Source organism: Mercurialis annua, linkage group LG1-X (genome assembly GCF_937616625.2).
Source record: "Mercurialis annua linkage group LG1-X, ddMerAnnu1.2, whole genome shotgun sequence".
NCBI lineage: Eukaryota > Viridiplantae > Streptophyta > Magnoliopsida > Malpighiales > Euphorbiaceae > Mercurialis > Mercurialis annua.
The window spans coordinates 48,713,414-48,857,592 of NC_065570.1; the positions used below are offsets into that span (position 1 = coordinate 48,713,414).

The 144,179-nt window shown below is 33.2% G+C and overlaps 10 protein-coding genes, 1 long non-coding RNA gene and 2 other non-coding genes across 14 annotated transcripts; 5 read left to right on the top strand and 8 right to left on the bottom strand.

Annotated features, from left to right (window-relative positions):
- Positions 1-23,557: 23,557 nt before the first annotated feature.
- LOC126668609 (uncharacterized) lies at positions 23,558-24,855 on the bottom strand. The gene has a single exon (XM_050361799.2). The coding sequence runs from the start codon at positions 24,551-24,553 to the stop codon at positions 23,672-23,674; it is 882 nt and encodes a 293-aa protein (XP_050217756.1). The 5' UTR covers positions 24,554-24,855; the 3' UTR covers positions 23,558-23,671.
- Positions 24,856-35,553: 10,698 nt separating this feature from the next.
- On the bottom strand, positions 35,554-37,016 carry LOC126672790 (WUSCHEL-related homeobox 2). Its single transcript, XM_050366744.2, has 2 exons — positions 36,627-37,016; positions 35,554-36,068 (listed from the first exon to the last, which is right to left on the bottom strand). The coding sequence occupies exons 1-2, from the start codon at positions 36,958-36,960 to the stop codon at positions 35,680-35,682; spliced, it is 723 nt and encodes a 240-aa protein (XP_050222701.1). The 5' UTR covers positions 36,961-37,016; the 3' UTR covers positions 35,554-35,679.
- Positions 37,017-48,983: 11,967 nt separating this feature from the next.
- Positions 48,984-51,381, top strand: LOC126655646 (uncharacterized). The gene has a single exon (XM_050349892.2). It carries the CDS (start codon positions 49,578-49,580, stop codon positions 51,075-51,077), a length of 1,500 nt encoding a protein of 499 aa, XP_050205849.1. The 5' UTR covers positions 48,984-49,577; the 3' UTR covers positions 51,078-51,381.
- Positions 51,382-51,593: 212 nt separating this feature from the next.
- On the bottom strand, positions 51,594-54,100 carry LOC126655635 (heat shock cognate 70 kDa protein 2-like). Its single transcript, XM_050349880.2, has 2 exons — positions 53,582-54,100; positions 51,594-53,464 (listed from the first exon to the last, which is right to left on the bottom strand). Exons 1-2 carry the CDS (start codon positions 53,793-53,795, stop codon positions 51,729-51,731), a joined length of 1,950 nt encoding a protein of 649 aa, XP_050205837.1. The 5' UTR covers positions 53,796-54,100; the 3' UTR covers positions 51,594-51,728.
- Positions 54,101-64,653: 10,553 nt separating this feature from the next.
- Positions 64,654-67,706, bottom strand: LOC126672305 (uncharacterized). The gene is made up of 4 exons (XM_050366255.1): positions 66,488-67,706; positions 65,691-66,301; positions 64,961-65,246; positions 64,654-64,688 (listed from the first exon to the last, which is right to left on the bottom strand). Exons 1-4 carry the CDS (start codon positions 67,704-67,706, stop codon positions 64,654-64,656), a joined length of 2,151 nt encoding a protein of 716 aa, XP_050222212.1.
- A 1,852-nt stretch (positions 67,707-69,558) lies between these two features.
- On the top strand, positions 69,559-69,665 carry LOC126666446 (small nucleolar RNA R71). Its single transcript, XR_007637945.1, has one exon. It is a non-coding gene; the product is annotated as a small nucleolar RNA R71 (small nucleolar RNA).
- A 14,309-nt stretch (positions 69,666-83,974) lies between these two features.
- On the top strand, positions 83,975-89,735 carry LOC126655654 (inner membrane protein PPF-1, chloroplastic). Its single transcript, XM_050349904.2, has 11 exons — positions 83,975-84,421; positions 84,597-84,707; positions 84,813-84,887; positions 85,015-85,075; positions 85,432-85,505; positions 85,604-85,708; positions 86,595-86,702; positions 86,787-86,890; positions 88,124-88,273; positions 88,350-88,476; positions 89,434-89,735. Exons 1-11 carry the CDS (start codon positions 84,086-84,088, stop codon positions 89,539-89,541), a joined length of 1,359 nt encoding a protein of 452 aa, XP_050205861.1. The 5' UTR covers positions 83,975-84,085; the 3' UTR covers positions 89,542-89,735.
- Positions 89,736-90,035: 300 nt separating this feature from the next.
- LOC126655685 (CLAVATA3/ESR (CLE)-related protein 46) lies at positions 90,036-91,137 on the bottom strand. 2 transcript variants are annotated; one of them, XM_050349946.2, is made up of 3 exons: positions 90,882-91,137; positions 90,662-90,729; positions 90,036-90,568 (listed from the first exon to the last, which is right to left on the bottom strand). In XM_050349946.2, exons 1-3 carry the CDS (start codon positions 91,066-91,068, stop codon positions 90,491-90,493), a joined length of 333 nt encoding a protein of 110 aa, XP_050205903.1. In that variant the 5' UTR covers positions 91,069-91,137; the 3' UTR covers positions 90,036-90,490. The 2 variants fall into 2 exon arrangements, with proteins under 2 accessions (XP_050205903.1, XP_050205894.1); XM_050349937.2 differs by having other exon boundaries at positions 90,036-90,729.
- A 3,096-nt stretch (positions 91,138-94,233) lies between these two features.
- On the top strand, positions 94,234-95,227 carry LOC126655664 (osmotin-like protein). The gene has a single exon (XM_050349915.2). It carries the CDS (start codon positions 94,243-94,245, stop codon positions 95,032-95,034), a length of 792 nt encoding a protein of 263 aa, XP_050205872.1. The 5' UTR covers positions 94,234-94,242; the 3' UTR covers positions 95,035-95,227.
- Positions 95,228-98,183: 2,956 nt separating this feature from the next.
- Positions 98,184-98,397, bottom strand: LOC126666420 (small nucleolar RNA U3). The gene has a single exon (XR_007637921.1). It is a non-coding gene; the product is annotated as a small nucleolar RNA U3 (small nucleolar RNA).
- A 16,135-nt stretch (positions 98,398-114,532) lies between these two features.
- Positions 114,533-116,364, bottom strand: LOC126655699 (uncharacterized). The gene is made up of 3 exons (XR_007633071.2): positions 116,277-116,364; positions 115,307-115,377; positions 114,533-114,763 (listed from the first exon to the last, which is right to left on the bottom strand). It is a non-coding gene; the product is annotated as an uncharacterized LOC126655699 (long non-coding RNA).
- A 10,621-nt stretch (positions 116,365-126,985) lies between these two features.
- LOC126655676 (ubiquitin-conjugating enzyme E2 7) lies at positions 126,986-132,414 on the top strand. The gene is made up of 6 exons (XM_050349927.2): positions 126,986-127,144; positions 127,220-127,322; positions 127,823-127,920; positions 128,024-128,124; positions 131,155-131,232; positions 131,994-132,414. The coding sequence occupies exons 1-6, from the start codon at positions 127,102-127,104 to the stop codon at positions 132,069-132,071; spliced, it is 501 nt and encodes a 166-aa protein (XP_050205884.1). The 5' UTR covers positions 126,986-127,101; the 3' UTR covers positions 132,072-132,414.
- Positions 132,415-138,384: 5,970 nt separating this feature from the next.
- Positions 138,385-139,731, bottom strand: LOC126665319 (uncharacterized). Its single transcript, XM_050358083.2, has 3 exons — positions 139,534-139,731; positions 139,302-139,464; positions 138,385-138,705 (listed from the first exon to the last, which is right to left on the bottom strand). Exons 1-3 carry the CDS (start codon positions 139,659-139,661, stop codon positions 138,565-138,567), a joined length of 432 nt encoding a protein of 143 aa, XP_050214040.1. The 5' UTR covers positions 139,662-139,731; the 3' UTR covers positions 138,385-138,564.
- Between the last annotated feature and the right edge of the window lie 4,448 nt (positions 139,732-144,179).

The following is a 144,179-nucleotide window of genomic DNA, read 5'->3' on the forward strand; positions in this document are numbered from 1 at the left end:
CCGGCATTGGAATAGGCAAAAGACGACTAAGTTGTGGATTCCTGGGGATCCTAAGGATTTTGGTAGCATCCCAAGTGGTTCATTTCCGCAATGCGACAAATTGGTAATGTTTATAATTTAACTTTGTCTTTATAAACTTTTTTTTATATACTATTTTACTCATCACCTCTTCTTTTTCTATGTTGAAGCTCGATCTCCATGATCTAAACTTTGAAAGCAATTGTGAAGAATATGGAGACATAGAAGACACAACACTCAGCTCTGAATCTTTCAAGTTAGTGGCTAGAGCATTAGAAGATGGTCATCACACAAACTTCATACAACCCTCACATGCGATTCTAGTTGATAACACTACTCCTTTAGAGGAGAATGCTTTGGAACAACAAAAGGAGGTCGCACCAAAGGATAAGCGTAACGCTTTTGAGAAGACTCAACTATGTGGTGCTGACATGTTTCTTTGCTTTGAACGTCAAGTAGCCACTTTATCTTGGGAAGCGCTACAAAAAAGACTCATTACTACGCCTTTATCAGAGATTCCTTCAATGGCCGAAGCTATATCTACTTTTCTTGATATGATGAAGAAGTATGAGAGTCTTGACACATCGATTCTAAAAGAACGCCTCAATAGTCTTCTTCAAAATATTAGAGAAGTAAACAAGAAAAAATCTGAACTTCATTCTAGCATGTCAGTGAATGTTCGAGATAAAGAACTTGAGAGGCTTCAAGGAAAACTGGATGCTTTTATCGCAGTTGAGAATGAAGCTGTCAATGATCGTTCCACTTTGCAAACCAGGATTGATGAAGCTAAAGAGGAACTGAAAAAGCTCGAGTCGTCCTTAGAGGTGGTCGAGAAGAAGATTCAAGATAATCAAGAAAATGCTTCGAAGACCCGTGATGAGATTTCCCATGTTGAGGTTGCTTCAGTTCATGATCCAAATGATGAAGCTAAGCTACAAGAGCTTGAAAGCTTATTGGAAGCAAACTTTGATGATTTTAACCATTTTCAATGGTCACCTTAGATCTTATTCTTTTGTTTTTGTCATTTGATGCATTTCCTTTATTTTGTCTTATGTTTATGTAATAAGACTCCTTTGATCATTTAATAAGACTTATATTTTCTTCTTCAGATCCTCTCTTTTATATTTATCTTATCAATGCACATGTCTTTTAATATATTGGAGTGTTTTGAACAATTTTTTTTTATTTGAATGAACTTTTTTTTTTGGTTGTGACTGAACTTGATATGATTCAAGCTGCCTACGTACTTTCTTGCGAAAGATCAAGCCAAACGTAGTTCAAGACTTTAGAATTTTTTTTGATTGATTTTTTTTTTGTTATGACTGAACTTGGTGTGATTCAAGCTGCCTACGTACTTTCTCGCGAAAGATCAAGTCAAACGTAGTTCAAGTACAATTTTTTTTAGGGGAGAGCCGTGCACAGTTTTAGCTCATGCGGGCCAGGAGCGTCGCCGAGCTTCAAGCATAGTACTTCTTCAAGAACTTTCCGTTGATTGGTCCAATACGTAGTCCATCTTGATCAACAATCTTGTATGCACCATTAGAGTAAACTTCTTGAACAACATAAGGGCCATCCCAATTTGAAAGGAATTTGTTTCCCATTCGGCGTGAGATGATTATAGGTCTTCTTATTGCAAGAACTAAATCTCCAAGTTGAAAAGAGCGCGGGCGCACCTTCTTGTTAAAGGCCTTTGACATTCGAGCTTGATAACACTCCAATCTTTGTTGTGCTTCCAACCTCTTCTCATCAAGAGCTTCCAATTCTTCAAGGCGCAAGCGTGCATTTTCATCGCTAGAGAGGCCTTCTTGGATGGCGATCCTCAGAGATGGAACTTGACATTCTAATGGTAGTACAGCTTCAGTGCCATACACAAGTGAATATGGAGTCGCCCCGGTTGCCGTTCTATGTGTGGTACGATAAGCACATAAAGCTTCTCCTAGCCTTTCATGTCAATCTCTATAGTGCGGCTCACATTCTTCTTAAGCAAACTGCATAAGGTTTTGTTGGAAGCTTCTGCAAGACCGTTGGCTGGTGCATTATACATGGATGAGTTGTATTGTTTGAATTTGAATTCCACACATAACTTGTCCATAGCCTTATTGGAGAACTCTTTTCCATTATCTGTGATGATGTAACGCGGAGTGCCATGTCGAAAGATGATGTAGTTCTTTATGAAGTTCACTACCACTTCTTTCTTGACTTCCTTGAGCGCTACGGCTTCAGCCCATTTGGAGAAGTAGTCAGTTGCAGCTAGTATGTAGAGATGCCCTCCTGAACTTTTAGGCAAAGGACCAACAACATCTAATCCCCAAGCATCAAAAGGCCAAGAAGCAACAGTTGGATGAAGCGGCTCAGGAGGTTGACGAATGATATTCCCATAGAATTGACATCCTTGGCACTTCTTAGCATACTCCATGCAGTCTTTTACCATTGTAGGCCAATAATATCCCATCCTTTTGATATGAAAGTGCAACTTAGGCCCTGATTGATGGGCCCCACACACCCCCGAGTGCGCTTCTTCCAACGCCTTTGTGGCTTCTTCATCATCCAGACACCGTAACCAGATATCATCAAAAGAGCGACGATAAAGAGTATCTTTAAAGTAAACAAAGCGAGATGATCTTCGTTTTACTTCTGCCTTGTGCTTTGATTCGTCAGGTAGTCTTCCATGCTCTAAGTAGTCGATCAAAGGTTGGCGCCAATCTTCTCTTTCAATTTCATAAACAGAGGCAAAACTTACCTGCTCACAGTCACCCCCATCATTATCAAATATGAACTCCGGAACAACCCACCTTTTACAAACAGGTACTTGAACTTCCGTGTCTGAATGTTAGTGATATGCACTAGGTCAATCATGTTTGACCATGTTTTGACTTTATCATTTTATTATTTATTGATTGGCAGTTTTTATCATTTTATATTAATGATTAAAATACTTGAATGGTTAATTCTTTCTAAGGTCATCGAGTATGTGACTTGATAGTAGAACCCTTAGGTTTAATAAAAGAATTATATACCATCTATCCCTAGTCTTAATAGAACATTGAGACTAGTATGATGTTGACTGATGATTATGTTTTACTAATCATGTATATGAGATATTAAGTCAAATCATAGGTGCTATTTGAGAAATAAGGCACTGGATGACCCACTGTGAGAATACTACATAGATCACTGTCATAAGTAATTCTCATTACAGTTCTATTAGTATAATCCTTTGACCTTGAAATCATCATGGATTTCTACATAGCTATTTCATATTTTGATACAGTCTTACATTATCTTTAACAGGATAATGGAATAGATTGTCATTGGATATGAAAGTAACTATGTGAGAAATGTGAGTGACTGAGAAGGAATTTGTCCCTCATTTATTTGAGTAAGATATCTATGGGCCCCTTGAAGAAGATAGACTGAAGTAAATGCATGGCCATGCTAATTGATAAGAAGTTATCATTTTCAGTCTACTTAGAGTCAAGAAACTAATGATTGAATGTTATAAGGATGACATAACTATGCCTTATATTCAATCTGGATATCGAGAGACAAAGGGATTAAAATATTATTGTAAATGGTTAAATCGGATTATCGATATTCATATAACTTGGGTAGTCATAATGTCTTGCTAGAGGCCACTTATGACTTGTGGGCTGAAATAGGGATTTCGAGCCTACTGCCAACGTTATATGAACCTACAGGGTCGCACACTAAGAACAGGCCCAAAACAGTTATGGGTTGTACAAGCCCAATGCGATTAAGTGATTAATTATATATATATATATATATATATATATATATATATATAATTCGTAATATATATATATTAATAAATATATATATTAATTCGAAATTTAAGGATAAGTGTTTTCCTTAATTTATTATTTTTTGGAAGATAATAAATATAGTAATTAATATATATGGATAATTATCAAAAAGGAGTTTTTGATAAACATAAACTTGTAGAATTGCAATGAGATTGAAATTCGAATTTGTCTCAAACCCTAGTGTTATTTATCACTATAAATACTCATTAAGCAGTTGGTTTGAGGATGACGAAATTCATTATTCACTAAATCACTAAAATTCGAAATTGCTTGTGAAGCAATAGTGCTAGCACACAAGCACTAGTTTTGGCTAAGGTCTGTTCGTGTGGATACTCGTAGAGGACGCGTTCTTTTGGAGGCGTTTCTAATCCGAGGCCAGGTATCACCAAAGTGAACCACCTCCTTCCTTCCTACATTGCTGTTGAATTCGACATATAAGTAAGTAATTGTTCTGTTTAATTCGAATTACATGGATCTTGGTTTGGGTTTTTAGATAAATTTTTGAAATTCCGCTGCGTTATGAACCAATAAAACCCAACACTGAAAGGGTTAAAGTTGCTGCAAGATTGGCCAATGCATCTGCTTGCTTATTTTCTTTTCTAGGTACATGTTCAATGTTGATGCTATCAAACCTCTCGATTTGTCTATTAGCATGTTGAAAGTAGGGCATCAACTCCGGTTTCTTTACCTCATAAATTGAAAGAAGTTGGTTGACCACCAATTCCGAATCTCCAAACACATTGATATGATCGATGTTCGTCTCAATCGCCACATCAAGACCCAGTATCAATGCTTGATATTCAGCTACATTATTTGAGCAATTCTGTGAGAAGTTGAAAGCATATGGGAGAACTTCCCCTTCAGGAGAGATGAACACGACACCGGCCCCTGCACCATCTTGACGAGCAGCTCCATCAAAGTACATCTTCCAAGGCGAGTTTTGAATGAGAAATACATCCTCATCTGGCAAGTCATCAGAGAACTCCCAATTATCTGGAATGGGATGATCTGCTAGAAAATCTGCAAGTGCTTGACCCTTAATTGCTTTTTGAGAGACGTGGCTTATATCAAATTCTTGTAGCAGAAGAGCCCATTTTGCCAATCTTCCCGAAAGAACTGGTTTTGACATGATGTACTTGATTGGATCAGCTTTAGAGATCAATCGAATTTGATGAGCTTGTAGATAGTGTCTGAGTTTCTTAATTGCAAACATCAATGCCAAACACATCTTCTCAATTGGGGTGTAATTTAACTCAGCCCCATTTAAAGTTCTGCTAAGATAGTAAAGTGCACTTTCTTTGCCTTCATCATTTTCTTGTGCAAGTAGAACTCCTAATGAACGCTCTTGAGCTGCAGTGTAGAGGATTAAAGGACGACTTGGAACCGGCGCTTGCAAAACTGGAGGATTCAGCAAATACTTCTTAATGCACTCAAAAGCATTACTACACGCTTGGTCCCATTGGAAAGGAATGTCCTTTTTCATCAACCTATGAAATGGTTGACAACGACCAGCTAGATTGGATATGAACCGGCGAATATAAGCCAATTTTCCTTGTAAGCTTTTGAGTTCATGCACGTTTCTTGGCTCTGGCATCTTCAAAATGGCCTCTATTTTAGATTGATCGATCTCAATTCCTCGATGTCGCACAATGAAGCCTAAAAACTTTCCAGCTGATACTCCAAAGGCACACTTCAAAGGATTCATCCTTAATTGATATTTCCTCAATCTCTCAAAAACTTTTCTTAGATCTTCGAGATGATCATCCTTTCTCTTTGTTTTCACGATAAGATCATCGACATAGCATTCTACATGCTTATGGAGCATGTCGTCAAATATCTTTTGCATAGCTCGTTGATAAGTGGCACCCGCATTTTTCAAACCAAAAGGCATGACTTTATAGCAAAATATACCTTTTGGGGTACGAAATGCAGTCTTTGCTTGATCCTTTTGTGACATAGGAATTTGGTTGTATCCAGATGAGCCATCCAAGAATGATTGAATTTCATGGCCAGTTGTAGCATCAATCATGATCTCGGGAATAGGCAATGGAAAATCATCCTTTTGGCATGCATTATTTAGATCTCTGAAATCTACACAAACTCGGATTTGCCCATTCTTCTTTCTTACTGGCACAATATTGGAGACCCAAGTAGGATACTTGACCTCCTCAATGAATTTAGCATCAATGAGTTTATTAACCTCATTTTCAATTTGTGGAATCAACTCTGGACCAAAACGTCGTTGAGCTTGTTTGACCACTTTAGCTCTTTGCCTTACAGCCAAATGATGAACAGTAACTTCTGGATCAAGCCCTGGCATTTCTGTATATTTCCATGCAAAAATGTCTCGAAATTCTAAGAGTAGTTTGACATAATCATTCTCCTCTTTAGTTGATAAATTAGCACTTAAAAAGGTGGGGCGAGGATCTTCAATTGTTCCAAGATTGACTTCTTTTAGCTCGTCAACAACTGCCTTGTTTCCTTCTTCGAATGTAGGAGGAGCATCTTCGACAACTTCTTCAATCTCCTCATCATCATTTACAATACTAACATGGTTGACGGTTGCATTCTCCACTTCATCACTCTCTATGCGTGAATGAGGGTTTTGGCAAGTGATTACTACCGTATGTTTTTTTCCTTTTAGCACATCACCTGTTGATACCACCCATTTAGTACATCTTTTCATGCGGGATGGAAACTTGCTGCATACGTCCTTCGAATCAACGGCATAGTTTTTATTTTCTTTAGACTTCCACTTATTTGAAACTCCAAGCCTTTTGTGCACTGAAGTTCTCTGAATTTGCAGATTGACATCCTTTTGGTCTCCAATCCTGTCAAAAACAGATACACAATTGGGAAGACTTCCGAGGCGATTAAAAACTGAAGTTCTCGATGTAGACACTTCATTATTTTGTTTCTCTTCAAGTTCTTCAATGGTGATATGTTGTGCATTTTCCTTGCGAATTTTCAGGCGCAATGGCTGACAAGTATTGTATCCAAGACCGGCCTTAGAACCTATAGGTTGGCTTTTCTCTTTCCACACCCTTTGAGGTTTCTTCATACTTCCTTCATTTTCATAGTCATCACATGTTTCTTCCTTTGCTAGGAGAAAGGTATTCTTTTGTCCATACCCTGCTTTAGACAACAATTTATAAGCGTTTGGATCAAATCCATTCGCTCTTTTAGTCGGCAGAACACCATGCTTTATTATAGAAGGTTGTGATGGCTTTGGAGCTTCTTCTGAGGGAAACTTGCAAACACTAGAAGATGCTAAACCTGTAACTGGGAGAGTTAAATCTTTCAGGCCTTTGATCATCTTTTCTACTTCATGTGCATTCGGCGCTTGTACCCCCTTCTTGAATGCTTCATGAGGCGCACAAACAGGTGGAGAAGATGTGCATGCAGGGATATCAGCTTCCTTTCCATAATCTTCTTTGACATATGCTTCTTTACAAGATTCATCGTCATTTGTAGACGAGTCATTATAAAATTTTGCATCGGCGAAGTAAGACTCTGCCATTGTAAAAGGTTTAGAATCAGCATCTATCCTTTTCACTTGTCCATCTCGACAATACTTAAAACATTGATGAAGTGTGGACGAAACTACACCATTCTCATGTATCCACGGCCTTCCCAACAACATTTTGTAAGTAGTCCTTGCATCAATCACATGGAATAATGCATTTGACTCCATATCATCCATTGTCATTGCAAGCCTAATCTTCCCAAGAGTCTTTTGACCTCCTTGATTGAAGCCTTGAATTACCAAACGACTCTTGAAAAGATCATCCATAGGTATGCCTAACTCTTTCGTGGTCTTTAGAGGCAAGATATTGACAGCAGATCCATCGTCTATCAAGATTCTATTGATCATTTGTTTTAGAATAAAACCTTAAACAAATAGTGGACGGTTATGAGGCTTAGAACCAAGAAATAAGTCCTCGTCAGTGAAGCATATCTTAGCCGTACAAGGACTAAAGTCGGGTCCTTTGCACTCAGATTTTAACTCTTCTTCAATACCATCATGATCTTCTTCGTCAACATGGTAGCATGGAAAAACTTCATTGATTTGTAGAAATTGCTTTGGCATAAATTCTTTGAGAGTTATGGGCCCTCTTGGCTTTTGTGTGACGTCGTCTTCATTCTTTGTCAAAATCAACTTTTCCTTTACTACTTTTGAAGAGGTTGATCTTTTAACAGTTCTGATCTTTATCATCTTAGACCTTATTGGAGCCGCTTTAGGCAGTTGTGCCTTCTTCTTTCTACCTTTCCGATGAGTGACAAGAGTCCATCCTTCATCAGAATTGTCTTCAATCTCCCCGTCTTGAATGTTGATGCCCCCAGAAAGGTGCGAGTCGCCACTTGATACTTGTAGAGAATGAGATGCATATTCATTAGGGGAAGATTGTATCCATGCTTCTACTGGTTCAAAATCTCCAAACTATAAAGCCACAACGTAGGAACTCTCATTCATAATTGTGGTTACGTTAGAAGTTGCAGTATCTTCATCAAAGACTACATCACCCCTTTCATGCAGTCGCATAATTTTATCTTTTAAGACAAAACACTTTTGGTGTGGATGACTAATAAGTCGATGATACTTGCAATAGTTTGGGTCATTCACTTTGTCAGCCTCTTCGGGACGCTTCATTTCCGGCAATTGGATGAGATTAGCCTCAAGCAAGTCATCCAACATTTTAGAAACGTCAGAGTCATTGAAAGGGTAAACTTTTTCTTGTCGCTCCTTTAAAGTACTCTTCTTTACTTCTTGACGGTTGAAGGTAGGAGGCTTTCCTTCTTGTTTCTTTTCATGCTTGGTGAATTTGAAGGGTGTTGTAGTTACAACCATGGAATGTTTCCCTTCAACCTTTGTTGATGTTTTGCCCACTTTACGAGCCTCGTGTCTTTCTTTTCCCTTTTGGGGATCTTCTATCATTGAACCTTGAGTTCCCGCAGCGGCGATAGTTAGCTCCATGTCATGTGCACGAGTTGCCAACTCCTCGAAGCTTCTAGGCTTGATACCTTGGAGAATGTAGAGCAGTTGAAAGTGCATGCCTTGAATGCACATATCTAGAGCGGATGCTTCTGAAAGACGATATTTGCAGTTAAGACTCAAGTTTCTCCATCTATGAATGTAGTCAATAACAGCCTCATCTTTCCATTGACGTGTACTCGTTAGCTCTATCATGCTAACAATTCGACGAGTACTATAGAAGCGATTTAGAAACTCACGTTCCAACTGTTCCCAACTATCAATTGTGCCAGACTCTAAATCTGTGTACCAATCAAAAGCATTTCCTTTCAAGGAGCGAACAAATTGCTTGACCATCAAGTCTCCATGAGTACCAGCGTTGTTGCATGTCTCAACAAAATGAGCTACATGTTGTCTTGGATTGCCTTTGCCATCAAACTGTTGAAACTTTGGAGGTTGATAGCTTGTGGGCATCTTCTTGAGGTCAATCCTATGAGAATAGGGTTTGGCATATGAATATGATGGTTGTGTGCCACTCTCAACTTGATCTTTGACAGCCTCCTTAATGAGATTCTTCAATTGATCTCCATGAATAGAACCATTTGTAGTTGAAATCTGAGACTCTTTTGAAGCATCACTAGAAGAAGTACCATTCATGGTAGTAGGAGCAAAGATATTCGCAATATCATCCCCTTCTTGTGATTGTGGAGTTTTAGAAACGACAACCGCCTTATCAGTTAAATTGTCCACCTTCTTCATCAAAAAGGAGATTTGCTCATCCTTTTCTTTAATGGAATCAGCAAGAGACTCCAACACCTTACTCATCTTAGCGACTTGTTCTTCCAAGGAAGTAGTGCTAGTCATCATAACGCTCATAACATTAGAAGAACCTTTTGGCGATGTTAGCGTATATGGAGTGGTTGGCGAATCCTTGCTTGATGGCGACTTAGGATCTCCTTTTTCCTTTGGTGGAGATTGAGTTGGAGATGGAGCTTCTTCATCCGATGGTTGGAAAACAAACATCTTTTGAAGAAGGGGAAGAGTGCGGGCATAAATATCCTCAACCAATCTCTCCTTGATTATCGCTCCAGGGCTAGCATCAGTAGTATTTCGGACGGTAAAACGCACTGGTGCCTTGGATTGGCGACCGTAGTTGTTGTTTCTTGAAGTCATGGATCTTGGTTGTTGTTTCTTTGAATTTGCGAAGGAAAGAGATGAAAAGTAGAGATGTCCCACTGGGCGTGCCAGAAATTCGTTAACACGAATTTCTTGTCCTGAAATTAAGAAATAAGAAAGTATGCACAAATGTCAATTTTATTGAATTTAATCAAAAAGCGAGTACAATCTCTATGGGGTAATTTCTACACGTGTAGAAATTAAATCCTTTGATGCTTTCCTTCAATATTTGTGGATCAAGGGCTTATAAAGCTTGTTCTTGAATCCGTTGTAGAATCTCCTTCGATTTGGTGAAGAAAATTGTTGAACCGTTGACGAGTGATGAACACGCCGTTTGAAGATTTAATTTGAAGACTTGATTTGATATGTAATCACTTGGTTGAATCCTCGACGGGTGATGAACACAACGTATGGAGATTCGAATATGGAGGCTTGATTTGATGTAGTCGCTTGAAGAAATTATGCAGAGCTTCTATGTTGCTTTTTTTGCAGAATTCCGGCGGCTAGAGAATTATGTCTGTCTTCTCTGTGTTGTGAAGACTCTCCTATTTATAGGAGTGTAGAGAATATGTATTTATGCACATATCTCTATATTTGGAAAAGAATAATTAATTTATTCTAATTAGTTAAATGAGAATATTCACTTGACTAATAGAAAAATTAGTATATTCTTTAATATTAGGTAAGTATGATTTATTGACTTACCCCAAATGATTCATTTAATATTATTTAGACTTTATTTAATAATTAATTTTAAATTATTAAATATATTTAAAAGTCCAATAATATTAAGCCCAATTTATTTTATGGGCCAAAATTTATGGGTCAACATTATCATAATAACATCAACAACATTGTCATAATATTATCATAATCTTATCATAATATTATCATATTATTATCATAATATTATGATAAAATTAATAATAAAATTATTTTACGTACTCTATCATCACTTTATCAAAATATTATTATAATTTTATCAGTAATATTATCATATTATAAATAAATTATTTTTAATTAAAATATATATTTTTTATTAATTTTAAATTATATACTACTATTTATTTAATATATTATTATGTACTACTATTTATTTAATATTTTACTTATCATGATATTATCATAGGTTTATCATAATATTAGCATATCATTATTATAATTTTTTCATAATATAGGTATCATCACATTATCATCTCGTTCATAATTTTTCTGTAATTTTTTTCATGCATGTGTCATATTATCATAATATTAGCATTTTATTATCGTAAAACCTTATCATACTATTATCTTTATATTATCATCTCGTTATCATATTTTTGTGTAATTTTTTTTCATGCAGGTATTATATTATCATACTATTATCTTCATATTATCATCTCGTTATTATAATTTTTCTGTAATTTTTTTCTATATATGTATCATATTATCATACTATTATCATAACTTTAATATTTTGTTATCATTTGCTTATCACTGGTATCATAAATCTTTTTGTAACTATATTTTCACGTACGCTATCATCCAATTATCATAACATTACCATACTTCATTATCATCTAGTTATCATACTGCAGTGTTATGATAACGACATAATAATGTAGTGATATTAATATGATAATCAGATACTATTTTATCATACATTATCATAGACATTATCATAACATTATCATATAGGTACCACAAATATTATCATCTCGGTATAATATGATAATGTTATGATAACGACATGGTAATGTTATGATAACGATATGATAATCAAACAATATTTTCTATATAAAATCTTTTTTTTGCAATGTTGTGATAATTACATGATAAGCAGTGATACTTATATCATAATCGTATAATATAACATTATTTTTACATATTTTATCATTAATTTTATCATAATATTACCATAACCTTATTATAATATCTGCATAATCTTATCATAATTGTGCATTTATTTTACATAAATTAAATAACATTTTTATACTATTTTTATAGTATTATCATGAACCTATCATAATGTTATCATAGCATAATCATAATATTTATATAATTTTATCGTACATTGCAATTCTACCGTCTAATCAAAAAATTCATTATCTCTATAATCAAAGGCCTGCAAAATCAATTCAAAAAATTCAATGCTATTGGAATCTCATGTTTCTTTTGATCCTCCATTATACTTTGTTCATTCCTTCTGTCACAAACAATATAAGATAGCTCGCACATGACTTTATCATCATGTAATAATCTAAATCATTAATAGACTAAAAAAAGAATGAATCGGTAAGTGATGTACCTTAAACCACTTCATAAGCATTAAATGAATCTGCAGAGCATGAAATACACAGACCACACAAACCCCAAATGAACTATAAAATCCAATAAAATCAAAAGATACAATAAATCTTCTTCAATCAATAGACCCAATAAATGCAAAGCAAATGATTACATAAAAACATATTAACAATCAATGATTGGCAAAGGTTCATCATAAAGGTAAAAAGAAACAAATTAATCGTATTAATACGTGAAAAATCAATTACAATTAGCATATTCAAAGGGTGAGAATAATTTTATGACATTCATGAAAAAAAATTGAAAGAAAATTTTAAAAATAATAGAGCCAACGAATCTGAATAACAGAAAAAGAAAAAAAATCTCTAGATCCAATTTTAAACAAGAGCGGTGACCATAAGGACGACAGCGGAGGCGGCGTTAGAGGCGGCACTATCGAGGAAAGAAGGAAACGATGGGGATCCCGCCGGTTGCTACTGCTTTACCTTCTACCGGTCGTGATCGCTGTTCTTTCTATGGATGTTTGCGGTGGTGATATGGAGATTGTTACCGGCAACGGCGAACGAAGAAGTTATAGTAGAAGACCTAAGTGAAGACGAGAGAATGAAGGAGAAAGAAAAGTAAAGAAATAAAAATTAAAAAGTTACAGAGTATTATTAAAAACTATATGGAGTAAATAAATAAATAATAAATATATTAGAGCAAAAACATAAACATGGAAAAAAAAAGAGTATTTTGTTTAACTTTTCAGCGGTGAGGTACGTTTTACAAATATTTTTAAAATATGAGTATTTTTTCTAAATTTCTCTTTATTTTTTTACTCTGCTCTTTATTTTTTATACTCCACTTATACCTAAGACACTTTATTCAAAGTTTCTTCTTCTTCTTTTTCTTCTCTTCTCAGCTCATTTAAAGAGAAAAAAAACAACAAAGCAACAATTCAATTTAAAATCTTCAGCTCATAACAATTCAACAAATTAATTTCTCTAATTCTATCATTACTTTTTAAAAATTTATTGTGACTTTCAAATTTAATTTCGATCCGCTCGAATTTTTAATTCCTAATTAAATAGCTTCAAATTTCACTTCGAATTCAAATCTAACGATCATAACTTTCTTAAAAAACAAAGAAAACTGTAAATTATTAATTTATTTGTTCTCATTAAAAATCTATTAAAAAAAATTTCAAACGGTTTCAAGTACAGTTTCAATTACGGTTTCAAACCGTTTACAAAGGTTTCAAACAGTCTAAAACAGTTTCTAAAAAACGCTTTTAAACAGTCTAAAAAATAACAATTTCAAACAGTTTCAAAAAACAGTTTCGAACAGTATAAAACAATTTCAAACCGTTTACAAAGGTCTCAAACTGTCTAAAACAGATTCTAAAAAATACTTTTCAATGGTTCATAAAATAACAGTTTCAAATAGTATCAAACAGTTTCAAACCGTTTACGTAAAAAATAACAGTTTCAAAACGTTTACAAAGGTTTCAAACAGTATAAAACAGTTGCAAACCGTTTCCAAAGATCTCAAACAGTCTAAAACAGTTTCTAAAAAACATTTTCAAACAGTTTAAAAAATAACAGTTTGAAACAGTATAAAACAGTTTCAAACCGTTTACAAAGGTTTCGAACAGTATAAAACAGTTTCGAGAAAACAGTTTCAAACGATTTCTAAAATTAATTTAAAACATTTGAAAGCCAGGTCAAAATATCATTAATGAAGAACATTACGATTTTTTCAAAAAAAGTTGTAAAAAATTCCAAAAAACGATGCTAAAATAATTTAAAACAACATAGAAAGAAAAAAGTAGTAGAAGAAGAAGAACTTTCTCATCTATCACCATCATATTATCTCTTAAACTCTTTTTTTATTCAAATTTCTTTGTCTTGGAGTTCATTTGTATAATGTGGAAAATAGAAAAAGCAGATTTAAGAAAAACGAAGAAAAAAAAAAGTTGCAGAGGAAAGAAGAAGAAGAAGAAGAAGAAGAAGAAGAAGAAGAAGAAGAAGAAGAAGAAGAAGAAAAAGAAGAAGAAGAAAAGAGAGGAAAAGAAGTGAGAGAGAAAAAAATGAGAAGGAAGAAAGAGAAAAAGGAGAGAGAAAAGAAAAAAAACGAAAAAAGAAAGAAGAAAGAGGAAAGAGTAAAAGGAGAGAAAAAAAAAGAAAAATGAGATATGCATGTGTTTAAAAGAAGGAGAGTAAAAATACAAATAAGTTATTTTGCTAATTGAGGTACAACTAAAAATAATAGAAAAATAGAGTAAAAAAAGTAAATTTTTGAAATTGAGGTATTTAGAACAAATAAGTTAAAAAAAGGAGTGTTTTGTGCAAATTCCTCATTAGAATAGAACTCACACTCCACACTACAAAACTACAAAATAAGTAGATTTAATTACACAAAAAACGGGAATTACCCTAAATAATCTCAAAATTACAATGCTAAGTTTGGTTTTAGACATATACATTTTGTTTTTTTTGTTTTTGATTTTATACTTTTGCTTTTTGACAAATACCATTACTCCTCTAAATTCTTTTTATCTTGATTTCAGAGCAGCCAACATAATCTCTTCATCCTCTCAAACCCTAACTTTATCATCTCAAATCCTAATCTTGAAAAGACAGAAAAAAAGTTGCTGTCAGTTTGGAAACCCAACTACTGCGTCGGTGATGAAACGGAGGGACAAACGGTTGCCGCATATCTTGAAAAAAAAAAACAAGTTGTCGTGGCCGAACTTGTTTCTGTGACTAGAAGATGAGGAATTGTCGTTCCTTTTGAAGAAAAAGGAGAAGTCGTTGCTTCGCCGGAGTTTAATCGGAAGAAGAAGGAGAAATTAAAGATGGCATAATTCATATGAGTTTTGATAATGAATTAATTGAGCGTATACCACATTAATTCTCCTGGGCATGAGTTAGGAGCTGCTGCAATTAGATTTAGGCAGGCAAACATTATATAATTCTTCTGTTTGTATAATTTTTAGGGTTTTTTAAGATTTTTGTTTTGATTTTTTAGCAAATTACTTTGATTTTAAAATTTAGAAATGAGCAGACGCGATTTTTTGGTGTTGCACAGCCTGCACTCTTAGTGTTTGAAGAAATGCTTATGAGTTAATGTATGTAATGTTTTGGGTGTTGAATAACCAATGGTTAACATTGGGTAAACCATTGGTTAACTTGCAATAAATTTTATTTTGAATATATCATTAATGAAATCGTTAATAAACTGTTACTGAATTTTATGTTTGTGGTTCAAATTTTTTGTGTTGCACAGCATGTTGCACTCTAAAATCGAATCAATATTTTGTGTATTGTTTTAATTCTTATTTTTATTTTCTGAACGATGATGTTTATGTCATTGTGGTTTGATTTTTTTGTGTTGCACAGCATGTTACACTCTAGGTGTTTGAAGAAATGCTTGTGAGAATTGTAATATTTTTGGGTGTTGGGGTAACCAATGGTTAACATTGGGTAAACCGTTAGATAACCTGTAATTTTTATTTTGAATAAATCATTAATGAAATCGTTAGTAAACAGTTACTGAATTTTATGTTTGTGGTTCGATTTTAGTGTGTTGCACTCTAGGTGTTTGAAGAAATGTTTGTGAGAATTGTAATATTTTTGAATGTTGGGTAACCAATGGTTAACATTGGGTAAACCGTTAGGTGACCTGTATTTTTATTTTGAATATATCATTAGTAAAATCATTAGCAAACAGTTGCTGAATTTTATGTTTATTGCTAGTTAACCAATGGTGTACTAATGGTACACCAATGACCTTATTTTTAGTACCATGTTGGTTAACAAATGGTTAATCAATAATTTTAGATTCTAAAAAAGACGATTTAGGTTTTATTTGACGGTTGCTGTTGCGGTGATGAAGGGGAGGGGTTTATAATAGAATTTTCAACTAGTTTAATAAAAATGCAGGTTTGAATTTGAAATAGTTTTTTTTTTGTTAACCAACGGTGTTGGTATACCGCTGGATAACAAAAAACGTATTCCTGAGATTAAAAAAAGTATTTATGAGAATAACAAAAATCATTTTTGCAAAAAAAAAAAGTACAGATTGTATTTCTCAAAAAAAAAACTTTGAGGTAGTATTATTGAGAATATTTTATCTTTTTTTGGTATTTATCTAAAAAACCCAAATAAGTACAAGATATTGGGGCTAACTCTTTTTTTACACATAATTTTTCAAATTTACAAAAATACTTAATTACAAATATATAGATTTTAACTTTAATTAATTACTTTTCAAAAATATACAAATTTGAACTTGCTAGATTTGACGTTGTTCCCATATTTTAAACTCCTATCGTTAGGCTTTAAATTTTGGCTTGATAGCGTAAAAAAATCACAAATTTTAGCGTATTTTGCAAATTTAACATAAACTTTCAGTTTTGGCAAATTAATATACAAACTCTTGATTTTTTTAGAAATTTTAGCATTGATTAATTTTCCGTAAAAAAATACCGATGTGGATGCCGGAACAGTGGTTATTCTGATGTACACATCAGCATTTTTCTCTACTTTTATGAAGAAAAATTAATTGGTGTAAAAATTTTAAAAAACTAAAAATTTGTATATTAATTTACCAAAATTAAAAATTTATGTTAAATTTGCAAAACACGCTAAAATTTGTGATTTTTTTACACAATTAAACTTTAAATTTTTTATAATTCTCTATGAAGGAAATGAGATTTTGATTCTGCAGAATTCAACATGTATTGGGTTTTAATTGAGCTACATCCATTTTATAATAGGTCAAATCTCCAAAAAAGACCAAATTTTGAAGAAAGTTTCACAAAAGTCCAAATCTTTCAATTTTATCCAATTTGTCTTGAAATGCATGATTTCGTTTCAATTTTACCCAAGTTTCAGTTTTGAATTGATTTTGCATATGTGGCACATATGTGGCACTGACAAGGCATACCACACGTATGCCACCTTGGCGAATGCAAGGTAAAAAGTTCAAATAAATTCTTAGATTTTTTCAAAATAAATTTTTAAATTTTTTCAAAATTTATTTTCGGTGGCTCGCAACGATTTTGCTGAAATTAGGTATGAAGGAGATTCGTTTGGAAGGAGGAGGAGGAGTTAGGTCGTGAAGCAATTATGATAGAAGGAGGAAGGGTGGGCGTGAAGGATGCAGGAGGCGGCGGAGTTATTCCAGTTCTCCTTTTCTTATTTTGTTTATTATTCAAGATTTGCTTTTCTAAATGAGGTGACGACGTTGTTTTGTAATGGAGGCGGCGGTTATTCTACTTTTTCGACGGAGGCGGCAGTTGTTATACAATGATACTCTTAATTTTTTTTTCATGTCTTTTTCTTGTTTTTGTTTTCACTTTATGTACCTGTAATATTTTGAATGTTGGTTACTCAATAGTTAGCCTTTGGTAAACCTTTGACTGTTTTGCAATGATGCTCTTGATTTTTTAAATGTAATTCTTTTTCACTTTTTGTATTGGTTTGTTGGTTAACCAGTGGTTTATTAATGGTACACCAATAATTTTATTTTTAGTACACTATTAGTAAAACTTGGGTTAACCGTTGGTAAGTTTGTAATAAATTTTATTTTGAATATATCGTTAACCAATCGCTAGTAAATCGTTGATAAATTTGAATTGTCTATTTTAAACAAACAGTAATTTAAAAAAATTGTTTTTAAGATACCGTTAGTGAACTGTGAGTAAATCGGTGATAAACTTATAGTTAATTAATTTTTAACACTTTTTTTAGTAAATTTAAATTGTGCGCTTGAAACATAAATTATTTTTTAGTATATCGTTAGTAACTTATTGGTATATACCGTTGGTTAACCAAAATCATATTTTTGAGATTTAAAAAAGCGAACCGTGATTTTTATTTAAAAGTGAATCATAATTTTCAAATAAACGTTTACAAAATATTATCATTGATTTTGTTTAAATTTAATTTTCGAAAAATTTAAATTAAATTTATATGAAAAGATCTTTAATTACTTTATTTTAGAAAGATATTAATTGATTTCATTTACAAAGATTTTAATTGAAAATATCTAATTTATTTAAAAAGATCTTATTTATAAGAGAGTCTTTATTTTCATTTAACTACATTCTTTTTATAATAGTTACTGTATTTTTATAATTAACAAAGTATATTTTTGCAAAAAACAAAGTTGGAAACTTTATTTTCCAACTTTCGTTTTTTCCCTAATAAAATTTAAGATATTTTAACACATGAACGGTACTTGTTAAAAAAAACCCATTTATAAATAGGTTCAGCAATACTATAATATAATTAGGGTTAATTCAGAAATCTCCCAGATTTAGAATTTTTTCAATTGCGCCATAATGTTGGAAAAATACCAATTTTATCCCGGTTTGTCTTTGTCTATTTCAACTGTACTCTAAATCATCAAATTGACCTTTTTCAATTGGATAAAATTCAAAAAACTCTGATATATTTAGCATATATTTTAATTTTTTTTTAATCTTATAAATATAGTAAAAACTCTTCTTCTCCACAATTTTAAATTGATAATAATAAAAATAATCTCTTAAATTAATAAACATCATCAAAACGCCTTTAAATTCGCCACTGTCTTCCTCGGATCCGCCACCATCTGCCGTCATCTTTCATGGAGGACGAGCAAGGTCTCCTCGTCCTCTCATGGAGAATGAGCATATATGCTCATCCTCCTTCCATGGAAGAAATATCTGCTCGTCTCCTTTCATGGAAGGATGTCGAGCAAGATGGACGACGACAGGTTCGACGACGGCGGGTCCATAGAAGACAGGTGGCGGCAGGTTCGAAGGTTCACGATGTTGGATTCGGAGTTGGAAGCATTGACATGCCGGCATTTGTTTTAATAATTTAAAAAAAGATAAAAAATTAAATAGATATAATTTACTTATGGTTTATTTAAATTTTTGTAAGTCAAATGATTTTTTTGAATTTGTTTAAGTAGAAAAGATTATACTTTATTTTTAAATTTAGTTGTTTTAAATATCTTCATCCTTATAGTAATAAAATCGATATAAAAATTCAATTTAGGGCTGACACACAAAAAGGCAAATTAGGATAAATTGGAGTTTCCCCCTATCTTAGGGTGCAATTGAAAGAAAAATCTAAAAGTGGGAGGTTTTTGAGTAATTGAGCCTATAATTTATACATATTTATCATAATTTATACCTAACAATAAAATGTATTGAAATTTATTAAATAATTTAATATACTGAATATATGTATTAATCATCTAATAGCTGATATTTATATATACACAATTTGACTAAAAAAAATTAATAACTTATGAGAAACTTTACCTACCTACAGGTTAACCAAAATTTTATAGACAAAAGCATAAAGTCAGTAAGACATAATTTCCGTTTGTCCAAAACTGAGTTGGAAGATTATTTGTGGAAAATCTTGGGAAGAAAATTGTAGCCAACAAAAAAGAATAAAATTGGTCCCCCACCTTTGCAATTCAAAATTCCCAAACAACTCTTATCATTAAAAATGTTGGATTCAATTAGGTATATAGATCACACATATATATATACTGTAGATATCTCATTTCCAAATTTGTGGATTGCCCAGGAGAATAACTGAAAAACCAAAGTATTTACATGCACAAAGTATTTACATGCCATGTGCTAGCTAGTAGTTATCATGTCTTTATCAGGTTTCAATTTATTGCATATGAATTAACTATCAAATTAATATAGACTTATTGATCAGTCATTGTTTGCCTTTTAATTCAACTAGCATCCAAATTAAACAAATAATGAACTTTCCTTTTAATTAAACTAGCATCCAAATTAAATAAATAATGAACTACTAGTAGAATGATATGACCATAATTTTAAATATGATATTTTGAACAAGCAAAGAGTCTTTTTCGTTCGTGAATTTGTACGTTAGAATTAATTAACTCCACTTAGTCATTTTAATCAATTAAGGATAATATTTTCTATTTTTAGATCAATTAAAAATAATATTATACGTAAGTTTATGGACCGAAATGACCAATTTTTCTTTAATTGACCTAAAAATAGAGAGTATTTCCTTAATTGATTAAAATAATTAAATATAAGTTAATTGACCATGTTGCATAAATTTAGAGATCGCGATAATCCTTTTTTTTCTATTTTGAACTATTTAAGTATCAATAATTGTATAAGACAATCAGATACACAAAAAAACTACTCCTTTTTTTTTTTTGATCTGATCATGAGGTGTCCTGAACGGGTTCCAACTATGAAACGGCACCTTTAAGTCTTCCACATTCAGACTAATCCCCACTTGAGCCGGGTAGGTCCCTTGCGGGAGGCAAAGCTCTGGCCCCAAGTTTTAAACGGCTGCATACATGAGTACGGTTCGAACCCGCGACCTCACTTAAGTTAGAAGAGCGCCTTATCAACTCATCTACGCCTTGGGGTTTAAAACTACTCCTTTTTTAGAGTATATCATCTACAACTACCATGAATTTTCATTAACAATTATCAGAATAAACTAAATCAATCATGACTCGAGAATGTTATTTTTTTTCTAATACTTTAATTCATTAAAATACTCTCATAAATATTTTTAAACTGGAAGGAAATAAGAGATTTGAGAGATTCAGATTGGAAAGATCCGTCTTGAAAAAATCGGAGCAAAAATAGTATGTTAAAATGAAACGAGAATAAGTAAAAATTCATAAATCTACAAAAAAAAAGACTAGTAAAAAGCACAATAAACTATTGTTTTCATCATATTCATATTTCAGTTAAACAGTTTTATGTACACCGTAGCTGCTTGTAGATAGTATATGCATTGGTTGGGACATGATGACAATTTATAATTATATGCTATGTATAATATTTTTGTTTTCAAACTTCAAATACATTTTGATCCAACTATTAACAAAAATTATCTAAACTCAAAATTTACTTTTTGAATATTTAATTAAATGTTTATAAGCTAATCGAATCCGAACTAATACAATGATATCAATTTATCCGGAATTGAATGAATCGACTTACAAAAAGGATATTAGTATGTTTTGGCAGTCACTAAGATGATCATCTTCTTCCTAACGCAAACACACTAAAAGTCCAATAAAAAAATTAAACAATGGCCAGTTTGAAAATTTTATAAGTTAAAGTATCACTATCTCTTCTAAAGTAAATGTTTTTTTCCAATTTTATTTTGAAAAAAAAAATGTTAAAAACTTGAAATCTCTATTAGGAGAAGAATATTTTTTTTTTTTTTTTTTTTTTTGTGCATACCAACTTTCGGCTGAATTGCGTGATAACAATGACGTTTGCTTGTTGTTTAGGTAAAAGGCTAAAAGTCCATAAAATTAATTATATGAAAACCCTTTTCACTCTCTTCTTCCTTCACTAACTTTTCCACTTTTTGTTCAATAAATTTTAACTTTCTCCAATATAAAAAAGAAAAAGAAAAAAATTCAAATGTCCTCATTCCAAAAGCATTTCTTTTCCTTATACTATCTTTTATTTTCTTATGGTCTTTTTTTTTTCTTAAAATGAAAAAAAATAAAATGAAAAAAATAAATTTAATTATTAAATTCTATCTTGAATGTGACAGAATGTATACGTAAAATAGTAAAAATATAGTTACACAGCTTTTAAAAATAATTTTTGTTTTTTTTATTTTTTAAAATGAATTAAATCTTTGAAAGAAAGAAAATAAAATACAGCTAAACGAAAAACAACTTTTAAATTTTCTGCAGAAATTAAAAAATTAACCAAAAAATAAAAATTATAATATTTAAGCTAAAATATATATTTAAAAGACCCTTTGTGTCATTATCATTTGAAAATTAAAATAATAACAATAAATACATTTGGGTTTTAACCTCACACTGTAAAAAGAAAAGATCTACATAAAGTTTATGCTTCAGTTTTCAAAGAATAACACATATTTTATCATAAAAAATTTGCTCGGTGATTACAAAATTGGTGGCAGCATTAGCTGGAGAACAGTTTGCAATTTGCACATGCATTCTAACATTCTGTGATTTCACATTGAATATTTATGTTCGCCTGTTATTTTATTTTACAACACTTGAAACTTGAAAGCCGCCAAATAAACAAAAACAGCGATCACTTTTACATGCTATACATTATTATCTCTTATCTATAAATTTCAACTTTAAAATTATCCCTAAAATTTTGAAAGATTAACTCTCTATAATTTCGAGGATTAGTATTGAAACATCAAGAATGGATAAAAATATAATAATACCCCACAACTACGATCGGTTTTTAGTTTGATTTTGGAGAAGGGTTTTTAAAACAAACTACGATCGGTTCAGTTTTATTAAAATATTTTTAAAAACTTACTTTTTAAATAAAAATTAAAATATGATTAAAAATGGAAAATTAAACTTAGATATGATAATAATGTGTTTTTTTATGGATATTATTATTTTTTATAATCAGGGGATAGTGAGCGCTTGTGAAAGAATCTCATGACCTGGCATATTGCTGCCAGTGTTTACACCGTTATAATACTTAAATTAAGAAATTGAATATCTGTTGTTAAAAATTATATTATTACGTACGAGATTTTAATAAACATATTCAACTTTTTTAAAATAATTATAAAAAAATGACACAGAAAAATAATTTTAAAAATATCCAAAAGAGATACTTGTAAAAATACTATTTTAAAATTCAACAAAAAAACCAGTATCAGATTCGATCGACCGTCAATTGATTTTAATAATTTAGTAACACACTTAAAAATCATCTAAAATTCATTTAACATCCACTTATATAGTAAAAAAAAGTCAACAATCAACTGATCTAACAATCAACATATCACTGTTGATCATCACTGATCACTATCTCCAATTCAAATACGGACCAAACTCCACCGGTCTCCGTCAGACTCCACCATCCCATTTTTCATAAGATTATAAATAAAAAATGTTTAAATTAAAATAAGAAGTGTAATTTTAAAAAATTTAAGATAGTTTTACAAATAACTCTTTTTGAAAAAAAAATCAACACTATTAATTTTTTAAAATAAAAAAAAATAAAACGAACTAATTTCATTTTTGAATTTTCTAATAAATAAATCAAACAATCATTTTCAGTTCAAAATTATTCGATTTTTCTTTCGGTTCGTGGCAAACTCCTACCCACAGCACCCCTCACCCTACTCCACTCGACATAACCAAACATTTTAACACCAATAATACCAGAATTTGTCTACTTGCATTGGAGTTTTCAAGGCTCCATTTGCTTTTGCAGATTGCCCATCTCAGAGGCCAGATAAACATCAAAACAAATTCACAACTCCAATGCACATTCATTAATTTCAAAAATTAAATTATATTTCCAATATAACAAAAAAATTGAAAAAAAAAACTCAAATTCATGTTAATTTAAAAAGAAATTAAATTAAAGAACATTGAGATTCTTGTCTACTTGTCTAAATGTCGTACTAGGTGAAGAAGCCAACGGCAATACCTGAGCAGAGCTTGAGATTCTTTCCTTATTTTTCCCCACAATGAATCCTAAAAATGACCCTTCCGTCACCGTTATCTCCTCCGTTACCGTCTTCTTCTCAGATTCTTCCATTAATTTTCTGAACAATTTCTCCTCCGCGTCTCTCAAGAACTTGAATTTCGGCGGCGGCGACGATCTCAGCCTGTTAATCTCCGCCTCAACTGATAACGATGAAGACTCGAACAGAGGATTAAACCCCTGGTTATGATAACAATCTAAAAGACTCGGATTCAAACGCGGAGAAGCTAACGGAGTAAGAAACGGCGTCGTGTCGACTGTTAATAAAATATCACTCAAACTCTTAGTTCTCGACCCTTTTCTTGATCTTCCGTCGTCGGATTCCAAATCTTCTTTAGTTTCTTCGTTAATGGTGAACAGAAATCTCGGCGGGCCGGCGAGATTGTGCAGTCTCATGAGCTCCGCTTCTACACTTTCTTGATTTTCGGTACTAAACGCTTTAATCAGCAAATCCTTGGCTGCTCCTAATTCTAAATCTTGTTCGTGTTCTTGCCGATTGATTGATTGATCTCGCAATCTTTCTTGAGATGAGTTGTCGCCGATTGAATTGGGTTTTCTCCAGCAAATTAAATGGAAAAAACTGTAATTATCTTCATCTTCTATGAGTTCTCTAGTCGTTGTAATTGTAACTCTTTTTTTCCACCATAGCAAATAGTAAATCTCTGCTACGAATGCTAGAAGAAGACAGCCGAAGACTAAGCTTAACCCAATTCCTAATCCGCTAAAAGACGCCATTTTTGCTGAGAAAATTAGCATTCAAGAAAAACTAAATTTGCTTAGTTATACATTAGGAAAAAAATGAAACGAAATCTACCCAAGTAAGGAAAAAAAGAAACGAAATCTACCCAACTAAGGAAAATTGAAGTGGAAAATATTGGGGATGAGATGAGAAAGAGTAGGTTTTGTTTGAGGGAGAAACCTGAGGAGTAAGGAAAGAGGAGAGTTTGAGTGGGGGAGTGAATGTTGGATTCAAAATGGGGATATGGTATGGGGAAAATTTGTACAAATTGTTTGTGTTTGTCAAGAATGTGGTTGGAAAAGGCAGCTCACATGGGCTTGTTGTAAAACCGTGTGTTCTTTTCAATAATAAGATATAAATAAATTAAAAGAGAAAAAAAATCAAATATTTTAAAAAATTATATAGAAAATTTACGAATGATGAATCACTTTACCTCCTGAATTTGACACAAAGTATCAAAAACGTCTAAATTAAAAAAACCGGATCACTTTTACCCTGAACTTGACAAAACCGGCTCAAAAACCCTCATTATGCTGACGTGCCATTTAATTGGAGAGTGAGATTTCAAATTTTAAAATTAACTCTACTTAATTATACTTAACTCTAATTAACTCTAGTTAATCTAATTTAATTAAACATGATAATTAAATATTTAACCCTAATTAATCTAATCTAATTAAATTAAACATCCTAATTAAACACTTAATCATAATTAACCTAATCTAATTAACCTAAAACTCTAAACCCATTACCTATTGATTTTTCCGGCCAACCTCCAGCCCCCGTCTCCAACGGAGACCAACTGATCTCTGTTACAGAGGCAATCATCGTCTCTGTAAGGAGACGAACTTGGGTTCGTCTCCAAACAGAGACAACGATGGTCTCTGTAAGGAGACGAACACAGAGACCACCGTCGTTTCAGTATCAGAACAGAGACGAACACAGATGGATTCGTCTCTTGTCTCTGTAACAGAGACCAGACGACGAGCTTCGGAGACGAAGCTCGTCGTCTCTAATGGGCAGCTGCCGGAGAAGAAGTCCGGCAGCTGCTCATCTCTTAAAAAAATTAATTTTTTTTATAAAAAGTACAATTTTTTTTTAATTAAAATACATTTAATATATAAAGTTTTAAAGTAAAAAAGATTAAATAGTTTTTTTTAAAATTATTATGTGTTAATTTAAAAAATCAAAAAATATTAAACACCTTTTTAAACTATTTACCATTAAAACCCACTTTCCAAAAAAACCACCACAAAAAGTGACCCTAGAGTGAGAGTGGAGAGTGGGGGATTTTGTACCAAATTTGACAAACTCAGAATAAAAATGACTCTATTTTACTAATTTAAACGTTTTTAATAATTTGTGCCAAGTTCAGGGGGTAAAGTGATCCTTCATTCGAAAATTTACACTCCATGGTAAAAGAGTAAGGCTAAAATGGATGTATCTAATCTAATCATTCCTTTAACATTGTTTATTTGGTTGGTTTAACACTAATAATAAATATAACTAGGTTTTAATAAAACTAAAATCATCCAATTCCTTTTCATTTTGTTTTATCTTGGTTTATATTGTAAATATTTATAAATAAAAAAGATAATAAAAAAATTATATTGAATTGAGTTTTGCAAAACTAGAAAAACTATTTTTAATACTATCATAATATAAAAAATTTGCCACTAATTTTTTCCGTCTCTAAATGTATTTAACGATAGATTTTGGACATTTAGCGATGGAAAAATTGTCGCTAAATAGCCGAAATCTAGTAGTGTTAGGGGGACAATCTCGTTCTGCTTAGCGAAATGAATGAAAATTGGGTAGCGGTGTGAATATAATATAGGAAGGTGAAGAGTATAATTAATAAAGAAATTATTAGTCCAATATTGGTTACAGAGAAACCGGTCGAACCTCTTCAATAAATTACCTCTACGTTAAGTGAAAGGAATTACAATACCCCAAATCAATTAAATTGAGAGAATCAAACCAGTTTTTAAAGAACCGACAACAACCATTGCGATCCAATACTCCACCTCTCTTCTCACAATCTTTTAAACCAATGTTAAAGTCCCTTTTAAAGAAGTCAAGGAAGAGACGTAGAATTAGCAATTGCAGATAAATCAATCTAGACCAATTGTTTAAGGACTACATTCGAGCTCGCATAAACAATCGAAAGCAAAAACCTATTGCAACCATTATTTATTCTCATATGGATTAAGTGCTTATTATTCTCCAAGATATAGATATCATAACCTCCCCTCAAAAGGTTCCAAATGCCACAAGAAAATCCATTAACTTTTAACTATGTGTAAGAAATCCAAATCTCTATTGCGAATAAAAGCATCTGCTTTTGCTCCATTAATCTTCGACTCAAGGACACCTACAATATTAAATTTGTATTTCTTTATTCTCATCCAAAATTTGGAATACGAGATCTTCGAATATTATTTTCTCTACCCATCTTTGTTTGTTGACTTCCTTTCCATTCATTGTTAAGAGTAGTAAATGTATCTTTTTTACTTACCAACATCCACAGACCAAAATTAGCTTGCCCTACCGCCTCTTCCCTAATTTCCTCAACCTGACATGACATCTCCTCTGCTGCCGGATTCTCCACCACAACATTCCTTTTAAAAATAAGGTATGACAATGCTCCTTAACTTGACCGGATTTTCCGCAATTAAAGCAAATTCGAGCTGGAAGGTATTCATATACAACTAACTAAATTTTACCATCTAATTCAAACTGAAACACATGGGGATTATTAAGAGTCAACTCCACAGTGATTCTAGCAAATTTACCACGCTCGGCCGACTCATTACAATATTCGCTTTTGATCACTTTGCCTACCATTGAACCAATATATCTTTGAATCTTCTTATTACAGTAATTAATGAGTAGTGCCTGGTAATCGAATCCAAGCATGAATAGATTGGATGCAATCCCTAGTATAATCAAAATTAGGATTTCACGACTAAACTGATAAATAATGACCTAGAATCACCCAAGTCCCGCTTGTCAATACTGCTTTAATATTAGAATTGTTCTATAACTCGATTAGGAAATAATAATTCTCTAGATCGATGACATCAAATCCCTGAGCAAAATTTCATATGGAATCGAGACTGTTACATAAGCTCATATAGCCAATAGGTCTACCGAGGAGTTTCACAATAATTGTCGACCGCCACTTTTTTTAAAAGTTTCTCATTAATTCTAGGACCAAAGATTATAGATGGCATAGACCCACCATTTAACATGATCACATCTCCATCGTTCACCTCAAAATCATAGAAATTCCCTACTAGAGAATTTTCTCTATGTTGTTCAGATTGCATAACTTCATTACGAAATGACATACCATATCTCGGATTATCATTTGACTCTGATGTTCTGAATTTAGCCTTCATAGATCTATCATCCGCTGAAGGGTCACGTGATCCTTTTTCCTTCTAACTCAGAGAGAGATCCCGTTTGAGAGTTATCGTCCCAAAGAAATCACTTATAGCACAATAATAAAAAATCTATATAACCTAATTTTAGATTAAGTCTTCGAACAACAAAACATTATCTAAGAAAGTAAAAGTATAAGAAATAGCAATATTCCATCTATGTAGTAATAGTAAATAGTAAATACTATCAGAGAATTAATACTCAATAATTTCATAATTAAGCTCATGTTAATTTCCAACATGCATCGATGTTAAACTAAGGATTAACTCTTATGTTCAAGTAGAACTACTGTTTTAAAAACAAAACTGGTGGTTAAACCGGTGAGGCCATTTGTTTCTGATTTAACCGGTTTAATAAATTAAAAAAACAAAAGAAATCTGGTTCATCGGTCTTTTTTACCGGTTCAACCTCCGGTTCACTAGTTCAACTCTCGATTTTTACTTGTTCGATCCAGTCCAACCATGTCCGACCGTAATTTTTGATTTTTTACAGTTTAAAATCGGACTCGGTTTTCATTTTTACCGATTTGACCATTCTGATCCGGTCCAGTTTTTAAAACACTGATTAAAACATAAGAGGTATGTACATTTAGTCTACATCTTTCATGAAAAATAGAAAAAGACTACAAATCAATTCGATTCAATTGATATACTTCCATTCAGCATTTTTCATGAAGGATGTAAATTAAAGGAACATCGACTTTTTTGTTCATTAAAATGAAAGAAGGATCCTAATTATAAATATAATTGAAAAATGAAATTCCTCTTCACATACATATTTTGATTAATTGAACTAACCAATCTATCCATTGCTTAGTTATAAGGCTTAATCACCAAAAAAACCCTCATCTTTTAGCTCCTTTTTAGTTGCACCCTAACGTTGTAATTTTGTCAGTTGCATCCTAATTTGCACCTTTGGGTTTCAATTCCACCCTTAAAATCAAATTGGACTTTTTTCACTCGGAAAAAATTCATAAAAACCCTTATAAAATACTCGTTTGAACTCTTTTCTACACAAAAAGTTAAAAATGAATGACTTATTTTAATTTTTTTCAAATGAAAAAGAGATCAATTTAGTACTTGAGGGTGAAATTGAAAACCAAAGGTGCGAATTAGAGTGCAACTGACAAAATCGTAACGTTAGGGTGCATTTGAAAAGGGGCTAAAAGGTGGGTTTTTTTTTTGGTGATTAAGCCTAGTTATAACACTATTATATAGAAACCTTGCAAAAAAAAAACACTATTTAATAGTAGAAATTATTGTTCTATACAAAACAATAAATATAAAAACAAAATACTTTAAATTAAACCATACTCATTTAGTCTTTCTAACTCATATATCAAAAACTGATGAGGATCCAATTTAGATAGCTAATACACCTCTAAATATATTGAAATATTGTGGGCAGTGTTTTAAAAACCGAACCACTGAGGCCACCGGTTTTCGGTTCAACCGATTTAACCGGTTCAATGACTGGTTCAACCGGTTTAATAAATTTAAAAAAATTGAAAAAAATTATGGTTCACCGGTTCAATCCGGTTCAACACCCGGTTTTTTACCGGTTCATACCGGTCCAATCCGGTCCAACCAAAAGATCCGGTTTTTTGTCTATTCAGACCGGATCACTGGTCGGTTTGCGGTTCAACCGGTCCGGTCCGGTTTTTAAAACACTGATTGTGGGTTTAAATTCCGCCTTCGTAACTAACAACTAACAATTAAAACTTCAAAAGTTGTTTACATTTTTAACAAAAAAAACTCACATATCAAAATAGTTTTTAAATTAATTTACTGTTGGACTGGAATTCGATAATGAATTTAAGAAAAAGGGACGATGACAAAATTACCTAAAATTTTAAAAATATTTACAAAAGTACCTATAATTTTTTTTATTTACAAAAATACGACTGATTTAAAATTAATTACAAAAGTACCAAAAAATGAAAATTAATTACTAAAGTACGATTTGTATAATGTCGGTATAATTATGGTATAATTTTGGAATATTAAAACTATAAATCAGATAATTTAAAAATAATATCTGGTTTATTATTGGTATAATTTCAGTATATTTTCGGTATATTGATTATAAATTTTTATATATATTTTCTAGTTGATAACATGTATATTTTTTTTTATGTATTTTTCACTATAGTTGGTAATGAACTAGAGAATTTGTATATTGTTGGTATAATTTTAGTATATTGTTAGGTTAATATTTAGTATGTGATGTGTTGTAATGTTAATGTAATAATAAAATTTCAGTATATTTTTATGTGTACACTCTTAGTATACTGTTGGTATAATTTTGATATATTATTAATTTAATTTTTAGTAAATGATTTGATGTAATTTTGGTAAATTTTTATTTAATATTAATAAAATCTCAGTATGTATAATGTTGGTATAATTTTGGTATAATATTAATATAATGTTGATATAATGTTAATTTTTATTATACTGATATTATACCCACAGGATACACAGTATGTTTGATATTATTTTTTATTTTTTTATACTTTTATAAATATTATTAATATTTTTATAAATAAAAAAAATTAACATATAATTTTGTAATTTTTTTTTGTTAAATGGTCTGATTTTCTTTAAAAAAAATAAAAAACTTTGCTAATTAAGGCCCACCAAATGGTGAATGATTAATGAGGGCCGCAAATTAAGCAAAATTGTTGGGATAGCCCATACTGCTGATAAATTGGGTGACACAGGGTCTACTTAATTGATAAATCAGTCAATTATTAGTGATAGGTCATTTCATTTATAAACTTATGATTTGCTTGACCATCAAAATATGTACTTTGTAAATAAAATTTAACTAAAAACTTACATCTAGTATTTTATGACAAACCGATTAATACATAATAGAATGTTCCATAAATTGTGGGGATATTATCCAAAATTCATTCTTTAGGTACCATGGCTGTCTAACTATGATATAGTTAGGATCACAAAACTTTGACAAAATTGCATTTTCTATTTTGGAAACCAAAAATTCTCATAGACTCTCGGAAATTTATTAAAAAAATATTTTAGACTATTGCAAAAACTAAGAAAATTAAACAATTGTAAAAAAAAAAAATATCTCAAGAATTACATTTTTAATCAATTATTCACAATTTTTATTATTCAAATTATTTACAATAAATCTGAGTGTTCCTAATAGAGTCCATAATTAATACAATTTACGTTCCTAATAAAAATAAACATATTTTAAAACAAACACTTTTAATATTTAATATTAATATTTTAATTACAATTAATTTGTTTAGAATGTTAATTAAAATAAACTACTTATAATAGATTATTATTTAATATTTTCTATTTATATTATTACTATTTTTTATGAATAATATATATGTTAAACACAAGAAGTGGCAAAAAGCCTTTCACGATCCGAAATCTCGAGTCGAGCCCGGCGCTAGAGAATGGGGGTGGTTGCTCCGAAACCCACAGCAAGGCTGAAAACCACTATTAATTTTTCGCTTTAAAAATAGAAATGTATGAAACATTTATTACAATAACTGATAGGACAAAACATCAGAGTTTAAATGCTATTTAAAACATTTGAATACAATAAGACTATACTAGTCTACTGTGGATAACTATAACTTAAAACCTTCTTTACAGTCTTTTACCAAAATAGACTTCCGAGAAATAAACATTCGGAAGCCTCCTTCAAAATCGGACCATCTTTTCCTGAAAATGTTGGGAGGAGTGGGTCAGTATAAAACTGAGTGAGTTCATGCTGTTACAAATAAATATTACATAAAGTGAAAAACATTTTATATTAAAATAACTTTATATATTTTTGAAAACCTTTGAAAACGTTTTAAAACCGTTGAAGCTTAAATTTGCACATAACATATTTAAGCAAGACATTCCATATCGATAGAAATCCATCATTCACTTTGACTTTTAAATCGAGAACACATGAACACCCAAAGTAACAATTCAAATATATAAAAACAACCCTAGGTCTAATCTTTCCGGCTACTTAAACAAATCAAAAACAGCAAATAAATCATGGTATAGCAAAATTATCGAATTGCACTAACACCCAACCATCGATATGCATCACCCAAGGTACAATTAACATCAACAAGCTAAAACCAAATCCTAATATATCCAGATTTTAAAACATAGTAAATAAGAATGTATAAGTCAAAGCACCCAATGTATAGATCCAAAGCAACAAACAAGCAATTCCTACACAAAATATAAAGAAAATGAAAAATCATACCTCTTGAAAGCCGATGGAATCACAAATCCAGAAATTACTAGTCTAGAACAAGCCTACAATCATCAAAATAGAACATCTATTGAACTCATGTATACAACAATCATAAATCAACAATTAAACCATGATTAGAATGTTAAAAACACTTACCGAATTTCAAAAATGCAAGGGAGGGGTATGGAAATGAGTAAAAGTAATGCCTCATCCGTTTTAGGGTTATTAGAAATGTTAAAAACTGATTTAGGTCAAAATAGGGGCCTTTAAATAGAAAATAAATGAGTCAGCAACGCCCGTGTCACGCCTATGACACATGTCACGCCCGCGAAATGCTGGATTCACGCCCGTGACATATTCAAAAACAATCTTAACCGTCCAGATTTTAGAAAATCCTCTGCATATCAAAACGGAGGCCCGATCTGACGGTGCAATTGTGAGATATGAACATTTCACTAAAGCATGTCAGATTTGAAAAGTGCACAAACACATCTACCATAAGTACCCGGAAACGAATCAAATCAAATTGACTACCCACATGACACATGTGACACATACAAGATACAAAACAAGGCTCAATCGAGATGTCACAATGAAAATATCAATCCGAACCAATCCCAAATCATGTCGAAAACAAGATCTAACATCAATCTCAAAGGTTATGCACACCAAACCAAAGTTTCAAAGAACCAAACCAACAAAGATCAACCCAAAACACCTCAGAAAGTTCATCGAAACAAGCCGGAAAAACACGGGGTATTACACACAAGGAGCATTACGACCGATAGTTCTCTTGGATGCTTTAATGCTACGTTTAATGACTCGGCTGGGTTAGAATTTATTGTTTTATATCTCTTGCTTTCCGAGTGGTACCTTACCATTTGTTTTAACCGATACTGAGAAGATACGACTTAATTCATGCATCTAGGTTGTCTTGTTCATTCATGTGATAATCAAATTCCTTCTCCGTGTATGCTTTTGCCGCTGTAATGAATGTCTCTTTAAGCTTCTTGGCATTTCTCATGAAATATGTCTTGATGTTATTTAGAAGGTTAAATATACACAAACAATGTAGAGCTTCTGGATAAATCTTCTTTGCTGCATTATCAATGCTCATATGTCTATCTGATACAATGCACATACCTTCTCTTGTGCCAAATGTATTTCTTATTTGACTGAAAAAAATATTTCCATGACTTATCGTTCTCTGAATCTATAATGCAAAAAGCTAAAGAAAAAAGTTTTTTAGCTGCATTTTGTGCTATTGCAACAAGAAGAGTTCCATCATATGCCGCTTTTAATTAAAACGTTCCATCAACAATCATAACGGGGCTGCAGTACTGCCACCCTTTAATTGAAGCATTCAAGTCAGTAAAAACATACAAGAAGGAATGGTCGTCTCTCACCTAATATCTATTGCTGATCCTGGATTTGTCATTCCAAGCATTTGTAAGAAAGTCGGTAGAAATTTATATGATTCTGATGGATTGGCTCGTATAATTTCAAATGCCTTTTCTCTTAATCTATAAGCCATCATATAGCTGATCTTGACCCCATTGATCATCTCTAAATCACTTTTGATATCTGTTGGTGTGTATGTCGATTTGACATTTGAGGTATTTCTATTTGATGGAGTCTGCATATATGATGATGAAGCTTATCTCTGACTGTTAAATCTTATATCTACATGACACGTGTGTTTCATGTTCAAGTTTTGAATGATGACCGATTTTGAATTTCTGCTACTAGAAGCTTTAAGATAACAATTACATGTATCATTATTACATTTGAATAGAAGTTGCTTTTAACACGATTTTACAGTCTTGTGCTGATAGGGATGCCTGATTGTGTGAAATCCCATGCATGTTTGCAGAATGCTTTGTTTTTAAAAGATTGACTAACTTTTAATTCTATCTCTTCCACTGGTTCAGCTACTATTTGCAATTGTGCACTTTTCTCTTCTGTTACCGTTTTTATTATCCTTCATACTGTTTGTTTCAACATTGTCCTTTGTAAGAAGAGTAGCATATTTTTTTATTTGTGAGAAGGTATCACAACTCTATGGGAGACGTATCATAAATGTATATGCATCCATCTCTGTAGTTTGATGATTGTTTGTGTAATATGAATATAAAATACTTGTAAATATACTTCTTGAACTTTGATGATTTGCTTGTATCGGTAGTGTATCACTATTAATATCTATGTAAAGAGGTTGCATGGTAAAGATTGTCTGTATTTTCTTGATTTCCATGTAAAATTTGAAGTACGAATCATTAATAATCTTTAATGGTGGATATTGAGTTTTAACTTGATACTTGATCTCAATTCTCTTTCTTATAGATTCAATTTCAGCTCTTTTGATATTATATCCAGTAGATTCAAATACTCCTCTGTCCCGTAAAGATAAAAAAAAATTGCATTTTCATAAGAATTAAAAATTAGTTAGTTATAGTTAATTTGTATTAAAAATTTCTAAAAGGCCCTTTTATTTTTTTAATGTTTACAAAAAGCAAAGCCACCACATAAATATTGTCCAATGAAATTTCATATGTTTAAAGTCATACATTCAAATTAATTAATATTCAATAAATTTTATTCAACTAATACTACTTTTTCTATTTTTGTGGGACAAAAAAAGTGGCTAATTTTTCTATTTTTACGGGACGGAGGAGTATGATGTATCTTCTAGTTTCATGATTCCAATAATAACTTCAAAATCTACAAGTAAAGATTCCATCTACATACAAATGAGATACCGATCTTTTGGTATGATGTATCTATTAATTTATAAATAATTATAATAATTGTTAGAATTTACTGTTTTGAGGTTTGTGATTTCTTTGTTCATAAATAATGTTAGTTCATATTTAGAGAAGATGGTGAATCTGAAATGTATATGATTTGTATATATTGAGATTTGGTAAATTTTTCGATTTGTATGTGGCGCGCATCAATTGATTGGCCAAATAATTCGCTCCGTGTTATGAGATGTGGCTTCCTTTCTCTCTCTCTGTGCAACGTGGCAAGTATAGGAGGAGTTCGTACTTGTTGTAATTTGTCATGCTTAGTAACATTCAAGCTAATTTAGTATTATTGTTATATTGTTCCGTTTTATATATATTTGTCATTTTTTTTATATTATAACTAATTATACTATTAAAATAAATTATTTTTATTCTTATGATAAATAATTAATGAATAATAAAATATAATTTGACGAGGCACTAAAGCATTAAAATGTTAATCCAATGCACTACTGGTTTGTCTAAATCCAAGCTTCAATATTACTCCATATTGAAAAACAAAACTCAACCAATGCCTGTTGAAGTATCTCTCACATAAAGATTTGACTAAAGTTAACTACCTGACATTCAATTACAACCAATAACATCTCCCCAAAAACTTAAAACGAGAAAAACAAATTACCACCATGTTAGTGCACATCTTGTCACTCTGAAAAAGGAATTTGATCATCACCTTGCCCAGAGAAAAAATCAAAGTAGGGCTTTGCCACATTTTCAAAAATACCAGTGGTAGTCTCATCAGAAGAACAACTTGAAGGAGTAGCAGAACTAATTGCATTATCAGAAGAACTGGTAGTATTTTCTCTTCCTTGTAAAAAACCAGTAGGGTTCAAAGGAAAAAGAGGCAAAGTTTCTTGAGTAATTATATTCTTCTGATCATTAGCCTTAGCCTTAGCCTGAATCATCACATTGTTATACTCTTGACCACAGCTACTTCTTTGTCTTCTCTTGCAGCTACTAGGGAGTATCACCTTTGGATACTGTGGATAAAACCCTAAATTGCTTTGTGGAATATAGTATGACCCACAAACAACTGAAATAGAAAATAAAATAATCAATGTCAAATACTAATATACTATCAAAGAACTTAAAAAGAGATTGAACAGAATTTTGAAAATATCAGATAACATGTTAAAGATCAATTTGTAATCATAACTATAGAGCACAAAGGTACACAAAAAGTGACAAATAGAATCTGTAATTTAAAATCTATACTCTAACTTAAAAAAGAACAGTTAAATACACGCATATCGAGCTCATTTGCATGAAGAGACAGCGTGTAATGAAACAATAGGATGGAAAACAAAATTGACTATTGATTAATATAAACACAAAACAATAAACCCAAAAATAAATATGAAAAAAAAATTGTACTTTAACTAGAAAACAGAAAAGCTAAAATAAGAAACTTCAAAATGTAAATAACCAAACAATATTTGTTAACTTGAATAGTTAAGAAATATAGAATTTTAAATATGTATTTTCAAAAATAGAAGCAAAAAGGCACGATTTAGGAGTGAATTTCCATACAATATAGTTTGACAGTAAAACAAATACTATCTTATTATATGAAAGTAAATTAGAAAAGAACCATTTGGAGGAGCAAAAACTGCAGGTTGATGATGAGCTTTATGAAGATAACGATTGATATAAGCAATATTTTCTTGTTTTTGTTTCTGCCTTTGCCTTGCTTTATGATTTTGAAACCAATAAAACACATTTTTGCCTTCAATATGACCATAATCTTTGAGTTTTGATGTTATTTGTTGAATCTGATCAGCACTTGGTGTTCTTATTCCTTGACTATACATATTCTCAAGCATATCTATCTGCTCTTTTGTAGGGTTCCATCTTGAGTTCACTTGATTATTTGCTCCCGCACTGCCATTACCAGAACCACCCGTTCCTGTGTTTTCACTCTCCATTTTCTTTTCTAAACAAGATTATGTAAATTAGGGTTTAAGAAAATAGAGAGAAAAAGAAGAAGAATGGGTATAGTTTAGGACCTTTAATTTGGAATTTTGCATGGGGCTTTTATAGAGAGAGAAGGGCTTAAAGGGTTTGACATGCGTATTGTTTTTGGTGCTGAAAATCTCTGAAAACATGGCGGGTAGCGGCTGTGATATTATGGATTGGATTCGTTTGCTTCTACTGGCTACTGCTATCTTTATTTCGTTTGAAAACGAGGAAAAGAATACTAAAAGTATTTATTAATAACCAATGGGAGTTGGTCCAAGTGTTAAGCGGCTTGATATCGCTTAAGCAAGGTCTCGGGTTTGAGTCCTTGTGAATGCAGAAAATTCTCACTGGCAGACTTACCCACCATGTCAGGTGCGCGACGCGGGTCGGATCCGGATTAGTCAAGGCGAAGCCTTGGAAACTGGATGAGCTTACCCAAAAAAAAAAGTATTTATTAAGACAATATTTGCCCACTTTACCCTTATTAAGGACTGTTTTGATAATTTAAATAAAATAAACTCATTAAATTTGTTTCTCTGTATAAAAAAATTTCATTCAATTAATTTTTTTTTTTGAGAGAGCTTAAATTTGTTTTTAATGTCTAAAATATTTGGAGGCAAATTTTAAAATTTTCCTAATTTAAATCGTCATTTTACATGGAATCTAAAATGTATCAGCCTAATATTTTCCATATACAGATAAAGAGTATAACTACTATACAGACATGGAATGTAAATAAATTAATCTTCCAATTATCTAAAATTTTGGACGCAAAATAAATAGCCATATACGTATAAAATTCCATTAACCTAGTTTTTTCCATATACTATAAAATAAATAAGTCCATTTAATTTGTTTAATGAACATGTTGAATGAAATTTTAGAATACCATTAGCTTCATATTTTCGATTAAGTGAAAGAAAATAGAAAGACAAAGATGCAGATGATAAAGATAAGGTAGTGGAGATAGTTGGATCTTGGGAATGACAGAAATTTAAGAGAAAAAAAGTCACATTAGCATGCAAACCAAACATGGCCGGTTCGGTTCTTAGGGTTTTAGAGTAAAAACCCTATGCTTTGGGAATTGATTTGCTGAACCTGAAACGTCTAGGTTTAAGTGTGAATTTGTTGTTCTTGTCCTTGTGTTTTTGTGAGCTACATCTCAAGTTATTTTAAAATTTTAATGCCTATTTTTTGGGTTAGCCAAATGACCAATGGAAACCTTTTAGTACATTGGTTTCATCCATGAAGAATATTTTCCACTATTTACTTCAGATTTTCTCTTTTGTTTTTTCAACTTCTTTAACTTTATAGAATTCCATGTTAAAAAGTTTGATTGATTTAAAGTCTTCATTTTGATATATTTTTTCCTTACTTGTATTTCGCGTTAGAGTCGCTTATATTTGTTTGAATGAACGTGCGTCAATCGGTTCGTTTCGATGATAAAAACATTAAAATCTTTCGATATTTTAAGAAATAAATCAAACTGAATTGTAGAGTAAAATTTTGTTTGATATTCCATTGAGCCAAAATACAAAAATAATTCTCCTTATTTAAAATTTTAGAGATAAAAGATAATATAAAAAATAAAAAGTTAAGTGATATTCAATTCAAAATCAAATCAAAACTTAATTGTATATCAACAATTTAAAGACATAAGAAAATAATATTATTATAAAAAAATTATTAAGCATATATAGTTAAATTTGTAAAATTAAAAATTAAACTAGGAAATTTTGAAAAATTACTCCACTCCAAACTGATTGTTTTTGATTTGGTACGCTATGATTATTTGATTGGTTTGGTATACACTCCTATTTATAAGTTTAATAATGAAATGTAAATATTGTCAAAAAAATTAACAAAATGTAAATAGTCCAAAAATATGTTCACTTACAAATCTTTCTAAATTTATTAACTTTTACTTTTAATCTAGTTTCAATATTTTTTTTTCAATGGCTAAAACTTCATTAATAACAATAAATAGTATATAAATGAACGGTTTTTCAACAAACTGAGTAAACTATTCGATTGTAAATGATGAGAGTTGTATAAAACAGTCATCAAATAGGACTATACCAACCACCAAGGGTTATTCAAATATCAATCTAAATAAATTACATATCCAAAAGATTACAAAAAAAATCTTAGATCTATAATTATCTAAAAATCATAGTAAGTTGCAAGCATTTAAATATATAAAAATACTCTTTCAACACGCAGGAATATGTCGAAAATGCCGAAAAGGAGACCGGAGATATCAGGACAGTCGCTAGAAACACGAAGGAAAGTATGATAACGTTGGACATGCCGGAAAACACTGGACACACCGAAAAACTAAATGAAAAAGGAATTGGGACCCATAAAGAGTAAGGGGAACCCATTTTAGGGTAGAAAATACAAAAAGAAAACTAAAAAAAATCAACAAAACTTGTGATTTTTATAAAAGACACTGTTTATTTGTGATAAAATGAGAAATTTAGAGAAATTTAGAGTTTAGGAAGGTGATTTTGGCCAAATAAAGGCCAAATCCACCTCCCTAAGAAGGATGACGGCTGGTTGAGAATAGTAGAATTAGGGTTTCAAAGGTTTCACTACATGTCATAAAGTATTTTTCAAGAATTTAAAAAGGGGTGTAACACGAGGACTTTTCAGGAGGTCACCCATTGTAATACTGCTCTCGTCCAAACACGTTTAACTTCGAAATTCTGATGGAATCTGGTGCATTAACAATTGATAGGGTTAGAGCAAAAATGTTTATCTTGATAAAATCATCCTTCATTATTAATAAGAAGAAATCATATGCAAATTATAAAAGGATAATTTTATCAAAATAAACCTTTATGCTCTAACGCTATCAATTAATAATTATTCAGTTGACATTTTATTTAAAGAATGTGTTTTTATCATATTAACAAGTATTTGTCTAGTAAGTAGATAAAAAATTAATTTAAATTTTTTAGATGGAAAAAGAATTTTTATATCCACAATTTTAATCATTTTATCAAATATATTCCTTAAAACTAACTTGAACATTCCGATCCGATAATTTTATGAATGGAAACAATTATATCAAAGTCCAAATTTTTATCCTTTTTCAAAATTTATATGTATAATTCATGATTTAATTTTTGATTATATAAATAATTACTTACATAGTTAATTTTTTACAGTTTAAAAAGGATTATGCGAATTTAAAATGTGTTATATGTCTGCAAATACGTTAAATTTAAAATAAAATAAAGAGTTAATTACAAATTAAATCACGAACTTTACCCTAATTATTTTCTAATTATAACACGAACTTTGAAACTTGGTAATGTTAGTAACTAGTAACTTTTATTTTCTAGCAAATTGATACATCGAACAATCATGCAACGACACGTTGCAGTATATTACAATGTTCACATCAATGTTTTTTTAAATTGGTGTGCCAATTTGCCAAAAAAATAAAAGATGGTTATTGACATTACCAAAATTTAAAGTTCGTATTGTAATTATAAATTAGGGTAAAATTCATGATTAATTTACAATTAACCTTTAAATAAATTTAGCATAATTATAAAATTAAGGAATCAGAAAGTCCTAAATATAAAAAATTCTTTTGCCCTTTTAAATTAAAGTCTTATACTATGCTCTAGTTGAATTGCATTGACTTACATGGAAGTACGGTCACTAAATGATTGCATGCCAATTTATTTAACACCACAAACCATGCAACTACTTCGATATCAATTCCTTGAATGCATGCATAGTGAAATTAATAGCCTTTTGTTGGATAATTTCAAATTTTATTGGGATGAGTATTACAAGTTTCTTTATTAATTAAGCAAATTACTAATGTTACTCTCTTCGTTGTTTTAGTTTTCCATTTATCTAATTTTATTCGTTTATAAATAGTTGTCCATTTAAAAATTTAGGCTAATAATCGCTCATGGCCCCTGATTTTAAGGGGTACGGGCACTAAACCTCCTGATGTTTAAAAACGGGTGCTAAACCTCCTGATCTTTGTGGCGGCGCTCACAAAACTCCCTAAGCTCATGACGAAAATACCCCTGGCGCCGTTTTTCAGTCAATTGTCATTCTTAAAAAAAATCTGACTTTATCATATCATTTGACACGTCAGAAATATACCTTAAAAATTTCAAACAGCCAAAATATCCCTAATTTAATTTAGAAAAAGACAAAAAATATATAAATCAACTCAATCTAATCTAATCCAATGAATTAACCCAGCAACTAACCCGACCACTACCCCTACCCGACCACCCGACCACCGCCGAAAAATTTTGCGGTTATCTTCTCTGATTCGCGATCTGTTCCTCAGAGGAACAGATCTGTGTTCCTCCGAGGAACAGAATTTGGTGATGACCGGAAATTTTCCGGTCATCTTCAAATCGGAGAAGATGACCGGAAAATTTTCCGGTGGTGGTTGGGGGGGCTTTTGAGCCGGTTTACGCAAGTTCAGGGTATAAACGATCCTGTTTCCCAGCTTTGGACTTTTTTGATACTTTGACGCAAGTTCGAGGGTGAAAGTGATCCTTTGTTCATTTATTAACTAATAGGGCTATTGTGAGCGGAGCGGGATTCGGGGGCCGCTCGCCCAAACTTTATGGCTGACTTCTTGATTTGAAAATGGTTTGAAAAATGGAGTCGCCGCCTATTTCAACTAGGAAATACCTTTTAATTGACTAGATAGCCTTACTCGCCTCCGGTAAGACTATCGTGCATTGGACCAAAGATTAGAGTTCGTGGACCTCCCCGAGACTCTTGTGCTTGACTTATTTGTTACTAGCTTTATTTACTTGGACATATTCGTTTTATTTCCCATCTCAACATTATATTCAATTCACATGATATGAAAGTTGTAAATAAACAAGTATGAAAGCAGTAAACACGTTTGACGCACATATGAATCGATCTGGACTGGCATTTGAGGCAAGAGCAGGTACTCCTAAGCATATATCAAACCTTAGAGGATTCTAGCAAATAGGCATAAATCTGGATGGTCTGTATTGATTACATGCACAAAGCCTAAAAATCGGATGTATAAATTTGATTTGATTGATTTTATTAGGCGAGTCTTGAAAAATCTATACAGCCGTTTAATACATTTTCGTATTAGTCATCCGATGTCTAAGGGATGGGCTGGAATTGCATTAATGAGAAAATTTTAAGGTGATTAGTCCCTTAACCTGTTATTATTGGATTTGGAATGTTTTTGAAAAGCAGTAAACATTATCAACAAACACAAGGGCAGCTGGATATACATATAAGGTTAGGAATACTTTTAATCCTCGTTGACTTTTAGTGTCTGGTACTCGGCTCGATTTGACCGTCAGTCTGATCGGATTTGGCTCTCGGTCAAAACACGGAAGTTGACCGGCTCGTCGATACAAAACCACTGGTTCAAACCGGAGATGATTCAAAATCTTGTTGAACCCGGAAATTGGTCTGGAAATTGCTGGTCAAATCGGATCTTGTTCGATTGGATAGGTTGACTGGGCAGATTACAATAGCGAGCTTCGAGGCCCAAAAAATATCGGGTTAAGCCCATTTACTATTACATATAGGTCCTACAATTAAAATAATATTTCTGGAATCAAACTGAGCCTAATTCATAGTTCGGATGAGCCCGAAAACACGTCTGGAAATCTGGAAGATCTGAAAAGCGAGTTTGGGAGGCTGAAAACGAAGAACACGGCGCCAGCTTAAGTTATCGTCGCCGGCAGGACAGGGTGGCGGTGCCGCCGGTTACAGCGGCGGCGGCGGGGCTTTTTGACAGCAGTTTTCCGGATTTCGTTTTTCTTCTTTTTCACTCGTTTCAAGTCTGTTTCTCATGCAAAAGTAGTCAAAAGAGCATAAAATCGAAGAAGGAATCCAAGTATGGCATAATCGAAGTGTTGATAGCTCATTTAAACAAATTAGTTTCTATAAGAATTTTTTTAGAGTAGACATACGTCATCATGTCCCCTTTGAACCTTGAGTGTTTATCTCATGCGACTGTTGCGCTATGTCATTTACAACAAACCAATGAGCATTTGCTATATGAATTTTTTAATTATCATTTATTATTATTTTCTATTAAATATTCCACATGACTAACACATTATTGGTTTGTTACACGAATGATATCGCGCAACGGTTGTGTTGTATAATTATCCCTGAACCTTAAACCCCACTATTCGCATCAGGTCCGCCATCCAGAGAAGGTTCAGGTTACCATTCTTCTCCAGCTTTTGTCCTCTACTTGGAGAACTTTCCAGAAAAGTGGTATTTCTTCATATTTGTAAAAGGTTTTTGGCAAATATTGTATCCGAGGTAGGGTTACTATGGCACGTTAGAAGAATCTATCGAACAAAACATTTATCCATGTCGAGCCAAAATAGGATGTAGGGGATTCACTTTACAGATTGAACAGTATCTTCATTGGTTTAAATGAAGATTAGAGTTTATTTTTAAATGAAGATTAGAGTTTATATTTCAAATTCCATAACCCTATACCTAGAACCATGCAACGTCTGGTTTCTTTTGCTGTTAACCACACTACAAGACAAGTGAGTTTTAGCAACGGTCTATTACAACGACCATTAAAATCGTTACAATACATATACCTTTTATAACGATTATTTTAATATCGTTTCTAAATATAATTATTTTATAACGCCTAATAAAATCGTTATTAAAAGTTATACTTTTAGCAACGACTTAATTTATATCGTTTTTAAAGATAATTATTTTACAACGACTAATCATGTCATTGTAAATTATTTGCTTTACCAACGATTTAATATGTGTCGTTTTTAAATATTATCATTTTACAACGACAAATAATTTCGTTGCTAAAAGAAAGAAGAAATAGTTAAAATCCCACATTGAAAATAAATGAAATGAGAATGATGCATTCTCACTATAAAAGAAACTCACCCTTCACTATAAAAATAATTTTTACTTTTGTTGTAATATATCAATCAAAAAATAAAAAATATTAAATTTTAATAATAATTGTATTTTAAATTATAAAAATTATAAAATTATATAAGATATTAAAATAATAATTAATATTATAATGTTTTGACAACGACTTTTTATAGTTACTAATAACTTTTAACAACCAATCTTATAGATTTTGTAAAACATATAACAACGACCATTATTTGAAAAAGTCGTTATAAAAAACATTACATTACGCCAACACGCACAACCACGTTTGTCGTTGTTAAAAACTTTTAACAACCATATTTTAGGTTTTCACAACGACAACTCACGTTTCTAAAAATCAAGTTTCTTGTAGTGCCAGTACAAAAATCATTCCAAGCATCATAATTTCATTCTGTCTTTGGGAGATTCTCATTCCTACGCCCAGGTGGTTCACAAACGACTGATTGTCCTTACTCCTTTGTTGGATCCTTCATCTCCATGTTTAGCTCTTGTTACTGTGGAAGTTAATCAAACCTGCTTAACATTGTTTTTTATTTGCTGAATCATGGCATCCTGCATAATTCCGTCTCTTTACTTGGAGGGAAGTTTGTTTTCTTGAACTTTTTTAATCAAGAGGATAATGTTCAATTCGCATGGTTCTCCTCTAACCTGGGAATCAACCCCATGCATATGCATTTCACCTCCTTTTCAATTTGGTGGCTCCACATGAATGATACTCTGTCTGCAGCCGGTTTGGCTGATAACCTGCTATATGTCGCTAATATTTGTTGGCAAATTTGGTGTGCTAGGAACTCTCTCATCTTCCAAGGGACAGCCATCATTCCCAACAACACTTCTTTAAATGCTTTGAACGACTTCTGTCTTCAGAAGGACATCAACCGCTCTCCTCCAAAAGCTCCAAGATCTCAATTTCCCCCCAATAAGTGGATTCTGCCTCCATCTGGAAGACTGAAAATTAACAGTGATGCCTCTTTTGACAGCAGACTTCAATCTGATCAGACTGATGTTGTTTGCAGAGATCATCAAGGCTCCATGGTTTTTGGCAAAGCAGCATCTTATTTTTGTAGGTCTCCCCTTGCGGCAGAAGCTCTCGCTCTCATGGAAGCAGTCAGGTGTGCAATCCTCCATAAGTGGTCTCATGTGGATTGTGAGTCTGACTCTTTGGTTTTGATTCGCTGTTGCAAACATAACGATGAAGAAGTCCCATGGGATATTAAGCCTATCGTAGAGGAGATCCTAGTTCTTGCTTCTCAAGTCATTTCGTGTAATTTCTCTCATATATTTAGAGAATATAATTATGTAGCTGACTGGATTAGCAAATCCAACTCTATTTTGTAGCTGGTATTTGAACCCACCACCTGAGAAATTCTTAGGTGAACCAAGTCAACCACGTAGGATTATGAACCATTCATTTAATACGTGACACGTGGCGTAATTATTTACAACAACCAATTAATAAAAGACACATTAATTCTAAATAAAATATATTAAATAATCATTAATTAATGTGTCTTTAAAGACAACATTTTGTTAAAATTCAAGAACAATTTTTTTCTACAAATGCTAATTTTTTTCTCACCAATGATAAAAGAATAATCATAACTGTAGACAAATATTTGAATGACTCATAAGTCTCTCAAATGAGTTAGCATTATCAAACATTCTAATCAAAGTAGAAAAATAGTTTTTAAATTCTTAAATTTAAATTAGAATAATGTTGTCCCTAAATAATATTTGGGGTTATTTTTGTCAAACAGTTGAAAATATGAATCATTCAGGTGCCGCCACCTCGTGAAGAACAACCCACCACCTCCGCCACTGATCTCCACCAATTCTGTGTTACAACATTTCATATTTTGCATGAAACAATGCAGATTGATAATGCTGCTGCTGCTGCCTAGCTATATGTAGATAGAGAGGTATAGGCTTTGCGTTTGACAATTCTACTTAACCTTATCTCTGTTGGCTCTATGTGTTGGCCTATTTTTGGAGAAGCATTGCATTTGCAATTTGAAAACAGAAGAGGAACAATCGACATTTATACAATCTCAGATTTATTGAACTTTCTTTCTTCTTTTGGCAACATTTTATTTGGTTATAATGATAAGGGTAAGCAAATGTTCGATCAATTCACCTTTCTAATTTGGTAAAATTTGATAAAAAGTTTAGTTAAATCAGTTGGTTTGATTAAATAAAAAAAGATTTAATTACTTGAAAACCAACAACATTGAAATATTTTTGCATTTATACTCTAATTTAGGAAAAAGTTCATTTGTACTCTATTTTGGATTTTATGTATCACTTCTAGTTCAAAGAGTTAAATTAACTTGTTTTCATTTAAAAAATCAAAATAGTCTTCCATTTTTAACCTATATCCTATTAAACGTTAAAGTTATTAACAGTAAGAAATAATAATGATTTTTTAAATTTTTTTATTAATTAAATCATTTAAGGAAAAAATAAAAAAATAATGGCCGGCTACCAGAGCAGCTCCAGAGAAGGAGGGAGCCGCTCCTTCTCATCGTAGAAGAGGCAGCGACAACTCATCGATGGCCGCCGGGGAGAAATTATTTTAATTTATTTAATATTTATATAAAATTTAAAAAATTAATTAATGATTAAGATTCATTTGAATAGTTTGAAAGTTAAAGGACCTCTTTGTATTTTTTTAAAATAGAAAAATATATGTTGCAACCCTTTTATTTAATTTTTTTTAAAGATTTCATCCTTAAATTAATTACATCGTCAATTATATCCTTGTTCGAGGCAGAGGTGAAACATAAAAACCCAAAATAGAGTACAATTGAACTTTTTAATAGATCATGATATAAATATAAAAAAGTGTTACCGTGTGTGATTTTTAAGTAACTACGCCTAAAATAATTAGCTCCAGTATAACTAAAAAATTTAAAATTTGGTTGACATAATGTTATTATATTTTTGATTATTGGAAAAATGATCTTTTATAACTTTTACCTTATCAAGTGTGTGTCTATATATATATATTGAATATTTTGTTTTCATATATATTCAAATTTTAAATTATATCTAATTCTTTTAAGATTTATTATATAAAGTTTTGATTCTGGTAATGATATATGATCTTTAATTTTAGTTTAGAAAGAATTAATTTAGTTTAAAATGAGGTTCGTATGTCTGAAACTAGATTTAAATTAAGAGTTGGATATACTTTCTCAATTGTAAAATTAGTTGACCAGAATATTCGAACTATTTTTCTTTTTTGGAATATATTTGATAAAATGGTCAAAATTATAAATTTAAGAGAACATTTTGCATTAATGATTATTCGTTATATTTGTTGGCTTAACTGAATTAATCAACTAATTTCCTCGGTCTAATTTTATATATGTAATATTTTGATAATTAATTGAATTATATTGATTTTAATTAAAATCAATAATTTGATTGATTCGATCCAAATATGAAGAAAAACAAAACTAACTGAATTTCAGTCTATGATGGTCTGGTTTTTGCTAGAGCAAATCTTGTTGAATGTATGCATATTCAAAAGTTGTTACAGATATATTTATGGCGAGTTATAAATCTAAATAAGTCGGCCCTTTGGTTTGGCAATGGACCTTGTATTTCCACAAAGAATGGACTACAAAAGATTTTACAAGTCCTTCTAGTCCAGTATCATGATCGTCAATTGGTAGGAGATAGTTTTAAGTTTATCAAGGAAGGAATTTGGCATAATTGTATAGTTGAAAAGGTATTATGTTCTCTAGTGGGGGCATATAAGTAATGCTCAAAGTCTTTATCTAGGCTATCCTCATTTAACATCTAAATTCCCAAAATAGTGTTGATATGAAGCTAGGTTCTTTAACGTTGTCTTCAAAACTCAGTGTTTATATGAAGGTGCTTTAATAGTCGGTTACATGTGAAGACAATCTTAGTTGATAGTAAGATTGTCATGCACTTTCTGTGGTTTTATAAAGAGGCTAAGAAAGTTTGGGAAAACTGTGACATGGCAAGATTTTTTAACCCAATTTTGAGCATAACAGGAACAATCAAGTATTTGGAGGAAATTACATTCCTGCAAACTAACTTCTGGATTGGGGAGTGAGCATCTGAATTTCAGCAAGCATTTTTATTGAAAAGAAGAAATGAAACCATGAGAACTCTCAAATAATTTCTGAAGGAGATAAGAGATATGTATCTCCTAGTAGAAATGTCTTTGGTGTTAAAGTGGATGCTAGTTTCAATAGAAGAACAAATAAATTTAAAGTTGGCTTTGTTATACAAGACTGATCAAGTTGTAAAGCAGGCTGCAAGACTGCATGATAAATTATTTGTCTTATTATGATGTGTGCATCATAGCTTAAGATTGCATAATAAATTTTCTTAAGAATTCATGTTGCTTAGAAATTACTTATTCATATATGATACAAATAAGGTTCCGAATATTTAAGCTGATCAATCGGCTTTGGTTTAATATAATTAATTATTTTAAAAAAAAAACATTTTGTTATAAATAGAAGGTTTAATTACACTAAAAATTATCAACTTTTGTGTTGTTTTGGTATTTAACATTATTCACTTTTTGGCATATTTAACATTATTCATTTTTTGGCATATAACACCATGGGGACGTTTTGGATGTAAAACGTTTAAGGAAATGCAATCGATGCTAATAATTTTTTTATCAAACTAACTGATTAAGTGATTATCATATATGCATCACTGCGATATTAGAGTGATTTGATATAATTTTGAGAGATTTACATATTTATCTAAAAAAATATAGAATTTTATCTTAACACGAAAAACTTAACAAAAATACCTCATGATTTGGTCATTTTAACGGCGACTGTTATTGTTAGTTTTTTTTAACACGGAGAGTAAAAATATTAAAATGGCCAAATCATAATATATTTTTATATAATTTTCCGTATTGAGATAGAATTTTATATATATATATTTTTAGATAAATATGTAAATCCCTTGAATACAAGTTGCTAAGTGGAAGACAAGCCCATTAAGATGTACATAATCCAGTGGCAAAGAAAAGGCCCACCACTTGGAAAGAATCACACTCTTCTAGCATTTCTTGCTTATCTTCTCTCTTGTATTCCGGATGCAAGAGACAAAAATACCCAGAACTTCTATCAATTTCAACGTCAACTCCCGTTACCGTTACTTCACGGCAAACTAAGACAATCACTGTTGGCAACAAAACTCGCGATCTTTTTAACGGCGACCGTTATCGTTAGCCTTTCTTTAATTTCTAGTCTCCTCCTTAGAAGAGATCTCTTTTATCATTTTATGTCAGTTTGATTATTCATTGATTTTTGAGATTATTCCTTTAAAGGTAAATTTCCAATTCTCTCTTTTTAATCAGTTTTTTAAAGATTTCTCATTTTGTTGATGCATATCAAATGTAATTACTGTAAAGTTTTAATCTTTATTTAATTCTATGGTTACCCAATTGGTTGATTATTTGTTAATGTTCTAGTTATAGTAATAAATTTGTGTTTTTTTTTCCTTCTGTTTGTCAAGTAAAAGGCTTGATCATATGGTGTAATTTTAGGGTTTTGTTGATCAGAAATTGTTTTTTAGAGCTGAACTGATACATATAAGTAATACCCAGTTGATTGATAAAGCTTGATAAACAGTCAATATGGGAGAGGATTTGCTTACAAGCCTATCTATTGAGAATCATCACCCATCAACATTATTATCTATGGATTCTAGTTTAGCTTCTCATGAAGAATCAGATAGGGAAATGAGTAGGTCTATGATTCTATCTAGGCCGCCGGATATCAATCTTCCGTTGTCAGCCGAGCGTAGTCCTCCTCCACCGTCTTGGAATTCCGACTCATTCGATATATTAGATGTTGGATTCGGGACTCAGATTAATGAGTCTGATATTTATCTAAATCTTCCTAAGGCCGGGCGTAAATGTGCTAAGAGATTGGATAGTGTATGGGGTGCTTGGTTCTTCTTTACGTATTATTTTAAGCCTGTATTGAATGAAAAGTCGAAGAGTAAGGTTGTTTGGGATAGTAACGGGGTTTCCGGGTTTGATAAGTCTGACCTTGAGCTCGAAGTGTTCTTGGTTCAGCATGATATGGAGAATATGTATATGTGGGTTTTTAAGGAAAGGCCTGAGAATGCTTTGGGTAAAATGCAGCTGCGTAGTTATATGAACGGACATTCTCGTCACGGGGAGCGTCCGTTTCCTTTTAGTGTTGAGAAGGGATTTGTTCGATCTCATAGGATGCAAAGGAAGCATTATAGAGGCCTTTCAAATCCCCAGTGTCTGCATGGGATTGAGGTTGTTACCTCTCCGAATTTTGAGGTTGTCGATGAAGAAGAACAAAAGAGATGGATGGAGTTTACCGGTAGGGATTTAAACTTTTCTATCGCTCCTGAAGCAAGTGAGTTTTGTTCATGGAGGAACCTTCCTAACACAGATTTTGAGCTCGAGAGACATCTTCCTCCGTTGAAGACTAATTCACAGCCTCATTCAAAGAAACTGCTTAATGGTTCGGGCTTAAATTTGTCAACTCGACCATCTAATGGCAACGGAATGGATCTCTCGCCTGTTTGCAACAAGAGGAAGAAGGATTTATTCCTAAATGGAACTGATGAAGATTGCTGTTTGCTTATGAATCAGCATAACGACAGAGTTCAAGATACAGAAACGCATCCGATTGAATTGCCTTGGTTAAATGATTTTAGTGGAGTGATGAGGAATGTATACGGACCAGTTACATGTGCGAAAACAATCTACGAAGATGAACAAGGATACCTAATAATTGTCAGCTTGCCTTTTGCTGATCTTAAAAGGGTTAAAGTTACTTGGTGGAATAATTTAACTCATGGCGTCGTGAAGATTTCGTCTTTGAGCACAGCATGTATGCCATTTATTAAAAGAAACGATAGAACATTCAAGCTCACCGATGTATCTCCAGAGCATTGTCCTCCAGGTGAGTTCATAAGGGAAATTCCTTTACCAACTCGGATTCCAGATGATGCTCAGCTTGAAGCTTATGGAGATGAAACAGGAACAGTTTTAGAGATCATGGTGCCTAAACATCGTGTCGGACCTGAAGAACACGAAGTCCGTGTTTGCCTTCGCCCACAATTTGGAACGAGTGAGCTATTGTTATCTTAAATAAGTGTAGAGATGGCTGAAGTTAGGTCTAAGAAACAAAAATTTCTAATTTGTGTAGTTCTATACTTTCTTTCTCCTGATCAGATCTTAATTTAAGCAAATATGTCTCGTTTTGACATATAATTTACTGTTATTGAATATCTTTGGCCGTGATCATCTCAGCTGATTGTTGAATTGAAGTTGAACGGTGACCAGATATAACTGTATATATAAACTATTATAACCGTGTAAAGTATTGTTTTATAGTTTTGGGGTCTGTTTGGGCAGATTTCTGATGGAATACAATAGTGTTGACTTGGAGTGATGGTTTGTACTGTTATTAGGATCAAGAACTTTAATTGGAACTTTTTAATAGCTCAAATGCTTTGTATACAATTTTAAGGTTTGAACTTTAATCATGAATCAACTTTTAAGTGCAAATTTGATCATTTAAATTCAACTTCACATGGAAATAAACACATATGGTACAGGCTAACTAATAAATTTGCAAGAAAAAAGAAGCAAGAATGCCACAAATTGCAGAAGAACAAAATGATCACATTAACCATTTCAAATACTTACACAACCCATTATCATATTATACTACTACAAACAGAACAGGTAAAGAAAACAGAACAAAACAAACATCTCAACAAAAACAACCTAACCCACTTAATCAACCTCCTCAATCTTGGGACCAGCACCAGTTCCACCACCGGAAGAAGGACCATCCTCATCCATAGCTCCACCCATATCACCGCCACCACCTTGATACATCTTAGCAATGATAGGGTTACAGATACCTTCCAGCTCTTTCATCTTGTCTTCAAACTCATCCGCCTCAGCTAGCTGGTTTCCATCGAGCCATTGGATCGCCGAGTCGATAGCCTCTTCAATCTTCTTCTTATCAGCACCGGAAAGCTTCGCGCTAATCTTCTCATCTTTAATGGTGTTCCTCATGTTATAAGCATAGTTCTCAAGCGCATTCTTAGCCTCCACTTTCTTCTTATGCTCCTCATCCTCGGCCTTATACTTCTCTGCATCTTGAACAAGCTTTTCAATCTCCTCCTTGGACAGTCTCCCTTTATCATTAGTAATGGTGATCTTATTCTTCTGTCCGGTAGTCTTATCCTCAGCAGAAACATTCAGAATTCCGTTAGCATCAATGTCGAAGACCACATTGATCTGCGGAACGCCTCTCGGTGCTGGAGGAATGCCCGAAAGCTCGAATTTCCCGAGAAGATTGTTGTCGCGGGTTCTGGTTCGCTCCCCTTCATAAACTTGAATCAACACTCCCGGCTGGTTGTCCGAATAGGTAGAGAACACCTGTTCTTTCTTTGTAGGAATCGTCGTGTTCCTCGGAATCAACACGGTCATAACTCCACCAGCAGTTTCCAGTCCGAGCGATAATGGAGTGACATCGAGTAAGAGAAGATCCTGAACCTTCTCGTTACCCTCCCCACTCAAGATCGCAGCTTGAACTGCAGCACCATACGCGACAGCCTCATCAGGATTAATACTTTTGCAGAGCTCCTTCCCGTTGAAGAAATCCTGCAACAATTGCTGAACTTTCGGAATCCGGGTGGAGCCACCAACAAGAACCACATCATGAACCGTACTCTTGTCCATTTTCGCATCTCTCAAACATTTCTCCACAGGCTCCATACATTTCCTAAACAAATCCATGTTCATCTCCTCAAATCTCGCCCTCGTAATCGTCGTGTAGAAATCGATACCCTCATAGAGAGAATCAATCTCAATTGTAGTCTGAGCAGTGGACGAGAGAGTTCTCTTAGCCCGTTCACAAGCAGTTCTCAATCTCCTCAGCGATCTTGGATTCCCGCTAATATCCTTCTTATGCTTTCTCTTAAACTCCTGAACGAAGTGATTCACCAACCGATTATCAAAATCTTCACCGCCCAAATGAGTATCACCAGCAGTAGATTTCACTTCAAAGATACCCTCCTCAATGGTAAGAAGAGAGACATCAAAAGTACCACCGCCAAGATCGAAAATCAGCACGTTTTTCTCACCGGTACTGCTCGCTTTCTTGTCGAGACCATAGGCAATAGCAGCAGCAGTAGGTTCATTGATGATACGCATCACATTGAGCCCAGAAATCGCACCGGCGTCCTTCGTCGCTTGCCGCTGAGAGTCATTGAAGTAAGCAGGAACCGTAACGACAGCGTTCTTGATAGTAGTACCAAGATACGCCTCGGCGATTTCCTTCATTTTTACAAGCACCATTGAGGAGATTTCCTCGGCTGCAAATTGCTTCTCTTCACCCTTATAGGTGACGACAATCATAGGCTTGTCGCCAGGGCCAGCAATGACCTTAAAAGGCCATAGTTTCATGTCGCTTTGCACCGATGGATCGCTGAATCGCCGTCCGATCAACCTCTTCGCATCTGTTGCAGAAAATTAACATCAATATCAACATCCGTACAGTAACAAACAAATTAAATTCTTATATCAATTTATATAACTTCTTCTAAAAAAACATACTTAAACATCAAATTTCTTACCGAAAACAGTGTTGGTCGGGTTCATAGCGACCTGATTCTTGGCAGCATCACCGATCAGACGTTCGGTGTCGGTGAAGGCAACATAAGACGGTGTCGTTCTGTTACCTTGATCATTGGCAATTATTTCAACACGATCATGTTGCCAAACTCCAACACAAGAGTAAGTTGTCCCCAGATCAATTCCAATTGCAGGACCTTCTCCTTTACCAGCCATTCTAAATTATTCAAAATCCACACACACAAAAAAAAAGAACAGAAATTTTAACAGAAGTTTGAGCAGAATTGCTTAGTTGATTGCTTGGTTGATTTGATTGTATGTATTGTGAAGAACTGAGAGGTGGGTGCTTGCTTTTAAAGAGCCGAGTGTTTTCTCTGGAAAGTTCTGTGTTGTGTGTTATCAGCCGTTGGATTGGGTTTTTGGACGGTTGAGATGAGTAGTATTGACGGTTCTTTCCCGCCTTTTTGGTTACTGGGTGATTCTTGTATTGTCGAGGAGGTTCGGGAGAGTTCTGAGGTGTGTTCGATAGAACTAAAATGTGAAACGTGGTGGGCTTTGGCCTCTGCTAGAAGGATCTTTTGACAGTTATACAATCGTCAAACGGCGTTGTTTTTTTAGAAAATTAGAAAAAATACTCTCTTTTTAAAAATAATAGGATTTCCTACCTCAAGAAGGAAAAGATAGAGAAAATACCTCACCCTTTTACTATAATTATTTTTTTACTCTAAGACATATTTATATTATAATTATACCTACTTTTTATTATTATTTTACTCTAATTATATTTTTTTTACTCTAATAATATACCACCTGTTACTCTTTTTTTTCCTTTCTCTTTCCTTTCTCTTTTTTCTTCTTTCTCTTCTCTGCTTTCTTTTTTTTCGTCATTTTTCTTCTTCTTCTTCTTCTTCTTCTTCTTCTTCTTCTTTTCTTCTCCATTTTTATTCTTTTTTTCATCATCGTTCCTTCATCGATCCGTTGTCGCTCCGCCATCGTTTCGTCGTCGCTCCGCCGTTCTTTCATATTTGATTTTAGCGATTTTTTTCTTAATTCGTGGTGATAAATACAATTCATTTTAACTTTCAGATCTAAATAAATTAATCTTGATTTTTTTCAATTTTAGATCTAAAAAGCTGCATGAAAAACGATTTTATGATGAAAAAAACGATTTTCTGCAAACAAAACAGCATCTGATTATCATATGAGTATCACTGCATTATCATCACATTATCATAACACTGCAGAAAAAATTATTTTTTTTATAAAAAAACAGCCTTTGATTATCATATGAGTATCACTCTATTATCATGTAGTTATCATAACATTGCGGGGAAAAAAATTCTGCATAAAATAATGTTTGATTATAAAATCGTTATCATAATATTATCATATTTCGTTATCATAACATTATCATATGATACCGAGATGATATTTATGGTATCAAGATGATAATGTTATGATAATATCTATGATTATGTTATGATAAAACAATATTTGATTATCATGTCAGTATCAGTATATTATCATGTTGTTATCATAACACTGCAGTAAGATAACTAGATGATAATGAAATATGATAATGTTATGATAATATCTATGATTATGTTATGATAAAACAGTATCTGATTATCATCTCAGTATCAGTATATTATCATGTTGTTATCATAACACTGCAGTAAGATACCTAGATGATAATGAAATATGATAAGATTATGATAATTGGATGATAACGTGCGCAAAAATATAATTACAAAAGGATTTATGATAACCAGATGATAACGGAGTAAAATCATAAATATTTTTAAACCCAGAGTAAAAACATAAATCTGAAAAAAACGTGAGGTATTTTCTGCAACTTTTCTGTGTTGAGGTAAAATGTGCAAATATTTTTATTTTTGGAGTAAATACCTAAATTTCCCTTGTTTTTTTAATTTTGAATTTTTTTTGAAATTACTGTTTTAACTAATCATTAGGCAGCAAGGCAGCATTTTCAAGTAATTAAAAATTAAATAGGCAATCAAAAAATAAAATTTTTTCAGATAAACCCAGTAAGTCAGCCTATCATTTTCATCCGTATACTAGCCTATTACATTATGACACGTCATTCAAATAGTGGTACTATCGTAACACTTTTAAATAGTAATATTATAATAGTGCCATTATTTGAATGACATGCTATAAAGTGATAGATTTAGTTCACAGATAATATAATAGACTGAATATATCTAATAATTTCTCTCAAAAAATACTCTCTCAGTTCTAGATTAATTGGCCGCTTTTATTTTATTTTTCAGATACCTATCAATTCGTAATAAATTATAATTTTCAATTTTATGCTATCTTTGTTTAAATTCCATTATTTTTTTTAATTGGAGAAGAATTTGTGGGAAGATTTATACCTACGACCTAATAGTTTGTTATATGGTATTTGAATTATTTAAGTTATAACTCATTGGTTTAAACTCCAAACAAATGATCAATTCACCCCTAAATTTAGCATAAAATATTTGAAAAGTCATTTTTGCTGGTTTTGGTACAAATCACGCAACTATATCATTCAGCAGGAAAAGATCCCTCCCCAATCTCACATCAGCAAGTAAGTTACATTCTCTGTAAAAGAAATGGAAAAAAGTTTTAAAAAGATCCTTCACATTTTATCTATATCTCAAATTTGATTTTTAATTATTTTAATTTTCAATTATATCTTTATAATTTTAAAAATACAATAATTAATTTATTTTTTAATTAAAAAAGGGACTTTTTTTTTCTTTTTCTTCCTCCTTTACCTTTTTTTCTCTTCTTCTTCCTCCGACCACCTTCCGTCACTACCCACCACCATCCAACTCCAACCCCGCCGCCTCCATCCATCTCCACCATCTCAGGCGAGGAGCAGAGAATTTGCTCCAAAGAGCAGATCTGCGTTTTACGCGAGGAGTAGCAGCTCCTCGTTGCTCCTCGCAGTTTCTCGTTTGAGAAGCGGATTCCGGCGGGGCAGGGGTGGGTGGTGGTTTTCGGCGGGAGTAAGGGTGGGTGGCGGTTTTTGGTGGTTTAAATTTAGGTATTTAATTAGTATAATTAGATTAATTAGGGTTGTAGTTGTGTTTAATTAAGGTTTAAATTGTGATTAATTGGAATTAATTAGTGTAATTAGCAATTTCACTTTTTAGGGTGTTTTTATATCAAAGTGGATGATTTGATGCCAAATGACCAAGTTGCGGATTGATTTTTCTCAAAATCGACGAGAATGAATTTTTTGATATTTTATTTATAGTTCAAGGAATTGATCCTTTGTTCTTTAAACTCCATTATTTATTGTAATCATTTAAAAATAAAATTAGTAGTATTTAATAAAAATTAAAAATAAATGAGGAATATTTTTATTTTAATAAGATATACAAAATCCTCGTATTGGAGAACTTTCTAAAATCCTCTTAGATTATGTTTTCATCTCTCTTTTCGTTTCAGTTCCGGTATCCCAGAATCCCAAATTTTATAATGTGAAAAAGATTGAAAAAATATAAATTTAATGTGGCAGACTAAATAATAAGGTGATAAAATTATAATATTCAATTTTATATTGACTAGAGTCGTTTTACGTGTTTCATACATGCTTATAATATAACTTGTTGGGTTGATTCCGCAAGTATATGAGTCGTATGTAATAAAAGGACAGTTGGGTCTGGCATGCCGGTCGACAAGAAAAGTAATGATTTCATACATCGATTCAAAACATTTTTGGTTTATCTATCGATTAAAAGATTTGATTTTATAATTAAATTAACAACTAAGCAATTCAAATAAGCAATTAATGAATCATAAGTTGCAACGAATAATAAACAAGCGATAATCCATATGCCAACAATTAATGAGTTTTTTTGATAAATACCCATGATAAGATAAATTTTTTAAAAAAATACTGTTTCAAAGATTTTTATTTTAAAAAATAAGATTTGAACTTTTTTATTTTCAAAATTACGGTCTAGATTACCAACGGTTTACTAACAGGTTACTAACAATAATACCAAAAATAAATTTATTATAAATTTTTCAATGATTTTCTCACGGTGTACTAAACACAAACTTAATGTAAAATTTAAAAAAAAAACAGTTTGTTTACAATTTAAATTTACTAACGATTTTTAACGATATATTAAAAATTAATTTATTATAAGTTTACCAGCGGCTTACTCACAATTTACTAAGACTAAAACTAAATTTATTATCACTTCCAGATCCTTCTAGACCCGATCCAAACTTGTTTTCGTGTTTATAGACTCGTTTGAACTCGAAATTGGGCCCCGTTTGAGCCCACATGTATTGTTTTAGTTGTAGATTCATATTGTTTTTTGTAAAGGGCATGTCCCTATTTAATTTGGATCCCGAAACCCAAACTTGTAACTCGCTAAGCAAACCGGGCCCTGAAGCCCACGATCACGAAACCACCAACTTCGAAAAGGGATTTCGGGTTTGTTTGAACTCGGAATCGACCGCTGTTCAAACCATTGGAGTCGTATTGATGAGACAAAAAACTTCCATATTCTGCCTGGAACCCAGTTATGACCACACTGACAGTCAAGCCACATTCAGTGCTAGACACTTCGGTCAACGAGGTTAAAAAGTATTTCTAATCTTGCACGCTGCCACCTAGGGGTGAGCACGGATCCTGAATATCTCCAAAACCGAACCGAAAACTGGACCGAAAATATCCAGGACCGAAAAATATCCGTTGACCATTGACTTTCTCCGAACCGAACCGTACCGAAAATTTTATTGGTACGGTTCTGGATCTTTTATAAATAACCGTACCGAGAACCGAACCGAAGTACCGAACTTATACCCGAAGAACCGAAATTATATATATATATATATATATATATATATATATATATATATATATATATTATTCTAATTTTCATTTGATTATTATATTTGTATTAACTTTGAATTAATAAAAATTAAAATTGTTTTATAAAATTAAATAATATATATTAAAAATATTAGTCTATATATATATAATTTTTTTTATTAATTTACATAAAAACAAAATAGTTATATATTTCAATGAAATTTATATGAATTTATCAAATATTTAATAATTATTAAAACTATTTTTTATAAGTTAATATGAACAACACATATTCATTATTTTCTATCATCTATCAAATTACATAGTTTTAACAAAAATTATATAATTTTAGACTTGAAAATATTTAAAAGTATCCTTATCAAATAATCAAAAAATTAATATTAAATCGAACGATAATATACATGTTGTGCCTTTTTATTTTATTGATGATTATTTACTTGTGATAGTTGAAAATATAAAAAAAATGAATGAATGAGTAGCTAATTAATTTTAAAAGTCAAAATAATATATTATAATATAGTAGAGATCGCATTTTAAATAAAAAAATATCCGTGGTTTTAGTGATATCCGTACCGAACCGTACCAAACCATTAGGACCGAATCCCCGTACCGAACCGTACCGAAAAATAAAATCTTCGAACCGAACCGAACCGATTATTGGTACGGATCCGGATATCCAATTTTTGATATCCCCGACTTTTGGTTTGGTTCCGGAGATTTGTCAATCCCCGGACTCCCCCGAACCGTGCTCACCCCTGCCACCTGCCCATGGGTATGCTGAAACTGTTTAAATCACTTTCAAAAGCATTCTGTTGGCAAATAATCGCAAGTGTACGATATCGCGCAAGTAATATAACTTGGAAGACCAAGTATCGATCCCACAAGGAACAATGAACTAAACAACTAATTTCTAATATTCTTTTAATTGGCTAGTAGGAAAATAAATGGATTTGTGTGAACTAATTATAATCTAAAGTGAATTAACTCAAGTAATTAGACTAAAAATCTGAAATCAAACAAATAAATCGAAGTTTAAACAATAATAGTAAAAAGCTCAAGAATTGATAATTCCAAATAAACTAGTAGAAGAATGGATCAAAATTTATCTAGTGATTTTATTGTGAATCGAGCTATTCTAATGCACCGAATCCCGCTCTCTCAAGCCTCAAAGATTCAAATAAAATCACAACCTAATTAGCTAATCAATTATTAACTTGCTCTCACAATATTAAAACTGAATTAAATAACTAAATTGTAATTATGAAGCAAACTCAACGACTACCTAAATTCCAACCCGCTCTCACGGTGTTTTCCTCTAAGTTTTTAATTACCTATGTCTATCTAATTAACAATCTCTCAATTAGTTAATTAAACACAAAATCATGAACTAAGTGATCAAATTAATTCAAGCATTAATCTTAGTAATTAAAACACAATTTTACTCACTTAATAAATCCTAATCCAATTCGAAAACTAGTCTAAGTGTTCATATCAATCCCCGAACAAAGGATTTAGTTACACATGCTTAAGCTTAAATTAAACAAAGAAGAAGATGAAGAATTAAACATAATTAGAACAATAAATACCGGAGTTGTCAATTTCGGAAGAATCGTCTAGATTAAACTTGAAATCTTCACAATCGTTCTTTGCAGAAACTAATAATAAACTACTTATAAACTGCTGAGAAATAGAAGCTTAAACGCTATTTTAAGAGAATGAAAATAAAACTAAAGTAGTCTAAATTATTCTACGTATTAAATTGAGTCTAGTACAAGGTCTTTATATAGTAGGAGAAGTTCCGGAGTCTTCTAATTCGTATTGCAAATTGATTTGTAATAGGAGTTGGAATTGAAGAAGAATTTCAGTCCAAATCAAATCCTGAAGCACGCGTGTTTTACTCTTGTTCCGTTCGGGAAGCCTTTGGTTCCGTTCGTGACATGCCTAATTTTCCTCTTTTCCGAACGGAACAACCCCTTCACGTTCGAAAAACTCGTTGGCCGAAAGCTTTTGATATCAGATTCCTTCTTGAGTCCCGAACGGGACAAGGCTTTTCCGTTCGGGACTCATGCTCATTCTGCATGTCTTCCGTTCGGAACTCATCTTTTTCGAACGGAACAATCCTCAATCTCGTTCGTAACTTCAATTCCTTCGTCCGCAAGCTACGCTTTTCACTCGTACACGCAATCCACCATAATTTTGCCCCAAATAGTCGGTTTTCACCTAATTTCCACTGAAATACTAACAAACACTATTAAACGTAAAAACGCCAAATAATGTATAAAAACAATACTACACATAATAAAAACCGACTAAAATCGACCCTAAATATAGGAGTAAAATACTCCTATCAAACCTCCTCACACTTAACCTTTGCTTGTCCTCAAGCAAGAAACAAATCTTACTCTACAAAATATGTTAGAAATCATTAGCATATAACTTAACAATAAATCAATCAAAGAAATCCCCAACCCTATGAATAATATGAAAAACAACCTTCTAAAACCGACAACTAAATAATGATGCAATCAAATAACAATAATAATTTTATGACATAATTCAATATAACAACGGTTACTAACTCATTAGTACAAGGTCAAATTGAATCACACTTCAAGCTTCACTATCACTTGCGGGACATGGAACATAATCAATTTCTCACTTAGGCAAATCATAGCACAATTCAATAAAAACTAAGCTAATGGCATCAATATTTCAACAAGTAGGGTATATAACAAAGAAAGCTCACAATTGAAAACATGAATACTCACCATAAGCTTGCTCATAGTCCCGGACTCCGCTACTTGATTCGGTAATCAACAAAAATCATATGGTCTTTTATTGGGTTGTAATGTGGCTAAGGTAAAGGGTAGGTAAAAAGGATAAAACAAAGGCTAATTATCAACTTAATAAACTATTTATTACTACTATTAACTTCTAGGTTGATCTAACTCCGCTTTTATATGAACTTATAACTTTCTTTTCTTTTTGAATTACGCTCTACTCATTGCTTTTTTTTGCAATCTCAGAATTTTTTTTTCTTCTTTTTGAAGCTTTTGCTTGCAAATTTCTATCTCTTTTTATTTTCTTTCAATCTTTTATAAGGCGCAATCTTAATCTTTAAAGCACAATGTAGTTCACTTTTCTCTTTTCACTAATCTTGAGTTATTAATCACCTATATTCATCATAGTCATAACAAATAATATATCAAGTCGATAAGGTAAACAAAAGAGGTAAAGCATAGAACGGTAAATGGTAAAATATGGTAAAAACAATAAAAAGGCTTAAGGCTCAAATTGGTGTAATCTAGGGAATAAAGGGTAGTCTATTTAAGTGGTCTAAAAGAAAGGTTATACCTAATTGCCATAATCATCTAATTGTTGAAAACTCAATCGTGTAACTTTAAACGGACACCGAGCAAGTTCTAGGAGTAAAACATGAAATCAATACTCACAACAAGGAAATTAAGCTCAAAACTCTCAAAAGTGTGTAGTGTTATGCCATAAACTCAATTCCTACTTAAATTATGCTACTCATGCCAAAAGTTTAAAAACGACTATAAAAATAAACAATCGACATGTCATGAATCCGCATCAAGTTATTCAATTATGTTTCAACGATTTGAACAAGTCTAAATTTTGAATTCACCCTTATTTCATCGGATTTATGTCAACGAATTATTAAGTCATTAAGCAAGCATCGCTTATCAATTGTCGAATTAAGAAAACGCGTTCATACATTCATTGATTCGGGGAAATCTAAGATTGACAAATTAATTAAGATACACACCAAATCAACTAACACTTTCATATTTAAAAGACAACGATTTAAAACGATACAAGACCTTGAAATAAACTAATTTAACACCGAATACAATCTACTAAAAAGAAAATAACAACTTAATAAAAATAAACTAAAACTGAAAATAAAGATAAATCACCGAAAAATAACCCAAACGAAAAATAAATTTTTCTTCCCCCCTCCTCACACTATTTCTAGCTATGTCCCCAAAGCTAAGAAATAAGAAATAAAAATAGAAAAAATTGGAAAGAGTTTGGGTTTAGAAAAACAAATCTCGCTCTAGTCAAAGGCCGGTGGATCCGGTGATGGTTCCGGTGATGGATAACGTTCTCCGCCGGCGGCATTAAAGTAACCCCGAAGAAAATCCTCTTGCCGATTAAGGCGTGCTCGCATTCGATCTTGCCTCCATTGTAGTTGTGCAAGACCAACATGTTGTTCACGTCGGATATCTTCAAGTAATTTTTGGTTAGTTTCCCAACCAACCCGGTTTTGCTCCCATCCGATCCGGTTTTGCTCAACCAACTCAGAAAACCGTTGGTCAAACCCGGAAACATGAGCCGCTTCTCCGGCTTGAGAAGTTCCCGCGGGTGCCTCCTCCGCTCTTCTTTCTTCTCCACCTTCTACTTCCCGTGCTACCTCTTCTCGCCGTGTTCGTGCCACCAATCGTACCCTTCTATTATAGGGAATAACTCTTCCCTTCTTTACAAACCCGGCAACATCCAAATGGTTCGTATTAAGAGACCGTGCTAGAATGGTCTCAAAAGTCGCCAAAGTAGACGCCGTAGGCATACAATTGTATTTTTCCGCCAAAGCACGAATAATGAAACCATAGCCAATCTTGGATAATTCGGATGGAACTTCCCTCAATCGCTTCAATAGACGATACGCCGTGTTGACTTGGTATGCTTCTATCTCCGGATGCAAAATAGCATTCAAAGCTAGAAGATCACTCTTGGCCACCTTCGTATATTCACCACGCCCGCCAAACGAGTGCCCAAACCACTTCACAAAAACCACAATAGCGATGTCTTTGATTTCATTAATCTTGGACCCCCTTGTCCGATAATCATCACGATCCGTCAATTCCCTCCATATCTCCACTTGATCAAAGTTTTGATCCCAATCTATCAACCCCGTTCCCCTCATCCCAAACATTTCCACCAAATCTTCAACACTAAGTGTGTGGCTAGTGTTGTTGATGCGGAAAGAAATAGATGAAGGAGAACCGCTAACCGGTTTGAGAGTAGAGAAGAATTCACGAGTAAGTTCATCGTAAGAGTGATGACTAACCTTTGCCAATGCCGATAACCCCAAAATATCCAAATAACGCTCCACCTCATCCTTGATGCCAAGGTTCTCCATATCATCAAAATCGATTTGGAATGGAATTACCATTTCCCTTTCTTTGATACTCAAATATAAATCACCTTCCTCCTCCGTATGGATTTGGAAAGGTGCGTTATAGCGAGTAGTCAATATCGCCGAGGTGTTCACCCGAGATGAGGATGGAGCGGTTGATTTAGTACGTACCCTTCCCACGGCCGGTAAGGGTGGATTCGCCGCTTCTTGATTTCTCGTGCTTGAACGACGGATTGGTTGATTTTCGGCATTCTTGCTTCGCACCATGATTGCGGAATGAGAGTATTTCTAATAAATTTGGAGAATAAGAAGAGAAGAATATTAGAAGAAGAGTATGTGTGAAATAAAAAGTAGAAAAATGCAAGGTATTTATAGGAAAAATAAATCAAATCTCAAGATTTCCCTCCACTAATTTCAAACTCTCCATTTAATAACTTGGAATTGATTTAACGGTTTAGATCGAAGCCATGTAATCAATCCAAGTGAAATTGAAACACTAATGAATGGTTCGGATTTGCCAAATCATCAATCCAAGTGAAAAATTCAAATTTTTACAAAGCACAAATCTCAAAGAAACACAAGTTTCAAAAGAAACACAAATCTCAAAAGAAACACAAGTCCCAAGAAATCCACTCCACTTTAATTCAAAATTCAAAATTCAAATTTTTCAAAATTTTTGATGTTTCCCGAACGGGAATAATTTAATCCCGAACGGGATTAGGCTTAATTCTTGTCCCGTTCGAAACTTAGGCAAACTTTTCCTTGTTCCCGAACGGAACTATGGTGTCCCGAACGGGACAAAGGCAAATTTTGCCTAGTTCCGAACGGAACTACCCTTCCCGTTCGGAAAAGTGAGAAGCCGAGAGCTCTTTCTCGAACGGGAAGGGTGTGTCCCGTACGGGACAAAGGCAAATTTTGCCTAGTCCCGAACGGAATGACCCTTTTCCGTTCGAAAAAATTGAGGGCTGAGGGCTTTGTCCCGAACGGAAATAGCCTTTCCCGAACGGGACAAAGGCAAAATTTGCCTTTTTGCGAACGGGAAAGGTATTTCACGAACGGAAACCTCCTGAAATCATGTATATACCTGCAAAAACACACAAAAACACACCCCGGAATTAAACGGAAATAAATAAACAAATTTAAAAATTAAATACGCATAAAAGGAAAATAAAATAAATAAAACAAAACACGTAACCTCTCGAGATTGCCTCTCGAGTGCGCTTTATTTTTGGTCAAAAGCTAGACCGTGGCCCGGAATTTATGTAGGAGTGGTGAACGTGATTTGGTCCACTACTTGATCCGTCAAAGGTCCAAGATACGGCTTGCACCGTTGTCCATTTACTTTGAAGATTTCACCACTAGAATTCTCCAATTCCAAAGCTCCATGACTTGCCACCGTTCGAATCTTGAAAGGACCGCTCCAACGGGATTTTAATTTCCCGGGAAATAATTTGAGGCGCGAGTTGTAGAGCAAGACAAAAGAGCCCTCCACAAACGTTTTAGGCACGATATGAGCGTCATGCCATCGTTTCGTCTTCTCTTTGTAAAGCTTGGCGTTTTCATAGGCATTTAACCGAAATTCGTCCAACTCATTGAGTTGAAGCATACGTTTCTCCCCCGCCGCTTTAAGGTCAAAATTGAGCTTTTTAATGGCCCAATACGCTCTATGCTCAAGTTCCACCGGAAGATGGCATGCTTTCCCAAAAACAATACGATATGGAGACATTCCGAGGGGCGTTTTAAAAGCCGTACGATATGCCCATAATGCATCATCTAGTTTCAGTGACCAATCTTTCCTTGTGTTATTAACCGTTTTCTCTAGAATTCTCTTTAGCTCACGGTTAGAAACTTCAACTTGCCCGCTTGTTTGAGGATGGTACGGAGTAGCGACCCGATGATAGACTTTATATTTCCGCATCAAGGCATCGAATTGCCTATTGCAAAAGTGAGATCCACCGTCGCTTATTATTGCTCTAGGAGTCCCGTATCGATTCATCAAACGTTTGAGAAAATCCAACACTACTTTGGCATCGTTAGTGGGTAATGCTTCCGCCTCTACCCATTTTGAAACGTAATCTACGCACACCAATATGTATTGCTTTCCAAACGACATAGGAAAAGGACCCATGAAGTCTATTCCCCACACATCAAAAAGTTCCACCTCTTGAATGTTGGTAAGCGGCATTTCATCTCTCTTCGATATGTTCCCCACTCTTTGGCATCGATCGCAATGACTAACAAAGTCTTTCGCATCACGAAATAGCGTAGGCCAAAAGAATCCGCACTCTAGCACACGAGCCGCGGTCCTTGATGTACCATAATGGCCCGCATAGTCCGAAGAATGGCATTGACTAAGTATAGGCATCATCTCTTGTAGTGGTACACATCTCCTCAAAATCCCATCTCCACACACCTTGAAGAGGTACGGTTCCTCCCATAGAAACCGTTTAGCATCGCTCAAGAACTTCTTCCTTTGGTGGTAAGTCAAATCCGGTGGCATTATTTCGGAAGATAGATAGTTTGCGATATCCGCATACCATGGCGTTTCCACTTCCGAAAGTACCATCAACATCTCATCCGGAAACGTTTCATTAATCTCTACGCCACTTATAATTGGTTCCGGAATCTCTAACCTTGACAAGTGATCGGCGACGACGTTCTCCGTTCCTTTCTTGTCGCGAATTTCGATGTCAAACTCTTGCATAAGGAGCACCCATCGGATTAGTCTCGGTTTAGCATCTTGCTTTGCAAAAAGGTATCGAAGGGCCGCATGGTCCGTATAGATGATAACCTTAGAGCAAAGTAAGTACGACCGAAATTTATCCAATGCGAACACCACCGCAAGCATCTCTTTTTCGGTGGTGGTGTAATTGAGTTGAGCACCCGCCAATGTTCGGCTCGCATAGTATATCACGTGAAGCTTTTTCTCCCTCCGTTGCCCCAATACGCACCCGAGTGCTATATCACTTGCATCACACATGAGTTCGAAAGGAAGAGTCCAATCGGGTGATGAAATAATTGGGGCCGAGATGAGGGCTTCTTTCAACCTAGCAAAAGCATCAAGGCAATCATTAGTAAATTCATAAGGAATATCTTTAACAAGTAAATTAGTTAAAGGACGAGCAATGGAAGAGAAATTTTTGATGAATCGTCGATAAAACCCGGCGTGCCCTAAGAAGGCACGAACTCCCTTTACGGTAGTTGGTGGTGGTAATTTCTCGATGATTTCCGTTTTTGCTCTATCTACTTCAATGCCGTCCTTGGAGATTTTATGTCCCAAGACAATTCCTTCCTCTACCATGAAATGACACTTCTCCCAATTCAAGACTAGATTGGTCTCCTCACACCGGGCCAACACTCGTTCAAGATTATTTAAGCATATCTCAAAAGAGTCCCCGAATACCGAAAAATCATCCATGAAGACTTCCATAATATCTTCAATCATATCGGCGAAGATGGAAGTCATACATCGTTGAAATGTTGCCGGTGCATTACAAAGACCAAACGGCATCCTCCGATAAGCAAACGTTCCATAAGGACATGTGAAAGTTGTTTTCTCTTGGTCATCCGGGAAGATAAGAATTTGATTGTACCCGGAATATCCATCGAGAAAACAATAATAAGCGTGGCCCGCTACCCGCTCCAACATTTGATCGATAAATGGTAACGGAAAATGGTCCTTCCTCGTCTCCGTATTCAACTTGCGGTAGTCAATACAAACACGCCATCCCGTTACCGTCCTAGTGGAAATTTGCTCACCCTTCTCGTTCTCAATCACCGTCATCCCCCCTTTCTTTGGAACACATTGGATGGGACTAACCCACGCACTATCGGATATGGGGTATATAATTCCGGCGTCGAGAAGTTTTACTATCTCCTTGTGCACGACCTCCTTCATATTTGGATTCAAACGCCGTTGTCTTTGAGCCGATGCTCTTGACTCGTTTTCTAGGTGGATCTTGTGCATGACCACCGAGGGACTAATTCCTCGGATGTCCGAAATTTGCCAACCGATCGCCAATATATGTTGCTTCACCACTTTGACAACTCTCGCTTCTTGTGTTTCCGACAAGTTGTTCGAGATGATGATGGGAAGAGTCATGTTGTCGCCTAAAAACGCATACCGTAAGTGAGATGGTAACGTTTTAAGCTCAACCTTTGGTGGAGAGATAGAAGAAGGTGGTGTCACGCTCTCTCTTCTAATCAAATTTTCGGCTTTCGGCTCATCTTCTTTGGAATATTCTTCCTCGGAAGTTGCTTGTGTCTCCTCGGAATGGAATATGACTTTTGAAACCGGGAAAAGTTCTTCCACAATTCCATCAACCATATCCAATTTCATGCATTCCACCTCCTCAAAAGTGTTGCGCATAATCCTTTTCATATCAAACTCCACTTTGTCATCATCGATACGCAAAGTGAGTCGTCCGGCGTGCACATCTATCAATGCCCTCCCCGTGTTCATGAAAGGACGCCCAAGAATCATAGGGCATGTTTTATCCGCCGCATAGTCAAGTACGACAAAATCCACCGGAAAGATGAATTTGTCTACTTTGACTAGAACATCTTCTACCACTCCGTATGGCTTTTTTAGGGAGTGGTCCGCCAATTGAAGCATCATTGATGTTTGCTTCAAAGTTTGATCACCAAAAATATCCCTGAAAAGAAACAAAGGCATTAGATTGATACTTGCCCCTAAATCACATAGACAATTAATTGAATTTAAATCGCCTATTTTGCATGGAATTGTAAAACTCCCTGGGTCCTTAAGCTTGGTGGGCAAGTCACTAAGGATAAGTGAGCTACAATTTTCCGTTAGGGAAATTGTGCCTTTGTCGTCCCAACTCCTTTTCTTCGTTATGATTTCTTTGAGGAACTTCGCGTATTGAGGCATCTCACGCAAAGCATCCGCAAAGCTTATATTGATTTGGAGTTTCTTGAAAATTTCCAGAAATTTATGGAATTTTTGGTTATCCGGCGTCTTCTTCAATCGTCCCAGGAAGGGGACCTTTGGCACAAATGGAGGAGGAGGTGGCGGTTTTACATATGGAAGTTCGGTTACTTCCTCCTCATTTGTTCCCGTTGTTAGATCGATCGCTTTCTCTTTACTTGCATGTGGATCATCAAGTTCTTTCCCGCTTCGGAGTTCAATGGCCTTTACTTGCTCCCTTGGATTTGACTCCGTTGTAGACGGTAAACCCCCTTGAGCTCTATTTTGAAGCGAGATGGCAAGTTGAGAAATTTGAGTCTCGAGATGGTGATTGACGGAAGCTTGGTTCTTAAAACCGGTTCTAACTTCCTCAATAAGCTTGTCAATCTTGCTCCCCTCATCCGTATTCCGATTTTGAAAACCGGGTGGGGGTTGTGGTCGGTAGTTGTTGAAGTTGCCTTGGTTTTGTGGACCACGGTTTCCTCCTTGAAAATTTGCTCCTCCCATATTTGGGTTGGCATTGGCTTGACCCGCATTTTCCCTCCACGAAAAATTAGGATGATTCCTCCACCCCGGATTATAGGTGTTGGAATATGGGTCATTGCCTTGCCTTTGCCCATTGACATAGTTGACTTGCTCATTTGAGTTTTGATGTAGGACGGGGCAATCCATTCCCGAATGATCGTGCCCATCACAAGTCTCGCAACCCATTTGAACTACCGCAAGTTGAGCATTCCTTTGATTTGCTTGTTGTTTGTACATCTCGAGTTGTGCTAGAAGTGTCGCATTCTTCGCTTTCATTGCTTCAAATTCTTGGGTTTGCTCGAGGGTCATGATACCCTTTTGAGGTGGTTGCCTCAACCGCTCGGTTGACCAAGAACAACTATTTGTAGCGAGTTCCTCTAGCAAGTTATTGGCCTCATCATAAGTTTTCTTCATAAGTGATCCTCCCGATGCCGCATCAATTGTTGCCCGTGTAGCCTCATTGGTACCATTGTAGAAAATAGAGACAAGATGCTCCCTTCCTAGATGATGATGCGGACAATTTCTTTGAAGCTCTTTGAAACGTTCCCAAGCTTGGTATAGAGATTCACCATGTAATTGGAGAAAATCTATAATTTCCTTGGTCATCCTCGCGGTCTTACCCATAGAGAAATACTTATTGAGAAAAGCTTGTGCCAATTGCTTCCATGTTGTGATTGAGGTGCTTGGAAGTGATTGAATCCAATTCCTCGCCTTGTCCCTCAAAGAGAAAGGAAAAAGACGAAGCTTGATTTGATCCTCCGTTACATTATGGATTTTGAATGTGTTGCATACCTCCGTGAATTTTGAAAGATGGGCGTTTGGATCCTCGCGTTCCAACCCATAAAATTGACAACGACTCTCAAGTAGTTGAATCGTTCCCGGCTTGATTTCAAAATTGTTAGCGAGTATAGGAGGTGCAAAGCATCCATAGTTGGCGTTGTCGACGTTGGGTAAGAAGAATTCACCCAAGGTACGTCTTGCGGGAAGAGGGGCGACCCTCTCGTTTGGCCTATTAAGAGCTAGGCCATCATGTAGTGGTGGTGGAACAATCCCCTCGTGATTCAACGGAGGGTTACGGTCGTCCTCCATTGTTTTGGATTTCCGCGCTGTTTTTCGGATACTTCTTTCGAAGGATGTTAAATCTGACTGAAACGGTTCTAGCGGTTTTCTGGCTCGTCGTGTATTAGGCATACACTAACCAAAACTCCTGCGCAAACAAAAACAAGAAAACCAACGTAAAATCCAAGAATCACAAAGTATAAAAATAACTAAAATTAAATAAAACTAACTCAATCTAAGAATAAGATACTTTTAATTAATTTAATTGCGATTGCTCCCCGGCAACGGCGCCAAAAACTTGTTGGCAAATAATCGCAAGTGTACGATATCGCGCAAGTAATATAACTTGGAAGACCAAGTATCGATCCCACAAGGAACAATGAACTAAACAACTAATTTCTAATATTCTTTTAATTGGCTAGTAGGAAAATAAATGGATTTGTGTGAACTAATTATAATCTAAAGTGAATTAACTCAAGTAATTAGACTAAAAATCTGAAATCAAACAAATAAATCGAAGTTTAAACAATAATAGTAAAAAGCTCAAGAATTGATAATTCCAAATAAACTAGTAGAAGAATGGATCAAAATTTATCTAGTGATTTTATTGTGAATCGAGCTATTCTAATGCACCGAATCCCGCTCTCTCAAGCCTCAAAGATTCAAATAAAATCACAACCTAATTAGCTAATCAATTATTAACTTGCTCTCACAATATTAAAACTGAATTAAATAACTAAATTGTAATTATGAAGCAAACTCAACGACTACCTAAATTCCAACCCGCTCTCACGGTGTTTTCCTCTAAGTTTTTAATTACCTATGTCTATCTAATTAACAATCTCTCAATTAGTTAATTAAACACAAAATCATGAACTAAGTGATCAAATTAATTCAAGCATTAATCTTAGTAATTAAAACACAATTTTACTCACTTAATAAATCCTAATCCAATTCGAAAACTAGTCTAAGTGTTCATATCAATCCCCGAACAAAGGATTTAGTTACACATGCTTAAGCTTAAATTAAACAAAGAAGAAGATGAAGAATTAAACATAATTAGAACAATAAATACCGGAGTTGTCAATTTCGGAAGAATCGTCTAGATTAAACTTGAAATCTTCACAATCGTTCTTTGCAGAAACTAATAATAAACTACTTATAAACTGCTGAGAAATAGAAGCTTAAACGCTATTTTAAGAGAATGAAAATAAAACTAAAGTAGTCTAAATTATTCTACGTATTAAATTGAGTCTAGTACAAGGTCTTTATATAGTAGGAGAAGTTCCGGAGTCTTCTAATTCGTATTGCAAATTGATTTGTAATAGGAGTTGGAATTGAAGAAGAATTTCAGTCCAAATCAAATCCTGAAGCACGCGTGTTTTACTCTTGTTCCGTTCGGGAAGCCTTTGGTTCCGTTCGTGACATGCCTAATTTTCCTCTTTTCCGAACGGAACAACCCCTTCACGTTCGAAAAACTCGTTGGCCGAAAGCTTTTGATATCAGATTCCTTCTTGAGTCCCGAACGGGACAAGGCTTTTCCGTTCGGGACTCATGCTCATTCTGCATGTCTTCCGTTCGGAACTCATCTTTTTCGAACGGAACAATCCTCAATCTCGTTCGTAACTTCAATTCCTTCGTCCGCAAGCTACGCTTTTCACTCGTACACGCAATCCACCATAATTTTGCCCCAAATAGTCGGTTTTCACCTAATTTCCACTGAAATACTAACAAACACTATTAAACGTAAAAACGCCAAATAATGTATAAAAACAATACTACACATAATAAAAACCGACTAAAATCGACCCTAAATATAGGAGTAAAATACTCCTATCACATTCCAAATCCAAACATTAAAGGCTAAAGGACTAATTACGATAAATTAGTAATCAAATCCAGCAGATCTGTCATGACCCAATTTCATGAATCGTGACCGGCGCTAGGGTATGGGTATGGTCGTACCAAAACCCGTAGCAAGCCTTGCGGAAAACAATCAAACGTATAACCTGCAGAACACTGCTCGGGGGCAACCGAGACTCCAACCTAAATCTAGCAATTTATATCACAGTTCTAATATAAATAACTTAATATATGAAATGCTCAACTGCATGCCTTAAATATAATAATAAAATAATACAGAGTAAACATGCCAATAATAAACAATCGGACAACCGACAATCCCAATGTGCAATAACCAAAGTAATATATAAACTAGTTCTATTGCGGTCTAAGAGTTCGAAAACAGTAACTAGTTTAAATAACATAAAACCTCCGAGGAATCAAAAGAATCGGAGTGGACCAGCTTTCAAATCATAAACCTGAAAAATTTGGAAAAACAACGGGGTCAGATATATTGAGATGAGTTCGCAATACTATTTACATTTATTAAGTTTAAAACCCTTAAATCAAAACATTTTATACTAATATAGTATGATTATGGAAAACAGTATTGAAATGATCCCAGCGTAAGTATGACATAGCATACTGATAAACCCAGAGTGGACGGGAACATATCCTCGTCATATACCATCGTAAGCAAGACATTAGTCTGCCGATCCCAGAGTACTTACCGGTGCACACAGTCTCGATACAAGCCTATCGAGTAGCTCGTTTCAATACAGATCCATAATCGCTTAAAACAGTTCAAAAGCATTTATAATACTAAAATAAATTGTGGTACTTAATAAAGCGGTAAATAGCACTACAAACTCACTGCTTGCTATCCACGTGAATCTTGGCAAACAGCTAACCCTGCGTAGACTCCGAAGCACGAGCAGTCGACGAGTCTAAAACAATATATAAGCTAAAATCTGAACAATCCCTAACTCTAAGATCACTAGACACCACATAGGACTAGCATCTCAAACACAACCAAAGAACAATATCTGAAACACAAGTAATCCCAAAGTCAAGGTACATAGACATCCAACCAATTCAATAACCAGTTAAGCTTAGGCGAGTTCTCGATGAAAACAAACCACAGTAATTATTAATTTAGATATCATCTTTTGAAATCCAAAGAAAATCCCAGAGTAGTGTGTTAGCCATATATCAACTATATGCTTAACACAACATGTCGGGCGACACAAGTCTAACCCGACCCAACCAGAGTAAAATCCAAAGTTAAATTCTTTAAAACCAAACCAGTGTATTTGAAAACAAGGAACTTACTATAAGCTTAACCAAAATCAAACCAATACCACAAATAGCAATAATAACCAATAGATTGTCAACACTTGACAATTCCACCTGGAATTCATACTTCTCTATTAAAACACATTAAGTGTAAATAAACATGATTTCAAAACACATTGAAATAATAAACTCAGATATGAACTATACACTTAGATAGCCTTTAAAACCATTGTAAAATAATTCTACCTTGAATGCCATAACAACAATTTGTTATCCAAATAACTCAAGGTAAACTAACATCCTTTATATACTCAAACGATTTCCAACCATATGTAAATATTCTTAAAACAACGATTTATTCCAGTTAAAACCACCTTTAACATATAATCTAGCCTTAGTCAATTATCTCCAATCACCCAAAGTAGGAAATTCCCATTAACAATCTTTTAACCTTTAAAATAACATTTTCAGCTTTTAGTTTATAGTTCCAAACAGAATTCAATTCCACAACTTAACCCAACTGATACATTATTTCATTTAAACGATTCCTCCAATCACCCAATGTATTGTTAAACATCTAACAACCTATGATTCATTTACTTTGAGATTTTCAGATTTTTAATAAAGCTTAAAACAGAATTATAAATCAAGAACGACAAGAACTCCATATAACCCTTCAGTCAAACAAGTATTACAATCATCCAATGTATAGCCAACATCTATAAGTCACAACCAATACACAATGATTATTTCCAGAATTTGAAATCAAAGCAAAATAGAAAATATAAAGCCAAAACACCAAAGTATAGATTCATACAACAATCTAGCAATCTCTACACGACATAAGAAGGGATTAGAACCACACACCTTTTAATTAGACTAAGAACAATAAAATCCAGAAATCAATCAACCCAAATCAGCCTACAATCACGCACATATAGGCTATAGGATTTAAAATTACTAGAATTGATGAACTAAAGATAAAACCACAAAGGAATGATTAAAAACACTTACCAAGGATTAAAATTGAGAGGAAAGTTGATAGGAATGAGTTAGAATATGACTCCATCCGTTTTAGGGTTTTAAAATTCGAAGAAAAAGAGTTTAGGTCGAATAAGAGGTCTTTAAATAGAAAAACAGCAAACTGAACAGTGCAAGTTCGCGCCAGCTAAGTATAGTTCGCACCCGCGAACTTCAACAACATTAGTTAGCGACCGCTAACTATAGTTCGCGCCCGCGAACTCAACAAAAACACAATCCGACCGACCAGATTTTAGTAAATCCTCTCAGAAACAACATATCCGAACGGCGGCCCGATCCGACGGTGCAATGGGGAGATATGGACATTTTACTAAAGCATGTCATTCAGGAAAACACGTAAACACTTATTCGATAAGGATCAGAACTTAATCAAAACAACACACCGAAGGTTATGCAAACCAAACCATGGTTTCAAGGAACCAAACCACCAAGGACCAAACCAAAACACATCAAAAAAATCATCAGAACAAGCCGAAAAAACACGGGGTATTACAAGATCACTTAGACATCTTAGGACTGCCATGTAAAACGTAATTAGTGGTTGTATAGGCTTTCAAGATGACTTAAAGTAAAATCAATCTCACTTATATATCCGGTGTTAGGCCTTATGCATGTAAATCAATTCAGAACAGCCATTAGTTGAATATTTGATAAAAACCTCTAGGTTTAGATGTATGCTTATGAGTAAGTGTTATTTGCCTCAAATGACAATCCAGATCGAGTCATATGCGAGTCTACTTGTTTACTGCTTTTTCCAGACTTGTTTACTCTCCAACATTATATCCTGTGGATTGCTATTGTTTGTTGAGATGAGAATAACCAAATATGTCTAGTAAATAACCAGTAATTAACCAATGGGAGTTGGTCCAAGTGGTAAGCGGCTTGGTATCGCTTAAGCAAGGTCTCGGTTTCGAGTCCTTGTGAATACCAGAAAATTTCCACTGGCAGACTCACCCACCATGCCAGGTGCGCGACGCGAGTCGGATCCGGATTAGTCAGGGCGAAGTCTTGGAAACCGGATGGGCTTACCAAAAAAAATAACCAGTAATTAAAAAGTCAAGTACACGAGTCTCGGGGCGGTCCACGAACCCGGTCTTTTGGTCCGACGTACGATAATTTTTCCCGTAAGTGAGTAAGGTTATCCATTCGGTATGAAAGGCATTTCCTAGTTGAACTAGATGGCGACTCCATTCTTTCAAACCTTTTCAGATCCGAAGTCAGCCATAAGCATGGGCGAGTGGCCCCCGAACCCCGCTCCGCTCACAGTAACCAACTTTCGTATCAAACTTACTCGTACGAGAAAGATTCCAACAAAGTTTGCTTGGAGGTATGTCACAACTCAAAATTGAGGGTCGCGACCAGCGTTAGGAAACGGGAGTGGTTGCTCCAAAACCTGTAGCAAGCCTAAAAATAATTAAAAACTTTAAGCAAAACCGATCACACAATCAATCATAAAACGTTTTTAGAAAACTTCTTTAAACAATAACTTGAAAACATTGAAACCCCTTTATGAAAATCGTTACACAAAAACTTAGAAACGAGGGTCTTACAAAGCGATACTACATATCCAACACTGCCCTGTTTCAAATCAAATAAACTATCATATAGACTAGTCAAAATCACATTGAACAGCCAAACAAACAACAGTTATAAAGCGGAATCAAAACATTATTTAAATAAATCATTTATCAGAGTATACAAACACTTAACCGCTTATTACAAACTAGGTCTGCTACTGACGATTACTACAGCTCTAGCGAGGAACAAAGTTTTCCATGAATGCTTTGCACTGAGACTTCCAGAACATAAAATTGAAGCTCGACCACGTAACACTAAAGCAAACCTGAAATAGAAACACCATGGGAAGGTCAATCGACATTGAGTGAGTATGTATTTACACAAGGTATTGTAAACGTAATTTGCATAAACAGAACACAAACCAATATACAATCTGAAAATACACATCAAAGTTAACCAACAATCCAATCCGTTCAAAACCCTATCTTAATATAATACCATACCCAAAGTCTAAATCTTTATCAAATCAATCAAATCAATCAAGTGGTAAGGTCTCGAAATAGTTCAACCGACTTAACTATTACCATGTGATATAGTCCCGAGATAGTTCCACCGAGTTAACTCATTTCACTTCTTATACCCAAGGTGTGAGTCTCGAGATAGTTCAATCGAGTTAACTCACTAGATAGGGGTCCCGAGATGGTTCCACCGAGTTAACCTCGTATCTACCAAACATAATCCTTCTTTCCATTCCCAAACATAATCAAACATATAATGAGCTCATATAAAATATTTCTAAATACAAACATCTAGACTCTTAACAACACTGATGATCACACAATCCTATTGACGCTCAATAGGTAGCTCGTTTCTTCGGATCGCTAAACCAAACATCACACTTTACAAACATCTATTATATACCAAACATCATAGCAAAACCATATCATATGCAATGCATTTAAATTAATCATATTAGCAACACACCAATCAACTTATAAATACAATACACAAATTAATTAGGAAACTCACAGAAACCGCATAATCGCGGTATAGTCTCTGTCACTAGATTGCTCCTCGAGGTCGCACCGACTCCAACGCCGACTCCCCTCAATATAGGCGGGTCTAACACAATATGACTAAGTTCATAATCGTTATGAAAACAAGCACGTCTAACTCTAGAATTCTAACACGCGACATTCAAAACACAACAACACGCAAAACAACACTCAATAACGAGAAATTTTTAGGTAGACTCAATCCACCACGTCATCCGTGGATTAAACCAATCATATCATAACACCTTATTAAAATGACAGTATTCTTGTAATATCATTATTTAGTCCACCACGTCATCCGTGGACTAAGCCAATCATATCATAACACCTCATTAAAATGAGGGTATTCTTGTAATATCATTATTTAAAAGTATATGTAAATAACAAACGAAATTACAAGAATACCCTCATTTTAATTAGGTGTTATGATATGATTGGTTTAATCCACGAATGACGTGGTAGACTGAGTCTACATAAGAATTTCTCCTCAATAACATCACAATTTATAAAAACACATAACTCGTGTAAGATCATAAAATGTCAAAAAATGCTTTTCGAAGCAAAATTATCCAAAATGAAATCTGATTTCTTAATAAAATATTTTTATCAACATATTTTAAATAAAACAACCCAAAAGCAATTATTTTCAAGAATATTCAAATTAAATTTTGGACCCCAAACTTTGTAAAAACACACTTTAGTTAATCCTATAAGTATTAATCCCAACATGCAAAGCTATCAAGATCATGTTCTTAAACTACTATATTTATTCAATTTCCTTTAATTAATCCTATAAGTATTAATCAACTCAAATTAATATTTCATGTATTGAATTGCAGCAACTTAAATCATATATTATCATAATCAAATAACATGCAACTCATTAGACACCATCAAGAACATCTAAATCATATTTTTGCAATATAAAAATCACATAATCTTGCGAAAAAATTACAATAATATTACATTCATGCTAGTTTTTTTTCCTCCAATAGCCACTTTTTGTTTTTCTTACATTTTCTAACATCTATTCTTTACTGATGGTGACTCAGTTTTAAAATTTATTTCTTTTTCTGACCATCCATTTTTCACCTCTTATGGCTACTTCAGTTCTCAACAAGAATTGCTCTATTTGGTACAGACAACCGAGATGGTAAAGACGACGGCGGAGATGGTAGAGGCGACGATAAAGATGATAATCATAGTTGTTATTATCAATCGATGGCGGATGCAACAACATCGATAGTGAGGTGAGTGCGCTTTCAAAAATTGTCAAGCATGATTTGGAGAAATATAGTAAGATGAGAACGGCATGAGTTATACCTGCTTATGGCGGTGAGATTGATTTTTCTCTATTTCTTCCATTAAAAATTAGCTGTGTGTGAAAGGGTTTACTTTTTTAACATGGTAGTTATGCTTAAAAATGATAATTATAATACCAAATATTGTTTATATTTAGAGACTGGGAAAAAGGTTCCATTTTTAAAATAGAGTGTATGAACCAACCCATATGAAATCATCAACTGACTCAACTTTTTAGATGGTGGTATTTTGAGAGGAAGTTTTAATATAGCTTGTGATTTGGATGGTGATTTATTGGTTGGAGATGATGGAATTTCTTATTATAAGGTGATTTGGATTGAAAAAATTAGAGTTAGAAAATCGATTTTAGTCAAAAACTCAAAAAACTTCTAAGAAGCATCCATGGCTTATGTTGTATCTTAATGCAACTAAAAGATCTAGTGGGTCATTTTGAGAGAAGAGGCATGCTTCAAATTGTAAGTATAACAAACTCATTTCAATTCTGTAAATTTTAAAGTACATCAAAATTAAATTATCAATACTAATTGGGATGGATGTGCATTGTTTAATGCTTGTGGTGGTAAATCTAGAAATTGTTTGCCTACTCCTAGTTAACTGGCTTAACTTACTAATACTTTTCTCATTTTATGAATTATGTTCAATAAAAAATGACATATGCAACTTTGATTTTTAATTGCTTGTGTTGAAAGGTTTATATATTCATTTTTTTTAATATAAATGTGAGTTTTATGCAAAGTATTCTAATGAGGTTGAGTCTTTTGGCTGTTTATTTAGTTTTATATTTGTAAGAAAGTTTGAAAGAAAATAGCCCACTAGTGTCAATATTGCTCCCAACACCTAATAAAAGAATTAAATATATCTGATTTGTCTACAAGATGTATGTAAAATGTATTATTTTTATATATTTTTTATATATAATATGTAATATTTATTAATCTGATTTTATTTAGTGATTTTTTTCTTCTATTTTTTTTGTAGTTTGATGATTATGTCAATATTTTTACAAGAAGATTGCACTACCTTTATTTCGAAGAATGTAGTTGAGCTAATTTTAAGATGTATCTCCGATGTTTTTAAGATATATCTGAAATATTTTTAAAATGTATATAATTTATTTATGAGATGTATCTAAATTATTTATGAGATTTGATTTTTTTATGAAAAGTGGAAATTACATGTGATGATCCAAGTGGAGCTGTAAAATGTTATAATTTTTTAGAAATTATGAGACGCGTGTACACTGTTTTTGAGATGTATCTTATCTGTTTAATAGATGAATCTGAATTGTATTATTTTTATATTTGTATGTATTATATGATATTCATTAATCTTTTTTTATTTAATAATTTTTCTTTTCTGTTTTGTAGTTTGATGGTTTCATCGCAAGAAGTTTAGACTACCATCTTTATTTCGAAGAATGTAGCTGAGCTAGTTCTGAGACGTATCTCCGTTATTTCAGAGATGTATCTAAAATATTTTAAAATGTACATGATTTGTTTTTGAGATGTATTTGAGTTATTTCTGACATTTAATTTGTTATTAAATATTTACATTTTTGATATAAATTTATATGTGTAAGATTAACTTCAACTGATGATAAATTAATGAAGGCATTATATAGTTATTTCTTCAGTTTATTATGTATATACATATTGGACACATCAACGATACATCATATATACACCACTGATACATTGTACATAATACGCCGATACATCATAGATACATAGTTGATGCATTGTATATATATATATTGTTATCTTTTTTTAATGTTTTAACGAAATAAATTTTGTAGCTACACCATAGATTATAATTTTTAAAATCATATGCTCTTATTAACAACATATTGCTTAATTTATCTTAAAATTTTAGTTATCACTAATTAAAATTTAAGTTGGTTCTATTTTTATGTATATGTTTTTATGTATACATATTAGATACATTAACGATACATTATGTATACGCCATTGATACATCAATGATACACCATTTGTTATAACTTCTAGAATCAATATCCAACTTATAATAATTATTTTCAACGAATAAATTTTGAAGAGACAGACACATTTTAAATACATCGCCGATACGTTATTTTCAATGAACAAACGTAATTCAAATATCCCTATTAAAAAATTCATTATGATAAAACCACATCCTCAACTAACCCAAGTTTCTGGATTCTTGGAGACCTGAAACAGATTCATCCAATAATAAAAATTTAGTACAATTGCCTAATTAGTAAAATTGGTTAATTAATTAACCAATTAAAATCACAAAAACTGAAATTGAGTTGCAAATATGTTTTGATACATTAATGATATATAAAAGACACATAAATGATACACGTTTAAATAATTCTGACACGCTGACACGCGCTGATGCGTGACTGACACGCATGTCAGACGCGTTACTGTCACGTTTTTACAGCTGTTAACACGTTGTTTTGACTTTTTTCCACTTTAAGTGTGCCATGTGTCTATTATTTAGTGGTTGACTAGAAAATGTAAACTTTCTCCTTATTTTTTCATGAATGTAAATAATTTGGCTTTTGTCTATTTGAGTAATATTTGTTTATTTTGAAATATTTTTGTTTTTTTCTCAATCTTTGCAACAACCAAATAATAATCAAATCCCATCAAAACTGAAAATCCTGAATAGAATTTGAACTTTATACCTCCAAGAATCACTCTTCCAAATTTCAAAATTTTTGAGCTAGAATTCTATTTTATATGAATTGTGCAAGCTCTAGGCCAATTTTTGAAAATTATCACCTTAATCTCACATAAAAAGGATGATGAAAAAGAAAGTTAGGGTTTTGTTTTTAATTTCAGATTTCAAATGAGAAAAATAAAACTTAGTGGAGCTATTTATATTAATGAGTTAATGGGCTAAAGGGACATGCAAGTCCTTGCCAAAATACCATTCAACTCAACCACTAAACTTCTTATCAGTCTAATCCAAATTGATTTCGTAATTAAATGAAACTTTGATAATAATTTCTTAATCTTAATTAACGTACTTTGGCATGATAGAAATTAGCCCGAAACCTCAATTTTTTTTATTTTAATATTTTCTATTTCCAAATTTTCTTTAATCCTCCGCTCTAACTCGATAAAATTTCCGCTTTAACTTATCAAATCCTGATAATTAAAATATACGTTTCTTGCTCTAAATCCAACATATTTTAATTTATTCTCGACCTCAACTTTAATTACCGCAAATTAGGACACATGACACAACTTAATAATCGTAAAAATACAGGTTATTATAAGGTAGCCGGTAACTGAGCAGGATTTTTATAATTTTGCCAATCTCAAAGGTTGGAGGCAATAGTCCAATTTCTGCTTGTCCAAAGTTCGAGCAGGAATCTATAAACGAGTTGACCATCCAATCCAACTGGGAGGAATTTTATCCGGAACCAACAGCTTAGAGATATTAAGATTAATTAACCGGTTATCATAATGAGCATTGATTGATCTCCCATCACATATCCTTTAAATCAAGCATGAATCTAGAATTTTCTTTTCCTTTAATATGCTTTGCCATGCATAGCTTGCATTTTAGCTCAAACTTGCATTTTCAATAATAGTCCTCGGGTAACAGTTAGCTGTAAAAACCCTTGAAATCGAGGATTGAGGATTTTGCATCAATCTCCATCACTGTTTGGCTAATGGAGACATATTGAAAGCTAACAAATTTCGAAAGCCAAGTCCTCCCTCACTCTTTGCTCTACAAATTTTACTCCAACTGATCCATGCAATTTTGTTCTGATCATCCTCTCCACTCCACTAGTACCGGGCTATCATTCTCTCAAGCTCAGAGCAGAAGGTGGACGAAAGAGCACAACAACTCATGATGTAGGTCGGAATCGACTATGCAATTGCTTTGATGAGGACTTCCTTTCTGCCTTTTTTTTAAAAAAAAAAAGCAAAAGGCCTTTTTCTTGAAACGATCAATGCACGTGGCAAACCCAAATATTTATCAAAAACATCCACAAGCCGAAATTACAAAAGAGCTTGAATCTCATCCCTCTTGCCGCAGAACTCCAGAGCTGAATATGAGTTCTGATTTATCATAATTAACTACCTGTCCAAAAGCTTGTTCATAAAGGTTAATGATGTTTTAAGGACTCGGGAATCGGCTTGATTAGCCTTACTGAATAAAATTGAACGTACTATATTAGGGATGTTTTAATAATAAAACAAACTCTCAAAATGTTTTTCATCTTTGTTTTCCATTATTGATTTTATTATCAAAATTTCCAATTAAATATTAAAATCTTATATATTTGTAGTTTTATTAACATTTTACACAATCTATCTAAGTGGTATTATTGCTACTGGTAATCTATATTCTATCTTATAAAGTAGAACCCAAAAACATTGTACATTGAACATTGTTTTTGGGTTCCAACATATATTTTTTTACATATATATATTACAGTATTGCCATTAGGAGCCTCACTATTCAACTTGCATAATAATTAGTTAGAATGGAACAAAAAGCGAAACAGGCATTTGAAAGTGAACTAAATTTGTAACTATTTCGTTGGAATGAAATGGAAAAGGATAAAATATTTGGAACTGTGCAAAACTTCTTGAAGAAGCTTTCCTTAAGTTTTGTGACATTTGGACTTCAAGATATGGGTGTAGATGCAGCTGTCAGAGCCTCAATGTGCTAGCCTCCGTACTCAGATACTATCATCTTTATCCCCTTCTATCTTTATCTATACACAATAACACTATAAATTAAAATATTAAAAAGACATATAAGCACTTTTCACATGTGTCTTCTTTATTACTAGGTTAGTATTTGTATTCATCAAAGTCTCTTTTCTGTTTTAATTTTTTAATCAGTCTTTCGTATCTCAAATAATAATAATTTAATCAGTTTTTTTATTTTTTTCCGGAGATTGCTGTCCATTTGCAAAAGACAAGCATTTAAAGGTATTAATTTGAAGTTTTGTACTTGTATGTATGTGCAATTCTAAATATCTAATGAACAATGCTATTTAGTTAATAATTGCAAAAGACATTTACCGAATTAAGTTATCATTCTTTTCATTTATGTCTATTTATTAATAAAATATTTTTTTTTTCTCAAAGTAAGATATTTCACTATATCGTTAATAATTTTATTTTGAAAACAGAGACATCATTATTTAATTTCTTTTTGATAGATAATTTAATTTTATAACTCTTAATAAATAAGATATAATAAGAATCACATTTTAAAAGATTATTAAAAATGCAATATAACTTTTTTGTATTTAAAGTCAATAACTACCGAAAAATAATTTTCAATTGTAAATAAAATTAGAAATGTATTTAGCAATATACAATTTACGAATTTTTATAAATAAAATTATTAATTTTTAAACTAAAAGGATATTATCTTTTAATTTTTTTTTATTTGGACCCCCTTGAAAATAAATTATGTATCCGTCACTGATTATGACACATTCTAATCACTTTCATATTTAACATGTTTTTGGTTTAGACTACTAATCATAATCTTTACCTCAAACTAATAAAATAATCCACCAATCTAAGTCTTTTGTAGTGAATAACTTTTAGTATATCAATTGATTCTATGTTAAATTTGTGAAAAGATTTAAATAAAAAGTCCGCATAATGATTCTTAATCACGAACACACTTTACTGGCTAACAAAGATACCACGAGGCAAAAATAGAAATAAATTAAATGAAAAACGCGCGCTAACCAAACTTTTGGTGGTTAACAACCATTAAAAAAGAAATTAAATTAAAACGGAAAAAAAATAAGATAATTCAAAAAAATATTTGTTTTTTCTACGCTTGCTCCATCTCCACCACCACCACTCACCTCTCATGAAATCCAACTAATCTTCCAAACCGTCCCGTCTCTTCCTTCCCATGGCCAAAACCCTAATTTCATCTCCGTCGTTCATCGGCGTACCTCTCCGTTCACCGTCGCTTTCTCGCCATGGGATCCTCTCACTTCCTAATAACCAGAGATTCATTTCCACTAAAGTTCAGTTCAGTTTGCATGAAATAATTCCTCCTCCGTCTTCTTCTTCCGTTGATTTCAATTCTCTCATTACTAAAGCTGAAAGCCTTCTCTATACTCTCGCCGATGCTGCTGTCGCCGTTGATTCCGCTTCTACTGCTACTAGTACGACTGATACAGTTGTGCAGAAAAATAGCGGTTGGTTTGGGTTTATCTCTGAAGGCATGGAATTCGTGCTCAAGGTAACTATAATAAATTACTCTATGTAGTCAATTTTCATGTTTTTCTGCTTAAATACTCAGAGTCGTAAGCTTCAATGTGCGTAAGTTCTTCGAGTATTGGAGTTTTTACTGATTTAATTTTAATTCATAAAATTATATGTTTTTATTTTTGTTTGTTCTTTTTGTTTTTTTATAGGTGTTGAAGGATGGAATATCAGCTGTTCATGTGCCTTACTCCTATGGTTTTGCTATTATATTACTCACTATTCTTGTCAAAATTGCTACCTTGCCCTTGACAAAGCAACAAGTGAGTTTTTGCTCTATTTTGTTTATTCAGTGGTAATTGTTTGGATCAGAGTTTAATTGGATGTTTTTATTGTACATTTTTTTATACTAATTTTTGTGTGTGTAGGTGGAATCGACATTGGCTATGCAAAACCTTCAACCAAAGTTAAAAGCAATTCAACAAAGATATGCAGGCAATCAGGTGTGGCACATTTGATATTATGTGGATTATATGTAATTTTTTAGGACTATTGCGTTTATTATTCAATTTGTGATGAGTTTAGTTCTTCAATAAAGTAATTTGGGCTTTTTTTAAATTCTTTCTCTAGGAGAGAATACAACTCGAGACATCACGTTTGTATAAACAGGCTGGGGTTAATCCATTAGCAGGTAACTAGTTTTTCTCTTTCTTTCAACTTACTGTAATTCAGTCTCTAAAAAACTGGTTAATATAGTATGAAAATGAATGAACACGGTTCTTATAGATTTATAAATTATGACTTTGCATTCATTGATTTCCAGTGTTTTTGCTGTTTATTTTAGCGGTATTTTCCTTTCTTATATCTTTCATTCCTATTGCAAGATCTTTCTATTGTTGCATTTACGTCCGCTACAATTATGAGTTACCCATGCCATATGCATGTCTAGTTTATTTTGTTTGCATCCGTGTTTATTATACAGTGGTTACTGCAATCTATTTGTGGAATGCGCTATAAGGTGACAATCCTAAAAATGTTTCATTCTAGGTTGTTTGCCAACTCTGGCTACAATACCAGTATGGATTGGACTATATCAAGCTCTTTCAAATGTAGCGAATGAGGTACTTAAGAGGCTGATCTGATTTTTTTATTTGACAACGGATATGTACGATTTTGCATTCTAATTTATTGTTAATAATTGCAAACCTTTTTCTTATAGGGACTGTTGACAGAAGGATTCTTTTGGATTCCTTCTTTGGGTGGGCCTACTACAATTGCAGCTCGACAAAGTGGGGCCGGAATTTCTTGGCTCTTTCCATTTGTGGTAATAATTTGTTTTTTTTTTCAAATAATGAGCTAAATGTTCTTTTTTCAAATGTTGTCTATACTAAACATTTAATTCCTCATAAGTTTTCATAACTTAATTAAGCTGTACATCTTTGAAATTTCAAGGATGCAACCTTGATTGTCTTAAAATAGCATAAAGTAAGCTGGTGGTCTATTAATCTGCTTAAATAGTTTCAGCAAGATATTCTGAAGATTAGTTATACTTCATTCCTGCAGTTTTTTAAATTAGCTTAGTATAGAGAAATGATTGTAGGAATTGGTTATATCCCCTTCCTAGTTTCACTTTAGTTCTTCTGTTATTGTTGTTTTGAGGAGGTAACTTATTGCTACGTCCTCGGGAAATTTCAAGCATAAAGAGGCATTTATTGGATCATATTCCAAGTGTCTTAGAAGAGCAGAATAATTAGTTATTTTGCCATGTTGTCATGTTCCATTTCAAGGTATTGGGAATTTCGGATTCTTAGGTGGTCTTTATGATACTAAAAGGATGTTTTTACCGGGCAAACACTTATTAATTTTTTTTTGTCTTTTCATCAATAGAATACTTTGGCCAATGTTTAAAATTGACGGCTGAAAGAAAAGTGAGGCAATGTTTCGAGGAAACTGGATAATGAACTTGACCTTTTGGATTGATTTGCCTGCTTGTCGAGCTTGTTCATATCTTTGAGAGTCCAATTTTTATTCATGGCAGTAAGTAGGTTATGCATTTTATGGTGACCTATATATGCTTTCTGCTAACTAGGAAATTAAATAAATCTACTTAGTACTGAGCAATATCTTACTGTTACTATGATGTTGCAAGCTCATAGTTTCCTTTATAAACTTGTGAGCTTATTTTGGTAATTTATATATGTATCATGCAGGATGGCCATCCACCATTGGGCTGGCCTGACACTATAGCTTACCTGGTTTTACCTGTACTCCTTGTTGCTTCTCAGTATGTTTCAATGGAGATAATGAAACCTCCCCAGGTAGATCAGATACATTTTGTCCCTTTTGCTTATTTGTTCCAGTGACTTCCTGATGTTCTTTGTATTTTGTTTTGTTTATGACAGACGGATGATCCAGCTCAGAAAAACACGCTTCTTATTTTCAAGTTTCTTCCGCTCATGATTGGTTATTTCTCCTTGTCTGTTCCATCAGGATTATCCATTTACTGGTTGGTTTCTAATCAGTAGTATCATTTCGCATCACTTGAAATTCATCCATGTGTTGCATCAGTAAAACTAATTGCAGCCTTTAAGTGGGTTTATATTACTTGCAGTACTACTAATTTGTGCTGTGATTTTCTTTCCTTTTTCTATTTTCTTATAGTAACTCAAATTTCATAAATGCACGGAATCATGTGCTTTCGTCTATGAAGCACCAACACTTATTGGAGGTGCTATATGCAAGAGCGGACACGGGGACACACCGGGGACATGTATGGGACACGACAAGATACGTGTCCCGACAGTTCTTACTGTTGAAACATGGGGACACGCCCGAGACACTCCTGGGAACACGCTGGGAGTGATTAAGTGTTTAAAACTTAAATTGAAGATAGTTTTAATGAATCACTCTTCTTTTAAAAATCTTATTTTACTTATATTTAGTAAATCATGAATTTTTCTTTTTAATAATTGGGGAGGGTAAGCGTTTGTGAGAGAAATTGAAACCACGGCGTACCAGATTGCTGCCCAGCAATCATTTAAGCTATAGCTCGTTGGTGTATATTTTGAATATGATTTATATAATATGTAAATTTATTATATATATTTATATGTAATTTTGAGGATTTAAATTTATTTAAATATATAACTAATTTGCCGTGTCCTCGCCGTGTCCGTGTCTCGGTTTTTTAAATGTTGTTCCCCGTGTCTGTCTGTACCCGTGTCTGTGCTTCATAGGCGTTCATTCAATTTTATAATTCAGCGCAACTATTAGTGTTAGAGAACATCTAACTATAGTCACCAGAAATAGTGTATTTGATACATTTGGCTGGTTATTCTAGTGCCTGTGCCTGTATTCCATATCGACACTTCCTGACTGCATATTTTAAAAACCATGCAAAATAATGATCCCCACAACACACTTGGTGGTGACAGTGTGTGCATTAGTAAATCTTTATTTTTTACTACTTTAGTACCCCAACATCTTAACTTGGTCCTGCATTTGTTTTGGGCATTCTTTTTTTCAGATTTTTGCCCTAAATAAGGCAATACCTCTGCATTTTCTTGAGAAAGTGAAACTAGCAAAGCAAACTTTATAAAATTAAAGCAGAATCATTAGGATATGTGTTAATTATTTTGGTCCTTGTGAAGCTATTTCCGATGGACCTATATAAGCACAAGGTGTGCAGTCAGTTCTTCGTTTAATCACTAATCTGTAAACTTAATCATGTGGCTTTCAGGTTTGTCAACAACGTTCTCAGCACTGCTCAACAGGTCTGGTTACGAAAATTAGGTGGTGCAAAGCCTCTAGTTAATGAGAATGCAAGTGGAATCATCACTGCAGGACGTGCAAAACGATCAGGTGCACAGCCAGCCCGTGGCGGTGATAGGTAAGCATTCTACTCATAGCTGATTCTTCTTTCTGCTACCTCAAAAGTGTTTAATAAACAAAGATGTGGTTGGCAGGTTCAGGCAGTTAAAGGAAGAAGAAAAGAGGAAAAAAATGAGCAAGGCACTTCCAGGTGACGAGGCCCAGAATTTTGATTCTGAACCTGGTTCTGATGAGGAATCTGATGAAGAGACCAAGGACAAGGTAAATCCTAATTTCTAGTTCCTAGAATTGCTGAATGTGGTGATACAAAGATAAGTAATTTACAATTTTGTGATTGGCGGGTGTTAACAGAATGTAAAATAGGACGTAATACTCTACCTTCCCATGTTTTTTTAGTAATGGGTCATTACCAGGAAACTTCCATCGTGATTGCTGTATTATAGAAAATGGAACTTTGCGTGAGAGAGCTGTAATTTACAGGTTCTGTGCTACATGCCAGTCTATTAATCAAGGAGAGGTCCTCTTGAGATTTGGGAAGTTTAGACCTTTCTTGTGCATGCTTACTGTGCTAGAAATGACAATTGTAGTCTTCCTGTTAATGGTCACATGAACTTATATTTTGTGAATTGGTTATGAGTCCAGGAAATAAATAATTAAATACAATAGTTATTCCCAATGCTGGACCCGGTCCTAGCGTAATCATCACCATGAATTAACTTTGAACTGGCAGTTGGTGGGTTCCGCTGCTCCACAGTTGGAGAGTGATGACCTTCACTATGAAAGTAAACTAATTGGGAGTAGACTAAGTTTAGTTGTGCACTGTGTGCTTGCAAGTCTTTGATGAGCATCCACTGATTGTGAGACCGAAAGAAGAGACATACAATTATCTAGCTGGATGGAAATAGGTGAAGATAAATCGTTATGACCAACGGGATTATAAAAGGATTAAAGCATTATAAGTCTTATTTCCAGAATGAAAAACTATTTATAGAGCTCAAACTGCCTATCAAGATTGAACAGTTAACATAGGCATAAACAAGTTTCGAATTTCTACCTCAGCAAAAAATACAATTATACATAACTAATCTAGTATGCTTTTCTATTTAAGAGGCTAACAATATCAACGTTTGTTGATATCTTACTTCACTTAGATCTGCAAATGCAAGTTTTATTGCAATTCAGATTTTTTAGTTCAGAACTAATGTAGACCTTTGACAGGATGACGAAGTTCTAGAAGAAGCATATGCTTCAAGTTCAAGCAAACAGGTTCCAGATATTTCTCGCCCAAAGAGAAGCAAGCGATCGAAGAGAAAGCGTGCTGTATAAAAGACTTATACCAATCTGATGATTGTAGTTTTTGGTAAGTCCTGTATATCTCAACAAAATGTATTTTAGCTGATATATAGTGCCATTTTTACGTTGGCTGATTCAATTAAAGTTCAATTATAGTAATTTTGCCTGATTATAAAGTATTGACTCAGCAAGGTAATGAAAGTTGCCTTGCCGTCGGTTCATTTTCATGGCAGCTGTGTTTTCATTGAAATTGTTTAACTAGGAGTCTTATTGATATGATGGAAATAAAGTAGGTTACTGATCATTCCCATTATAATGCTGACACTATACTTTCTTGGGCTTGAACACTTAATTAGTTAAGTACTTTGTTTATTCATTGTCTGCTAAACTTCATTTTTGTGCCGCATATGTTTATTTTCAACTAATTTTCTTTTTTTAAATGCAAAACTAAGTATGCTTGGTTTGTTCATTGAAATAAAATGAAAGATTTTATGTGCTTCATTTGTTTGGAATGTTCAATAGGGGAGATTAATTGAAAGTGTTCAAATTTCATTTCAGCCTTTCAAATTTTATGGTAACCATCTTAGCTGGCTGAAATTAGTCATATGAGTGACAGATGCGCCTTTCTACTAAGGGAAAGTGAGCCTAGTAACTAAACTGACCAAAGTCATTAAAAATAAATTGAGAACGTCTTGATTTCCTGTTTTATTTTGAGTTTGTGCTGAAAAAAAAAATTGGTCTAAAAGAGGGGAAAAATTAACATAGAAAAATAGAGATTAAAAGCATATAAAGCTTCTTCATTGGATAATGGTTGCAGTCTCACGGATGTAGGTTTCTTCAGATAAGTTTAAGTTTTCTACAAGAACAAAAACCTCGGGGATCAGAGTATTTCCAATCTAAATGAATATATCTGACCTATTACTTTTAAGAAAGTACTATGAACTTCTGTCTACTCGCTGTTGCTGAATAAGTGCTGATTGATTCATGGCTTTGTTGGCGGGTTGCGGTTTCCAACTGGGTTGGGCCCAGATGGAGCTTTTTGAATCTTCCTCCCTCCGACCTATGTTTATGTCATTGAATAGATGCAAATGTTGGTATCAAACATTGTATTAAGATGAAATGCATTTACATTTTGAAAGATTGAACTTCTAACCCGGGATGGCCAGATGTTTGCTTTGCGTGATCTTGAGCTCGGTTGTGCGGCCTCAAGTTTGAAATGAGCTGTGGTAGTAAAAGATAGATAAGATCGACATCAGAAGTTCTTTGAGTTTGTTCTTTTCGCATTCTTAGTATGGCTAGTAGTATTATCAAGTTACTTACCTAGAGAACAATAACAATCTAATGATAGTAAAGAGACTAGGGATATGATTTACCTGATTCTGTAGCTTGAACTTTGATATGGAAGGAGAAATACTGTAGAGAAGCTACGAGTAACAGCCATACAAGGAGAAGGCGGGTGAGAGTCTTTCTACTCATCTTCTGCATGAGACGGTTTATAATTAAGCGAATTAGAAACTTAACATGTGAAGCATTTTTATGCAATACTTGTTTGATAATCATTGTGAAACTTGAATATAGTGTAAGAATTGTTTGTTAAAGTTGGTTTGGAATCCTATGCTAATTACATTGCTGAGATGTTAAAGATTATGAATCTGGCTCTATTCATTATAAGTTGACTTCTTATATGTTATCATTGTGTCCATGATAATTTTTTTGACATACTTGCTAATTTTGTCTTTTAGAGTGATTGTGCCATGTCCTTTGTTTTTTGTTTTGCAATTGTATTTTGTTTATATGATCCATTAGGAGATCCACTGAGCCGTTAGCTACCTATCGAGTAGCTCATTCCGATGCATATATGATAAAGGTTATAAACTGCCATATATATAGAGTCGCTTCTTGAACTCAAGAGTTTTATTGATTCTCACAAAATGAGCGTGTCAATCAGATCACAAGTATATATTACGTGTTATGTTTATACATTTGAATTTTTCTTGTTCAACATGACTTGTGTAGAAGTTAACTAGCTTGGATGAATAGCTTGGACAGAAGTTGCTAAGCACAAACATGTTCTCTTGTAGTATTGTTTCTTCAAACAATTTTGTCTCGTATGGATGGCTTGCACTGATGATTATGCATTGCAAATTTCTATCATGAAATTCTCCTTTTTCTTCATGTGTCTTGCCCGATTAAAATTAGGGTTAATTACATATAAAATCATCACCTTTACACGAAATTGCAAAAATAACACGACCTTTAAAACGTGGCAATTCAGGGCACCACCTTTCATTTCTTTTCAAAAATAACACGGACACATTTTTAGTGGCATTTTTGCTGACGTGGCATGACACGTGGCACTCCTATTGGGTGTCCAAGTCAGCAAAATTTTATCTAAAAATGTGTCCATGTTGTTTTTGAAAAAAAATGAAAGGTGATGCCCTGAATTGACACGTTTTAAAGGTCGTGTTATTTTTGAAAATTCGTGTAAAAGTGGTGATTTTATATGTAATTAACCCTTAAAATTAACGGTCTTTTATCTTCTCATCCTATGGGTGAAAAGTTCATATAGAAGTTCACCTTTTTAAGTTCTTATAGCCTATAGAATGTTTCTTTGGTATTTTCTGCAGATTTAGGGTCTGTTTGGCTCTTGAATGAGAGGAGAATATGAGTGATAATAAAATTAAAATTAAAAATGATTCTGATTAGGAGAATATGAAGAACAGTGCTTTCTATTAAACAGGTCGCAAGAACCGAATGAAACCGAATAATTGAACCAAATATATAAAATCTGTTCAGTTTGGTTTGATATGATAACTAAATTTCAGATGTTTGTTTCAATTCATTTTTAACCGAAAACAATTTCGAGTATGTTTTAGCATAAACCAAACCAAATTGAAAAACCAATTAAAATGACCGGTTTGGTTTGATTTTGGAAAAAATGGGAATTTTGGTTCGGATCAATTCGGTTTAAACTGAATGCACACTGTTACTATGACAGATGGATCTCATTCTTATTTTCATGTAATTTTTTTCAACCAAACTAAATAATTTTAACCAAACTAAATAATGAAAAAAAATGGGTAATAGATATTGGAGGTACCTAATTATCACTATATTTCATTTTAGTTATCGACCTTTGATTTTTTATTTTTTTTTCGGTAACTGAACTTTAAAATTATTTCAGCTGAGATCTTTAGGTCCGAAAAGATGATGTGGCAATTGATTTTTGTAGCCAAATTGAAAAGAAAAGTTAAAGTTTGATAGTCAAATTTAAAGAAAAAATCAAAATTTGGCAACAAAGTTGAAGATTTGGTAATCAAATTGAAAATAAAATAAAATTTAGTAACTAAAATGAAAATAATAAAAATTCAGCAATTAAAATAAAATACAGTGAAAATTTAGATACATATAGTGTTTATAATTCAAAAATGATTCTAATTTTATTTTTATTTCCTTTAAAATTTAGTGAATCAAATGATTTGATACTCGGTACTTAGGTAACCCTTTTTTTTCTTTACCCAATTCTATTTTCATTTAGTTTTATGTATTTGAACAGGAAGAGCATTCCTTGTTCAATAAGAGTTCTATTTAGGAGTGTTTTCCTAAATAGAATTATCTTCCCAAATAGGAATATGTATCCAAATAGGTAAGTGATTCCACAAGATCTGATTTTCTAGAATGTTTATTTCGTTTCCGTGTAATCAAGTCCTTTAGCAACGCGCTTTGTACTTGATTCGGAATCTTACCGAATCCTACCTAATTCGGTTTTTCTGAGGATTCGGGCGAATCCTCTTGAGCAGTCTTCAGTTTCGGCAAGACCTCTAGGACTCGCGTGTTGTTATCTTTGGACATTCATTTTGGGTGAGTCTTTGGATTCATTCGGATGAGTAAATCCTGTATGACTCGGTTCATAATTTTTATTCAGGAACTTAGTTTCCATTATCAGCCCTCCGCAAGTGAGTTAAAGTCTTGATATTTATGTCTTGTTTGATTTAGCTTTTATTGGGCAAGTCATTTTGTCTTCTAGGCGAGTCGTTTCGCTTGCCTCTTGAATTCTTTTTGATTTCCTTCTTTTTATTTTTTTGACATGTGTTCGCCAATGTCTTTGGATTTGAGTCAAGTGTCGTTTTGTTTACAATTAAAATTTATTTTAAACAAAAAATATATTTAATTATATACTATATAAAAAAATATTAAATATTTATTTAATTTTTGACGAATTATTTTCCGACGATGGATGGATGGCGGTGACCGAAAAATGTAAGTGGCGGTTTTTGGTTGTATAGTTATTTAATGATATCTTTGAATGATTTATATTTAATGTAAAAAAATTAATTTTTAAAAGTTTAGGAAAGATAGTTTTACTGTTGAAAATTAAACATTGATGACTATTTAGAATATGAATTAAAATATAAAAATAGGTTTGAATTTATTTTCAGTGAAAAAAGGCCAATTTAATATTTTAAGGGGCAATTGAAAGTTAAAAGTGATAATTTGGGTGTTATTTGGTGATTTTAAAAGGTGAAGGTGCAATAAAATAGGAAATCTTTATAAATTTTCAGAATAAATAATAAATTAAAAAAAATACATTTTCAAATTCAGATTTATTTTTTACAAATAGTTTTTCTTAAAAGAATATTTTGACAAATACTCTTTGATTTATTGAGGGAAAAGAACAAAGCATGCTTAAATGGGCACTAAGTACTGAACCCCGAGGCTATAAGAACCATCCTCATGCCCATCCTCCACTTCTCATTCAGCAAACAAACAAAAATGTCTACTCCTACTCCTCTACTTCTCTTCTTCACTGCTCTTTTTACCATTATCTCCTTCGCCGGAGCACAGTCGCCGCTCTTTCTAACCCTAGTCAACAACTGCCCCTACACTATTTACCCAGCCATCCAGCCCAACGCCGGCTCCCCCGTCCTCGAAAAAGGCGGCTTCCCTCTCAACACCCTAACCCACCGCTCCTTCCCCGTCCCCAACCACCACTGGTCCGGTCGGATCTGGGCAAGAACCGGCTGCTCCCACCACAACGGTTACTTCCACTGCGCCACCGGAGACTGCGATCGCCGAATCGAATGCAATGGACTCGGCGGCGCCACCCCTGCAACTCTAGCTCAGCTCACCTTCCACCATGGCCATAATGACTTCTCATCTTACGGAGTCTCTCTAGTCGACGGGTTTAACATTCCGATGACGGTTACTCCCCATGAAGGTAAAGGTAACTGTCCTGTAGTTGGGTGCAGAGCGAATATTCTTGCCACGTGTCCGGAGAAGCTGCAGATGAGGTACCCCGGCGGTCATGGTCCGGTGGTGGCGTGTAAAAGTGGGTGTGAAGCGTTTGGTACCGATGAGCTGTGCTGTCGGAATCATTATAATAGCCCGCAGACATGCAGAGGTTCGAGTTATTCGGAGTTTTTTAAACATGCTTGTCCCGCCACCTTTACTTATGCTCATGATAATCCTTCTCTGATGCACGAGTGTTCTTCGCCGCGTGAGGTTAAAGTTATTTTCTGTCATTAAATGACATGAAAATAATTAATTGAATAAATTTAGCTGTTCTTGCTTTGTTTCTGGTTCTGCTATATATCTGTATGAATATTTAGCGAGACTCTGAGAGAGAGATTAGAGGAAGGTGATGGATTGGAATGTATTTTAACGTGTAATGGATTTGTGTCTAATTATGATTTTGAATGTTTGTGTTTTCGTTGAGAAATTCCTGATTTTATTATGTTTATTTTTTTTCTCTCTTTTTTAACTTGAAAAATGATCAAGTACAAATAACAAAAAAGAGAAACAACTAATTTTAGACAGGAGAAATATATTATTTTATTATATATAAAATATTTTTAATAATTAGGTATTATTTTTTATAATATACTAGTGGAGTAGTAAATAAATTTTACCAATGAACTATAGTTCAAATGTTATAAGCGCTAAGCAGCAAACCGCTAGGTCGTGGATTCGTTTCCTCCCACTAGCGCTCCCCCTCCCCAAATTATCAAAAAACAAAAAAGTAAATAAATTTTAACATGTCTTACATATTTTTTTTTTTATGAATAATATGTTTACTAAAACAAAAAAACAAAGCAAAAACCTTACTTAAAATTTTCATACAAAAAGTGGCACGCTCTAAAAGGCACACTAAAAGCTATGACTATAAAAAAAGGCCAAAAAAAGTCAAGGTCTTAAAAATAAAATACAAGCAAGATTTATAAAAATATCCAAACCCAAATACGCAAAAACCCTATTACAAGATTTGTAGAGAAAGATCGAATGATAAAAGGAACAAAAAATAACCACATCAACGTTCCTTTTTGCATTTTGAAAAATCTGCTCGTTCCTGCACTTCCAGATATCAATTATAAAACTCAAAAACCTCCATAAATTTAAGTAAGAACCCTTAAAAATAATGAGATTTCATTGCAACACAAAATCCAACAAAAATATTAGAAGGACACCACGAAACACCAACACTCCCTGCGACACACTTACATATATTTTATAATATGAACTATTTACATTGTGCGATAATTTGATAGAGAAATATGATACAAATGCCGAAACAAAGTGAATATTATTATGTTCATATGGTATTTTTTATCGGAAAATTATTTTGTGTATCTAACTGTAAAATATTGAAAAAGAAAAAGTGACCATTAGTATGTGGAAGAGTGGAGAGGCTACTACAAGACAAATGAAAAAGAAATATATAAGTGTAGAGAGAAATGATGCAATTTGAAAACGACAACATTTTGGTCTGATTTAAGTGGTGTCTTTTTCTCGAAAATATCTTCTTTTTACTGTGCACGTCACGTGAAAGGTTCTTCCTTTAGGGTACCCTCTGCATGCATGTCCTTTTGCTTTTATCTTCATTCATTTATTAAACAGACTCTCAGATTTGTTTAAAGCAAACGGATAATGTACAAAGAATGCCCTTAATTTTTCACCTAATGACTTAATTCAAACTTTTATGTTCTTTCCGTCACAAAATATGGTTTCAAACTCACCAAAGCATCGCATTTTAATAAATAAATGAGCGACTTTTTTCCAAATCAACAATTGATAAGGAGGAAAATATTTTATTTTTAGCAACATCTTTTGTCTTCTAATTGGGATTTAGTTTTTTAATTAAAAAATTATGCTATTAAAAGAAAGCAAATTAGTGTTTCTTGTGGATTGTTGCTATAAAATAATACCACCTTTTATAAATATATTATTAAAATGAACACTTTATTAGTAAAAGAGATATAAATAAAGGAGCCACGCGCCTCTGAACTTGTGATATGAGGTCATCTAAGCTAATTTATATTTTTTTGAGTAACTAACTTCAAAAAATTTCAATTTTGGGTCAAATAATCCTATAATTATATTTTTAAAACGCATAAAATACAAATCGGAGATGAGGGATGTAAAAAAGTAATTAAATACTTCCCTAATTGTTGCGACATAATTATCCTAAATCTATTTTTTAAAATAAAAATATAAATTATGAGGTTATTTGACTCAAAAATAAAGAATTTTGTGGTTAGTTGCTCACAAAAATATAAGTTGAATTAAATGACCCCGTGTCACAAGTTCAGAGGACGTGTTGACCCTTTGTTCAAAGAGATATATATAAATTTTAAATTAATTTAGTAGATAAAGTGTTACTAGTTCATATTTTTTTTTCGTGATAAAAAAAAAAAAGCTTATTCATCATAAAGATAATTGTTATATTTTTTTAATTCCAACCAAATTTTTTAATGTTATCAATTATAAACTAATTTTAACGAGTATCTTTTAGTTATATCCAGCTATCCAAATTGATAAGATTAAATATTTTATATTTTTCCAACAGTAACCAAACTTAATTTTTATTATTTTCAATCAAAAAATACCTACTAAAATTAGACTACACTTGACGAAATTAGAATGTTTAATTAGATTAAAAAAATAGGAAAATAACTTTTTTATTGTTTAAAAAGAGGATTTTAAACATTTATAAAAAATGAATTACACGACCCTAGTATAATATTGTCAGAAACACATAAGTTTGAGATATAGTTCATTTGCTAGTTCTTTTCTTATAAATTTATTTTCAAATAGAATAATTATCTAAAACTAAAATATATTCATTAAAAGGAAATTACAATTGAAAAGATTAAAGTATTTTTAGACGTTAAAAACTTGAAAATGTTTTTTTTTTAAATTATTCTCTTTATCTAAAAAAAACATAATCTCTTTAACTTAACCTTCTTCCATAAATATAACATAAAATGTAAACTCAATTGAATAGCTTTGATACATTTAATATTAAATTTTTTCTTTTGATAAATGAATGTAGCATCTTTTTTAGACATTTTTGAAAAGAAAAAAAAACGAAAAAAAAAAGTAGAAAACAAGAACTAAAAAGAAGGCTTAATTACTTAAAAACCTTCATTTAGAGAAAAATTCATTTCTAATTAATCTCTAATTAGTTTAGGTTAAAAATGAAGAACTATTTTAAACTTTTTTCTTAATGAAAAGAGGTTAATTTAGTGCCTCGGGGTAGAGGTGAAACATAAACACATACGTCAGGGTATAAATGAACTTTTTTCTAGGTCAGGGTATAAACGAAAAAAAAGTTCAAGGTGGGTGGTTTTTAAGTAATTAAGCCTAAAAAGAATACAGTTTGGATGAAAAAAGTAGGAAATCTGTCAGACAACCGAAGGATCATCCCTCCCAGCCAAAGCTTGAAGGAAACGATCCTCTACAGCCTTATGATCGCAAAGAATCACATAGCCATTAATCACGCTCTGATCCAACGGTCAAGATTCTTCCACCAGATTTAGGTTCCTGTCTCCTTAGTGATAAAGGATGCAGAAGTACGAGCCTATAGAACAGATCCTGTTCAAGTAAGGTCGTGATTTAGCGCACTCGTGTATTCATTTATATACTTATCTGATTAATCTTCATTAACCGATGTGGGATTACTCTAATACGGCCCAATTTGAAGACCCTTCTTTTGTTCAAAACTTATTTACATTTTTATATTTTATACTCACAAAGAACATATCACCGCAAATATAAGTTCTGAATTATGATATCCAGAAAATGACTTATATAAAAGAAATAAGCTAAATTAATCGAAGTTTAACAATTTATCCAAAGTTTAACCACCATTCACTGCCAAATCTTTAATTTATAAGTTCACCTTCTCTTTTACTTTTTTTTTTGTTTCCTTGTCCATGTCAAATTCAAGTGTATTTTTGGATCACCTTAATCTTTTTATTTTAGAGAAGATCAATTAATCTCTTAATTAATATGTTCTTTAATTTAACAGATTTAAGAGTTCTTTTGTTTTATAAATGTAATGATTAAATAAAGTATGAGTAATATATATATTAATGCATAGATGTTATATAATTTTTAGTGGTTAGTATAAGGAGATCTTTTTAATAATTGATGTGGACAAAAGAATTAACTAAAATTACTATTCATTCCGTTACAATAGAGTTATCCACTTTTCTACTTTTTCTGTTTCAAAACTTTTATCCATTTCTAATAAATTAAAAGAAATTAAAATTAATTTTTTTGTATTATTTTTATTTAAAATCCACTTACAAGCTAGTATTTATTACTATCTATAACTAAATGAGATTTTTGTAATTACATCAAATAGGGGTATATAGTAAAAGTAGATTTGTTTTATAAAAATTCATAGTATTAATTATATTTTTTTAAATTGTATGATAATATGAAAATAGACAACTCTATTAAGACAGAAGAAATAATAATTTATAGTTTTATTAATAAATTTAATATATTGATAATACAATTTAAGAATGCCTTTTTAATTTTTATAATTTAATATTTATATTTTTATAATGTAACAATATATACCAATCCATAAATTTTAGGATAATTATGTCACGACCCAAATTATTGAGCCGAGACCGGCGCTAGGGAATGGGAGTGGTAGCTCCGAAACCCGTAGTAAGCCTAAAACCACTAACAATTTTTCGCATTTAAAAGTATAATATTATGTATAAAACATTTTCGGAAAAACTCTTTCGGATAAAGCATTTATAAATATTAAAATATTATACTAGCGTTTACAATATAAAATAATGTTTGAAGTCAAAATATCTATCTAATACCGACACCTACTGACTACTGCAGCTTTAGGAACCCAAACTTGTGCAAGTCCAATGACTTCTGGCACAGTGGAGATGGTTTGTCTGATCCGACTCTGTCTACCTGCAAACATCAGAGTGAGGGGTCAGTATTTGGGAAAATACTGAGTGAGTTTGCAAGTTACTTATAGTATTATCAAAATATAGCGTCACACGCTTATTACATATATAAATTTATGATATAAGCAACATTATTAATTTCAAAGATGTGAGTCCAACTCACTAGATACGGGGACTTCCAGACTACACCGTAGTCGAGTGCTCACTCGTATCGAAATCATAAAGTGTGAGTCCAACTCACTGGTGGCCCAGCCACTGGTGGGCCCAGCCCACTAGATACGGGGACTTCCAGACTACACCGTAGCCGAGTTCACTCTCGTATCGAATTCATAACATATTATGCATAAATATATATTAACTCTTAATCATAAAGTCAGGTACTCTAGACTGACTCACCAATGATCATGTAGCCTATTGACACCCAATAGGTAGTTGGTCTCTTCGGACCGCACACTAGACACTTATCTCCAAAACAACGAATACAACAACATTCATATAATCAAATCTATCAAACAAAACAGCTTATACGAGCAAATCATATAGATACGAGATATTTAATATCAATACTCATAATATAAGAAAATAACTTTTATAATAATACGCAAAAGTAAATTGCCACTCACAGTGACCGCTATCCAAAACTGCATTATTATAATCCCGCAAGCGTAAGCTCCATGCATTGTCCACTCACGTAACCACTCCGGCCCAATGGCTTGGTAGCTCGTCGATACGTCAGTTACTTAGTCGAGTTACCTGTACGTTTAATCCATAAACGTAGGCTTAATATCAAAACCCTAAGTTATAAACTTAGGTTAATATAATCGTAGTTCAAATACGACTTTTAACCTTGATCGTATTCTAATACTTAGTCGAGATACTTGTTATATCTCTTAGTCGTATTCTAATACGTATGATACCTTCAAATTTTAGGGTTTAGTTTCATTCCGATGAAGTTTCAAGTAGTTTTCAGGACAATGCGCAGGTGCTGCCTGCGCACTGACACTGTTTAGTAAAACGACGATCTCTCCCAATTGAACCGTTGGATCGAGATAAAATTGGACAGAGGCGTTCCTAAGAGGCAAATCTATAAACTGACCGTAGGGTTTCTGAATCTGGCAACATTTGGGTAGTGTGCGAACGCACACCCCAAAATTCAAGGAGTGTGCGATCGCACACTCAATGTGTGCGAACGCACACCCTTGACAGCCCCCGGAAAAGTCATTTTCCGGGCGCTGCGCCACTTTCCGACACTCCCGACATGCTTACGCTTCATTTTAACATATAATCCAATCTAAATCTCACCAAAAACGAGTATAGAAACGCGATTACAATTTGTTTAATTCGTTTAAACGAAATAACCCTAATTTACTAATTCTCACAATAAAAACGTCAAGCTTACCTCGATTTAAAGCTTAACGATGATAGAGAATCGAATTCTGGACGAATCGATATAAAGAACTCGCGATTTGGACGAGAAACGGCGAAACGGCGACGGAACGTAACGATCGCCATTTCCTTCTTCTGTAACCTTCTGCTCCTTCTTCTTCTTTTCTTAATTCATTTGGTTTCCTTAATATATCATGGCTAATTAGCCACTTTGATCCTTCATTTCTTTAACTCCAACCAATTCTCTTTTAAGCTTTCTAATTTAACCTAACGGTTAAATTATTCTTTTAACTCAATTACTTACGTATTATTTATATCCAAATAAATAATACTAATCTATAATTATTATTTCCCGTCAATAATCTTTTAATTGCTATTATCGAGATTTATTTGGCTAATTTACATTTTGGCCCTTGAACTTTTCAAAAGTTACAATTTAGCCCAAAACGTATCCGCGTCCAAATTTTAAAAGGTCTCCGATTGACCCGAAACTTTTACCACATATACTATAAAACATTTCGCGGACCTTGGCGAAATAATTTCCATTTTAAGTCATAGTGGCTAAATTACCACTTTAGTCCCTGTACCTCATTTCGAGCTTTTCTTGACATTTTTCTTTTCTAATTTCAATTCCAACTTTAGAACTGAAATATAATGTTAAGTCTTTGCTATAATCTCTTTCAAAGCCGATCTACTAAAACTTATTTATCTTATTTTTATCGGAAGACTTTCCGTTATCGTCACTCTGGCGACTCAAAACTGGACACGTGGTCCAATTAAATACTTAAATATTTTGGGGTATTACATTCTTCCCCCCTTATAAAAATTCGTCCTCGAATTTTCTTATTCTTTTCTTACTTTAATCCCATCTACATCTAGAATTCTTATTCATAATAGGAATACCGTGTTCGTCTTACTGACACTTGTCGGTGCATGAAATCATCATTTCAATTTCTGTACTTCTTACACTTTAACGTCAGTTATCACTGACAACCTTATCTTTGATCTTTTCTTCTTTATTCTATAACACAATCCTTGTGTTCGTCCTTTATCTAACCTTCATTGCTATAAACTTTTATAATTGTAAATGAACTTTCAGCTTCTTACTGATGTCCAATAATAGTGCGTCTTAATGACGTCTTATTATCAAAGATGATAATCTTTGTCACTAGGCCTCCTCGTTTAGATGATCCGTTAGTCTTCTCTATTTGGTCGTTGTCACGACTTGATCTTGTTTTCCGATATCGTCTAATCTTATCATCATTCCTTGTTGAGTGATATGGACACTCAAACAACTCGTGTTTCATTACTTACATAGTCTTTCTTGTATGGCTATTGCCGTCGTCTGATTATTATCTATAGTAGCGCTAGGAGCTTATTCCACTTTCTGTTATCTCCTTTTATCTCGTTACTTCATTTCTCGTATGCAGATTCTTTCGCTATCGTCACTAATCATGGTTATCCATGAGGTGAATCCTCAGGACGTATCCTTATGAGGTCTTCACTTTTCTTGTAAAACTTACTTAACCTTCTTCTTGCATCTAGATATGTCGCATACCTTTTTATTTGTCTGCATATCCATTGATTTATTTCCTTTATGCATGACGTACTATTCTTTAAAACTCCCTGTCTCTTCTTACCTTACATCGATCTGTTTCATCAATCTGGTTTTCAGCCAGATAGGATGGTCATATTGATCGTTGAATCGTTATTGTAATAAGACAGCGCGTGACCAATACTCAGGTAAGCTTTCTTTGCTTATAAACCTCAAATGAAGGCCTTAATCCTTTTTCAATCATATACTTACATCAGAATGTACTCTGATGACGTCGTTACTTACTTCAAACTTGACCCTTTTATTCATTATCCTTTCTTATTTCACCTACGCCTTTCTTTTCTCCGTCGTTTTCTTGATATTGTTCGTCTTTTGACTTTCAAAGATGCTTTTAGCATCTATTGTCATAAACTAACTCTTTCTTATCTGTATCTTCTTTCAAATTTTCAATCTTAGTTTGGATCTTAACTTCCAAATCCTTTCTCTTTATTATCACATAGCGTTAAGCTTACTCCTCATTACTATCCATGTTCTTTCCACTTCACTTGTTATTCCTACTTTTATTCATATCGTAGATGTACTTCTTGGAAATTTTCCTTTGACTTCTTGTCCTTAGTCAACCAATAGGATTCATAGTCTAAATGCTATGATCCTTTGGTGTTCTCTTACGTTCTTTATTTATGCTATTATCGGGTTTCTTCATTATCTTTCCTTGCATTCTATACTTTCCCCTTCAGCGTATCTTGCACCTCACGTACTACTTGCGTTTAATATTCACAACATCAATCATTAATAGAGAGTTGTGCCCTTCTTCATCTGAATTCCTCGATGTAATGTGCTCTCAGTCATATACGTATCGTCTTATCATATTTGTACTGTCATCATGGCCATCTGTAAAGCCGATCCTATGTTGATATCGTCCTTATCATGTCTCGCATATCTAACATTTCTTATTTCAGTACTCTGAACGTCGATCAATATTGTACTATTGTACCTTTACTGACATCTTAACTGTAAGTGGATTCGATCCTATGTCTTTGCCCTCTTTATCTTTCTTTATCTCTATATGTCTGCGACTATATAGAGTTCTATTCCTCTGATCTCCTTGTCAATTCTCCATATGACTTCTCTCTTTTTCTTTTCCTCGATCACTCTTATCGAGTCCCTTGCGTCATACGCAGGTTGTTCGTACTTTCCTTAACTCTAATTACCTTGACTGGTTTCTTCCTATCCATAATCTACTTTTACATCCTTATACTTTATCATACACGTTGCATACCTTTGGCATACTTTACTTTCATCTCCTTTATCGATCACATTATACACTTTACTCTTTATTTGATTTAACTTGAAGTTCAAGGTTTATCATTTCACAAGTATTCATTGCTTTTGTACCTTTCACAGTCTACTATTTTATTTCGTAATTGATACCTTGAAGTGGAAGTTTCATCTCTTAATCCACTGATTGCAGTTCTTGTTATTTAACTCTTGATCTTTTCTTATTATATACTTCACTTATTCATTTTCGTCATATCCTCTGATCTAAGTATCTTGATCTTTCACGATCATCTTTAATCAGAACTAATAGTAAAAAGGATTTCCCAAATCGGGTCATAAACTTAATTCATACTATCTGATCTATTACTGCTCTAATTGCTTGTCAAACTAATCATGGATTTAAACCTTTCATCACATCTTAATCAACAATACTATTTGTCCTTCATTCGCTCGATGTATATGAACATCTTACTTTACTTCTCTTAGAGGATCTAGCATATCGCGTGATCCGTCAAACTCCTTTAGTCTTATATTATGTATACCATTATCAATCTCTATAGGTGTTCCTTTCTTCACGTTGATACTATCTTTATATCCATCGTCTCATCATTGGCACACCATTCCTTATATTGGTTACTTTTACGGCTAACTGATTTATAATGGCGTTGGGTACTGCGGCACTCCCGATGCCTGTACATTCCCACTTTATCGTGTTAGGTTCCCGTTGACCTTCATCACATTTCTAGCCTTTGCAGGCCAATTGGACTAGGTTGCATTCACCTTTGTCACCTCGATCTTCTTCTCGCGTCTCGTATACTTTCTGTGCAACAGCACGCGTTCGCGCAGTTCTTTATTCATAGTATAGCGATTATATAAAGGAATACTGACAAATTCCTTAAATATAACACTTACTAATCATCACAACTATTCGATGTCCACGTACGTTGGACTTTAGGAGTATCTCCTTCCCTTTTTACCTTTTATGATTACGTCGTTTATTGCTAGTCTTCTGAGTGTTCTAACTCATTGTAGACTTAGCAATTTACTAAAACATATACTCGCATTGCATATGTTACACACATATATCATCATAGCTATAAGCATTTACGTTGTCAGGATTCAAGAAAATTAGTGTTCCCTAGATTTCCTTGATTACGTATCATCACTTAAGTCTTGTGAGCATCCCGCTCACATGGACTTAATCAAACATCAAGAGTATTAAAACATAGCATACATATCATACATTGTTAATCAGATATGTTTTATTATCCGAACACATATCTATTATCCTAGTCATATACTAGTATGTTTAATCAAGGCTAAGTTCATTAGTTAGAGGCACAAATCCTATGTTCTCACAACTATACGTAATCATTCATCTCATAGCCTAGATCACAGCTTGCTCGCGAGCACTCTACTTCCTTTACAGAGTTCTGGTCTAGGTATACTCACATTAAAAACAAAACTCTTTGAAAACTCTTTCAAATAAAATGACTCATTTAAAAATTTCATTTAAATCTTAGCAAAATTGTGCACTAGGGTGATGACGTCTCTCATCCCCAAAGAGTTGCCACATCTCACCTCTTCGTCTGAACATAATGCATATGATGCATGTTCTATTAATGCATGAATTGATGTATGTAGTGATGCATTCCTATCAATGTCGTGGCAATTATCAATGGCTATTACGGGTCTAGGCACAATTATGCTTTTAGAATCGTTAAACAAATAACTTTTAAAAGTTATAAACTTCGAGTTTTGTAAGTTCTCTAGACCTTTAAACTCTGCTTCTGGAAAGTTCCTCAACTTCTTTAATTTTGTAGTCTTTCTTCTCACTCTTTCTGAAATTTCGATCGATCGAATCCAATAACATCTCTCCTGCTATCTGATGCTAAATACCCATATCAAATCACATTCACATCAATTATATTCTATTCATAGGAGGCAATACCTCTCCTAGAAACTTCCTTTCAAAAAGCATACTATTCTTAATCTCTTTTGTCTGACATCGATAGCAAAGCCAACCGATGTACCCTATTTGCCTGACATCGATAGCGAAGCCAACCGATGTATCCTATATACCTGACATCGATAGCAAAGCCAACCGATGTATCCTATCTGTCTGACATCGATAGCGAAGCCAACCGATGTATCTCATACGTCTGACATCGATAGCAAAGCCAACCGATGTATCGGATATGTCTGACATCGATAGCAAAGCCAACCGATGTATCCGATTCAATTCATACAAATCAATCTCATATCATGCAAGCACATCTTATCGAAAACAAAATTATACGTATATTTATCTCGTATATACGTGTCACGAAAGTCAACCAAACATTTCACAAGTTAATCTATTATACTTATCACAAAACACTTAACGTAAACAACTGGGATCAGACAAAGCTCAACTTTATAGCTGCAGTAGTTCCTAGATTACTTAACCGACAAACAAATCATAGCAGAGGTAACTGGACCAACTGCTCTGATACCACAATTGTCACGACCCAAATTATTGAGCCGAGACCGGCGCTAGGGAATGGGAGTGGTAGCTCCGAAACCCGTAGTAAGCCTAAAACCACTAATAATTTTTCGCATTTAAAAGTATAATATTATGTATAAAACATTTTCGGAAACACTCTTTCGGATAAAGCATTTATAAATATTAAAATATTATACTAGCGTTTACAATATAAAATAATGTTTGAAGTCAAAATATCTATCTAATACCGACACCTACTGACTACTGCAGCTTTAGGAACCCAAACTTGTGCAAGTCCAATGACTTCTGGCACAGTGGAGATGGTTTGTCTGATCCGACTCTGTCTACCTGCAAACATCAGAGTGAGGGGTCAGTATTTGGGAAAATACTGAGTGAGTTTGCAAGTTACTTATAGTATTATCAAAATATAGCGTCACACGCTTATTACATATATAAATTTATGATATAAGCAACATTATTAATTTCAAAGATGTGAGTCCAACTCACTAGATACGGGGACTTCCAGACTACACCGTAGTCGAGTGCTCACTCGTATCGAAATCATAAAGTGTGAGTCCAACTCACTGGTGGCCCAGCCACTGGTGGGCCCAGCCCACTAGATACGGGGACTTCCAGACTACACCGTAGCCGAGTTCACTCTCGTATCGAATTCATAACATATTATGCATAAATATATATTAACTCTTAATCATAAAGTCAGGTACTCTAGACTGACTCACCAATGATCATGTAGCCTATTGACACCCAATAGGTAGTTGGTCTCTTCGGACCGCACACTAGACACTTATCTCCAAAACAACGAATACAACAACATTCATATAATCAAATCTATCAAACAAAACAGCTTATACGAGCAAATCATATAGATACGAGATATTTAATATCAATACTCATAATATAAGAAAATAACTTTTATAATAATACGCAAAAGTAAATTGCCACTCACAGTGACCGCTATCCAAAACTGCATTATTATAATCCCGCAAGCGTAAGCTCCATGCATTGTCCACTCACGTAACCACTCCGGCCCAATGGCTTGGTAGCTCGTCGATACGTCAGTTACTTAGTCGAGTTACCTGTACGTTTAATCCATAAACGTAGGCTTAATATCAAAACCCTAAGTTATAAACTTAGGTTAATATAATCGTAGTTCAAATACGACTTTTAACCTTGATCGTATTCTAATACTTAGTCGAGATACTTGTTATATCTCTTAGTCGTATTCTAATACGTATGATACCTTCAAATTTTAGGGTTTAGTTTCATTCCGATGAAGTTTCAAGTAGTTTTCAGGACAATGCGCAGGTGCTGCCTGCGCACTGACACTGTTTAGTAAAACGACGATCTCTCCCAATTGAACCGTTGGATCGAGATAAAATTGGACAGAGGCGTTCCTAAGAGGCAAATCTATAAACTGACCGTAGGGTTTCTGAATCTGGCAACATTTGGGTAGTGTGCGAACGCACACAATGAGTGTGCGAACGCACACCCCAAAATTCAAGGAGTGTGCGATCGCACACTCAATGTGTGCGAACGCACACCCTTGACAGCCCCCGGAAAAGTCATTTTCCGGGCGCTGCGCCACTTTCCGACACTCCCGACATGCTTACGCTTCATTTTAACATATAATCCAATCTAAATCTCACCAAAAACGAGTATAGAAACGCGATTACAATTTGTTTAATTCGTTTAAACGAAATAACCCTAATTTACTAATTCTCACAATAAAAACGTCAAGCTTACCTCGATTTAAAGCTTAACGATGATAGAGAATCGAATTCTGGACGAATCGATATAAAGAACTCGCGATTTGGACGAGAAACGGCGAAACGGCGACGGAACGTAACGATCGCCATTTCCTTCTTCTGTAACCTTCTGCTCCTTCTTCTTCTTTTCTTAATTCATTTGGTTTCCTTAATATATCATGGCTAATTAGCCACTTTGATCCTTCATTTCTTTAACTCCAACCAATTCTCTTTTAAGCTTTCTAATTTAACCTAACGGTTAAATTATTCTTTTAACTCAATTACTTACGTATTATTTATATCCAAATAAATAATACTAATCTATAATTATTATTTCCCGTCAATAATCTTTTAATTGCTATTATCGAGATTTATTTGGCTAATTTACATTTTGGCCCTTGAACTTTTCAAAAGTTACAATTTAGCCCAAAACGTATCCGCGTCCAAATTTTAAAAGGTCTCCGATTGACCCGAAACTTTTACCACATATACTATAAAACATTTCGCGGACCTTGGCGAAATAATTTCCATTTTAAGTCATAGTGGCTAAATTACCACTTTAGTCCCTGTACCTCATTTCGAGCTTTTCTTGACATTTTTCTTTTCTAATTTCAATTCCAACTTTAGAACTGAAATATAATGTTAAGTCTTTGCTATAATCTCTTTCAAAGCCGATCTACTAAAACTTATTTATCTTATTTTTATCGGAAGACTTTCCGTTATCGTCACTCTGGCGACTCAAAACTGGACACGTGGTCCAATTAAATACTTAAATATTTTGGGGTATTACAAATTACTAATCCCCCCTCATATTAGATTATAATTATTAATTTTTCCACGAATTTTAGAAAGTCAATTGTTTACCTCTTAATGTTTGATTAAATTAATCACTACCCTTTTTCGTAAATTAATTTTGTTATTTGACTTAGTCAAAGGGTCTATGTCAAAAATAAAATTTATTTTGACCCTTAAACTTATATTTCTTTCAAAAATATCTATAAAATTACAAAACAAATCAAACAATTTTTTCAAATAACTTCAAATTACTAATCAAAACATAATATTTCTACAAATATTTTAAGGCCTAATTATTTAAAAAAACTACCACCTTATAACATTTTTTCGTTTATACCCCGACCTAGGAAAAAATTCATTTGTACCCTTTTTAAATTTTTCGTTTTCAACTGTACCCCAAAATTTAATTTTTTGACAATTTAATTAATTAAAGGATGCAAATATTAAAAACGATTAAATAGAAGGGTTATATTTTTTTTTCTATTGGTAAAAAACAAACAAATCCTTAAACTTTAAAACTATTCAAATTAATCATTTTAAAATTTTTTATTTAAAAAACTTCCGACCCACCATTGTACTCATTCGATTTACGAATCCGCCACCAAAACCCGATAAATATTTTTCACAAAAAATAAATATTTTTTTTAATTTTTTTCGGAGGAGCTCCTCCTTCACGAGAGGAGGAGCAGCTGGCTCTCCTTCGGACTGAGAGTCGGAGATTTTTTTATTTAAAATTATTTATTTTTACGGTTTTATATTTAATAAATTAAATAATAATTAGAAGTTTAATTTTATAAAGAAGAAGGTATTTTTGTACAATTAAAGTCTAATTAGAATATAAGTTAAAAAATAAAGGACTATTTTAAACTTTGTTCTACATGAAAAAAGTTCAATTTAATGTTTTAGGATAGAGTTGAAAACGAAAAATGAAAAACAGGGTGCAAATGAATTTTTTCCTAGGTCGGAATATAAACGAAATAATGTTAGAAGGTGGAGCTTTTTTAAGTAATTAAGCCATATTTTAATTTATATTAAATTTGTTGAAAAGTTTGTTGAATTTAAAATAAAAGGAAAAGTGTCTTCTCATACGAAATGAGAAAACAGAGAGTTTTGTGATTTTCCCACATTGCGTAGGAGAACTCAATTTATTGGGTTTATAAACTTGGTTTCTCTCATATGGGTTTGGGCCAAAGAGGTATCCAATTTTGTGAACGGGCTAGGAGTTACATCCTTCCGTATTTACCCCACGCGCGTCGTTCGTCTGATCGGTCGGCCTGGTCTGGGTAGGTGGGTCGATATTTATTAGTATCTCAACAGCTCTTTTTTTCTAGCCTATAAATACCAACTTCTTCTTTTGTAAGTACACATAAATACAAAGCAATAGAGCATTACAGAAAAAGTGTTTAGAGCTGTTTTCACAGTGCACTGAAAACAGTATGTTTGGTTGTTTTATCCTAGGGACGTCGCGGTTGTTAGTAAGCTTTGCACCATCGAGCTATGCCGCAAAACGTCCCAAAGAGAACGACCTAGTCCGCGACTCAGCCTCATCGTGTTCAGTTCATTTACAGCAATTGTTTCAACAATTTTTGACGAGTCCCTTTACAATTGCTGCCATGAATACCGATGAGGTTGTTGCCTACGGTTCTTCTAATGTTGATTCCAACAAACCATTCCGGTTTTAAGGCCTGCATTTCAAAAGGTGGAAACAAAAGACTGAAATTTTCTTAACCATCCAAAAGGTGGTTTATGTTTTGACAATGGCAATGTTTTCCGTTGATGAAACTGCCGAGGAAGAAGAAAAAGACAAACAGAATGGTGAAGTACAACAGTAGATGACTAACGATTACTTGTGCAAGAATTTTCTTACTGCACTAAGTGATGATCTCTATGATTACTACGATGATGGAAAGACTGAAAAGGAAACTTGGGAGTCGCTGCAAAAGAAATACGATACCGAGGAGGCGGTGACTAAAAAGCATGCAGTCAGCTGCTACCTCAAATATCAAATGAGTGGCAAAAAATCTGTCGAGGCGCAATCCCATGAATTGCAGAAAATTGCTCATGAGATCATCTCCGAAGGTATGGATCTTGATGAACAATTTCAAGTCGCTGTTTTGATTGACAAATTATCTCCTTTATGGAGGAACTTTAAGACTTCTCTCAGGCACAAAACAAAGGAGTTCTCGCTGGAAAGTTTGATCACTCGTCTTCGGTTTGAGGAAGAGGCGAGAAAATAGAATCAAAAAGATGAAGTGCTGGTTGTTTCTAACAACACAAGAAAGTTTAGTTCGATGAGTTTGAAGCCTAATGGCAAAAAATTTAAGAATCAGAATCGCAATTCGAACTTTAACCAAAATTTGAATCGCAAAAAAGAAAATCAGAATGGTAATCCTTCAAGGAACCATATTATGAAACAGGCACCACCTGTTAAGAATGACCTGCCACCATTTCTATGTTTTAACTGTGGAAAACTGGGTCATATGGCGCGCTAGTGTCGGAACAGGCCAATTAATGCTCCACATGAAAACTTGACTGGAGATCCTTTTACGGCTATGATGACTGAAATGATGGCTGAGGTCAACCTTGTTGGTGGATCAAGTGGTTGGTGGGTGGACACGGGTGCTAATCCCCATGTTTGCCACAAACCGTGCTATGTTCAAAACATACACTACTATGGATGATAAGAAAGCGATACTGGGTGATACTCACACCACCACTTTTGCTGGAATCGGAAGTGTTGAACTGAAGTTTACTACAGAGAAAACACTAATCTTGAAGGATGTGATGCACACTCCTATGATGAGGAAGAACTTGGTGTCTGGCTATCTTTTCAACAAGGCTGGATTCTGTCAGACTCTTGGGGGAGATCTGTACACCATTACTAGAAATGGTATTTTTGTGGGAAAGTGTTATGCTTATGAGGGTATGTTTAAATTGAATGTTAAAATTATCAATAAAGATGTTGCTTCTGTTTATATGGTTTATGATTTTAATATTTGACATGCTAGACTATGTCATGTAAATAAAAGGATAATTAACAACATGAGTACCCTAGGATTAATTCCTAAAATGAACCAAACTGAGTTTGAAAAATGTGAATTATGTAGTCAAGTTAAGATAATAAAAAACTCACAAAAATCAGTAATTAAAGAATCTGAACCTTTAGATTTAACACATCCTGATATATGTGAACTTAATGGTACCTTGACCAGAGAAGGTAAAAGATATTTTATCAATTTTATTGATGATTTTTCTGATTTTACACATGTGTATTTGATGAAAACTAAGAGTGATGCACTTGACATGTTCAAGTTATTTGTTATTGAAATTGAAAATCAATTCAATAAAAAAATCATAAGAATTCACAATGACAGAGGTGCTGAATATAAATATAGCTTGTTTATAGAATTTTATAACTCACATGGTGTTGTGCATGAAAAATAACACCTTATTCTCTTGAAATGAACAGTAAAGCCGAAAGAAAAATAAAACACTCACAGAAGCTATATTGTCTATTTTATTAAATTCTGGAGCTGCTTTTTATTGGTGGGGTGAAATTTTGTTAAATGTTTGCTACGTACTCAACAGAGTCCCTAAATCAAACAGTTAGATTTCACCTTATGAGATTCTAAAGAAAAGACAACCAAATTTTGTCTTATATAAGAACTTAGGGCTGTTTAGCCTATGTTTGGATTCCTAATCCGAAACGAATAAAATTAGCAAGCAGAGTCTACGAATGTGTTTTCATTGGGCATGCAGCAGTGTTTTAAAAATCAGATCGGACCGGCCGGTCAGACCAGTTGAACCGCGAACCGGTTAGTGGTTCGATTTGAAAAGGTAAAAAACCGAATCTTTTGGTTGGACCGGATTAAACCGGATTTTGAACCGGATTGGACCGGTAAAAAACCGATGAACCCGAGTTGTTTTCAATTTATTTAAATTTATTAGACCGGTTGAACCGGTCATTGAACCGGTTAAACCAGTTGAACCAGAAACCGGTGGCCTCACCGGTTCAGCCACCGGTTCGGTTTTTAAAACACTGGTATGCAGTTAATAGCAAAGCATATAGGTTTTATGACTTGACTGCATGAGTTATTATTGAATATGTGAATGCTGATTTTTATGAACAAAAATTTCCTTTTAAATTAGGAAATAGTGGGGCGAATAATCTAGTAATGTTCCGGTTGTTAGGAATAATGAGATTACTGATGATACAGAACCAGAGATCAGAAAAAGTAAAAGAGCAAGAATTTTGAAAGATTTTGGAACTGATTTCCGTGTCTATTATTTAGAGGAGGATCCTACGAACCTCTAAGAAGCTCTGACTTCTTTAGATTCTGGCTTGTGGCAAGAATCCATGAATGATGAGATGGATTTATTAGAGTTTAATAAGAAATGGCGTTTGACTAATATGCCTCCCGGTTGCAAAACCATAGGTTGTAAATGGAAATTCGAAAAAGAAATTGAAACCTGATGGCACAATTGACAAATATAAAAGCTCGACTTGTAGCCAAAGGTTATAGATAATGTGAAAACGTTGATTTCTTTGATACCTATTCACCTGTTACTAGAATAACATCCATTAGAGTGCTGATTTAGATCCCTGCACTATATGATATGGTTGTACACCAAATGGATGTTAAGACTGCCTTTTTTAAACGGTGAATTGGAGGAACAAATTTACATGGATCAACCTGAAGGTTTTGTGATACATGGTCAGGTACAGGTGTACAAGTTAGACAAATCTTTGTATGGTCTAAAATAAGCACCTAAGTAATGGCATGAGAGATTTGATAACCTTGTCATCTCAAATGGTTTTAAAGTGAATGAAAGTGACAAATGTATTTACTACAAATATGAAAAGGAACTTTGTAATTTCATAACGACGTCCTATGCATGCATAAGTAAGTGAGATATTTAGTCGGTAGAAAAATTATTTCCTAGCTTAGTGTCACGACCAAAATTCATAGATCGTAACCGGCGCTAGGGTATGGGAGTGGTAGCTTCGAAACCCGTAGCAAGCCTCGCGGAAAACATGCAAGCATATAACCTGCATAAAAACAACGCTCGGGGGCAACCGACACTCCGACCTAACTCTATTAGTTATCTGTACAACAAATAAGTAATGCTCGGTTCAACTTCGAGTCTCCAACAACATGGCATAAAAATAATATCCGGTGTAAACATTAAAGCATGCCAACATAAACAAGAAATAGTCGGACCAATCCGACAAATCAAAATAAAGATAACTAGAGACTATTACTACTGCGGTATAAGAGTTTTAAAATAAAAGACTCTCTTTTAAATAAACTTAAAAGTAGACGTCCACAGAATCAATGAAAGCTGGAGATCAATAAGACGCTCTCAAATCAAATAAACCTAGAAATGGGGAAACAACAGAGGTCAAATATACTGAGATGAGTTCATATTATTATGTACATTTATTATTTAAAAACCCTTAAAACAAAATGTGACACCCTCAAATTAAAACATTATATACTCAAACATTTATAACAAACATCACAATATCCATTTAATATATGTTATGTTTCGACACAAAAGTTTTAACTTATCGCATAACCGTAACATTCAAACTATCTCACATCAAACACTAATACATAACTTTATACAAAGATTCTTAGTACAAAAGTTTTGTTATCTATCTTATACACACAAACACTTCAAAATATGCACGTGCAATGAACTCTCCATTGGCCTACCTGAAACCTCTATCAGATGCAAATGTCGACTCAATGCAACTCTTTGTATCCTGAAAAATAATAACGTAGAGGAGTGAGCCTGCAACTCAATAAGCAAATAGATATATGCATACTAAATATACACATTCATAAGCATTTCAAGTAACTAATATATAACTCAAGCAATGATCCATTCAACATAAACAATAACCAAAACAAATGTAGTAGTCCAATGTTCAATTCAAAGCAAACATATTCTCACATTTCCAATCAACATCAAGCTTACAGAAGGATATTCAATCATGCGCATAATTCTCATGTTGGCTCAAATCCCATATAGGCAACCAACATATGTTATTGGCCCAAATCGCCCTTTAGGCAACCAATAACTCAATCTCACATCGTTCGCCCGAATCGCCATTTTAGGCAACCAACGACTATCTCAATTCTCATTGAATATCCAAACATAAGCATGACATGATTCTAAAAAGCAAAACATGACTCGCGCAAACAATTCAACCATAATTCACAAGCGCATATACGTCTCAAATCAATACACACTTGCAATTGCAAATAAACGTATATACCAAGTATAACACTATCTATTCACTTACTCAATTCACCGAGTCTCAAACTCGTGAAGTTCCAGGCTTGTCCATCGTATTCCCTTCTGGTCTATAAGTACCTATTCACATATATATAATCTCAATTCATTCACAAGGTATAACTATTTCCTCAATTTACATAAAGAAATAAACTAGTAACCATAACCCCTTTTTCTAGGCAGATTATGTGTAATGACTTCAAATAGGTATTACTCATAACTCAAACATCATTTATACAAAATATTGATACGAGTCCTGTACATTTGAGTCTAGTTTCATTTACAAATGGAAGCACTTGAATTGGATTAGTATAAATCAGATTATGCACATTACAACACCACTAGGTTAAACTGTTTAGACAGATTATACAATTAAATGTTTATTCCTTATTCATAATCCAAATAACAGAATTAGTCTTTTGTCAAAACTAAAAAGTTTTATTTAACATCCTAAGGAATCCACAGAAACAATAATGGCATCATTTGGACATGTATAACTCATTGTATCAATTTCACAAGTAATTAATATTGCAGCCATAGTTCTACAGAATAGGCAGAACATATACCCTATCTTGCAATTGATCCAAACATCAATATAAACACAATTTGACAAAACCCTTTGGTGAAGTTATAGTTATATGAGTCTAAAAAAGATAACAAAAAGAACCAACTCGATTAGATCTCTAAACAATGAGATATTCATGTTTTGGTGACACCCTATCAGGCTGTATAGGCAGACAGAGCAATAAAATCGTATGGACTATTAGGCTATCATAACGATTTCAAATGATGAAACACAGATAATAACAATTGTAGTAGACGAACTATAGTTTCTATAGAATCAAGAATCAATCAATTTGGAGTTGCATAGCTCGGTTTATGATACAAACAACAGAGATAGACTTTTCAGATATGTGCAGATTGCTTTCAAAAAGATGATGAACTCTAACCTAATCAACCAAAACACTTAAATTACTTACCAAATATCTCCTTTTCTTGATCCAAACTTTAATTTAAGGTGTACTTGATGTTATGGCTGAAGTTAGGATTAGGTTTTCATGAATTCCTTACTCTTCTCTCCTTTTCTCTCTTTGATATATCAAGAAGAAATACTTAAGAGGTGTTATTTAACCTTTAGCTAAGATTCCATCTAACTAAAATAGGAATGCTTTTATGGAATCATTCACCATTAAAAATATCTCATATAGCCCTTGAAATATCCTTTAAGTATAACTAAAACTTTCTAGTTTATTTGTTTTTATAATAACCAAATAACCCTAATTAACCGACATACTTTCATTCCAATTTAGTTTGAATATATTTGTTCGTAGTTATACTAACTCTTAATCAATTGAATAGTTATAGCATTAATCAAACTTCCATATTTCATATGTAAATGAATATCAATCATACGTGTAATACTTCCGTAAATGCTAATGAATGTCACTTACTCTTAATCATAAAAATGAATGAAATGCATGAGCATAACTATATGATATTCAAATGTGGGTGTTACACAAAACATTTGTTTTATACTATAATATATATAATCATTATTGAATAAGTATTGAAACAATCCCACAGTGGGTCAGATAATAATTTGCCGATTTTCCAGAGTAGGTCAGATATAAATTTGCCGATACCAGCGTAGGCAAGACGACTTTATGCCGATTCTAGAGTACTTACCGGTGCACACAGTCTTGATAATACTCATCGAGTAGCTCATTCAATTCAAATTCATAATGAGTTCAAAAACCTTTTGAAACATCCGTATACAATATATAATATCAAAATAGATAAGTTACTTTATAAAGAGGTAAAAAATAATACAAACTCATTGCTTTCGAAAATCCCCGATAAGCTCAGCAAGCAACTAAACCTGTTCTAACTCCAAAGAACGAGCAGCCTACGGGTCTAGAAATAAAGCATAAGTTGAAGTCAAATCAACCCCTAACTTTAAGAATACTAGACACACATAGGACTAGCACCAAAAACAACATGCCAAAACACAAACCACTAATAAAATAACCACTCCTACTCAAATATATCCAGAGTTACACAATAGCCAAGTTAAAATTGAGTTCCCACTTTAAAAACATAATCCGGAAAACACTTTAAATAACTCAGTTTAAAATCATAAAACCAAGTTCAAAATCCCAGAGTAGTGAGTTAGTGAAATTATCCACTTTCAAGCTTAAACTCACATGTCGGGCGACGCAAGTCTAACCCAACCCAAACATCTAATCAGAGTAAATCGATTCATTTAAAAATTTAGAAACACCTTAATAAACCAAATTCTCAGTTTGGAAAAACAAGAAACTTAAATTCAACATAAAAACTCAAGTAAAACATCATGCTGACAAAAATCATTTAGAGTACATTAACATGCTTTGTACAAAAATCAAGACAATAAAGCATTCATAACACTTAGTCCGAAATGGGTCTAAACATACATCGCCAAATCCAAACATCTTAGATGAGATTATATGCATGTCATAGTCAATAATATCAAAGAAACTCAGATCCTAAATCATCACAAAGCATCGAATCCGAAATCAAAGCATTTTAGCGTAAAACTAGCTAGTTTGCAAACTAAGCCAACACGTACCAAAACAATTATGATTCACACTCCCAATCTCATTTAGATTAGTATTATATCATACATGATTACAATATATCAACACAACTCAGATCTAGACTCATGTCAAAATCACTTAATCAAACAATTACACAATTTTGCTATAATTGCATGAACATGCCATTAGGTTCAAAACATAAATCCAATGAATCAAATAACATGACAACTGATCTTAAACATTTAAAACACCCTAATATACACCTAACATCAGTATGCCAAAATGCGCAATTCGTAGGTTTTGTCAAACCTAACCAATAACCAACACATACCATCAACCCAAGCGAATCCATAACGGACAAAGCAAGAAAACACTTATTCATTGTTTAAATTATGCAATTCCAATTCCAATCATTATTCCTCACATTATAATCATATTAAACTCCATTTAAAATATAATATTCAAATTATAAATCTTAGACCATCAAACATAAGGTTTTAATCTCCAAAACACCCTAAAACATGCAATTATGTGCATTAAACAAGAACAACAATAACTCAATACAAAAGAGATGGAAATCATTACCTTAGAATGAAAAACTACAAGATCATATAAGGATTAAATCCTTGGGAAGGATCTGGACCAGAAACAACAAGAGCCACAATCCTACCAGCGAATCATACTATAAAGGATTTGCGTAGATCTCACGAAACGGATAGTCAAACACCATTTAATTGTTAAAAACTACCAAGAATCATGAGGGAATGATAGAAAATAAGTTTATCTGGGTATAGGGTTGTTTTAGGTCTAATATAGTGAAAAGGGGCTGAAAAAATTGAGTTAAAGGATTATTTATAAAAATAGCGAACCCTACAATGCCGTGTCGCGCCCGCGACACAAACACGTCACACCCACGAAAAATATCGCGCCCGGGACAAAGAAAAATCGCGCCTGCGACAATCTAAAAAATATCTTAATCGTATATATTTCAACAAATTTTCGTAGGAACAACATATCCGAATGGGGCCCCGATCCGATTGTGTAATTAGAAGATATGGACGTTTTACCAAAGCATGTCAGATATGGAAAACACACGAACTTTACTGATTCGAATAAGCTCGGAAACCAATCATATATCAATACACCAAAGATTATGCAAACCAACCTACAATATCAAGGAAACGAACCACCAAGAAACAAGCAAAACCACATTGAAAAGTTCATCGGAACTAGCCGAAAAAGTATGGGGTGTTACACTTAGCTAGGTGTCGATTTCATTTTTAAACCACAAAGGTTGCCATAAGCCTAAGCAAACTAGGCTCCTCCGATGGGCCCAAAAACACCATCGCTCACAGTGGTGACTCCACTTGGGATTTTTCAAAAATGTTTTTAACATACATAACCAAAAAATATTTTTAAAACTGCTCTTTTTGGACATGATTACTCACTTGTTGTTTAATTAATCTTATCGATTTACTAGACATATCAAACATGTTGCATTGCTGTAAAATCTTCTCTTCTCATTTTACTCTTTAGGACGTCCTTTTTTCAGGCCCCATGCTCATAGTCGATCTCACGTCCTAGCGTTGAACTCCAATAGCCAGGATGTCTTATGCGGAGTAGCATCACTAACAACCTCGTACATCGGTCACATGCACTCGTGATTGAGGAGTGCCACGACCCGATTCCCTGAGTCGAGACTAGCACTAGGGAATGGGAGTGGTTGCTCCAAAATCCGTAGCAAGCCTTGATCGATATCAACTTTTATCTTTGAAAAACAATTTAATAAATAAGTTACTAATATTGATTCAATAATTTAAAACTTTACATAACGTTTAAAAGTTTAAGCGGAATATTTCTATCTACTATTGTGGAACTTCTAGAAGTCAAACTCTTTATGCACAGACTTTTAGTCAACAAAAATATCTTCAAAAGATAAAGAAGTCGGAACGCATTATCACAAAAAACATTTTCCTGAAAAGGTTAAATTAAACGGGGTCAGACTATACTGAGTGAGATAGTACAATGACTATTAAATATTACCAAAAACATAAAATGATGCTATAAACCTTTAATGTGTATGCATACCAAATACAAAAATCGAAATAAGTTAAACTTCCAGAAGCCATGTGATCACGAGAAACAAAGCATCAAAACCAAGCTAGCACATGCAGAACGGCAAGGAAATAAAGAAGCGGAAAAGGCAAAACCATGAAAGCAAAAAGACGGAGACAATTAGAACCTAGCAAATATTCCAAAAAAAGAGAAGAAACTGCACATGCTGAAGTTATGCTGGTAATCCTAGGCATAAATACCTAGCCAACACAAACTAATGGGGGGGATTAATGATGGAATAGGATAAAAAATGTAGTAGACAACCAAAGAGAAATCCCACATCGCCCAGGAGAAGCAGACGCGCTGGAAAATCTATAAATAGGGCACAGACTTATCCGCCCGGAGGTACCGCAATCTAACCACATACCATATTCTTCCTAAAAGAGATAACTGACTTAAGCATCAGAATGGGTACGAGCTCCAGAGACCCGCCCTCAACAATTGTTTTTTGTATTGTGTGCTCGACAAGATTTAGAGACGTACGCCCGACATCCCAAATCCATCAAGTCTAAAATCTGCAAAGAAGACATATGCAAAAAATTAAGGATTGCCTTCTAAGTGGAACCCACATGGGCAACTAAGGCAAAATGATAAGGCCAAAAATAAAAAAAAGAAATCCTAATAAGTATAAAATACGCAAAGGAGGACTTAAGCAAAAATTTGGGTAAGCCAACTAAATGGAACCTACATGGGCATCTTAGGCACAAGGATAAGTCTAAATTGAAAAATTCCAACCCCGATAAGTAGAGGCATGCATAGGTCGGTTCGGTTTTTCGAACCGACCAAAAATTACAACATGATCGGTTTTTTAATTATAATAAACCAAACCAAACTAAAATGGGGTGGAAACATTGGTTCGGTTCGATCGGTAGCCGATAAATATTAAACATGGTAAACAATAACTGGAAAAGGTAAATTACTTGGTGGTAACGCGCGTCTCACAATACCTAGCGGTCACAGGTATGAAAATAAATGTTGTACTAATATTTTTTACAATTTCTTTTACACATAAAAGAGACAAAATACAAAATATTATGTGAAACTAGGGAATCAAACTCAGTAAATGAGGCAATACCAAACATAATTCCACACTGCACCACTCCTAGATACTATGATATCTTTTGTAAAGAAGATGTATAAAAATAATTTGGTTTTTTGTTCGGCTAATTTAAAATGAAACCGAACCGAACAGAACAAACTTCAAAACCAAGTCATACCAACTATTTCGATTCCGATCAGTTTCAAAAATTCGGGTGAGTTGGTTCTTGTACAACCCTACTGATAAGTTGAAAAACCCAAGGGGCAACTTATGCAAAAGTTAGGGATATCCAGCTAAGTTGGACCCGAACGGGCAATCTAAACAAGAAGATAAGGCATGAAAAGAAAAACGTGAAAATAAAAAAATAGTTGCAATAGTAATATTGTCTAAGATATACAATAGTACTCCGAAAGATTGCTCGATTTTCCTCATCTCGTCTTCCAAGTTAGTCTTCATGTTAGCCTCTAGCTTAGTGCCGACATCATCGATGTTAGACTCATCTCCGACACCAAAATCCATTACAACCAAGCAAGATACATCCAGTCTTTTATCGAACCATTCAGTTTACCAGCCAGAAAATTGAATGCTTCAATGGGGGGGAAAATACCAGGTGCATCAGGCCACCATGGACCAGAACCAAAGGTAACAAGGCCAACTTTATCAAAAAAAAGGAAAATTGGGCCGATTTTTATAAATTCAAATATAAAGACAGTGCATCCAGGCAAACAATACAACATCAAGCATGCAGAATAATAGTAGAGTTTAGCAACATCTAGATAGATACATAATAATACATGTCACTATCCAAAACACAACATCAAAAATGTACATGGACGAAAGGTCCTAACTAAGATTAGATTCCATTTGTAGAATAGAGGCTTTGTATCGCCACCTCCACTCCCTAAGAGCATATCCTCATCAAGACTAAATCCTTATCCTACGGGAAAATCACCAGATCTAACTCCGCCACCAGATGGCCTGAGGCCAGTCTGGCGCAACTGCCTCTCCAAATCATCTATACAAAGCTGCATAAGTCTAAAGAGTAATCAAAATTATAGTTGCATACATGGATACATATTATAATAGAGCATAAGCATGTTTCACACATACTCTCATCTGTGTAGATTTATCGCACAACTGATCCCTCCAGAAGTAAACCATGTCAGCCAACTAGGTAGCCTCCGACCTCGGTACCTACAATCAGGTTCCAAAAGAAATGAAAATGCAAGCATATAAAAACTAACTCACTTGAGTAATAATCCTAAGGCGAGTAAGGGAACTCGACGTATCTAACAGGGATAGAATTTTGTGTAAGCCCATAAATTTTCCACTAACGAGCATGATCATGTAGCATCTAACGTGCTTAACCTAGAACGAATCTAAAGGAACCACAGACCGCCGACTCACTAACAGAGCTTGACTAGGAGATCTAGGAATCGATATTCGTGCGCGGCCAGCACGGGACCCGCGCCTAGCTCGCTCTCGAGCAGACACCTAGCAGAAAGAGATCAAGATACAATTGAACATGTGTAGACACCTTTTTTCCGGGTAGAAAAGTGAAAAGGGGCTGTGTTGGCAATTTGACTCGCCAACTCGTAATAAAGTGGACTTTAAGTCCGGGTTGTCGAACCCACAAGGATGAGAGGTTTAATGTGAGTGAAATATGATTTTGAACTTCAATTCGGAAAGCAATGAAAAGAGATTGATTTTTAGTAACAACTAAACAACTAACCAACAACTAACGCTAATCTAGCAATTAACAACTAAATTGGCGATTAATTAAAACTAGAACGGTTAACAATTACGGTAAAGCAATTGATAAACGAGGTTTGGAGGTCAACAATCCATCTAGGTCATGCATTCTCGGTATTCGGGTATAGGGTCATAAAACGAGGGCCGAGCGTTTCTAAATCGCAACTCCCGCTCTCTTGAGCCTCAAAAAGCTACAAAACCACAACTAATCAAGCTTAACCTACTCTCGTAGCACTAAGCACAATTAGAGCAATTACAATAAATCACAACTCAAAGGCCACTTAATTACTAACCCACTCTCATGGTGTCACTAATTAAGCATCAATTAACTCTTTCCAATTAATAAACCCTCTCTCAAGGTGAATCTTAATCTAACAACAATACTTAGGTAGCTAGTCTAAGCAAGCCTTAGGAGCATTAATTAGAACAACCAAACTAACCCAAACCCTAACCCAATCATGCATTAACTAGGATTCATATCAACCCCCAAACAAGGGGATTTAGCTAACCATTACTAATCTAACATGAACAACTAAGCAATAATCAATAAACATAATAAAAGTTAGAGTAATTACCTTAAGCAAGAAGGGAAGACATATCATAAACAAGATAATGAAGATAGAAAACCAAAAGCTTGCATTAATGGAGATGAAACCCAAATTACAAAATCTGGAAATTAATTGAGAACACTAAGAACAATGAAGATCCTATTCTAAAAGTAGAGAGAAAAAAGAAATTACAACTACACTAAGAATTGATGTCTCCTACACTAATGAGACATACCCTAAAAGAAGAGATAAAGTTGTTTATATAGTACTCCTAGAAAGGTAATAAAAGACAACCTATTACAAGAGTGTTTGGCCAAATAAGGAAGTGGGCCTAAGTCTTGAGCCTTTGAAATTTGAAAGCTGAGACTTAATTTTGCACTGGTCCAGATCGTGACCTTCCTTAGAGCATTCCTCTCGGTACCATTTTCATGCCTGGTCCAGATCGTAACCCTCAAGGTCCAGATCGTGACCTCCTTTAAAAATGCCTCTTCGCCATTTCCTTGCTCCAAGAGTTTGCCGAATCGATTCTTTGCCGGTTCTTTCCGCTTTTTGGGCCAAATAGTCTCAATTACGCTCCAATGCTCCTGAAATGCATACACATACGATAAGGCACCAAAACACCTCAAAATACGTGCTAAAATGTATCAAAACGTAATGGAAACGACTCTAGATATAGGAGTATTTTACTCCTATCAGGCTGAAGCGTCTGATGATGATTTCCAAAGACATCCTTTCAGGTGACGAGCTAGCGATTAGAACATGTTGCTAAAACGCTAGTTTCTAGAAGTGAATATCATTTCTAAACTTAAAATTGTTTTGCAACTATCACCTCATTACAAGGCGACTCAAACATATTGAAACTGTCCACTACAACCTTTGTATCCGACTAGATAATAAAGGGAGTAAGATTTGTTTTCTTTGTCAATTTCATACAATCTTTAATAGCTCTCGCATCACCAATGCATACTTCAGAATCATATCTTCGGTGATTACCATCTTGTTCTTCTCAATTATAGTCCCTAATAACCATATACATGTCTCATGGAACAACTTATGTTTACCAAAGCCTGCATCTACATTCACACAAAACACTCCCCCCCTCGGAAGAACCAATCTTTTATCATGTACTACTTCAATTTCGTTCTCCCTTCTAAGGTTGTGCTGAGCTTTACTGTGTTTAGCTTTGATGTAGTTATCTGTGTGGCTTGTTTCCCACTCCACCACCTGACTTGCTGGTTTTGCTAATTTTCCAAATAGATAAGCATTTTTTGTTGTTTTGAGGTGATCCAACAAATAATACAAAAAAATTGAGAAGTGGTCTTTCAATAGTTTCTCCTTGGTTTGCAGAATAAAAATTTCATACTTTAAGTTCTTTCTAGTTTAACCGTAGCAGTCGAATTACAGAATTTTCAAACTTGTCTTGCCCCAGAATAGAACCATATAGAATGAAGAACCGATTTAACCTCCTTACTACAAAGTGGGCAACAAATATAGATAGGCATGTGCCTCTTTTAACCAAATTTACTCTGACAAGGATTCAATTTATATAACATTTCGAGATGAAATTTTTTTTAATGGAAGGGATAATTTCTAGAAGTACTTCCACCATCTCCTGAAACTTAAACTGTTAGACAAGGAGGAGTTGTCCTGAAGATCCTTTGCAACCTTATACCCACTTTTAATAGTGCAAAAACTATTCTTATCAAAATGTCATCTCAACCATTCATATTGATTAGAACCTGTCAAGATAATACTAAATCAGGTCAATGTCTTCTTGAATAAGAGCATACTTAATTAGGTCCACATCCCACTGCTTGTTCTCAATAATTATGTCTTTTACTATTGTTTCAAGATCCATACAAGGAGGATTGTAAATCCCGACGGTCCTTTCTCTAGAGATCTACATGTCCTTAAAGATTTTGACATTTTTACTATCGCTTATTCTACATCATTTTTAAAAATGATAGATAGTTATAATATTATATTATTCCAAATTATCTATAAAAATTTATTGATTTTGTGTCCAATTGAAACTACATAATTTTAAATTTTATGTGTATAATATTTCATGAATTTAAATTTATAAATTTTAATATTAGCAATCTAAACAAAGTCTAAATACAAATAAGATAAAAGGTACAAAAAACCATCGAGGTCTTTCCAATAATATAGTTCAATCCTTTTTGATTTCTTGGGCACAGTTAAGCCCTTGTAATTTTTTTATCGAACAATAGACCTTTTAAATTTTTTTATTGAACAAATAAACCCTTTCGTTAAAAATGACAATTAATGTTGTCAAATGTCTTCAAGGAAAAGATTAAAAAATGTCCTTAATATTTATAATACATTTCAATTTAATCCTTCAAAAAACTTATATTGATAAAAAAATTAAATTAAGGATCCGAATGATATTTTTTCCTTTTAATTTTAAAACTTAAAGAAAATAAAAAACAAAACGACCTCTGGCCACCGGAGGTCGTGGCTTGTTCTCGCCTGAGAACGTACATGGTCTGTTCTCAAAGGTCTGAGAACAAACGATGGTCTATTCTGAGATGAGAACAGACCATTGTCTGTTCCTAATTTTGAGAACAGACATGTCTGTTCTCAACCGAGAACAGACCCATGCCGACGATCGTTTCCGGACCAACAATTGTTTCAGGACCGACGATGATTTCATGGCCGGTGGTGGTTTTGGCACTGACAGTGATTTTTGAAAAAGGCCGACGATTTTTGGAATAGGTTCTAATTAAATTTGATTTATTTGGGGTTTTATTAATTTTAAGGGATTTATTTAATTGGGTATGATTTGTTAGTTTAATTGTGTTTTTATTAATTGGATTTTGTTTGATTAAATTTGATTTGATTGTATTTTATTTGGTTCATTTGAGTCTAGATTGATTTAATTATATTTTAATTGATTTTAATTAATTAGAGTTAATTAGATAGAGGGGGTGAAAATATTTTTCTTATAAATATAAAATTGGTAAATATTTTAAACATTAAATATCTTTTAAACCTTTTATCTACAACCATATTATCAGTTAACGACAATATGGACGGATGAGTTTTTTTTGTTCGATAAAAAACCCGCAAGGGCTTAATTATGCCTGAGAAATAAAAAAGAATTGAACTGTATTTTTAAGGAAACATCGAGGGATATTATCTTATGCCTAAAAATAAATAAAAGTTACCAATGGGGGTTGGTTCAAGTGGTAAGCGGCTTGATATCGCTTAAGCAAGGTCTCGGGTTCGAGTCCTTGTGAATGCAGAAAATTCCCACTGGCAGACTCACCCACCATGCCAGGTGCGCGACGCGGGTCGGATCCGGATTAGTCAGGGCGAAGTCTTGGAAACCGGATGGGCTTACCAAAAATAAAAAATAAATAAAAGCTTGAGTGAATTGCTTGAACACTCCTAACTTGATGTATTAAATTTGTTTTTTAAGATATTTTAGTTAATTTATTTTCATTTTGAAATTCAAAATAATATAATTTTCAAAAAATTAAAAAATACAAAAAATTAACCGAATAGGTTTATCATACATTAATTAATTAATTATTTTTTAATTTAAAAAGAAAGCCCAAATCCATGTGAACCGGTGCACAAAGACACATGACCTATGTCATGCTTTCTCCCTCTCACATATCTATATATATATTAGTATTATAAAAAGAAAAGAGAAGCAATAGTCCAAATTAGGATCCTTCTTTTTCAATCCATCCTTCAAATTCTATCTCATTCCAATTTTTTCTTTTGTGGGATTTTCTTCTTTAATATGACATCTCAAGCTAGCCTTCTCCTTCAAAAACAGCTCAAGGGTATTGCTCATAATCTGAATTTAATTTGTTTTATTTTTTGTATTTGATTGTGATTTTGTTTGTTGGTGGGTGCAGATCTTTGTAAACATCCGGTGGATGGGTTCTCTGCTGGTTTGGTGGATGAATTTAATATCTTTGAGTGGAGCGTCACCATTATTGGACCCCCTGATACTCTCTAGTACGTTCTCCTTTTCATAATATTGATCTTAATCTTGTTTATTGTGTTTCTGTAATTGGTTTTATTGGATTGATAATTTTGGTGTTTATTCGAGCTTTGGATTCTTAAATTTGGTTTTATTTAAGAGTTGGTGGTTGTAGTACCATGTTTGCTTTTTTAGGGTTTTGGATGTTCTCATGAATTTGATGTTAGCTCTGTCTTGGCTGTATCCATTAGCCATCAGGGCGAGAAGTGATTATTAATTAATTATCTGAGGATTTCAACAATGGTGTCTGATCTAAGATTTTAATCTATCTAATCGTTTTTTTATTTCCTGGCTTGTTTGGTGGTTCGTGTCAATTATTTATTGATTTTTCTAATTCCTCTACTGCATTTTATGGCACCTTGTCTTGACTTGCTGATAATGTAATTTGTCTTTTGAAATTCTGTCTGCAATATTGTATGTGATCAACTCAAGCATTTATCTGGTTTATGGTGTCCTTACATTTGCGTGCTTTCAGTGAAGGGGGATTTTTTAATGCTATCATGAGCTTTCCATCCAATTATCCAAATAGCCCTCCAACTGTTAAATTCACCTCGGAGCTATGGCATCCTAATGGTTGGTGGATTTTCTTTTTACTGTGGACTGGTTTGCACTCTTTCTATTGCAATTTAGATTTACATGTTCTTTTTTTTTTGTTTGTTACTTACTTGAATGGCAGTTTATCCCGATGGGCGTGTTTGCATATCTATTCTTCATCCACCAGGTGACGATCCAAATGGCTATGAGCTTGCAAGTGAACGCTGGATGCCTGTCCATACAGTAAGTCATATTTATTTCCAGTTCTTTTTCTGCATATTGTTGCCTGAAGTTTTGAAGGGGAACTTGGTACATTTTTTTTCTTAAGCACATTTATCTTTCGTGTAACTAATCAAACAGGAAAATTGAGTAATATTACTATTATGTGAATCGCAGTTATTAACTTATTATCGCTAAAATGAATTAACAAGACCTTGTAGTTAGGATGGTTTCAATCAAGTCCCAAATGTCTAGATTTTAAGAAGTTAAAATTTGAATTTTAAAGAGCTTAAGGATTCAGTTTGAATGTGATGGAACTTTTTTTCTAATTTTATGAAGAGACACGTCATTAAGCAGGAATTAAAATTATCAATTATTGGTAGAAGCAACTATAGCATAGTGTACTAGAGTTAGAGATGCAGTCTTATACCTAGCTTCACTCCGAAAATTCTCACATGATGCAAGCTATTACTATCAGTCTGCCAAATGAAATCAGAGTTCGTATATAGCTATGGTCTTAGGACAATTATGTCGAACAAATAACGGAAAAACATTGCAATTAGAAAAAGCTGTAGTTCTTTTAAGTTAAACAATTTTTTTCCGGTTTTGAATATCATGATTTAACTATTAAGAACTTAGTTGGATAATTGGATTGGTCCTTTACAATACGGGCTTCTTTAGATGATTCTTTGACATAATATAATAAAGGAATGCTTTACACGGTCGGATTACCACTAACGAAAAATCTAATTGCAAATCAATGTACTTAAATGGATTTTGTATTTTGTAATATCTATAAGAAGATGTTATAAGTATGTAGTGGTAGTTATATACAAATAGAACAAAGACCAAAGAGAGGAACTCATAGCTGCTTGTTGATAGAGTGGGAAACATAGCAAAAAATGAAAATGAAAGCCCATATATGGTGGGAGATACAGTCAACAATTTTATCCTTATTGCAATTCTATGACTGGAATCATTGAACGTAAGACTGAAGGAAATATATTGAGACCAGCAGATGGACAACTCCAAATTTATCTGATGATAATAGTCGAGAGAGCTTCTCATTGATTTAGAATCCTGTAAAAGGCTTTATTAGGACTGTTTCAGAGGAATATAGGTAAGAGAGAGTAAATGTAAGCTGTCTAACTAGACGTGTTAAACTAAGTAAGGATTGGATAATAATGGAAGACGAGGGTTTAAAATTGTTTTTTTACCCAAATGGCTCACATGAATGCTGGCAAACTTAATGATACTGTGACTCAGTTGAATCAAACCATTCACAAATGACTCTTAATTCAATGTCGGTTCATGGTAATTTGTGATTCTTCATATATATTTAAGTCAGCAAGGTAGGGAAAGAAAATCTATACTAGCTGTCCCATTGGAATCAAGAAGTTACAATTTTTTCTAGCAATATTTAGAGATCGAGAAAAAAAGTTTTTAGTCATTGACTCCAATGCTTATTCTAGCAATTTTCTAAGCTATCTAAGGTACATTGTTTAGAAACCAGTTGACAGTGAAATGCTCAAAGCGCGCTGGACAACCTTGATTCTGAGTGGTTAGAAAGAAAACTGTTGAAGCAAAGCAATATGTTCCTGTAGAAATATAGTAATGCTGAATAACTCTAGCTATGACGGCAATATGCAAGACACTATCTATTCTATAAGAGAATTTAATGCTTCTTGGGGTTGGTTTAGTGTTATTAAAAGCGCTCGCCTGAGCGCCTAAAGCGCTCAGGCGAGGCGCCACAGACTGATGGCGCTTCCAGACCTTCCAGTCGAGGCGCCTTCAGTAAGGCGAGCGCTTTATTTGCTTAAGCGCTCGCCTTGGCTCGCCTTGGAATATGAAAAAAGCACGCTTTTTTGAATTTTTTGTTTTTTACGTTTTTTAGGTGACTTTTACTCTAATCTAGACATTCCTATTCGATAGCCTTAATTAATGCCTTAATTAATGCTTTAAATGGATTTAACTTAGGAAGTTTAAAAGTCTTTTAGGAAGTCTGAAAGTCTATTCAAGTTTCTATTTAAGTGTTTAGGATTAAGTATAACACAATAACTTCAAATTAAAATATACGTTAAGTAAAAAACAAAGAGCAGAGCCTTTTATTCTTTCTTCTCACACCATGGATAGCCAACCTCAATCATTCACTGATGGTACAGCACCCTCTGAAAAGAAGAAGGATCCGGGATGGAAATACAACTACGTGCAAAATCCTAATGACCCAAATCCAGTGATTTTTTATTAAATATATATATATATATAAATATAAATATTTAATATTTTTAGGTATAGGCGCCTTACTTCGATAAGGCGAGCGCTTTTTTAGCGCTTCTCGCCTCAGGCGATATATGACTATCTCGCCTTGAGAGCGCCTTGCGCTTTAAACAACACTTATGATTTGTTTGAAGATCTCTTTGCCAAAGGCTCTTGAATGTAGTTTGCTTTTGTTGCATAGCATACCAATAAATGTATCATATCTTATAAGATAAAATTGTCGTGATCTGATTGCATCCATAATCCAAAGTACTGTGACATGGAATATCTGCCTCAATTGTTTTTACTGATGAAGTTGATCGATCCCATTTTATAATATGATATTTTAACAGAAAAAAATCGATAGATTTGATATCTTATAAGACTTTCCTACCATCAATAATTCAAATGTCAAGAAACCAATCATGTAGCAAAGGACTATGGGGTACGATAATGAGAGAGATTTATTTGTTGTATCACAGCTTCGCTATATGCAAGTTTAGGGATCTAATTGGTTACAGACTTGAGGGTATAGATGCACCGTGAGATTGGTCTATTACCTCCTTTGATCTTCCTTCCCAGTTTTCCTGGAACCAGTTTAATTTAGGTTGTCTTATGCGGAGTAAAAAAACTTATGCCAGGATTGGCTGTGGTAGGCTACTATATTCAGGTCTCTTATCAGATCCCTTTGGTTTATGGGCTACCTTCATTGAGATGCATGTCATTTTATTAAGCTTGATAAATTTGTCCGTTTTGGCTGTGACTTTATTTATAGACGTGGCAATATCTTCTTTGCAGGTTGAAAGTATAGTTTTGAGCATCATATCAATGCTTTCAAGTCCAAATGACGAATCTCCCGCAAATGTCGAAGCTGCAGTAAGTTCTACTGGCATTTTTACCTCCACATCTCTATTTTTTGGAAACTTAATTACATGGAGGATGTTGATATATTTTTGTTATTTTCTTTTGCGTGTGGATACTTATATGCATCATCTGTCAAATTAGCCAACATTATAAAAAAAGATACTCAGGTTCATAGAAAAAGTTGCAAAATAAAATATTGTTTATCATGAAGTAGATTTTGTTTATGTTGCTTCTAGTGGTAAGCGGGGTGGCTTCTCCTGAGCTTATTATTTTTAAAATTGTTTTGCTATTTCCTGTTCTTGGGAATAGTAGCCACTCACTGGATTATCAATTGAGAAATAAATATATATAAAGAGATTTATTTTGGAAAAGAACTATTCTGAAGCTCGATGCCAAACACCATCTTGTTTCTAAGGCATGTCTAGGGGAACGTGGTTGCTCTGGACGGATCACCCTTTAGACAGATTTTTCAATTTGGATAACTCGTTTCTCTTGTTTATGGAAGTTAGCAACCAGTGGTGGCAAATTGAATAATGCATATATGATAAGATCAAGTGTTAGAATTCATCAGGGGCCTAGATATAACATAATTGTGCTATTAAAGACTAAAATATTAATGCAAGAGAAATGACAAGTGCATGTATGTATCATTATTAGAAACTCTGCTAAACCTGTTCAAACAGGATACTTCGAATTATTGATGACAACGAGGGAAAAAAGATAATTTTTCTCATCTAAATTTGTATTGATGAATAGTTACATCTCTTATGCAGAAGGAATGGAGAGATAAGAGAGATGATTTCAAGAAAAAAGTTAGCCGATGCGTTAGAAAATCACAAGAAATGTTGTGATCCTTCACTTGTGCATCAATCAACTCTTCGTATGTACCAAGAAATGTCTTTTATTATTACAGGTGGGGAAAGGGGGAGAGAGTGGATCATCGGGTAATTTGTTGTCATTGTAGACGCATTTAAGATTCTCTCGCCCGTTTTTTCTTTGCTTGGTCAATGTTACAAATCAAGAACAGTGCTGTATTTTGAAAGACATTTTGGTTAGTGTTCTTCTCAAGAGTTTATCTTGTGATTGACTTGCATTTTTGTTTTTGGTCATTTTGGTACGGAATTGGTCTGAGTCTTTGTACAGGTTTTGATGGAATTTGGTTCTTGAATCAAGTTGGTCTGATTTTTCACTCTAGTATGTTGCAGGGTGCATTTCATTGTTATCAATCATGTCCTCCATACAGATTCTTTTGAATATGAAATGTGGTGATATGATTTAAGGGTATGCATTATATATCAGTTCTCTTCAATATGTATAATCGTGCATAGTTGATGTGGATGCTCGTCTGATCATTACTGGTTTTGTTTATATTTATTAAGCTCTTGGATATGGAAATACACAAATTTTGATATTAGAACCATGCATTGCTTTTTAAGTTTCACATATGAAATTGATGTAAGGAAAAAATACTTAAAAACCCCCCACCTTTGACTTTGTTTTCAATTGCACCACCACGTAGGAGAATTTTCAATTACACCCTATTTAGGGTTTTCGGTTTTCGTCTGTACCCTAATTGACTAAAATGACCTCTTTTTATTTAAAAAAAAGTTTAAACTAATCTTTCATATACTATTTTTTTTGTTTTTTTTAAATGGAAAAAATAATGATACAATCCCTCTATTTAGTTGATTTTAATAATTTTATCATTAAATTAATTAAATTATCAATTTTTTTTATTTTGGGATACAGATGAAAACTGAAAACCCTAAATAGGGTGCAATTAAGAATCCTCTTAGATGGTGGAATTGAAAAGAAGTTTAAAGGTGGGAGAATTTTCAGTATTTTTGCCTTGATGTAAAGCAGGGTTATGAATGGTTTATTTTGCTCAGTTTTTTTCTTTAGTAGTCATTTTGTGTATTCATCATTGGTCTATTAGGTGATGAATAAGAGAAAAGTTTGCTAGAAATATTAATCTTTTTTACTTTCATGGAAAAATTTGCAAACGGTTGTTATTTTCTGTTCAAGTAGAAGTTAATCGGTAAAAAGATTTATTTGTTTCAGTTTGCTAGTTGCTCTTATAGTGATATTGTTTTAGATAAATGAATTTTATATATTGACAATTATAGCTTGTTTAACATGTTTTTAAACTTGGTCAAATATATACATGGCTCGTTTAGAATAGATGTCGTGAAATAGAGTGTTCATCTGTATGGTTGTGCCATGTCATATTTACGATAAACTAATGAGCATTTGCGATAAGAAATTTTTTAATTAGTATTTTTTTTATTAATAATTTTTTTACGATGGCTAACGTATTATTGGTTTTTTGTACGAATAATATGGCGTAATAATAAGGTAAAATATTTACAAATATGTTACCTTATACTTTCTCTTTTTAAGAGTGTTTTTCATATTTATAAAAATACAATTTTTATTTCTTTTATTAACAACAATACCATTTCTCTCTTTTTCTCCATCTTCTTCACCCAAACACTAATTTTATTTTCTCTCTTTCTCCATTAACTCTACCACCACTATCAGTCCACTACCACCATTGCTTACCGCCAGTCGCCGTCGCCGAAAGGTTGCCGCCACCGCGAGAAGCCGCTGTTCCCTTACACCGTTGCCGCCGTAGCTGTTGCTCCATGCTGCCGCCGCTCCTCCATGCCGCCGCCGCAACTGCTCCTCCATGCCACCGCCGCAACCGCTACTCCATGCCGCCACTGTTCTTTTTTTTTTAAATCAAATATAAACTCTTATGGAATCATATTTATTTGTATAGATCTAGTTTTTGTATATATATATCTATTATTTTGTTGTTGTTTTATTTGTAGATCTAGAATTTATTGCATATAATGTCTCAGTTAGTTTTTTTATTCTCAGTTCTTCATCATCATCTCCTCCATTCTTTTGATTTGAAATTTTTATTTCCAGATCTGATTTTTTTAAAACGTATATAATTCGTATTATATACGGATTATATACAGATTATATACGAACTATATATAATAAAAATATATATGTATTTTATCTGATTTTATATACGAATTTTGTGCTGAATGTATACATATTCATTTTTTTGTATACAGAAAAACTGTATTTTGGTAAATATTTTTAAAAAGATGGTATTGCTCGTAAACAAAACTTTGAGGTTGTATTTTTGTAAATATTTTCTTTTTTCCCGGTATTTGTAAAAAAATCTCTAACATTTATCCTGTATATATAATATTGCTCTATATCAGCTTTATAAAAATAAATATATTTTAGCAATGTTTAAAAAGATGATGGACTACTTGATAAATTTAAAGACCATGATATGTATTGTAAAATGAGTTATAGTAGTTGGTAGACAGATTCATTTGATCTTTTTTGAAATAAAAGATTTCATTTATAGATGAAAATCAACTAGAAGAGTCGTAAATCTAGTCATAAAAATTAAGATGAAAATTATAGTAAGTTAAATTATTTGATAACCTAATGTTCTAGCCAACAAATACATTAGAAAATTAAATATACAAAAAAAATCTAGCTAAAACAGGCACAAAATATAACTACAATAAAAAAAATATAGAAAAAAAATTAACGGAATGAGGTTCAAACTATAAAAATAAAGTTTATAAGCTAATCTCTCAGAAGGAAACGCAATGAAATTCAAATTTCGACGATACACTTAGACGTAGTCACGTAGCCACAATTCACATGGTTAAAAAAATCGAAAAGAAATACTACGTCAAATTTTCATTTAAACAATTGATTTTTTTTTATAATTAGTAGAGAGGTAACGGTTTTGAGAAGAATTAAATTTACAACCTAGCTAGTAGAATGCTGCCTAGTGCTTATGGTAAATGATTAATTATACTTGAAATTATAAACATTTCATTCAACTTATCGTATATGTTGAAAAAAAATATATTTTATATATAGTAGAATACATTAGAAATAAATAAATAATATTTTATATATTTATAATAGTATATATTATAAAAGAATATGATAGGATATATTGACAAATTAATTAAATATAGGGTTAAATGCAGACTAAATCACGAATTTTAACATTTTTGCAATTATAATACACATTTTAAAACTTGGCAAGATCAGTTATCAATTTTTATTTTTTGGAAATCAGAACACCTAGCTAATTGGGCACCATAATATACATTAACATAAGCATGTTTCTTTGGTTGGTCAGCGTTCTAATCTGCCAAAAAATAAAAGTTGGTGGTTGATTTTACCAAGTTTTAAATATTGTTTTGTAATTGCAAAACACGCTAAAGTTCATGCTTATTTTTATAATTGACCCTTAAATATATACATATATAATAGGTTAAATTTAAAATATATTCTTTTTAAATAAATCCAGTTTGAAACTGTAGATATCGGTTCCCTCAAAAAAATATTAAACTAGCCGGGAATCGTTCTCTCCCGGCTTTGGACTGGTTTGAGCTCGTTCAGGGTTTGACAAGTTCTGGGCCGTTTCACGATTCAACCGGTCCGTAGCCACATACACTTATTCTGGTCAATTTCAAAACGAAGAACTATCGAGCAATATCAAAAGGTATGAACATCATATTGAATATGAACTTTGTGGAAAAAATGTGTCTTGTTTATTATGCTTAATGCTTAATTTTATTTGATCATTTAAATTATTATTTTGTTTCTAATTTGACTTGATAGAGCAAATTAATGATAGCCCTATAATTAAAAAATGAAAAATTAAACACGAGAGTAAGTTAATAATTATTTTTGAGATTTTCCTTTATGATTCTAGTTTGATTGATTGCTAATTAACCAATGACATTAGAGTGGGTTAGGTAATTGGTAGTTAATTCAATTAGAAATTTTGTAACCTTTCAAATTCCAGAATAGTAAGAATAAGAAAAATCCCGGAATGAAAAACGAAAGAATCAACCAAAAATCTAAAACAACACTCTTAAGTATTTAGAATTCAGGCAGGCGGCGTTAAGAGAAAGATATGGAACAACCCTGAAACGAGAAATCTTAAAACGTGGATCAAAGGAGAAAAAGCAGTTAAAGTTTTCAAAGAGAAAATAAGAAGAAAAAAGAAAGCAACATGAATATATAGATATTCACAATTCCTAATAACAATGATGAGGGTTGAAAAACCGAAAAGACGAAATCCTAAGCAACGCAAAGATGAAAGACACATGTCAGGAGAAAAGACATTTGTCTCAAATCTAAAAACACGCAGCTGACACATGTCAAATAAAGAGAATTAAGAACTCAAAACTGTCAAGCGAAACGATTCGCCAGAAGATAAAATGACCCGTCTCAAACAAAGCTAAATTTACAAGGCATAAATACCAATGATTTAGCTCACTTGTGGGAAAGACTAATAATGAAAACCGAATTCTAGCATAACTATATGGAATCGAGTCTTACAAGATCGACCTTTTTGGGAGAATACTAGCACTCCCCCAAAAGATGAAAGCATGATGATATCGACGCTCGAGTCCACGAGACTCGCTAAAACTTGAAGATTAAAGAGATTCCCCCGAATCTACCGACTCCCAGAGAACTCGGTAAAAGCATGTCGTCCAAGCGTATCGTCCGAAACCTAATACATAAAAAATAATATCTAGAAGATCAAATATATGGAATTTTTTTTACTATTCACATACAAACGCTTATCTAGGAAGATAAGCTTATTTACAAAGATATTTCTGAATAAGACTTCCTTCAAATCATGAATTTCTTTCCTATTCAAACACAGTACCACTAAGTAAAAATCACTTTCCTACTAGGTATTCTTTTAATTATTAAATAAAGAGTTTGAAGTATTAGCTAATCACACAATCACATTTTATATGTTAAAAACGTTTTTCAAAACCTAAACTGACTTTAGCATCAAAAAATTAATCGGACAATCATCGTCTGATTGACCATTTATCCTGATTTACAGATTTACTTACTGGATGAGAAGGCAGACTTCTTTTTAGCTTTAGTTTTAAAAAATAAAAATATTTTTTTTATAACTAACGAGCTATAACTCAAATGGTATAAACGCTGCACATAAAGTGTTAAGCCGTGAGTTCATTCCCTCCCACACTCCCCTCTCCCAATTATAAAAATATTTTTATATTTTCAATAATTAAAAATAACGATATTTCTCATAATTAAAAATAACAATATTTTTTTTGATCGCCAAAGAGAATTATATTGAAAACTCAGAAATCGAAGCAACATCTTCGATGATACAATGACGGATGAGATTAGGAACATCCTCCATAATCACCATATCATCCGCAATAGATAAAGCCCATTTAGCTAAAGAATGAACCACTTTGTTATTCTCTCGAGGAGTATAACCGAAGCTAATACTAGTAAAGCTCGAAATTAAGCTAAGGATATCACCAATAACTAAACCAAGAGGAGTCGGATCAGCTTTGCCCTTCCGAATCATCTGAATCACAGACAGCGAATCACTTTCGATCATAACACAAGGAAAACAGCAGTCCACATTTACCTGAGGCCCGAAAAGGATTGCCAAGCTCTCACCAAACTCAACTGATTGGACAGAAGGAAGGTGTCTGCCCGCAGAAGCCAATCGCATAATTAAAAATAACGATATCTTTTGTAGTCAGAATAATTTTTAATGTTACTGATTATTATTATAAAACTTAAATTTTTAATTTAAAAATAAAAAAAGAAGTTACCATATATAAAACTTTGATGGTGATGCAAATTTTCATTGATACAGAACATGAAAACTAAAATAAAATCATCCGTCAATTAAGTGAAAATGAAAATTTTCTAGCAAGGATGGGAACGAATGAGGATAGATACCCCATCCCCGCCCCGCCCTATTCTGGATGGAACCAGTATGAGGATAGATACACTTAATTTTTTAATTTAAAAATAAAAAAAAAGTTACCATATATAAAACTTAGATGGTGATGCAAATTTTCATTGATACAGAACATGAAAACTAAAATAAAATCATCCCTGTCAATTAAATGAAAATGAGGATGGGAATGAATGAAAATAGCTACCCCACCCCTGCCCCGCCCTATTCTGGATGCAACTAGTATGAGAGACGTAAGGTGCCAATTTGTGTCGGTCACATTAATAAAATTGTATCACGTCCTATAATCCTGTAATAATTTTATAACTCCCTGTGTTTAGTATCCCATTATTGAATGATCAAACTCACATTTGCATCGCATCAAAAATACCAATTAACATCTCTCGAAAATTGTTTAATTATATGTCATTTTTACAACCACAACAATTTTACATGTTCACTTAACACTAGCTATTTCTTAAAATTATTTTAGTTTGAAACATAAATCCATTATGCGTAGAAAAATATATAAATGAAAATCAATCTTGCTTGGCCGGTTTGGAAACAAAGCTTCCCACCCTCACGACAATTCCATCTAAATCACGCACATATCCAACTCTCTGCCCCCATTCTTTGTCCTCCGGCTCACTCACTCCCACCGCACCGTTCTCCACCGCCCTCTGCCAAAACACACATCTTCTTTTAAAAAAATAAAAGAAACTCATCCATTACTTACAAATTTTTAAGATTACCAAGCTAATAAAGAAAAAATAATGAAAAGATAGACAATTGTGTTAGATATTCTAACACCTCAGTGGATACGTACATTGAAAATTCATAGGCCGGGTCTAGATAAGAATTTCCCAATACAATAATATAAGATGTTCTCATCAAAAGTGTCTAAGATTCAAAACGTTTCCTCAATATATTTGAAATGATGCTTAAAAATATCTAAAATTTGCAAACTCAGGCGATTTTTTAAAATTTCAATCTAATTTTATAAAATTTAAAAGACTTAAAAATTAGATAATTACGATGTAACCTGTCTAAAAATTATTTTTAGGACCAATATTTATGATTAATTAATGATACAAAAACACTAAAACTACATATAATTATGATAATATACTAAATTAGAATTATGAAAATAAATTAAATTAGAATGATGAAAATAAATTTTTAATTGAATTTGTAAGAAATTAAAAAAATTAATTTTTGTCAACCATTAGGATTTTTTAAATAAAAGAAAAATACGTGAGAAGATTAAAGAAAAAACCTTATAAGCAGCATCAACATCAGGATAGGCGAAGCAAACTTCAAGAGGAGCTCGTTCCCGGCCAACATGAGGAGTCCTCACAGTACCACTCAGGTCATCAGTCTCATGTTGGTGGATCGGAGTGAAAGCTATGGTGGTCTGCCCACTTTCTAATTCTCCCCATCTATTTATTTAACCCACAATTCAATCAATATCCAACAAAATTTATAAACATTTTAACAAAATTCGATACCTGTGAGAGTTGTCTAGGTGACGGACATGGTACCCAAAAGCTTTGGCGTAGAAATCAACAGATTTGGCTACGTCTTTTACGTACACAACTACGTAGGCCAACGCTGGCTTCAGATTTGATGTTGCCATTAGTTTTGAGGATTTTTATTTTTTGGTTTCAACTTTGAATATTTAGTTTTGTTAAAGATGGTTATCAGATCTTGATTATGGTTATATAGAGATGGAGTTTGTAAGTGTTGCATGGTCAGGATGCCATGAACACGTGGAGTTCATGCATGTTATGAGCACCCACAATATTGACACCTGACATTGCTGATTCAGGATTTAGGAATGTCAAAATGTACAATAATACTATTTGTGTAGCACGTAAATTTGCAAATTGGAATTGAGATTTGATGAATTAGTGTCAAAAAATATGTTAATCCGTTTATCATACAAAATAAATAAATCGGATCTTGAATTGACGTATAAATTCATCTAACTTGTCAATAAATTATGTTATTTATAATAATAAAAATATAAAATAATATAATTTTATAATTTTAAAAAATAAATTTCTAAATTAATTAAGTATAACTATATTCATATTTAAATAAAATTATATAGTCTTTTTATAATTTGATTATAGTTAATATATTTGAGATTAAAGTTATACTTATATAATTTGAATGTTTTTATAAACAAAATGAACTGTTTTAGCTGTATTACTCGTGTAATTGTATTGTTCATATTATTTATTTATTTTAATGCGTTAATTATATTATATTATGTTAATTATATAAAACTCGTGTCAAGTTTTTTTTTTTTTAAAGAAATCAGTATTTTTTTTTTAAAAGAAATTAGTATTATTGAAAGGCGCAACCACAAATAATGTCCAACTCAGTCAAAATTCTCAGGTCATGAAACCTAACTAGTGAACCGCTGAGAAGCAATTAAGAGGCTAAATATACTCAAAATTTTAAAATGTGTACAAGCTCTTTTGGGGTTCTACAGTTTTTTTCTTATAAATAGGGTTCTACAGTTCATCATCTCCTTCCAAAATTTCTTGAAAAAATGTTCCTTCTAAGGGAGAGTTAGTTTGTCCACATGCAACTTGGCTAACAATAATCATTCTATAGTCTAATACCTCATAATTTCTAATTATTAAATTAAGGCATATGTAATAATTTGCATGGACAATCAAAATTACAAAAATACTACTCCCTCCGTCCCAATAGAATTGTTCACTTTACCTTTATCACACAGTTTAAAAAAAGCAATTATTATTTGTGGATTTTGTGAAATTTTCTTTACTTTTCTTGTCATAACCCTATCTAATATAGGGTATACTTGCGATTTACTTTCAATTTACTCATTAATGGATTTTAAATAGAGGTAATATAGAAAAACTAAGTGTAAAAGTTAATTACTTTTTGAAAGTGGACAAGAGTTTTGGGATAAAAAAATTTCTCAAAGTGGACAACTCTATTGGACGGAGGGAGTATTTAAAGTCAAAATGAAAATTTAAAAATCTAGAGAACTCATAAAAATATGGACATCACAGGATATTAATTTAATTTTGTTTAAGATAATTAAGTAAATTTAAATGGAGGTAAGGGGAAAATTTAAATAAAAATTAATATAAAATAAAAATAAAAATTTCGCGATTAAATTTTTGATTTTGCTATCCACAAAATAATATTTAAAAATTATTAAAAAAATTAGGAGTTGGAATTAACATAAAATATAATTTAGTACCTAAAACTTGGGTTAAAATACAAAAAACTCCCAAAACTTTAGAGACCTAAAGTAACTTTTTACCTATTATATATATACCTCCCTTATGTGTTGCATAACACACATGAAACCCTCTTTTCTTCTCCACAATTGTTGCACCCCCTAGCTTAAGGTAAGAACTCACTTTCTTCTCCTTCTTTCAATTTGAATGGTTAAAAATTTAAGTATAATTGATACTAATCATTCATTAGGAGATTAAATGATGAAATAAGATGATTAAGGTAAAGTTCGGGCTACTGGAATTTCATAAAATATGATGAGAAATGAGTTGTTGGTAGTTTGAATTGTGTTTTATGTAGTTTGATGTTTTTGGAATGTTTAAGCCGTGAAAATCTCGTCGAGTGCGAGTGACGAAGGGACTTTGCTGTCCGGCACCTGTTGTGCCTTAAGCACAACAGAACATGGCATAAATAGCTTTGTCCAGTGCCGGCAGAACAGGGCACTAGTGCTCTGTTTTGTCTGAGGCCCCCTGTGATGGGGCTGGAGAATTTTGCCCACGGATATAGGCACTAAGGCCCGACGAACCCCGATGCGAAAACTTTTCCGACGAAGAAATTTGGGTTAATTACATATAAAATCATGACCTTTACACCAAGTTTTAAAAATAACATGACCTTTAAAACGTGTCAATCATAAACACCACCTTTCGTTTTTTTTTTCAAAAATAACATCGGCAATTCTTAATGGTATTTTTGCTGACGTGACATGACACGTGGCAGACCCATAGAGTGTCCAAGTCAGCAAAATTTCACCGAAAAATGTGCCCATGATGAAATTGAAAAGAAATGAAAGGTGGTGTCTATGATTGACACGTTTTAAAGGTTATGTTATTTTTGGAACTTGGTGTAAAGGTCATGATTTTATATGTAATTAACACAATAAATTTGATGGAAAAGTGGAAAATGACATTTTTCCAATGAAATGAGATTTAAAAGTTTAAATAAATATGAAAACTGGAAATAAGACGTAAGAAAGAATTATAAAGAAATTTTATAACTTTTAGGATTATAAATCGAGAAAAGGACGAATTATCGTTAAATGGTTAAAACGATAATTTTAATAGTTTAAAGTGGTAAATTGTCCAAAAACAATTTACGGAAAAGTGGATAAAGATAAAAGAATAGTATCTGGATTGGATTTGTTGATTAAATATTTTATTTACGTCTAGAGTCAATGTTAGAGTTAGGAATTTATTAATTCAATAATAGATATGTTAAATTCTAAATAGATCCGGCGAATTTACAAAATATTGAATTGGAGGATCAAAGGAACTAACAAAGTCAACAGGCAGGACTTTATTTTGAAATTAGCGGTTACTGTGAATTTGCAATATTTACTTATAAAATATTAATATTAAATTGTTTTATTGCTTTAGAATGTTTTATTGTTATAAATGCGTATTCGAATCGTATTATTCATGGATTTGAAACCGATATAGAGATCCATTGGAACGTGCTTTCTTTTGAGCAATAAGGATATGTGATCACCAATACTGATTATATAGATTAAGCATGTGATATATCATATTATATGTTTTTAATACCCCGTATTTTCCCGTTATGTTTCGATTTGATTTCATATTGGTTCAGTTTGTTATTAGCATTATTACACCTTAATTGAGCCTCGTTTTGTAACTTATTTGTGTCACTTGTATCGTGCGGGTTTTTCGATGATGATTAAATTCGTCTCCGGGTAACTATGGTAGGTGTGTTCGTGTGCCTTTGAAATCTGTAGTGCTTTAGTAAAACATCCATATATTCCAATTCCACTGCCGGATCGGGATTCCCGTTGGATATGTTGTTCCTAAGTGGATTATCTAGCATTCGACCGTCTGGATCGTCATTTGAACCCTTTTTCGGATGAACCGGACCTACTGGATAGATCGGCCGTAGGTCCGGTCCGCTTTATTTTTTATTGTGGCAGTGAGTCAACCGGCCCTATAATCGGACCTGTAGAGTAGAACCAGCCGTACATCCAGTTCGCTTTGTTTTTGCTATATAAGCTCCGTTTCTGTGACCTAATCAGCCCCTATTCATTTTTTACACCACAGACTCATTCCTAAATTGTTTCAAGCCGTTTTCCTTTCAATCCTTGTGCCGTAAACATTTTGGTAAGTGTTTAATCCATGCACTTTTATTCTAATTCATTGGTTTTGTGAGTGAATCAATGTTGGCTCATTTCTTCATTCGATTTCGTTCTTATAGCGTTACCTGTCTCAATTTTAAAATTTCTTAATTTGTTGGATTATTAAAGTATTCAATCTATTTATTTTTTGTTTAATTTGATTTTTTGTTGTGTTGTGGTTGTGTTTTCGTTTACATCGATTGTTGGTTGTGGCTATGCTCACTGTTTTACTATGATTGATGGTTGCCCATTCATGTTTTGGAATAGATCTACGTATTTGTGAATGTTATATCATGATTTGGTTGGTTATTAATTTATAGATTGATTTGATTGCGTTGCTACGTTGTGTGTTTAATAATTGTAGTTGTATAAACTGTTTTAATTTGGATTCAAATGGAGGGGTTGTCCATAATTTATCTAACATGTAATTGATGTTTCTAGTTTGGCATGTTAGGATTATGCTAGGTGGTTTTGAGATTTTGACAAATGATGTGTTGAATTGCCTTAATTTGTTTTGATCGATAAGAATGATTCAGTTAGTTATTTTAAATCTAAAAATGTAATTGGTGTATGCTAAATGTTATGTATTGGATTCATTAAAAGGTTATAGCATGCTTGTATCGATGTTGGCATGTTTTGCCGATTTTGGGTAAGTGTTGAACTCGTTGTCATACTATGTCTTGGTTGCTTAAGCAAGCTATATGAGTTGTTTAGTATTGTTGGATTATGTTAGTATGGTTGTTAGCA

What these genes read in the sequence shown, in the direction of transcription:
- LOC126655654 (XM_050349904.2), top strand. Translation starts at nt 84,086, where the DNA reads ATGGCCAAAACCCTAATTTCATCTCCGTCGTTCATCGGCGTACCTCTC. An exon ending in TTTCAAATGTAGCGAATGAG is followed by an intron (nt 85,506 to 85,603) that starts GTACTTAAGAGG and finishes TTTTTCTTATAG; the next exon opens with GGACTGTTGACAGAAGGATT. An exon ending in ATGAAGAGACCAAGGACAAG is followed by an intron (nt 88,477 to 89,433) that starts GTAAATCCTAAT and finishes GACCTTTGACAG; the next exon opens with GATGACGAAGTTCTAGAAGA.
- LOC126655685 (XM_050349937.2), bottom strand. Translation starts at nt 91,068, where the DNA reads ATGATTATCAAACAAGTATTGCATAAAAATGCTTCACATGTTAAGTTT. An exon ending in AGTTCAAGCTACAGAATCAG is followed by an intron (nt 90,730 to 90,881) that starts GTAAATCATATC and finishes TTACTACCACAG; the next exon opens with CTCATTTCAAACTTGAGGCC.
- LOC126655664 (XM_050349915.2), top strand. Translation starts at nt 94,243, where the DNA reads ATGCCCATCCTCCACTTCTCATTCAGCAAACAAACAAAAATGTCTACT.
- LOC126672305 (XM_050366255.1), bottom strand. Translation starts at nt 67,706, where the DNA reads ATGACTCTTCCCATCATCATCTCGAACAACTTGTCGGAAACACAAGAA. An exon ending in TGCGAGCCGAACATTGGCGG is followed by an intron (nt 66,302 to 66,487) that starts GTGCTCAACTCA and finishes TCCTTATGCAAG; the next exon opens with AGTTTGACATCGAAATTCGC. An exon ending in GGAATTGGAGAATTCTAGTG is followed by an intron (nt 64,689 to 64,960) that starts GTGAAATCTTCA and finishes GTGTTTTTGCAG; the next exon opens with GTATATACATGATTTCAGGA.
- LOC126668609 (XM_050361799.2), bottom strand. Translation starts at nt 24,553, where the DNA reads ATGCTAATTTTCTCAGCAAAAATGGCGTCTTTTAGCGGATTAGGAATT.
- LOC126655635 (XM_050349880.2), bottom strand. Translation starts at nt 53,795, where the DNA reads ATGGCTGGTAAAGGAGAAGGTCCTGCAATTGGAATTGATCTGGGGACA. An exon ending in CCCGACCAACACTGTTTTCG is followed by an intron (nt 53,465 to 53,581) that starts GTAAGAAATTTG and finishes TTTCTGCAACAG; the next exon opens with ATGCGAAGAGGTTGATCGGA.
- LOC126655646 (XM_050349892.2), top strand. Translation starts at nt 49,578, where the DNA reads ATGGGAGAGGATTTGCTTACAAGCCTATCTATTGAGAATCATCACCCA.
- LOC126672790 (XM_050366744.2), bottom strand. Translation starts at nt 36,960, where the DNA reads ATGGAGAGTGAAAACACAGGAACGGGTGGTTCTGGTAATGGCAGTGCG. An exon ending in AGTTTTTGCTCCTCCAAATG is followed by an intron (nt 36,069 to 36,626) that starts GTTCTTTTCTAA and finishes TTTCTATTTCAG; the next exon opens with TTGTTTGTGGGTCATACTAT.
- LOC126665319 (XM_050358083.2), bottom strand. Translation starts at nt 139,661, where the DNA reads ATGGCAACATCAAATCTGAAGCCAGCGTTGGCCTACGTAGTTGTGTAC. An exon ending in CACCTAGACAACTCTCACAG is followed by an intron (nt 139,465 to 139,533) that starts GTATCGAATTTT and finishes TTAAATAAATAG; the next exon opens with ATGGGGAGAATTAGAAAGTG. An exon ending in ATGTTGATGCTGCTTATAAG is followed by an intron (nt 138,706 to 139,301) that starts GTTTTTTCTTTA and finishes GTGTTTTGGCAG; the next exon opens with AGGGCGGTGGAGAACGGTGC.
- LOC126655676 (XM_050349927.2), top strand. Translation starts at nt 127,102, where the DNA reads ATGACATCTCAAGCTAGCCTTCTCCTTCAAAAACAGCTCAAGG. An exon ending in GCTGGATGCCTGTCCATACA is followed by an intron (nt 128,125 to 131,154) that starts GTAAGTCATATT and finishes TCTTCTTTGCAG; the next exon opens with GTTGAAAGTATAGTTTTGAG. An exon ending in CCGCAAATGTCGAAGCTGCA is followed by an intron (nt 131,233 to 131,993) that starts GTAAGTTCTACT and finishes TCTCTTATGCAG; the next exon opens with AAGGAATGGAGAGATAAGAG.